This window comes from Triturus cristatus, chromosome 2_1, assembly GCF_964204655.1.
Source record: "Triturus cristatus chromosome 2_1, aTriCri1.1, whole genome shotgun sequence".
Lineage (NCBI taxonomy): Eukaryota > Metazoa > Chordata > Amphibia > Caudata > Salamandridae > Triturus > Triturus cristatus.
The window spans coordinates 1,059,807,748-1,059,951,926 of NC_140581.1; the positions used below are offsets into that span (position 1 = coordinate 1,059,807,748).

Below are 144,179 nucleotides of genomic sequence, written 5' to 3' on the forward strand. Positions count from 1 at the left end.
TGCTGATGTGCAGGAGATGGAAGATGCTCAAGGATGCTCCAAGTAATGTGCAGTCAACGGGGGTGCCTTTGCAGTTACTCCTTGGTCCAAGGGTCAGGTGGGGTGACTTAGGGCTAGGGGTCCCTTGAAGTCCTCTTTCCGATAGCAGAAGGCCAGCTACAGTTGGGCAACCGTTTGCCATCCATAGCAGTCCCAGTGGTATCCTTTGGTGGAGGCTGGTGTCCCTCTTGGGCGACCAATCTGAATTCAGACGACATACCCGGGTCAGGATGATTTGGGTGCAACTTTTGGCCATTAAGGATCTGTCTCTTGGGACGCCCACCAGCAGTCAGTGGTGATTCTCTTTAAGTGGTTACTGCCTTGACAAGTTGAACTACTTCAGCCTTTGATGTCCCTGGTTGCAGGAGGTCAGCCGACTGGCTCTTGGAGTCACTTCTTTGGGCTAGAGAGCAACTTTTCCCTGAGCCAGGTACCACAGGCACAGTCCTCTCTTTACTAGCCCACGGTGCGTCAGGTGCAGTCCAGCAGACGCTGCAGCCTCTCTTTGCCAAGTCTAGGGATCTGTAGGGCAGTCCTTCTTTGGTCCTTTCCCCAGTGCCGATGTGATCCAAGGTTCAGGGTAACACATTTATCCCCAGAAAGTGCCCTGGAGGAATGATGTGGTCACTAACCAATGGGCTACCAGGTCACATCCTTTTTGGTGATGGTGTTCTGGCTATGTATGGTATCTAGCAATGTTTGCCCACTCTCAAGATGTCTGAACCCTTCCTTGGGTGTTAGGAGCTTGGTAGCCAGGTGTAGCTACCTGGGGGCCACATGCCCATGGGAAAACCTGTTTGGGGGCTTATCTCCCCCCTTTCTCCCTTTCACCAGCCCGTCTACCCGAACGAAGGGCAGGTCCTCAGGAGTGTGATCACCCTTTGCCTACCAAAGGCGATTTCTCCTTTGAAGCTAGCCCTTTGGACTAATACAGAGTGGCCTCCTGCGAAGCAGAGGACACATCCCCCTGCAGCAGGCTGCTATTGGTCCTAGGCCTGGGAGTCGGTCACACCAGTCCTCAGGCGGGCAGAAAGCTGACATTGTGGCGAGTGACCATGTGAGGCCACAAGACAAATTGGGCCAGAGTGGCAACTTTGTAACAGTTGCATTTCTTTAAAAGTGACAATAAATTTGATGTGAGCATTAGTTCTGGTTTAATGCCACAATTAATTTGATACCTCACAATACCCTTCTCAGTAGTCCATACAAAAGTTAGCCAGGCTGAGAGGTCAGCTGGTAACTCTGTGTTAGCCAATGGGGCAACGAACTGTTCCACAACAAAACGACAATTTGGAAGTGTTGCTTCTAGGAAATATATATAAAAATACATATCCAACTTAATAATATACAGCTCCCTCCGACTTAATATACAACTCCCTGCCTTAGGGCTCAATAGGCCTTCCTTAGAGGAGACTTACATAAATTGTTAAGGGATGTGGGGGCTTTGCCATTGGTTTGAAGGGAAAAGTCGAACTAGCAGTGATACCATTGCCAATCCAGTCTGCAGTAGTGCGCTAGGAGTCACTTTATACTTTGTCACACACAGGGTGTCACCATTGGTGCTGCAGCCCTGAGCGGGCACTCTGCTTCCCAAACCCTGGTACCACATACCAGGGAACCACAAGAAAAATAGTTTGTCAATTGGGTGCAGCACACTCGACACACCTTACAAGGGGCGAGAACACTGGCACTGAAGCCCGGTCAGCAGGCCTCAGTGAACTCTCAAAGTTGTAAACCAAGAATAATGTGGGGGTGAACATGCAAAAGGAGGTATTTCCTTACAGCTTACAAATATGTGCATGATGAAAAAGTTAATTACCTTCGGTAACGCTTTTTCTGGTGGATACAATATCTGCCAGTGGATTCCTCACCTTGTGAATATCCCCTGCGCCAGCATTCCAAAGAATTTTTTCCCCAACTCTCTATGCCGACGTGGAAATCATAATACCTCGGCTCCGCTCGCGACTCCGTATGACGTCACCGGAGCCATATGAAAGCCACGTCGGCGTGATGACGTCAGTTCCGCCCATTTTTTCCATGCCTCAGAGGCGAACAAGTGGACCGACAACAGATTCAAAGTATACAACATTCGAACAAATATACATAGTACATATACAAAAAGGAAAGCTAAGGAACAAAAGCATTTCCTATAAGTGTACCAGATAAAACAACATGTCAAGCAAGGCATCCTTTAAGGTATACAAAGGTGGACAACAGGGAGGCGGTGGGCCAGTGAGGAATCCACAGACAGATATTGTATCCACCAGAAAAAGCATTACCGAAGGTAAGTAACTTGTTCTTCTGATGGATACATCTGCCATGGATTCCTCACCTTGTGAATAGATTCCCACAGCAGTCCCACTCCCGGAGGAGGGTGTCCACCTTCCTACACCAAAAAGTCCTGCAAGTCAGAGCACGCAAAGTGGCCCTCCCTCCTCAGAGTCTAAGCAATAATGCTTTGCGAAAGTATGGAGGGAGGCCCAAGTCGCGGCTTTACAAATGTCTGCCACAGGAACACCCCTGGCCAAAGCAGAGGTAGAAGATTTAGCTCTAGTTGAATGAGCTCTAATACCCTCAGGAGTAACCTTACCAGCAAGGGCGTAGCAGATCTTGATGGCTAGGATGATCCACCTAGACAGAGTGCGCTTGTGCGCAGCTTTGCCTTTAGATTGTCCAAAATAGCCCACGAAGAGCTGATCATCCAAACGAAAATCCTTCGTTCTGTCCAAATAAAAGCGCTCAGCTCTTTTAGGGTCCAATCGGTGAAGTCTTTCCTCCTCCTTGGAAGGATGAGGAGGTGGATAAAACACAGGGAGAGTAACCGACTGCCCCAGATGAAAGGGAGTAACTACCTTGGGTAGGAAAGCAGCCCTGGTCCTAAGGACAATCGTTTCAGCATGTAAGGATAAAAACAGGGGTTTCGAACTAAGAGCTTGAAGCTCACTTGCCGAGGTTATGGCTACAAGAAAGACCGTTTTAAAGGACAACAGCCTCAAAGGGCAGCTATGAAGGGGTTCAAAAGGGGACCCCATCAAAAAAGTTAAAACAAGATTATGGTCCCACTGTGGCATTACAAAGGGAGTAGGTGGAAACCTGTTAGTAAGACCTTTGATAAATATTAAAACAATAGGAGATTTAAATAACGACGGCTGATCTGGAAGACACAGAAAAGCCGATACGGCTGATAAATAGCCCTTAACCGTGGCCACAGCACAGCCCTGCTGAGCCAAGGAAAGAGCAAACTGAAGCACATTGGAAAGATGGGCCTTTAAAGGGTCAATGGATCTCTCCCCACACCATTTTACAAACTTAGACCACCTGTAGGAGTAAATGGACTTGGTGGAGTGTCGCCTGGCCAATAAAATAACATCCACCACATCAGGCGGGAGACAGAAAGAACTTGGGTTGCCCCGTTCAATCTCCAGGCATGAAGGTACAGGCTCTGGAGGTGGGGGTGAAGAACCTGCCCCTCCGACTGCGAGAGGAGGTCTGCCCTGAGAGGGAGACGGAGCGGAGGGTGCGATGAAAGGTGAAGTAGATCTGTGTACCACACCCTTCTTGGCCAATTCGGGGCGATCAAAATAACTTGGGCCCGGTCTTGGCGAATCTTCCTCAGAACCCGAAGAATCAAGGGTATGGGAGGAAACGCGTAAAGGAGAAGTAAGCTCCAACTCAACTGAAACGCGTCCCCCAACGCCACCTGCATCGGAAACTGGAGACTGCAGAATGACGGGCAATGCGCGTCCTCATGAGTGGCAACAGGTCCACCCGAGGTGTCCCCCACGTCCGAACCCCCTCCGGATTGAGCCTCCACTCGTGGTCAGCGGAGAACTGTCGACTGAGACTGTCCGCACGTACGTTCAACACCCCGGCCAGATGATTCACCATCAAGCAAATCCGATGATCCTGAGCCCAGGACCAGAGCCGCAACGCCTCTCTGCAGAGACGGTACGACCCTACTCCCCCCTGCTTGTTGACTTGTCTGGAGACTGCTATGAAAAAAATGGCTTGCGCCAAAAGTCCATACAGGCTCTAAAATAGCCTCATTAAAGGGCAACAAAGGCTCAACAATGGAAGATGGTGAATGAAGGACTTCAGTTAAAAGGTTTGGCTTGTACTCTGCAGAGGGCAACTGTAAGTCCAACAACTCTGCATCCTTCCTGATGACTAAATGATAAGGAGCCAACTCTTGTGGAGGAGAAGATCTGGCAGAAGAATGCTCCCATTCTGGAGTAGTATCTAGTCCACTTGCATCCTGAATGCCCTCAAATTCATCAGTGGAATCACCAACTTCACCTTCCTCCACTTCTTCCCTACATCGCTCCTCCTCCATAATCCTCTGAGCCTCTCTCCGAGAACAAATCCGAGGGCACGGCATCGGCGGCGCCGTACACGGAGTCGGCGGCACCGGACGAGTAGGCGGCGCCAGACACGGCGCAGATGGAGTTGGCGCCGGTGTCGAGGGAGGCTCTGAAGAAGGCAAACGATCCAGTCGAGGCCGGGAGGATGGATCTTTAGACAGCGCCAGGAACTGCTATGAAGGAGCCATCGGCAAAAAGGGCATAAAAGGTGCCTGAGCATAATGTTGCGGCACGCCCAAACTAAACGCCATTGGACCCAGGAGACCAGAAGGTGCGCCGGATGGGAAGGCAGCTTTTTGGAAAACCCCATACATCGCATTGAGGAAATGCGTCGGATCCGCACCCGGAGTTGGGAAATGCGGGTATGGGTTCGACTCTGAATCTGGTCGAGGAGAAGCTGGAGCCGAAGTATCCTCAACTGGAGCTGCAGGTTCAGCTGGCACTGGAGAAAGATCTTCCACCTGCTCCAGCTCGGCGTCGGAAGCTGGAGACTGCGCCGGAGTCATCCTGGGTGAAGGAGTCTTCTCCGGAGACACACGAGGAGAAGGGGAAGGCAAAGGAGAAATGAATTCCTTACTTCGACGTCGAGGCGACGGCGACCTCGAAGCCTTACTCTTCGACTATCAGCGCCGAGAGCTATGCTTCCTCTTCTTTTTGTGCCTCCTCGACTTCGAAGAGTGCGACGTTGACGACTCCGGCTTAGACTTCCCCTTCTTCCTACCTCTCCATTTTTCGCCTTGGCCATGAAAAGCTTTGCCTCCCTCTCTTTCAGGGCCTTGGGATTAATCTTTCTGCAGCTGGAACAGTCGTCCACATCATGGTCCGATGAAAGGCACCATAAACAATCTTCGTGGGGGTCAGTGATGGACATGTGACCCCCACATTCCCTTCAAGGTTTGAAACGGACTTCCTCGTCGAAGACATGGCAAATCCAGAAACAGTAACCCACTGCAAGACTACAAAGTAGCAGGAGAGTGCTGGAAAACCGTTACGCGTAAACGGCACGGAAAAAAGGGAACTGACGTCATCACGCCGACGTGGCTCTCTTATGGCTCCGGTGACGTCATACGGAGTCGCGAGCGGAGCCGCGGTATTATGACATCCACGTCGGCGTAGAGAGCTGGGGGAAAAATTCCATGGAATGTTGGCGCAGGGGATATTCACCAGGTGAGGAATCCACTGGCAGATGTATCCATCAGAAATTTTACATTTAGATTACCTATAAAAAGTTATTTTTATATTAACAATTAGCTGTTAACGTATATTAATTTAGCACCAATTGCAGTTGGCCTCAGAAACCAACTCCAATTTAATGAAATGTTGTATTCTTGCTTGTGTGCATAATCTTGTTCTAGGCACCAAGAGTTACTGTGATCTTATTAGTCTGAATACTATTGCTAACATTTTATGTGAAGGCCATTTCTTGTGATTTAATGATTTGGAGGCTACCTTTCTCCATCCATGAAAGAAGTCAGAGAAGAAGAATCCCTTTGTTTGATATCTCTGAAGGCCGTGGGACTGGAGATGCTTCTTGCCTTAATCATGTGAAAGAGGCAGACACCGAGCTCACCATGAACATTTAGATTTGATTGGTTCTTACTCTGAGGAAATGTGTGTAATGTATCACTTCGATGTGCATTCATATTTTTAATTGTGTGACTCAGACCTTAGTAAACCTTGGCCCTGTCCACATTCACAGGTGGACATCTCTTTTCCTCTCTCGAGACCCAATGCTCCTTATATTTCTGCTCATACTTACTTTCTAGAGCAAGCACATTTCTCCTTTTGTTGATCAGAAACTTCATTTGGTTCTACCTGCTATGCTTTATTCTCTGACAACTGCTGAATATGAAATCGCCGATTTGCCCACAACCTTAGCTTAGTATTAAGGTGTTTCCTTTAGGGGAAAAGAATACACTAAAATCTGCATGCTCTGTCTTTAATAACTGAACATTGCATTTGCCGTTTGACTTCCCTGTACTATATAATCATCTATGCTGTAACCAGGTGATGATGCATTTATTTTTAAACCACTGATTTGAGTTTGTAACTTTTCAACAAAAAAATTGTAAGCCTTCATGGTTTACAAATGTGCCCTTCTGTGTCTGTACTGTGGGGAAAATATGCTTCACTGTCATTAACATGATGCTGAATGGGTTCTTGAAATGAGGCTTCCAGACATCATCCCAGTCAGTAAGTATTGTGGAGTTCGATTTTTCACCAATTTTGCGTGGTGCAAGCACTATCCTTATCCTGCTATCTAGATGGCTTCAGAGAATGGTTCTCAGACATGTATAAAGGTTATAATTTGGCCAAAATTCTGCCAGAATCTGTCCCAGATCCATCAATAGCCCAAGCTTACTGGGGTCCAATTTTAAGAATTGGTCATGTACAAGCGTTACCACAGCACTTGCAGTGTCGTAGGAGTGGGAGTATAATGGGGTTATTAGTTTGGTGGTGTTGTTGAGCATTGCAATGTTTGTGGATTTTGAAGAGTTAGTGTGTCGTGTGGTGCGGTGTCCATTTTTAATCCAGAAGGGCTCAGTTTTGAGGTGGAAGTTGAGACTTTGCTTTGTGCGTACTGTCTGTGCTTATGAAGAAATGCGCTTGTGGTAAGAGTAATATAAACATAGAGTATACTCATTTGTAATTTGTCTGTTAAGGTTTGTGGTGTTGGATCATAAAGCCCTATCAGCGGCACAAAAGTTAGGGATATGTTAGCTTCTATCGGGAGGCCATAATAATTGAGATTGGTGTTTGGTTAAGCCTGTGCACAGGGGAAAGGACTGCACTAGTGAGTGTGATTTTCCACTAGTCTAGATTTTACTTCATGTTTGGGATGATTTCACTTCATTTATATAATTGCACTAGGAGGTTATATTCTCAGTTTTCCCTAGAGTGATTGTGTGCTTTGAACTGTGAGTGGAACAGACAAGAAATGTCTTTTTGTTGAATAATTGTGCGAGAGCGTCAATGCTGAGTGAGAGCTGCTGCAAGGTGCTGAGAGTTCTATCTTAGGGTGCTGTGCTGGTATTGGTTAGTACTGTTGCGTTTCATTTTGTGAGAACTGCTTGTTATTTTAATAGTGTTTGCTTTGTGCTTTACTGCATTTTGAGAAAAGCTGACATTTTTCAGGAAATTAAGAAATGTTTTTAGTGATGATGTGAGAATACCTGTCCATGAAGGGGAGGAAGTCCCTCCCTAGGGCACACCTGCTCATTATATGACAACCAATGCCAGTTTACTCATGTGTATTTGGATCGAAAAGTGGAATAAGATTACTACAAATGAAGGGTCCTTGCAGTTTCCTCCACATGGTACTTTTAATCTAAGAATAACTGAGAATTTAGGGAGGGTGTTGAATGAGATGAACCCCCTCCCCCAGGCCAGCTAAATATAAATCTTTAAACACATGGAAGCGTGACGCACATGCAAAGGAGAATGAGAAGTATCAGATTAAGGATAAAAAGACAGTTTGTGGTTGGATGGAAGCAAAGTGGGATGCAGAACAGGAAAGGAGGAACCATGTGATTGAGGGAGTCGGGATGTACCCAGTACTACCTAGTGGAATAGTAGGGAGAAATAAAGTACGAGAAGGGGATGGGACTAAAGCGAAACCGGATTTATTTAGCAACATCTTGTAGATGCTTTATTGGCCTTGTTATTTTGTCCAAAATTGGGAACCCAGATTCGAGGAAAAAGAGGGAAAAAACGCTCTGCTTAAAAAAATAATAATAATCTTTGAAAACCCTCACCCACCAGGGTTACCCCTTGATGGCATGCTTCATCATCGGGTCCATCCCGTTCCGCTGCAGAGCGGGCCGTGCTAAGACCTACGGAACTCGCAGGAGCAGTTTATGATGAATATAAAATGATAAAGGAAGTGGTGTTAAAAAAACAGGAGTGGTGGTTCGTTGTGCTGGAGTGCATCTTTAAAAATACTTGGCTAGTAGGCGTATCCTATTTATTCTGACCTCTAGTTGGTATGATTGATCATGGTTCAATATGTGCAATGGAACAGGAGGGACCAGATGATGAAGCATGCCACCAAAGGGTAACCCTGGTGGGTAAAGGTTTTCAAAAGATTTTTTTTTTCCTTTTCTTCAAGCGGAGAGTTATTCCCCGTTTTTTTTTTAACAAAGTTAGGTTCCCATTTTTTTTTTATTTAACAAATTCAGTTTGGAAGACAAACCCAGTCTATCCACTGACTCCCTCCTTGTTTGATATATATCTTTGGCCACCTCCATATAATGTAGGCAAACAAGCTGGAGAAAACCAACCGCCTGTAGGGCTCCCGCCACAAAAAGATATGGGTGCTACAGCACACATTGATCAAAAATTCCTTGATTTGGGGGGGGGGGGGGGGGGAGTACCCAGCTTCCCAGATAGCACCTGTGAAACTTCCAGCTCTGCAGTTACCAAGTCATTCCGGTTCCTGCTCTACAGCTATTGCCACCTATCCCTGTTCCAGACCCCCAGATAGCCTCCCAAAGTACTACCACAGTAGCTGCAATACCTGTCCCATTAGTGGTCACAACTCCATATCTGTACATAGATAGGAAGACCCCCCGAACAGGAGCAGCTCCCGTTGTGAGCGTCCAACTTGTGGAAATTAATAGCCCTGAGTCACAGCCATTGGAAAGTGAAGGCTCTTTAAGAGAATTAGATATGAAGGGATGAAAGTGAAGCTGGAGAAAACCATTAAAGGAGTGATTTTAGTTGGAGTTTATTGATGGGTACAAAGAAGAAGAACTTTTGTTCTTTTCAAAGAACCCGCTAGGCTTGCTTGTGAAACCCACAGAGAACAAGAAGGAATAGCAACAGAATCAGGGATTTACTTTTCTAAAAGCTCTACTTTAAGAAAGAATCTCTGGATGTTCATGACAAAAGATGCGCTTAAGAACATGTGAACTCCGGACCCAAATGACAATTAAGGCACTATGTTAGTAGTATTCAAATGTGGAGCAATACCCAGAAATTCTGAGATAGATGGGCTCAAAAAACAAAGGAAAAGAAAGTTTATGAAAATCTTCCAGAAGGGGATGGTGGCAAAGTGATCTCGAGATTAATGCTCACCCCTGGAGAGGTGTACGAAGGAGCTTATGCGCATGTACCGGAGGATAATAATTCAATAAATGTATATGAGCATAGAAACCTGTATTTAATTTCGCCTATTTCTTTAATAAAATACTCTTAAAAGTCCCAAAGATTTTATTGTAAACGTCTGCAAATATTGAAAAACATTCAAGGAACAAGTAAATGCAGAGACGTGATCAAGATTTTTATTCCTGACTTACGTGTATATATTTTTCTAGAAATAAATTACAAGCAAATTCAGTTACAAAGCAGAGAACCAATGCCACAAAATACCAAGTCTGATGGCAAAACCTACAAGAGTCAAACACTGAATGGGCATATTTATCGTCACACCAGACAAAAATGACTGCATCTGCAACAAACATCCTCCGACGACAGCAGAAGAAAAATATACGTCTTGTTATTCAAGAGCACAACAACTCCACAAACCATACACTGTCAAACATCGAAATGATTCCAAAAGAAGCATTCAGCTTTCATGAGTGTACATTCATTCAGGTATGTGCAATGGGGAAAAGCATTAATTGCAGTATATGATTGCACAGAAAAGGAAAGGCAAGACTTTGGCTGATTATATTCATTCTGACCAGAATCATTTCAATACCCCACCATGAAATGCAGAAAGGACAACATGGCCTTTAATGGTAGCACACAATCCAACCTCCACAAGGTCATTTAAGAAGCATTTTTATAGGTAATTTATTTCTCCAAGCTTTATATTTTTTTCGTTAAGTGCCATTTTTATTAAGGACAGCCGGACTCAGTATTGGTAACAACCAGCCCAAGTCCAACCTGTGAATTTTCCTGTAAAAGCTTCTCTTGGGGTTCTTGGAGCAGGCAGTCACTAATCCCATTGAGTTAACATCATGAATGGATGCTGGTGCTTGACAATCCAGCGTTCGATTTATGTCACTTCTACCACCTGCCTCAGTTGTTCACATAAGGGCCCGAGTTCCTTCTCCAAGCTGACGATTAACCCTGTCCGAATACACAAACAAAACATTGAAACATGAGTCAAGTGAGAAGCACGTAGGATCAGACAAGCTGCAGGTTTACATAGGAGAGAGAACTACTTTGAATACAACAGTGATTGTGTGGATTCTGAAAACATTCTGACTTCCTATATTAAGGCAAAGAGCGGTTACTTCACTTGCCAATACAGGAATCATCTGTGGCCTTTAGGCGGAGCAGAACCTATAGCGAGGATACATGCATGCTTTAAACCAAATATCGAACTAGTTCAGTACCCACACGATGATATACTAGTGTGTAAGTTGAGCTTGTGTGCACTGTGAACCACTGCGCTGTTCTAAAACCTACTGTACGTTCACTTATGGAAACTACTAAGAAGTGCTTGTTGCAAACCTGATCTATTATTAGTCATTTCGGCCTGGCCATTCGCCATGCTAAATGGCAAATACTGGAAATAGAAACATACCATTCATAAATATATTTGCACAATTAAGTTGTACTTAGTGGCACAAAAGAAGTCAACTCTTGGCGAAAATCCTGAGTTACAGAATCATGTTCTGTGGAGATTCAGGCATGCAGATACAACTAGAAAGTAAAACAGAGGAGATAGAAAGTCAAGACAAAATTAGAAAACCAAGGAGTGGATGCAAGTACATCAACTCACCCAGAGGGGGAAATGGCAGGTTGGGGGCGGTAGAGCAATTATTATCCATGAATGGCAAGTGGCGGTGCTCAGGAAATTTGTTAATGAAATTATCCAGTATTGTGTTCCAAACCTCCAATGCCAAGCATTTGAGCGTCTATACTGACATTGTGGGTAAGCAAGCTATTTTAGCTAATTCCCATTTATGTACCTTGTGTTGGATGGCTGAGTGAGCACAGGACTCCACAACGGAAGTGAAGTAGAATCGCCACGGCTCGCTTTCAATTTTTCTTTTACCAGTTCTCGTTTACACTGCAGTTTTTCTAGTGACCACTAGGTGGCATCAAAATGCAGCAAACTGGTGTTTAAAGTGCTTCTGTTTGGATGCAGTGTCGTATTGTAGAAGTATTGAGGGACAAATCTACCACAGTGAAAACAAAAGGCTTTGGCAGGCAGGTCAAACGCAGAAATGGGGGAGGCCAAAAATAAGAGCAAGGCAACTGAGCCTGACTGGAAATATATCAAATCTTGAGCAAGGATTAGCTTGGTGTAGTATTGTATCCAAAGCTCTCTGGGACAGAACACTGGAGCGGTCTGTAGAACGACCACAATAATGAGCCTCCATGAAATTCCGAGGAAATATATCCCTGTAGATGTCTACAAGCGGTATAACATGGTCCACACCACACACCTTCACAAAGCATTACTGTGTAGATGTTCATGTTCCCAACAAGTAAGTGGAAGTTGGGCAAACTGTCCTTACAAACCTTATTCCAAAGATCATAATCATTTGTTTGAAAGCCACCCCTTTAGGGAGAAGGTCACTGTTTTTCAGTCTGTAAAAAACATGTGATTGACATTAGTACATGCTGTAAATAGAAAATGCTACTTACCTGCAACAACAGATTGGCATTGTGTAGTGATTACCTCTAACCTCCCAGGATATGAGATTCCATGGCAGGACACGGAGGCGAGGATTAGGCTTATTCTCTCTTCACTTTATTGTACTTAGTTAACTCCAGAAGCCAATTCTGACTTGAAACATGACAGAATAAAACTCTATCTCCCATGAACATCCGGGAGTGACAACATTACATTCCAGCCAATCAAGGTAAAGTCCGTCCAATAACATCCCGTGGAGACCGTCTACATCCCTCTTTCTTCGCTGCTCCAGCAGCAATCAGATAAGTGCTCGGTGTTTCTCACTTAAATTTCCCTTTAGTTTTATTGTTGTTGAACGTTGTGGGCGTCGCGCAGGGCGATTGTTCTTGGCACTGTGATAATTACTGTAATGACTGGCACCGCGGGAGTCCTGACTCCTACGCGGTTGATTTGAAGGCCTGTGCGCGGTGCGGTCTTCCGACCGGTAGGGGGTCAGCGTGTTTAAGCGAGCAGTGCGTCTCTCTCTCTCCCACGTGGCGGCCGGAACACGTCATCTTTGAAGCTAAGGCAGTGCTCCAGCGGCATTTTAACTCACGGGCGGCTGAGAGAGAGCGGGTGTGCTGAATAATTTGAAGGCGACACACGCGAGGTGTAATTGAATTCTTCTGTTAATTGCACTTGCATGTCTCTCCTTTGTCTAAAATTGAGCCGGTGCCTGAAGGGATTAACACCCTGCGGGGTAAGACAATATTTGCATATTGACAAGGGACACCCCCATGCACTTACCCCACGATAGATTAAGGTGGCAGTCCCTATTTAAGCGCACTACGTGCATTACTTGTCCTAGCTACTATGAACCCCTCAGATTCCAGTGGGAAATTTCCCTCATATTAATATTACCCTCACGGAGTATGAGGAGGTTGGGGATTACACAAAGGAGGAAGAGGTAACTTACCTTCCTATTGACGATCAATTCCGTGAAGTCATGGACGCATCCATCCTACGGGCAGTGACGCAGGTGGTGGCTCCATTGGAGAAGAGACTGGTGGCACTCCAAGCGCAGTATCAGCAACCCCTCAAAGAGAGGGAAGACCATGGGCCCCCGACCTCCTACACCGGCAGTTAACCTACCTTGCGTCACCCCTCAGAGTGTGGAAAAGCGTAAACGCACAGACGGTTTGATTTGGACGCCTTTGTATGCCTTAAAAAGGCTTTTCTAGATGCCCAACCCATTGTAGACATTAAACGAGGCCCTTCAAACACAAGCCCAGCTTCTCCGTCTCAGACGGATTTAGGGGATGGGGATGATTCGCCCAACAACTCTGACGGGGAGGTAGACGGTTCTAGACTGTGGTGCCCGATGCCTAGTTCCCTGGGAGGGTCTGACCTCCCAACAGACACCGATTTATCCACCCATGAGGATTTACTAAATCCTGATGATCTCCTACACCTTAGATCGGCGGAGTGGTGTCCGGCCCCTAAGGTAGCAGCCTACATGGCCAGCCGGCTTCGGAAAACTTTGGATAAGGAGGCGAGAGGCTGCCTTAAGGCAGAATGTCCTCGCCCTGGCCTGGACGGGAAGGTGGCCATGACCCCAGAGATAGATCCCAAAATGGCCACCTTTCTTGCAAAATTTGTACGCGATCCTAAAAAAGGATAAACTCCTGGATATCGTCGGGCCCCTAGCCAAAATAATGGATATGGCAGAGGACGCCAAGGCCTCTGGCTCCCTCATATCCCCCGAGGCTCTTTCCAACTGGGCCCAACAAGCAATAATATTTTTGGGAACACAAATTGCGTGATTTCCACTGAACGATGCAGATCACTCCTTATCAAGATCGACCCCAAATTATCAACACCTTTAATTCCTTAAACAAAGCGCAATCCTCAATTAAGAGAATTTTTACCCCCCGTGTTTTTGCGTCAGCCGGACAAGGTAGGGGGCGCTCGTACGGCCGCCCATTCCAAACAGTCTCCAAATGTGGAGACTCCAGACGCAGCCAATGGCAGGACCCCGGGAAGTTCGGAAACAAAGTTTCCATAAGTCCTATCCCCGTCGTTGTGGCGGCAGAGGAGGCCAGAGAGGCAAGTTCAATAACCCACAACGTGAGAGGTCAAGACTTTACGGGGATTTTAAATCGGGGGGCGGTTGGCCCTTTTTCAATCGAATTGGAGGAATATCTTCTCAGATGCATGGGTGATTCAGACAGTGGGTGGTTTCCACATGGAGTTCTATGGGACACCATACCAACCCCACCCACCTACCCTGTTGATTTTTCCTCCCGAACAGAGAGCGCTGGTGATCCAGGAAGTGAACGACCTTTTACAAAAAGGGGCAATATCTCGTTCAATACTCCATCCACACGGCTTCATCAGCAATATTTTCCTAGTAGAAAAGAGGGACGGCAGCCAAAGAACTGTCATCAATCTCAAGGAGTTCAAGTCCTGGTTACTCTATCGGCATTTCAAAATGGAGGGTATTCACGTCCTGCGGGATTTGCTCCAAATTTCAGATTGGATGGTTTGCCTAGATCTCAAGGATGCCTATTTAGCAGTTCCAATCTTTCCACCACACAGGTGTTTCCACCAATTTTATTGGGAGTCCCAAATGTATGAGTTAATCGCCCTTCCATTCGGTCTCTCCTCAGCTCCCTATTGCTTCACCAAGCTGATGAAACCTGTGGTCGAACACCTTCGAGCCCAGGCGATGACTGTCAGGGCTCCTAGGGGCGCTTGGACAATAGCGGGTACAGTGTTGGGCAGAAGTTATGGGTCAGGAAGAAGAATGCGGGCCAGAGGCAATGGCTGGACCAGGCTGAATCAGAAATGGAACCGAAGAAAGGCCGCCGCTTTCTAATCATCGCAGCGGTCTAGTTTATTTATTCCCCACAGGTGTTCAGAGGCAGCTTGAGGCGCGAGCGCTGGAACCAACGCGCACTTCACTGAGGAAGTTTCAGAGCACGCAGGTTAATTCTTAGGCTCCTCAGATTTAGTCAGAGAGCAACCTCGTCGGGTTTCGCCCGGTTTCTCGTCCGCTACCTCCGTCGGAAGTAGTCAGAAGCAGTCTAAGTTCGCAGCAAGGTTGAGAAGGAGAAGTTTGCTGAGGTAACAGTTTGTGGCGTCTCATCCCAATTTCTCGGCTTCAGCTGGTGAAGGCAACTCGTCGAGGGATTCCTAGCGATACCAGAACCTGAAGGGAGAAAGAAGTCATAAGCTAAGTCACAAAGAAAATAATAGAATTACTCTGAATAAAATGTAAAATAAGATGTTGTATATAGTTAGAGACTAGACAGTACTTACCAGAAAAAACTAGATTAACGGCAATATCCTGCTAAGAAGGAAAAGGTCGTCAAAAAGGAATTCCAGAACAGTTAAGAAAAGTCGTTAGAAAATAGATACGATTAAGAAGAGTCCCTACAGAGATAAGGCATACACACTCAAGTAAGTGAATTAGATTACCTAAAGAGTAAGAGAGTTCAAGGGGTAAATAGGAAATAAATACATTAAGTGATATCTTGTTGACAGGTAAATTCCAGAGGTGCCTTTTCAAGAAAAAGAAAGAACAGAAAGAGAGATAGTAACAAGAATACTAGAAGAGGGGCACAGTGCTTGGAGCTAAGGGTAGGTAAAGAACAAGGGAGCGGAATAGAATATAGAATTTAGCTAAGTGTAAGAGATTATAACTTAATGCTTGGTTTTTAGATTCTCTCAGCTGACACGCAGTCTGCAGATAGAACGAAGAAGTAGACGAAAGAGAGAAGACAAGCTTCAGGACCAGTCTCTTCTTGTTTATTATTTTATCCACTCCCCCTTCCCCCTTGGGGGTAGATTTGTGGGTCTAGAAGTTAAACTGGACCGCAGAAATATCCTTGAAGGGGAGTTGGGAATCAGCGTCTCTGTTCCTGTGCAAGATTACTGAAAGAATACTCTTGAACCCTTGACAATGAGGCTTATTGTCTATCTCGACGACATCCTCCTTATGGATCAATGCCCAATACACCTATCCCAACATTTACAGATGACAATAGACCTACTGGAGACTTTGGGCTTCGTGACAAATGAGAGCAAATCTGCCCTAGTCCCATCCCAGTCAATGGAATTACTAGACTTTGCTGGTAGGCTGAGAGTCGCTTCGGATGCGTTTACCACAAAGAAGTTATCCAAAATTCGTTACGAATTACGCAGGACGATGGCCAAATCCCACGTCTCACTTCGACAGCTAGCAAGGGTGGTGGGACTTCTATCGTCCTTCATCCAAGCGATCTTTACGGGTCCCCTCCACTACAGGACCCGGCAACGCCTAAAAATTGAACATCTTCGGAAGGGTCTATCCTATTCACAAATGGTGCCCCTGCTACCCGAGGCCAAAGAGGAGATGGGTTGGTGGTTAAACCACATGGAAGCCTGGCATGGCAGAGCAATTTGTCTCACTACCCGATCTCATAATTGAGTCGGACGGCATTGGTTCTGGATGGGGCGCACGATGTGGGGAGTTCTCCACAGGCGGAAAATGGTCCTCTGTCGAGCGTTCTTTGCACATCAATTGCTTGGAGTTGATGGGTGGGGGGTCCTTCATGATCAGTTGCTGGACCAAAGAGAAGGTGAAATGTTCTGTCCTCCTGAAGATGGACAACGTGGCAGCGGTCCGCTACGTCAACCATTTGGGAGGAACAAAGTCTCAGACACTGTCGGACCTGGCCCGAACCCTCTGGGAGTATTGCCTGACCAACCAGATATTGTCGGCAGAACATCTCCCAGGGAGCTCCAATCAGGTAGCATATTGGCACTCCTGCCATTGGAGATATATCAGCCTGTAGAAACGGAATCCTCAAATTTTTCTGCAGATTCAAGACAGATGGGGTCCTTTCTCCATGGACCTCTTTGCGTCTAGACTGGACTTCCAACTCACACGCTACTGCAGTTGGAGACCGGATCCACAGGCAACAGCTTTGGATGCCTTCCTATAGGATTGGAGCATGGAACTATCGCATGCCTTTCGCCCCTTCGCTATGATAACCAGGTTGACGGCACAAGTGCGGAGGTGGTGGTGAGAACACCAGTCTGGAGATCACAAGTCTGGTTTCCAGTGATGATGGAACTTTCCTGGCATTTTCCAATCCCTCTACCCCACGTTACAGATCTCCTCCGGGACCCTCAAGACAATCCTCATCCGCTGGTCCTAGCCAGGTCTCTTCGCCTAATGGCCTGGAGGGTTACAGGTGACGTTGGCAAGTCCCAGGCCTTTTGTCAAAAGCTTCCTCAGTACTTGCCAAAGCCTGGGTGGATAATACAAATAGGTGATACAACTCCACTTGTTCGCGGTGGTTATGTTGTTGTAAGCAACACCAAGCTGATCCCTTGGGGGCAGACATTGTTCATGTCGTAAACTTCCTTGCAGATCTGGCTTCCCAAGGCCTACCGAACAATCAATACTTATAGATCAGCCATTTCAGCAGGACATTTGCATGTGGATGGACATCCAGTCGGGGAGCACCCGCTAGTCAGAAAATTGTTGAGAAGAATTAGACTCTCGGTTCCTCCTGAGCCCAAATACATATCCCTTTGGGACGTGAACAAAGTTTTATCCTTGTTTCAATCTTGGCCCCAGAACAAGTATCTGTCCCTGAAACAACTATCAGCTAAATTGGCAATGCTTTTGTGTCTACTATCATGTTGCACAGTTTCGGATGTCCGGGCACTGGATACAACAGGTAGAGTGTTCACCCCGGAAGGGGTTTTATTTCACATTTCACGCAGAACAAAGACTAATTCTAGATCAATTTCTTATCCAACATTAAGAACAAATTCTAAGTTGTGTGGTTTGCGCTATTAAGGCTTATGAACTTATGACTGAGGAACTCCGCCCTCATGGGGAGAAACAATTGCTAATCGCATTAACCAAACCCCACAAAGCGGTTTCATCTCCTACGATTGCCAGATGGGTCAGGTGGATCATGCAAGAAGCAGGGATTGATACATCCCTTTTCGGAGACACTCCGTAAGGGGGGGCCATGACTTCAAAAGCATTCTGTCTTGCCTTGAGAATGTCATTAATGCAGCAGACTGGTCAAATGACTCCACCTTCAAGACCTTTTATTTCAGACCGGTTCCCTCTCTGGCAAGCGTGGGAGTGAATAAGCTTTGAACTAGCCCAATCCTCTCCTCCGGGTCCTGCCATAGAAAGAAAAATTTCCTAGCTAACGTAGCGGAAAGTTTAAATTCTCTTAAGGACACGGAGGCGAGGATTAGCCCACCCTAGGAACTCTTGAGACAAATAATTCACCCATGCCCTCTGATGGGGAAATGGTAATATTATGGTCTTACTACTGAAATGAGAACCTATGTTAATCAATATTGTAATGCTGGAACTAATCTTATTGCACTATGCTGTTAAACCATTTCCAGTACCATGGCAAGTAATGGGTATCCCGGTTACAGGGGGTGATTCCAATAAACAGGAGCAGTGAACATGGCGATTGTCGTATGTCGCAGGAAGAAAGAGGGATGTAGACAGTCTCCACGGGATGATATTGGACAGACAGTACCTTGATTGGCTGGAATGTAATGATGTCACTCCCGAATGTTCATGGGAGATGAAGTTTTTTTCTGTCGTGTTTCAAGTCAAAAATGGCTGCTGGAGTTAACTAAGTACAATAAAGTGAAGAGAGAATAAACCTAATCCTCTCCTCCGTGTCTTTAATAGAATTGAAACTTTCCGTTACATTAGCTAGGAAATCTTTCATTATGTTCAGATGTTTTTACATAATCAATACACACATTAATTTCACTTGCGTGATGCACCAGCACACATAAGCTGAACTGCTTTTCTTATACTTTCATTTATCTTTATTACTCTTTGCAGTGTATAAAGCAATCTAAGGTGGGGTCTTAGTCCTAGTGCATTGTGGGTTTCTTTGCTTTGAAGAAAAACAACTTGCAACATCCACATTCAAAACTAGATGTAAGGAGTATGCAAAGCATGTGATGTACAGTAGTATGTTCTGCAAACCCTACTTTCCTTATATTGCTATATTACTAAAGTGTGCCTTGTAAGCTCACATGGCAGGGCACCAAACATATAAAAATGGAACATGCCTGATATTAGGAAAAAGCATGAACCCTAAAATGTATAGCTGCAAATGGCTGTTTGCCACGGTGTAGGGAAAGCAACATTTTCCAGGGGCATGTCTAGCTTTGAATGCAAACCAGTTCTGTAGCTTTGCTTGGTAAAATTCTAGAATTTTGAAACAAGGGTATTTTCCTCTTGTTGGTAAAAATCAAATTCATTGGTCATTATTTGATGAAGTTAATAGAAAAGCAAATCTGCAAAAATGTATTCTGTACTGCTGAAGAGTAAACTGGTTTGCCCAGCAGCCCTGCTTCGAATATAAAAACACATCCTGGCTGTTAACAGGTTTCCTCCTGGAGGACAATGGCTCGCCTCTGGGAGTAGGAAGGCTGGATTTGTGTTAGCCGTGGCCACGTAGCAGGCATTAGCTATCTTTGAGTAGGAAAGGAGCATCTGAGAACACAAAGGGCAGCTTTCACAGCTCTTCATTTTGAAGCGGAGGCCCCAAATTAGAATCTCAGGTACTTAAACCATTCACTCCTTGAGCCACCCTAGACTTGGTCTGTGCTCCCAGCAGAAGGGAAAACAATTCCAGCATTGGGGTAAGAGAGAGAGGAGCAAACCGTATCCCCATAGAGCAGTAGAGCGAAAAAGGGCCATGGTTCCTTCAGATGGAAGAAAGCTAGGGCCAGTAAAATGAGAAAGTCGTGCTGGAAAAAAAAAAAAAAAAAAAAGAGGATTTTTTTTTAGCGAAAGTTACCAGAACTGGGTGTAGGGAACTGTACAATCATTGTCATTTTATAGGCTTAAGACCTCACCACCACCTCCTCAGAACATTTCTCCTCATAGTAAGAAACATTTAAAGAAAAAGGATATTCTGCCTCAGTGTTAGAAGAAAGTAGACCCACATACTCTTACTGGTACACAGAAACTGGGACTACTCACCTAGGGTCATGAGAGTGGCCTGTTGCTGCTATATGCACACAAAAGGCAGAAGAGCTATGTCCTTTGAAGAAGGACTGGTCTGTAGAAGAAACCACGAGTGATTTCAGTATCTATATATATATTGGGACTCGTGGTTTTGGGAGGAAATGGCGGTGGAGAGCATGTGGTAATAGAAAGGGCAGCTTTATCCACCAGCAGACCACAGGGAAGAGTGAAAGCATTGGAGTGTACTAGCATAGAAGTTTTCCAGCTCTGCCCTGACATCCCAGACTCTGTCTGGCAGAACTTTGCTGCTAACTTTGTTTTCATTTCAAAAGGAAGGAGTAGCCTGATTGTGTTTTTTTTTTATACCTAAAACTTAAAAATACAAAAATTTTATTTGAAAGCTTTTTGTGTCTTAACATATTCACTTTTTTTTCTTTCTAAACGTTTTTGGAAATGTTTGTATTCTTAAATATAGTGCTGCCTGGTACCACTTACACTTAACACCTATTTCTCTGGGGAATGTCCTTCTGGTCGTGTCACAGCTATAAGGGATTAGGCAGAGACACTTAGAACTGTGCTGTGGCCTCACCAGATTGAGTTTACTAAATTATAAGGTGTACACTCCACCAAACTCCAACCAATTTCTGATATTCAGCATGGCAAAGGCAAACTACTTTTTCAAAATGAGTCTGTCATGTTCTCCCTGTCTCTCCCGTGCACAAAGAAAAAAAACTTGTACTAACTACTTTTTCCAGCTATCTCGCATCAGGCAATGTCAAACAAAGGACGCTTTCGTTCTACGAAGTAAAAGTTGCATGAGAGAAAGCAGGCAGCACTATTTGCAGAGGCACCTCTGAGATTCACTTTTACAGCTTCTTGGAGATGGTTAAATGAAAACACCATCTCCTTTTGTACATGAAACAGAGTTCCATTTTTAGACTACTGTTTGCTGAACAAGTAGGTGTGAGGTTATAGCTAAAAAACATTTCTAAGACTCTACAGGGCTGTCAGCCAAACTTGAAATTATCCTCCAGCCAAAAATCCTCACAGTAATATTAAGTGAAAAATTACACATGCATTGAATTCCACCACGTTAGATTTAAAAATTCCCGTTCCCATATTGCATTCAGCGTGCTACATTAGATTAGCAATGTGTGACTAATGTACATGTAATAATGCTCACGTTATACAACCCACTGCGTTATCCCGGTATCATGCAAGCTTTCGTTAGCCAGTGTGACTCCATTTTGTATTTCGTAATCCTTATTAGACTGCCTCTGCTGAGCCCGTGTTAGGCCTTAGAATGCAGGATAGCTTGCCTCAGCAGAATACTGTATTTAATTATATTTCTTCTCTATGTCCAAGGCTGCGACTCAACTTGCTAACAAAGCAATTATTCTGCTTTTGCATTCCATTGTATACATGTAGCGCTGCTCCCACATTGGGAGATGCTGAGACTCGGCACAGTGGCCTTGCGTCGCTGATAGCATGCCCATCTAGCAGGTGTTAGCTCATCTCTCTGTGCCTCCATTGTTCATGCCCGGCTCAGACCGGTACTTTTCCACCAGAGGCGTGGCCAAAGTCTCCTGAAGGGTTTATCTTCTATTAGCGAATGTTGGGGAGTCAGTCCCCTCGACAGCATCTTATGGCGATGGTCTGACTGGGCTCCTTTCCGGAGAAATGCAATAAATACGTAAGTTTCCATTCTCTGTCTTATCAACTCTTCATTTGGGAAGGCATAGCCGGTGGTCATAAGTACCCTAGAGGGCCACCTACTTCACACAGTGATGCTCTCAGTGGAAGCAGTTAAAGTTGCTTTCTCTCAAATTGAAGGGACCATAATTTTGGCCATATACTCCCTTGTAACGTCAATATAAAAAGCAATATAATGGAAAACCCATTTGGAAGTAGATCCTTGCTTACGGTGTACTCCTTAGTCTTTCCTCTAATTAAAAAAGCAACACAAAATTGCATTTCATTTCAAATTTATTTAGTCCTCACGTCCAACTGGACATGGAATGGACGAGGAAAAAAAAAAAAAAAACGTACACATATTGTGCATCAGTCATAAATCACCATCTCATTGATAGTTGAAAACAATACTTTGAGGATTTGGGCAGTAACTGGAAATCTTAACTGACCTTCCTTGTAAAGCACAAAGACAAGAATTAAAATGTTCCAAGGATTAGACTGAAAAATGGAGATCTGTGAATTGGCTCCAACATATTTTTAAATGCATTAAAATCTGTTCAAAAAAAAAAAAGTTTACGTGGAAATCAAAACAAGGTGTAGTTGGTGGTCCTGTATCACTATTCTGTTTTTATTGCATTTTAAAGTGGTTTGCTAAATGGCCACCAGCAAACTTAATTTTCTCCACAACACATCTAGATAGATCACACTGATTGAGGTGCAGGCATCTCCTTATTCCCCAAAGTAGATCTGTGACTAGAAATGGCAATTCCAGGCTTGGCCAGTGGCAATTCCTCTCTTCTGGACCACTCTGTGCATCAGACATATTGATGGGACCCATACAAATGATTGCATAAGTCAGCTTTGGATTAAGAATTGTGACAGCTTTGATGGAGCTTCATTTTGGAGACAACAAAGTTTTGTATGAGCTAGAGATCTAGAAGGGGACACCACCTCATCCTAGAAAGCACTATGCCTCAGTCACTCAAGATGATACTCTGGCATGGTCTTTTAAGAAATACCCTTGGAATTTTGTTTACTGAGTGAATCATTGACAGAGCAACAATGCACACTTCTAAGACGTGATTACCTAAAAAATAAAACTAAAGACTGAGGGCTGCTTGTTGAAGACGTATCCAGGGGTATTGTACCACTAAAGCTCAGTGATATGTACAAACAACTTGGAATCCAACGACATTCATTTATAAAAATCAGGTTCCCACACTAAATACATAGACCTTTGAAACTTGCCTGAGGGACATACACATAGGAGCTCTTCGGGAATTTGGATTTTTATTTTGAAGTACCATCCATAATACACAACACATCAAAATAATGCAAAATTTCTCCCAACCCAGTAGTTGAAATTCAACTTGCACATTATATGGTTAAAACGTTCTGAATTTAGAGAACTTAGAAGGGAATCATTTAATCTGAAGGGAAAACACAATGCCTATAGAACACAATTCCAGAGTGGACTCATGGTGATATCTTTCTTAATTAAATATCTGAGGAAAGAACTTGTTAAGTCACTTGAATATTGTTTTTAGATGCCTTTCCTGGCAGAGATGTTACAAGCTTTTTACCGCAATAAGAAAACACATGCATGCGCTAGTCTTCTAAAAACAAGTGCAAAAGGAAGAATTTTAACCTTGCAAAGACTTCGGTTAAACTGGAAACCTCAAACGTTTCTTCAAGTTTATCTGATTATTAGGTAAAGAGCACATAAACATCTTCTATCTCCAATATATCGTTGCCTAAAGACGTTCTTGTATCTGCCTTTCTTCTGGCTTTTTATCATGATTTTCATTGTCCTTTGAAAGACCTCATAAGGTCAGAACTAGCCTCAACTTTGTGTGTTTTAAAGACTAGGAGTAAGTGGTACAAAAAGCTGTATTATATTCTTCTCCAGACACAGGCCATCTGTTGCATTTGCATGGCCTAAACAACTAACAAATTGAGGAGTATGCTTATCCATTCTTTTAGACTTTTGAATAACAATTGGAAAATATCATTTTAGAACATTAGAGCAGAAACTATTATTATCAGTAATCATCAGCGTGGAACAATATCAACTTAGTGTTAAGAAAAAGTAAGACACAATGAGAGACTTCAATGCCAACTCTCTATGCAGCAGTAATGCTGATCTACAGGCTGAAGTCTTTCAACTGACTAATTTTAACTGATCTGTGGCTATGAAGCAGGACAGGTTCCCCTATGAGGTCTCCAGACCTCCTAGAAAGACTGTGATCCTCAGGGTTGAAAGGTTTCAGCCATTGCTTAAGGTGTTGCAGCCTCAACCTAATTTTGAACATACAGAAGGGAGAATGACTTCAAGGATACCAGCAAGTAGGAAAGATCTTTGGCATCAACCTTTTTATCTGAGGAAATGCATGGTTTGCACTTTCGTGGACAACTTCACTTTCACTGCCAGTCTAAAAGTAAACCTGGAATTCAGGATCGTCAGATTGAAGATCTTACAACTCTTGCAAGATATCAGCTTTAGAAAGTCCTGAAGCAGACCTGCAAATGTATCAATGTATAAAGTTATTTCTGAGAAAGCAGAAAAATATTCCCAACGCAAATCTTCAGCCAAAGGTGGTGGCAGCGCAGGAACGAATGTTCGCAGCTCTACTTCCCGATTCTGTGTTGAACACCCTCATGACATGGTAACCGCCTTCCGCAGCCCAAGGAATAGGGCAGAGGGTGCCACTGGACTCTGGCTAGGTGAACGGGGGCTGAAACATGCCGGGATCTGAGGAGCGATCTAGGGCTCAGGACTCATCTGGGACCACGGAGATACAGGGAATGCAGTAGTAAAAGGCCTGCACAGAGGACAGAGAACTTGCGTATGAAGCAAAGGCAGCTGATGCACTGTGTAGGAACAAACTATGAGGCAGGATTAGATGTAGCCACCACTGGGCCCAGGTGAGGCAAAAGACACCCGGCAAACAGCGGAAGAGAGCTCTTGCTTTGGGATGCCCAAATGTAGCCATGCTGGACACCTGCTGATATGGCAAGGAGCACCCTCATTGAAGCAGTGTAACTGGCAGGGGTTCACACAAGGTCATGCAAGAATGAGAGAATGATTTTCCAGCTTAGGCCACTTCCTGTGTGAGGGCAAATGCGTCAAGCCCAACTCCGGCACCTCGCCCCTGAAACTCCTGTAGTGCGTATAGAGCACCTGTAGATCCCTAAGAGATCAGAAGAGTTTTTGAGCTGAAGAGGCATATTCATAGTAGGAAGAGGAAAGATCTGGTGTATCACCAGAGAGTTGCTGGGGAGCTTGTGACAGTCTATGACAGCCTACTCTAGAAAAATCACCTAGACAGCGAAGAGGGCTTGTCGGAGTCACACTAAATGAGGGCTCCCAAATTTCACATAGTAGTGGGGGTACTATGCTCGATGCAACTGGGAGAACCCGGAGGAGCAGACAGACAGCCATCATACAAGATGAAGACAATTCAGGGGATTGTGAGATTCAAGGTGGGTAGGTGAAGGGAAACACATGCACCAAACAGAAGCCTCATGACCTTATTAAGCCTAAAAATGGGTTCATCAATGTAGTCTTCTGCTCTGGCGCACAGTGTATTGGACCACTGAAAGCCTCAAGTGACTAAATGGCAATAAAGTCATCTAGTTTCCTCTCTAAGGAGAACGTGAAATGTTGTATAGCAGAGCTGAAATCAGACTTTGAATAATCCCCGATAGACAACCTCACAGATTTATGCTTGGACATTGTTAAAGTCAAGGCGGATATGCATGGTTTGAACCCAAGACCTGAGTCAGAAAAAGCCAGGTACAAACCTGTGATGAGACAGATCGGCTCACCACAATGTCCACATGCCAATAAGAGAGTCACAGACCAAGATACCGATGGACAAATGCGAAGACCTGGAAAACAGGTCATGCCATTATATTAATCTCATCTGTAATAAGAAGGAAGAGACCAAGGTAGACAATGTAAGCACTTCTATGATGGAACTCTTCCAGGCCAGCCTGAATGAGACATCTGCTTTGCAGACAAGAAATGCTACCATACAGTGGACATAAAGCTGGCTTCCAACAGTCAGCAATCAAGAGACATGCTGGAAAATGAATCTAGATACCCCTATAAGGAGTAGGACTATGGCATTGGTGTGGTTTCTGAAGATAATTCATTACTTAGTCATTGAGGTCCCTGCCGTACCAGTATTTAGCAGCACCTACCCTTCAACTGAGCACAGAGTACAGGCCAAGGCCAATCATACAGGAGCTTTATAAATGCCAAATCCAATAACAATGGATTATGACAGTTTGCCATTCCGATGGAAAGGAACAGAATCCACAATGACCTCACCAGAAAGCGGAAATGGACTGCTTACCACTGAGGAGGGGGTATAATGCTGGGGACTTGTCAGACCAGACGTCATGTTCCCAGGATCGCCCTGATGTGAGAGACACCAGTCCCACCTGCTGAAGACTCAGAGGACTAAGTCAGGAAAGAGAAAAGACCTACAATTGAATACCCAGCAGAGTGCCTTGAGCTGTATTAGAGGCCAAAACATGAGAGACACAAACCCTCCAATGGGATCCTGTCTGTTGTAGGTACTTACCTGGTATCATATTTAGAAAAGGGCGAGAAAAGTGTGGGGCCACCTGGGGGAGAAATACTAATAAAACAATGCCACAAACAGAGAGACTGGTAGGTGGAGGAGGGAGCACAAGTCTGTTACAAGGCTTCCTACGGTCTTATAACATGTGCTTTTAGGAAACAGTTTTAGTTTATTAACAATTCAGTGACAGTGCCCAGAGCCTTTGCTGTCCAAGGAAGGTCCAAAATAAGCAAGAAGATACTCATTGCCCCAAGGGTATCTGGAGGATTGGCTTGTTTGCACCACTTGAAATATTATCAAGATTCTCATTTAAGCATCATTGTGGAGCAGATTGGCTGTGAAATAGAAAAAGAGGCAGCTCCACATGGAGCAAGCACTAGCGGGGATCCCCATGCAATACACTCTTGTCCACAAAATGTATACCATTCTGAGGTCATCACGACTGCTCTGGAGCTGTAGGATAGTTAGGCACTTGGAGAGGACCTTACCACATCCTGAACCCCATATCCCTTCCATCCACTTTACCCCACACTTCTCTGCAATGGTTGGGGAACCACTTAGGGAGAGAGGGTTATTGCTGCACCTAGAGACGTGGTCGCAAATAGTCATGTTACGACTTTTAACAAGTTCAAAAGGGATTTTAAAGTTACTGTAAATAACAGAATGGATTGTTTATGGCAAGCCCTGGTACTGGAAAAAAGGGAGGTTGCTTTTATGTCACCTGACTGCTTTGGGTAAAGTGAAGAACTATCCGACTCGGCTGAGTGCACTCCAGTTATTGTATTGTCGGGCACAATAGACTGGTTTCAATGTACGACATCTGTGGAATGAGGGAGGTCATGCACCCCAAAACAATTTATGAAGAAGTGACAAGAGGGATTTATTAAAGAGGAGGCACCAGAGATGTAAGGGGGAGTCTCTTAATGTTTATTCTAAAGCCCCACACTTGAGGAGCGGTTTTGATGTTAAGCTAATAGTTGATGTTACTAGGGTGATGTACAAGGGCAGCTCAGATATGGACGTTTCACATAATGAAGGAGTCTAGCCCTTCATGGGAATGGAAAGCTGTTTCTGTAGGTCTCGATACCCTAAAGAAAATTACAAAAAATGTTTAAAATAAAACAAAAAAAAGAATTTGTTGCCACATCGAACTGGCAGGCACAGAGGTCACAGATGTGCGTCAACACCCAACATATTCTACAAAGCTCCCTACGTGAATGTTCACATTTTGTTAATAACCTTTTCAGACACTATTACAGAGCCCAGTAGAAGGTGGAAGGGCAAGCACAGCACGAGATTCATCTTGCAAAACTAAGTTAAATAAAAGCACATTCCTTTTACAAATACTTTGTGTTTGCATGAATAGGGCTGCTATTGATACAACCCATATGAAAATTGCAAGACCACTGGCTATAGATTTAAAGACCTAATAAAAACAGTTTTACCATAATAGTCTAAAGAGAAGACATTGGTAAATTACCATATCTTTGACAGTCCCAAAGCCATGTTCTATGGAATCATGACAGTTGATTCTAAAATTGATGCATAAAGCATCACACAGTAAGGAAGAAGTGAGGGCAGCTTAACAACACTCCGGGGGGGAATAGAGCATAAGCTAGGAATAAATGACAGACTAATCACAATAGCATGTTGAACCACAGCTATGTAATCGACAAAGATACATTTTATAAAAACACACCTGTGTTGGCATTACTGCTTGCGATGAAGCTTACGACCAGGGGCAGCCGATTGAACTGGACCACCTTGGAAAAGAAGGCACAGAAAAGAATATCAACCTCACTTTTCGTCTCATGTGTTTTCATTAAAATTCCTCTGCACTTTAGAAAGTGCACAATTTAAAATGTCACTACAGCTTAAGATACTGTCTTTGAAATAGCACAAGAAAGGGACTAACAGGCAGAGATTGTACGTTTTATTTCCAAGTGGTGGGCTTGTTCCATAATTGCAGACTGCGGACATGCTAAGAAAAGCAAAAACGCATACGATGTTAGGTTTACAAAAGAGTGTGTCTATATATCACTAGGTATATTAGTAGAAAACAAATTATAAATCAAACTACATATCAGTCGAACGATAAAAGTCATCACTGCAAAACGAATCCATGTATATCGAATGGCAGAATCAGTTCAATGTAATACAACAGCCCAATGAAATCATCCCCTATCCTAAGAACATTCTGAGAATCTCTGTAGACTAAGCAGCGTAATGCATACTAGGAAAGGGAAGACTGTGGAATGGAGGGAGGGCTAACGTCGTACTCATGCAGTTAAACTAATACAAATATTACGGATATTGAAAAAGATATGCAAAAGTCTGATTTAAGAGCTCTTAATATTAGAGAGGGTGATTAAGGTATTCAGGGAGACTGGAGTTCTCATCCTATTAATATCCATTTCGTTCCCATCATTTTTTAATGGAATCCTGTCATCTTGTGCTCTGGAAGTGCTGCTAAAATCTGTGGTCTCTGAAAATGAATGAGAAAAATCGAAAAGGGGCTTCTGAATTCACCTTCTTGCCAAAAAAAAGTCTTGACAAGGACGTGGTAGATGGGACAAGGCAAATTTGGCATTTCCAACACAGGTTACTAGTTCTGTTCCTTTTGAATGTTATGACTGAAGTCTGATACCACATTAGAGTAAGTTAATAGCTCATTTCCCCAATGCATGGACGTTATTTTGACATGCTTATGACAGAGCATACATGCTGGTTGATGAAATGTGAAAATGGACAACTGAACTAAATTTGACATGTGGTGTAGAATGTGTAAGAGGTCAAGTGACTGTTCTAATATGTAATTTCACTTGAATAATCTCTTTAGTTGTCCATGTCTCTACCAATGACAAGCTCATCGAGATCCATATAGATATGCAAAACGTTTATGAGCTTTACTTCAATTCAATGCATGCACAGAATCTACAATCAAGGAGAACATTCACGCACTTGCCACAGATATATCTTTACAGTTGAACACTTTTCTATCTGAGAAAGGTACTCGATCCACAAATCTACTCTTTAAGCATCACAGTACTGAAAAACTCTAAACTTACCAAGCCAATTAATCTAATATTATATTTGCCCGTATTAAGTAAATCCTTGAGAAGCCCATACCTATACAAAGGCAAGAGTGCAAATTAAGCCCATCAAAAACGTTCTCTGCTATGAGGTTCAACCCTTCACAATTGAGAGGATTGGTACTCGCAGACATTGAAAAGGACATCCAAACTAAGAATCGCCATTATTCGTAATTCGCCTCAATTAGTCAGCCAACTACAATATGAAACCCCCTAAACCTCATCTAGCGCCTTTGGAAAGGATTAAAAATTCTCTATTGTGAACGAAAGCACACCAGTCAGAATTTGTTAAGCAAGCTCTCGCACTTTGGTGCTTGCATTTGGCATCACATGGAACCTCAGAATCTACATGTGCTCATCGAATCACATCACTACCAGTACTGAATGAATGCAGATGATATAGAATCCATTTCAGAATAGGGGCAGACACAAGGATTAAGAGCAACATCTCTCTCTGCATGGAATACATCCGCCACTGTATAAGGAGAGCAGCCCATGTGAGAATGGATTCAAACCAAAAGGAATGATAACGGAAGTAACAACATCAACACAAATGAAATGCCTGAAGTGGTAATTAGTGTTAGTAATCCATGCAATTACATAAAACATAATTACAGGATTTGTGTACTAATAACAATTGAGTTTTACTACCTTTGACGGGCAGGGCAGCAGTAGGTCACATATCCCCTAGAAAGCCCTATTACAAGTATGGCACCCGCAGCCAGTTCTGGCTTAATAGCTAACATCACTTGGCATGCAGAATTTGGAGGTCACATTTCTAAAGGGTGTAAACAAATCACAGTGCTGCTAGCTACTAAAAGACCTGTACTCTCTGTAAGTGTTAAATGACAAGGGGCAATTTAGGAACACTGCAGTCACCTATGAGGAAAATCTCTGAAAACGAAGCGACTTGGGGCAGGGTATAGCTCTCATGTCAACATTATCTTTCATAGGACGACAGAAATTAAATAGTCACTCACATGCCAGGATCACTTTTGACAGTCCAGTGGGGCTGGATAATGTCAGTCGTGTAACAGAGATGCCCTTGAAAAGCCGGAAGGGATAGTTCAGCCACGTAAGACTAATGAGTGAAATATTAGTAATGGTGAACACACACACACACAAAATGTGTATGGTGAAAGTATACTATGGTGCAAATGGCAAAAAAACAAAGGAATCTCCCCCTCCCGCCCCCCCCCCCAATATTTCAAAGGCCTGGTATGGCAGCCATAAGGGCTGGTAGAGAGGGGTATCGCTAACTTGGGTAAGCGACCGAGGAGAAGGAGAAGGAGGAGCAGGAGTAGTACATGGAGACATAAGATGGAAGTCCGATTGGCATGTTACAGGGGGTAAATATAGCAGAGGTAGAAGGCTTTTGGGTGCCTAACCTAAATGATGTTTGGTCCTCAACTGACTTTGCCAGATCAGGCCTTCTCTCTAATTCCTGCCCTAGTAAGATGTTGCTCCAAACCTTCCCGAGTTTTTGGGGTGCTCCTGAATATATTAGAGTCCAATGTTTTGAAACACTGCTGGGCTTCTAAGCAGGCTAAACACCTGCTGTGCAAAGAATTGATGCTAAGTGGAAAACAATGTTTAAGTGCCAAAGCCATGTTTTATCTTCTGTTGTCCTCCTTCACCTTTTAACTTCATGTATTTAAGCCTAGTGTATGGTGAATGGTTGATGTGGAGCTGGGTCACTTTATTCAGTGCCTGTTAGACCATCCAGCCTTAGGGTGGTGTTTCCCATAAATGTTTTGCCTTACTCCGCGATGTTTTTCTGATCTCGTTTTTGTTGGCCTCAGGACTCTGTGCACTTTAAACAGTGCAAACCAGAGCTAAAGTGTGTGCGCTCACTCATGAAAACATGGTAACATTGGCTTGTCCACAATTGGCATATTTAATTTACTTATAAATCCCTATTAAAGTGATACTACATGTACCCAGGGCCTGTAAATTAAATTCTAATAGGCCTGCAGCATGTGTTATGCTACCCACTTAAGTAGCCTTGCAAACCTGTCTCAGGCCTGCTATTGCAGCCTGTGTGTGCAGTTTTAAAACTACCATATCGACTTGGTAAAATAAACCTTTGCCAGTCCCAAACCTTGCTTTTTAATGCATACAAGTCACTCCTTTAGTATGCCCCCTAACCACCCACAGGGCAGGGTGTAATATATTTAAAAAGTAGGACATGTACTTATACATTTTACATATCCAGATATTGAAAAACTCTGAAATTAAATGTTTTCACTCTTGTAAGGTCTACGTCTCTCATAGGATAACATTGGGGTTACCTTATTACATTTATTTGGAAAACTTCCAAATGGTAACGGATAAACAATTTGTGTTTGGTGCCTTCGGATTTGTAATGAAAAATCCTCTTATGGTAAAGTGAAGGCTCACAAGATGGCTCAATTTTGTCCAAATGTCTATCTGCAGAGTAGCAAAAGTAGTGAAAACCAGATACGGGTACTTTGCAAGGCAGATGTCATATCTGCACTTTTCTCTGCTCATGTCACCAATCTCACTTTTTCCCCTTACGTCAACGCAGCGTATACGGTAAGAACATGGAGCTCTCTTAGCGGAGAAAAATCATCCCTCTTCTCTCTCACACTAGCCACACAACCGGACTGACAAGAACCTTTCCCTGCCATGACTCAACTACTGTAATATCATGCATCCTTGCATCCACAAAAAACTCACTGCCAGGCTAAATAGTTCAGAACGAGGTAACTAGAATGTTAATATACATTTGCAAGCAAACTGCATCATGCAGGTCTCGAAAGCACTCTACTGGCTCCTACTAGATGCCAGGATTAAATATAACACAGATCACTGGACATACAGGTAACCCTTGAAACTGAACTATTCGGACTAGCCTATAACTGAACAACTAAGCAAAGCATTTTGGAAATGCTTTACTGACCTTGTATGATCGGATACCAACCTCTCCTCTTAGTAGCAACATGTTTTCCTCTATTATCAAGCTCAATGAAGTACCCAAAAGGTAACAAAAACTGCTTTAAATATCCCTTAATTAATACATTTTGACAGGCTGTACATGAAAAACTATTGAAGTGTTCCATTAAACTATACTTCTATTTAATTGGAACGGAAAATGCACACTAAATAAAGATAGAGTTATTGTTATTTAGATGATCCCTTACCTGATATGTGTTGTAGTAACAGATTATGCTCTTGTTTTTTGAAAGACCCAGTTTGCTGCCCTGATCTGTTGCTAGAGCAAATGTAGACAAGAAACCAGGCCTCAAGGCATGTTCCGGAGCACTGTCATTGGCCACTGTAAAGATAAATATCATGCAATATACTTTAAGATCTGTGACCAAATACAAATAACAGAAAATAGTTTTCAAGTGAGAGAGAAAATGAATTGCGAAAAGACAATGCACAGACATAGGCAACTTTGTAAAGTCCAGGTACAAGAAACTAGCAAAAGAATAGTTGAAACTTAACAGAAAGGGCAAGACTTCAGAAGAAGCTAGATTTAGAGAAACACCACCTAGAATGGTCACATCATAGCTGGGCCCAGTTCCACCCAGGAATGAGGATTTGCACTACAGCAGGACATAAAGCTTGCCGAATTGCTGGCGTTCATTTAAAAACTGAGCACACTCTGATCCGGATTTCCAAATTGCAACATTAGAGTAAGTTTGCTATTCACAAACTGAGTCTCAGTACTACTTTTCGGTGTTCACAAACTGCACTTTTGTAGAAAATCACACTTTTGTATTAAGTCCCCATCTCCATTATTTTCTAGGAGAGGGAGTTGCAGTACCATTGGTTGGCCAAGTGAAGTGCTAGACTTCCAACAGGTTGTTTTTTTTGTAGTAACTTACACTCTGAGTTTGTGAATACCTAAAAGAAATAAACTTACTCAAAAGTGCAAGTTATCATGGTGAATTAGGCCCACAAGATGGAGGACTGGCTATGGATTAATTAAGGGCTGTCTGCCTAGATCTTCATGTCTGCTTTACTCATCTGTGATTACAAAGTTAACAAAGGTGAAACTGAGGAAACTGAGTTCCTTTCTATGTGGGCATGGGAAATCACATAAGAAGTCATGCAGAGGGGGCAAAGAGCCAACTGTGAAGCAAATTAAGGATGCACCGCTTCCTCCTACTGAATACGTCTGCTAAAGGAGATTTCCAATCAAAGTGGAATGGCGTTCTGATGATGATTGAGGGGGGGATGCAAAAGGGAGAGAGAGCTTTCAAATACCATGGGGGAAAAAAAAAAAAAAACTAAATTGATAACATGGACTAAAGAGTGGCAGTCATCGAGACTAAAATGGAACAAATGTAAACAAAAATGAAGGAAGATTAAAAGAAATGGGCAATATAGAAAATAATTTGACCACTGGAGACACAGTGTGTAGACTTTCAAGGGTGGAACTTATTAAGATGTGCCTGAAGAAGCAAGTGGAGTGCCTTAAGACCGAGGCACTCTGTGTGTGCTGCGAATGGAAAATACATTCTTATTCGCCCAGGTGGAAGCAGATTCAAAGTCAGTAAGTTTGGGGAAGGCAATTAAAGACACTCATGGGGCATAGTTAATTAAGGCATAGCTGCTGCCTGTTGGGCCCTGACAGTCCCTCTGAATGGTTACAGATTGTGCCAAGGGGGCACTTTGCTTCTTTATTTTTTTCACCTGGAGTGTGCAGTTATCCAAATATTACGTTTGTAAATAAGTACATAACATGGATATGATGTTTTCAATGTGTTTCTTGGAATTACACCAATAGAAAGATTTAACCAAAAAGTGACCATGCAACAAAGTTTTAAAGGGAAAAAGGAGATGAAAAAGTCAGAATGTAATCAAAGATGGTTGCCATAACCCCCTTTGCTGAATAGTCCATCAGGAGTCGCCAATAAAAACATTTGAAGAACCCAAATTTAGCAAAACAGTATCAAAGGCCAATGGCTTCAGAAGAACTAGAATGTGGTTCACTCTTTTGCACATTTTTCTTGTTCTGTCTAAAGGCTGAGACCCTAAAGAGCTGAACCCTCTAAACACAGAAGAGGAATTGTGTACTTTAAAGCAATTGTGTACTCTAGGAGAAAATCACTATTGTTTTTAAACTAGCTGATTGCCATGATTTGGAGTAAAACCCATTACAAACCAAATTAGAGATCCCCTGGGGAAAATCACTTGATAGACCAAACAATCACCAAGGGGTTATCGTTGGTTGGTTGTTTGGTCAAATACACAAGTCCCTTGTTATGGTTTGGCTTGACAGTGCATCTGTCGTCAGACAATTACATGAGCATGCCCAGAGAAGGGCTTTGGTTCTGCCCACGTTGGGAGCCAGGAGTACATGTTATGATTGGGCAGAAGTTGTGTGCTTCTGCAAAAAAAGTGCTTGCGCTCCATTCTGCTGTGATTATTTTGATTATTTATCCAGCTACCTGAGCATTTAGGGGCACACACGACATTGGAATGCTAATAAAGTGTTTTAGACAACTAGGGGACAGCAGTCATTAGCCTACCTGGATTTTTAGGTCTGGCTTGACCGTTCAACTGTCACCTGACCTTTAAACCTACACCAATATTATTCTCCAGTTCTTTGTGTCCGCACAAACACATATCTATTCCTCTGCTATTTACTTATAATACTTCACATTACCATGCAACATTCCTCTATAGCCAGTCCTAATGGCATTGTCAATGCTCATTCTTTCCTGGTTCTCTTACCTAATTTCTGTACATATTGCAGTTACAAACTACTCATTGAGTGTTATGTACTTAATTGTGCACATATGAATTGGTTCAAATAGAGGTAAATCTAGTTATCACTCATATACATTCAATGTATGTACCAATAACGTGAATGGAGAAATGACTGAAAAACACACTAAACAAACATGTAAAACAGGCATCATAAAAGGGAAGGCTGGTTACCTTTGCTTTCCAGATCTGCTGTGACTGCTACCAAATGCACTCAATTGCACTCATAGTCTGGCTGCACATCCAGTAGATGCAAAAACACAATGTTTTGTACTGAGACTGGGTGGTGATCTCAGCTTGCATGAACCATGACGCTATCCGTTTGCATACATCATGACAAAAGAAACACATCCACTTCGATGAGAATAGTATTTGGTCTCCAGGCCTCTTTCAAAGACCACGCAGCACAGTTTGAACTTGTAGATTCCATTATCCAACCTCTAGGACGCAAGGACTAATGATGAATATGTTGGGCAACTTGTGGTCTGGATGCTTGACCTGGCTCTGCTGCACCATAATCAGATTGTGTTGTGCCTGAATTTTCCAGTTTGTTTTCAACAAAACAGTCGCCAAACGTCAGGACCTTGTCGGGCTGTCCCATATTAAATATCTTATAATCTTTGAGCACCTACATTTCCTAATCATCTGTAGTTCGAAGGGTTTTTTGGGAAAGGTGTTACAAATAAATGAAAGATACGTAGTCCAGTGATGTAGTTCAGGATCACAGCTTTATTCTTCAGATAGGATCCATATTAAGTTCATGCTAGGCCTTAATCAATGTCCAGCAATACCCCACCAGGAGCAGCCTCCCTGCTGCTCAGCCCTTCCACCAACTGATCCCTTCTCCCCACTCAAACACTCTCAACATTCCGATGACATCACATAGACTGAGCAGCAAAGCAAGGACAGCAACAGAGAGGATGCATCAATCACTTACTAGATCATAACACATCCCCCCCTCATCAAATTTGTCAAAATACAAACATGCAAGATCAATGTACTTACATGCAATAAGACTAATTAAATAAAATGTGCGTTGATAGAGATACACACATACAAAAATCAATGAGCCTCAAGAAAAACACGAAGCTTCAGAACATAACACTGAAAGGGGTGAACTTGCAACCCCTGACAGGCAAATCAGAAAGCTAGAAGATAAGAAATTTCCACACGTGCGCACCTGTGACGCACAGACCAACACCTCACACGAGGTAACCAACCAATTCAAGGGTAAAACCAGACAGGAAAGTCTGAGAAGCCTCAAAATAAGGAGTCTTCTTACATGCGCACCCTTAACACACAGACCAATACCTCACACGAGGTAACCACCAATACAAGGGTTAAACCAGACAGGAAAGTCTGAGAAGCCTCAAAATAAGGAGTCTCCTCACGTGCGCATCCATAACGCACAGACCAAGACCTCACACGAGGTAACCACCAATTCAAGGATAAAACCAGACAGGTAAGTCTGAGAAGCTTCAAAAGAAGAAGTCTTCTTATGTGCGCACCCGTAACGCACAGACCAAGACCTCACAAGAGGTAACCACCAATTCAAGGATAAAACCAGACAGGTAAGTCTGAGAAGCTTCAAAAGAAGAAGTCTTCTTATGTGCGCACCCGTAACGCACAGACCAAGACCTCACACGAGGTAACCACCAATTCAAGGATAAAACCAGACAGGTAAGTCTGAGAAGCTTCGAAAGAAGAAGTCTTCTTATGTGCGCACCCGTAACGCACAGACCAAACACCTCACATGAGGCAAACTTAATAAAAGACGTACACTAACAAGACCAGGGACACTACACTCTCTCTCTCCCTCAATTTATACAGATACAAAACAAGGACACTACACTCTTCCCCCCCCCCTCTCATACTCAAATACAATACGCACGCACAACTGTGAAGTATACACTTGCAGGACTTGGGAGATAACAACACCCCTTCTTCAGCATAAACTGGAGGACTTAGGATACTACCTACGTAATCCCTTTACTGCACACACTTGCAGGTCTTGCGCCTTATACTGCTGATGACATACATATGATAGCATACACTCATCACTTTGAATACTTTTAACACAACATAGTAAAGCTTCATAGGCATGGGACACAATAACAGATGAATAAGTATGGCACTTAGACATTAAATCTAAAACATAGACTTCACATATGAGAAGTTTAACAAAACAGTCAAAATGACCGGTGAGCGACTTCTCACCCGAGGGTCATCATCCAAACAGCTTGAGAATTGTAATTTTTTTCTTGCGCTACCCCGATTGAGTCACAAAATACGTTCCTCTAATGTTGTCGCTAAAGAAGAATGCCAACGCGCTCTCCGGCGCTACCAAGCTCGTGAGTGCAGGCACATGGAACGTGGTTGGCGAAATGAACTATGGAAAACGCAGCCACTCTCAAAATTGACACACCGCGCCGGATGGCTCACAGCCGCAACGTGCTTAAAAGTCCCAGCAAGCATCACAGTGTACGAAAAGGGAGAGTACGTCACAGAGAAAATTCCATGAGTGACGAGAAACATGCATGCGATCCAAACCTTCTCCCAGGTAAGCGCGTGTCTTACTTGTCACAGGCTCATTTTGAAATTCAAAATGAAGGCTTCGGTTGGGCAACGCCGCAGCATCGGGACATAAAGGCAAAGTACAAATCCGTTTCAAATAACATCTGCACGTCAAGTCTCACAGTGTGAACAAAAACAACACTGCAGCAAAATCCAGTCCCAGCACATCTCCCAATGATATCACCACAGTAGATCCAACAGGGAGGGAAGAATCTAGGCACTTCCCTTCACCCAAATCCAATTTATGAATTTCTGCGGGAGGGAGACAAAATTATGTGCACGGCAGACAGACAATGGAAAGCAGCAGTTAAAAGACACCTCCAATTTAGCAGGAGTTGGCACTCCAGCAAAGGCAACACAATGCAGGCCACAGTAGGCCACAGCAGGCCAAAGTTGCGAAAAGCAGGCAGGCAAGCAGGAACTGGCACCTTAGATCACTGGTAAAACGTTCCTAAAATCCAACAGGTAGCAGGAAACAACCCAAATCCAAATGTAGAGTACTCACTAGTACACGCAAATAATGTCCAGGTTATAGATAATGTTCCCTGTCAACATGTTACAGGACAGGAACAGTTCAGCAAAGACAGGCAGGCTTCAAGACAATGAAGGAAAGTCTAAGACAAACTGGCACTTACTGGTTGGGGTGACCGATGAAATGGTCACTGGTGGGGAATTAGGAGTGCCAGGTGTCTGTTCAAATCCACAGGTTGTAGTTTCTTCAGTTTTAAAAGTCCAATCTCCATTAAGGTAGTCGCCAGTGTTACAAATAAATGAACGTTACGTAGTCCAGTGATGTAGTTCAGGATCACAGCTTTATTCTTCAGATAGGATCCATATTAAGTTCATGCTAGGCCTTAATCAATGTCCAGCAATACCCCACCAGGAGCAGCCTCCCTGCTGCTCAGCCCTTCCACCAACTGATCCCTTCTCCCCACACAAACACTCAACATTCCGATGACATCACATAGACTGAGCAGCAAAGCAAGGACAGCAACAGAGAGGATGCATCAATCACTTACTAGATCATAACAAAAGGCTTAAGCAAATTATCTGGATCATTGACCTTTGACCGGAATTGAGGTTACTTGAATGGGTAATCAGGGTAGTTCTTGTTTTCTCTGGTTTCAGATAAGTCTATCAGTGGAAAACCCAATACAATGAAAAAGGTGGGTCAAGCGTATATATTTGATTATGCTACATAAATATAATTTACCTCTCCGTGGAGTCAGTTACATTTTGCTAGTAAACATGCAATTCAATAAATCTGTGTTTTTTACCCAATGCCAAAGGTTACATGAGAGCTGAGACAGAGGTAGCAACTTTGCGCTCTCCATTTTGTACAAGTAAAATATTGTAGCAGTCTTGTTTGGGAAAATCTTCATTGTTTGTTGCATAGGTTTTTTTCTGCCAGGACCACTGTTTTAGGTTTCTCTATGTTGCTATGTAAGGAGCCCTAGTGTGGTTTCCATGGCCCTCCAAAGATTAATTCTCCCCTGTGCAGCAGTCTTCAACCTCAGAGAAGCATACATTGTTAAGGGGGAAACAGGCATAAGGTCTGAGAATGATCTACCAATGAAGAAAGTAATGTATTCTTTGTGTACAACCCCAAAACCTTCACAGTCAACTTCAAATTAGCAATATTTACTCACACATGGTACCCAGTGGAAACAGAATGACATCATGCCCAAGTTCTTCTCAGTTTTCTCACTGAGAATAAGAGGTTTGGTAAATGACAATGGACTTGTGGATTGAGAGATTTGACTGCTCTGCCTGGGGTAGAAATATCTTTCATGGCAGAATTGAACATGGCAACTACAAATATTTAACCTCTGTATGTTTAATAAAGTGGTTATTTCTCATCTATGGAGGGGGGCAATTTTTATGGTTTATGTAACCATGTAAGGCTCATTCTGATGATTGTGGCTCAGGTCATACCATAGTTTCATCTTTAGGCACAGGCAACTCATGTCACGCTGCAACTTCTCTTCTGGCACAGAAGCTTCAGTCCCGCCACGGAGAATCATAGCCCCAAATGTGCTCCAATCCTCTTTGACTGTGCAGCACGGTTCCAGTCAGGAACCACAGCGAAAGAAACTGCTGCCTGTCAAAATAAGGGCACATCGTCTGTGCAGTTTTCCACTTCCGCTAGACCAGGGACATGCTGCTCTTTGCTACTCCTCTACAGTCACTTCTCCTGAAAGGTTGGCAAGCTCCTGCCCTCTGTTAGTAGGCATTGTGGCTTCTAGGTTCTTTAGGACAGGTGAACAGTTCTTTCAGCAAGGGGTAGACTCGGGTGAAGTTCACTCATCTCTGGGAAGTTGGATGTCTGGCAGACATCAGCTCTGGTTGCACAGTACACCTCCAAGTACTCTGCTGAGCACTGCCTTCCTTGGTCATGGATAACTTGGAATTGGAAAAATAAGTGGGTCCCACTTTTATAGAATAACAAAAAAAAGAAGATGTTGATCCAACATCTGCACTTTCAGGACTGGTTTGAGGTGGCTTTCTTTCAAGTTAACTTTGTAGGTTGCTCTACAAATTTAGCATTTGTGTAGAGTGATGGTTTGTACAGCAGGGGTGATCTCGATCCTTTAAAACCCACAAAAGGCACTAACACGTGCAAGGTTTATGTACCTGTTGTCATCAGACAACTGAAGTGTGATCAGGGAAATAAAAGACTAGGCCTCATCTAAGGGGTCTCCTTCAGTTTGCGCAACATCTGCACTCCCACCCTTGACCGCCACCTCAAATCAAATGGCAGTTATTCAGGAAGTCTAATCATTAGGTCCTTGCTCAGCAAACATCCTAATTAATTTCTTCAGGAGCCTTGTCTCTTCTTCCCTTGCTACAGTGTACTCCTCTCGCCAGCTTCAGGAATGGTAGCAGTATACTTTCACTGCATAGAAAAACACTCTTGCCTCAATTGCGTGCCTCAAGTCAGCCTTGGGGCATCCGAAATGGATCCAACAGGCCTCAATTACTCCAGCTCACTTACATATACCATGCATGCATCATAGAGGCCACATAAATGAAATACACAGACTTGAGATGTTAGCACTGGGGTCTAAGTAAGCACATAGAAGAGGAACTTTATATGAGTGGGCTGGTACACCTCCACTCGAGTAACATATAAAAAGATCCGGTCGCAACTATGGTTTCACAAAACATGGTATGCTGCCCCCACCACTCCAAGTGACTACTGTTGGTTCAATGAGGGCATGCTTGTTTCGCCCTTCTAGGTCACAGAACTTTTATAGAAACCTTAGCGCCAAAATCAAAACCAGGATACATTATGCACTCATTCGGGGACTCTAGAAAGGTAACCAGTCTAGACACCATGCAGGGGGTAGTCCTATGCCAACAGGAGGGATGAGCTCGCTCAACACAGGTTTATAAATTTGAGCGCTGGCGTCTAACTTTGCTACATGGATACAAAGACAATGTTTGACGTCATCAGTAATGAGGAAACATACTTTGCTTAATTTCTATCCACTATTTGTCAATACTTGGCTTGAACAGCTGATGAGGGAATCCCATCCCTGAACACACCAAAATTAGCCTTTCCGCCAAAAGTGGACACATTTAAAATTGGGAAAAAGTGCAAGTATACAGAATCAAAACTAAGCTAATATCTACACCACACGGTTACCATAAAAGGAAAGAAAAGAGCTATGTGGAGTACTCTGTATAACAGACAGAAGGGTCATGAATCAAAGGCATATGTGGTTTGATTGCAGCAGTGTAATTTAAAGCTTCTCAGTCACATTTGGTGAATGCCATACTACACATTGGGACAATTTTGCAAAGCCCTTATCTTTAAAACAACCTCAGATTTAATAACTGAAGGAATTTTTAAAAATGCATCATTTTTCATGTGCAGTAGTAAGAAAAGATTCTAGGTTAACGGCGACACACACTATCCCCCTGTAGCAATGTATCCTCAAGCTTTCACCTTAAAATCAAGGCACCAGCAGAAGTGGTGATCATGCTAATGTACACAAAGGAATAGCAACACCAGTAATTGGGGTCTGTTAGTCTTTTCTTTGGGGTGGACTATAAAGATGATGTGATGCCAAGCACTCTGCAAAGTCAAATGCTTCTTTCAAAATTGATACTTCTCACCTTATAGTCTGCTTCTCCCTAACTAAATTATGGTGGGGATTGGTAAATCCTGCCCTGAAAAGTACCACAAGTACAGATGAGACAAGGAACATTTTAGTACCGCTATTTATATGGGAGTGTTTGTCTGCACAGTGGTCAAAACACTGAATGTAAAAGGAAATTATTTTGTTGAGCATTGCACAAAAATAACGAGTCAATAGTTAAGCAACATCTAAAGGTTTTTATGAAAGATACCATAAATCAACAAGGCTAGATTAGATGTTTGTACTAGCTAGCCGGTTTGAGAAGGAAAAACAGCTGGTCTATAAACAGTTTGGATATGAAGGGAGGACTCTGGTAGCTTGGATATTAAAACAGAAGGTGAAAGAGGTGGGGAGTAAAGACTAGGGGTCGTATAACAGAAAGTGCACCAATGCGCAACCGGCATGTGCACCCGCTTTGTGCGCTCCCGGGGGGACTTTGGTATTACAGACGGGGCTGCAGATGCTTGTGCGGACCCTTCTGTAATACAGATAGTGCTGGCACACCTGCAGCACCATCACTATCTTAATAGGGCGTTCCTAGGATTTGCATGGGAGCATGGCCCCTCTTTACCACTCCACCTGCACCGTATTATGGACAAAGGCAAAGAATCTGTCAGAAGGCACACTGAAAGTGTGTTACAAAAAGGTGGCACAATTAGTGCGCCCCCTGAAGCCAGCTCTCTAGAGAGGGAGAGGGGGGTGGGGGGGGAGGGGAGGGAAAGAGGAGGGTGTTGTATGGAACCCCCAGATATCCCCCTACAGGTGTGTGCAGGAACTCACTGCACCTGCTTGCAAAGGGATCTCTAATCCCTCTTTAAAGTGCAGATGGGATGTCTCCTGCACAGTAAAACACGGGGAGGCTTAGAAGTGGCCACTTTGCATTGCACTGAAATGCACTTACCCCAGGGCAGCACAAGTTTGCGGCTGCCCTGGGGGCAGCGCATTCCCTGTAATAGGGCGCACTTTCTTTGTTTGAGCATGGCACACTTATTTAACGGTGCATGGAAGTACAAACAGAAAAAGTGCGCCCTATGTGTAATAGGGCCCTAGAATGGCAGAGATGGTTAAACTGAACTTTATAGCCAGAGTGCAATAAATGTTAAACAAAAAAGCTTTTACATCGCGCAGATATAATCGCTCTAGAAGGCGACTGGAATACCTTTGATGACAGGAACACCATCTCTGTCGGACACAATAACAGCATGGAGACCTTCGACACTGGAAAATAAAGAGCAACATTAGAAGAGGAAATAATGTAGTAATTCCACAAAACTAAATGACTGTACATTTAATGGAGGTTCACATATACATTTGCAGGGAGGAACGTCTTAGTAGAGTCAAATCAAGCATGTGAAAGACTCTCTCTCAGGGTGTCCAGGTGGTGTCCAGAAGGGGTGTGCATGCACCACCATCAAGCGCACATCTTATGGACCCTGTCATTCAAATGGACATGTAATTTTGTACTGAGGGCACCTCCACTTATTTTATATAGCTTTTAGATGATAGGAGGAGTACCAGCACTATTCAGGGGGGGGGGGGGGGGTACTATCTCTGGGAGCATGTTAGGACTTCTCAATATGAAGCAGAAACTCTAGGATTGGACTTCACTCACTTCATGAACTAATTGGACAAGTCAGTCACGTTTTACATTAACAAAATGCAGAGGGGCAAATGTATATCATTCAGACCTTGTCAGTCAATGGAAGTCTGCGTAAACTAAGTTAATAAAAGTGAATGTGTGCTCCGTACCTGCCAACCTGTTCCCCCTTCTGTAAGGCAAATGTCGGAAGTTTAGAAGGCGAGCACATGAAGTCGGCCAAGGCAAATACATTTTAGGAGGGTGGTGCAGGTTTCCAAACATGGTGATCCCAAGAAAGTCTGTGTGTATATGTCCAATATGTAAATGTCCAGTATTTGTAAAGCGCAAACAACTACCCGAGGATGTCAAGGCACTGGGGCCGTCGGGAAGATTAAGCAAGCTATTGCCCAGTCACATGGTGCTGGGCTGATCTGCCGCCGGCACCGGGGATCGAACTGTGAACCCCAGGTTCCGGAGTCAGCCGCCCTGGCTGCTGCGCCCTATATCCAGCATGTTATCGAGTCAATAGGACCACAAATACATTAAAGGACCAGAAGTTGGGAGTAATGGAATCTGCTTCCATTGAAAGCTTGATCTCGTACTTTATAGCACGGCTATCATAATAATAAAATGCTTTATAAAGCAGGCAGTTTTGCGGAAATTGCCTCAAAGAGGTGGTGTAAGCATCAAGTACAAAAAGTTTCATCTCAACGAAGGAAGATATGGGGCAGATGCAAGTGCAAGGGCAGGCGAGTTCCAAATGTATTCTAACTTGGTATGCAAGATGCAAATAAGAACATGCAGCGTCACAAGAGCTCCATAGGAGCCTAAAAGATGATTCGGGGCGTTGTGGGTCTTAGTAGTATACACTTTTAGAGGTTATACCAACAACATTCAAATTGATTTGTTCTTGGATGGGCCAAAGTACGATATGTTACAGGCAGTAAAAACATGTGTCATAGAGGTTATGGACAATTCGCCGTCATGGGATCTTCATTTCAATCATATCTCTGCCACCATGAGGCACCCTGCAGTACTTTGTACAGAGTGAAAGGCTCTCCTTCCACCTCAAACAATTCAAAGCTTAAAAAGGCATTACGCGCATTTGTTAATTTGTAATCTAAATAAAATGTAATTAATCCACAGGAAAATTAAAATCTGGCTTCAATACATTGTATTGTATTTGTATTGTATTAGCATTTATATAGCGCTTATTACCCCCAACGAGGCGTTGAAGCGTTTTTTCGGCAAGCAGCGCGTTACTCCGGAACCCATAAAGGATTAGTGTTGAATTAGTATAGAGAAATATGAAAGTAATTTGAGTGGTGGATAGGTTAGTCAGTTATTCGGATTCAGAAGGATAGAAGAGGGAAAAAGGTTTGCATTTGTATAGCGCTTGTTACCCCTGATGGGGTGTTGAAGCGCTTTTAGCCATTTCAACAGTTCCACTGCTGAAAGAGAAGAAATCTGCAAAAGAAACCGTTCCAGGAGACAGACTCACGCAGACGAAAGATCACTGTTCGCTCACGAATGCAGCAGCACAGAAGTCGATTAAGATCTTTCAACATGTTGTGTCCTTCATCAACGCTCGTCATTCTTGGCTTGATGCGGCCTTCAACTTTGTTTTGGGAGCTTTTACAGACAGATAAGATTTACAATAGCCCAGTTTTCACTCGCTCTTCCTAAGAGCTTGATTTGACAAAATGGATTTAGATGGATCGTGCAAATGGAGTAAAATGTTTAAATAAAGTGGAGCAAACTTGTGGTAAGCATCCTCCTCTAGTCTGAAGGAGCCCAGAAAGGTCGGCACACAGTCCGTGTTCATGGAAACACGAATGCTAGTTTTTCATGATCAATGCTAAATACAAATAGGCTAGAGGCGTTCATTCAGTGGCAGTTCACCGATCGCTGGGCACTTTCCAAATGCTCCTGTTGACGAGTCCCCAATGATATGTGCCCTTTTAGAGCCTATGGGTTTTTAGTAGATTTATGTGAAAATTAAGTTGTAAAATGCAATATTTGACCTTATTTTTTAACAATTTTCATGGGGGAAGGACCCACTCAAAGCCTCCCAGAAACAATTGTGCTTGCTTCGCTTGCTTGCTCGCTTGTTGGAATTACTGGGAGGTACTACGCCCTGGCACTGTCCTGGAGTCTCTTGTGGCCAAATGCAAAGCCATCCTTCACCCCACTTTACAACCACACGGTAGAAGCCGCCAGTGCTACCATTTTGAGATCAACGTAACTGTGCAAATTGTCTTGGGTTTGTAATAATATGCAGACTTTTAATTGGAGAGTTACATTTTGGTGTCTGGAAATAAATCTAAAAAGTCACCATGCTCCTCACTGATACGTCTGTGGATAAATTCAAGAACTGTGCATGAGACTACATTTTTTTTTAGAAGGGTGTTGCCAGCAATGCTATTGTGTGTGTTTCCAGACTACTTTTAATTCTCCAAGTGGACAATTAAAAATCATATTATTGGCACCAAAAGAAAAAAAATAAAGCCAACATTTCTTGTTAATAGGGATGGTTTCGTAACTCGAAAGATAACCTCTCTCCGTAAAAACAGATTTACAACATTCAGATACAGATTTCAGTGTTAATGGATACAATTAAGAACCCCACAATGTAGAACAAGTGTTTCTAATGTGTTGAGAAGCACACCTCATTTTAAACAAGGACTAGGGGAAGACAGGAACAATTTATTTTCCTAACTTTGTGATGAATCAGTGAGGGGCCTTTTTAATTTTTAACCCTTCATGAAAGGAAGAGCACTGTTATTTAACAACAGTTGGCTCACTCTACCCAACACGTTCTGGCACAGTACCCAACCTATAACAAGTTTGTCCAAATACAGCGGAGCTATTATAATCATTTGGCAGGCGACGTCTTCACGTGCACTACTTCGGTAAATGATTCTCACCTTGGTAACTTCTTGTAAAGGAACCGCTTCAAGTCCTGTGACAGAGAGATACAAATTACAAGGCAGAATTCATACCAATTGACAATGTATTACCCTATATTATTAACATTAACCTTATACATTGATCATTATACTTAATTAGGAAGATGCATTTTCACTTCAGGTCTGTGGGCTTCCTGTTTAAAAGAGAAAAACGAAAAGCCAGCCCTCCAAACTTTTTTTCCAACATATATCGATATATAATAATGAGAAATCGTAATTTTTGCATTGTAAAATGTAAGATACACAACTATTCTTCTAATCGTCACTAAGGGTGGGAGTAACTCGTAATTTGCTGTAGCATAATTACATGACATTACAGCAAAAGTGAGCGAGATTATACAAGGAGAGTAAACCAGTATTCAGCACTATTTTCATAGCAGAAAATCGACCCGAGCATGCATCTTGCACAAAGAAAATTACGCTAAATGCAACACAACGCGAACAGCAGAACCCGCATACTCTTGCTAAATTTGTTGTTGCGGTGCTCCTGCAGTCGGATTTGTGTGTCAAATTAATCATAATTACAACATTTTCGGTCATTTCTGATTACTCTGGTGTAGTTAAAAAAAATTCCCACCATTAATCATTACACAAAGGCAGTCGCCACAGTGCATGTATGGTTGTAGACAGCTTTCCACTTAAAAGGAATGTTTTGATTTGCGCAATAAAGTGGGGCCCCTTGGACGGCTCTGCATCAAAATTGGCAATTTTGTAGTTGAGTTAGCCAAGTACCACATACCAATTTTAATACATTTCTGTGGAGGGAAAAACATTCAAACGATAGAAAAAAAACATAAGTAATTTGCCACTTTATCTCCCACAGGAAATGTTGCTTGCACCGACAGATAAAAAACGTTGAACTGATTTATGCCAAACAAGGCATGACAAAACTGGAGGTCGCCATGGTGAACTAGCAATTTCCTTTTATATAATCAGGATTTTGCAGCCACCATTTTAGGTCTTTGAAAAAATAGACTATTTAGTGCAGCAAATTGTGATTTAAGAAAACCGAGAATGTTTACACACTAAAAAATGTGATAAAACAAGAAACAAAGGACATTGCTGCCTATCGAGGGCTGGGCAAAGCCCAGAGGGTAATCCCTGCTGGCCGTGCACAATAGGGGTTGGCACCGGCTTGAGGTGGGAGAAGCATCTAGCTGTAGCCCAGGCCATACCCAACACCTGTTGTGCAGAGCTGAAACTGCACAACGGTCCCTCTCCCAAGTGGATCCCAGCTTGGATGTTGCCCTAGGACCGCAATCCACAAGTAGGGATCGACTCACTAGACATAAAAAGATACTTAGGGCGTGGGTGAGTAGCCCCCCACCCCCCGCCCCCGTCCGCTCCCCAGGCAAGTGAACTCTCACTAAAGAACAGTCTTTCTTCCCCTTGGGGAGTTATACCCAATCACCCCCAGGGGGCTGAAAGTCCACTAGTTAACTTTAAATACAAAAAGGGGTTGGGTTGCACACCCTGGCCTCGAACCACGGTCAAACCCCAAAACCAGCAAATCCGCTTTAAACAACCCCTCAGCCCCTACAGGGATGCAGTTAGTTCACTTGACACCAGGGCGAATAATGGTAGAATAGAAATTTAAAATAAAAAGTAATGGGGAGGGCTACACAGCACGGAGCTGTTCCCCCACCCAATAATGCCTCCAAAGTTATTTCTGCCACCAGAAGGGGTCGCATTGAGATAGTTCACCCTAATCTGCCTCAACTGCTCCTGGGCCTAAAGCAGAGCTTACAAGACCCCAGGGCCAATATCTGTTTAAAATCAAAAAAGCTGTAGTTTTGGCCCATCCAGGCATCAGGCAGTGCCCTCACCCACATTGGGCCTACCAGTCTTTCAGCTGTCCTTCGCGGAATGTTGGGGGGGGGGGGGGGGGTCCCCCAGTCAGAGCTCCGGCATGGGGGTGTAAGGAAGAAAGTCTTCTAGACAGCAGGTAAAATTGGTAAATAAAAAAAAAGAACAGGGGATGGCCCACCAATGCATTAGGTCTATGAAAAGAAGATACGAGGTTGGTGAAGTAGAGCTTCTTTATTCCGGTCCTGACACTCTGATTCCCCGGCAGCAACTGCCATCCCCGACCGCTCCACATTCCCTGCACGGAACCTTCATTCCAGGTTCCGTGCAAAGAACCCGAACGCGGTACGAACGCGGTAAGAACCCCAACACACCCCCCTTCCTTCGCAAAAAAAACACAAACCACTAATTACCTAAAAACAAACACAACCCACATGTAAACACATTAATCACCAAATACAGAAAGTCAAAATCTAACATAATCCTGTAATTTAACAGGAGATGACCTGGTTCTGGCAGGAAGAAACTTAGTACTCAAAGGACCCTGTTGAGGAGCAAGGATGCTCTCCGAAGTGCAACCACCATGCGTATCAGTGCTGGAAGGTAGAATTGTACCCTGAGTATCAACACCAAATTTGGTTCCCACAAACTCCACTTTGGACTTAGGCACCACAGAAACAGCAGACTTATTCCAGACCTTGCCATTTTCCAGAACAACCACATGATCTCTCACCTTACTGACCCTAACAGGAGCAGAAAACCGAGAGAAACCCTTACGAACAAAAACAGGTTTCTTAATCCTTACCCAATCCCCTTCACACACAGAAGACTGCTTAGGACAATCAGAACCATACTTGGCTTGACTGGACTGGCAGCAAAGAACCCGAACGCGGTACGAACGCGGTAAGAACCCCAACAGTCTAGCCACCTCATAATGGACCCAGCAGTTTTCCTGCTCCCTCGGGGCAATTTAAGGGGGATTTATACACAGTGTTTCCAGGGAGACAAAAAGCCCATGATACGCCAGACTCGCTAAAAAAAAATAAAAAAAATAAAAAAAATAAAACAAACACACACACAGCAGATCTGGTGGGTGCCAGCCTGAGCGGACATTAGGCTGTAAACTAAAGCCTTATCAGTGCTTCTGCCCCGCCTAGGTCCTAGAGCATTCCCATGGTAAGTGAGAGAAGTCTGGATACTTTTGGGCATAGCTTAGAAATGTGTGCTGGCAGAGAGGGGAAATCCCAATTTCATTATCTTTTAACTTGCCGTTGTGACTGGATGCACTTTTCAAGGTGTGAGCCAGTAACTAATGAACCCTCCGAACCCTGGAAATGCCTGAAACCTAGAGACCTGGACGAATCCAAGGTGATGTGACTGGCTAATTAAGTGAAACAAGAATAAGGACCGAACTAGGTGTAGACCAAAATTACTTCATATGGTATTGTTCTTCATCCGTTGTTGTCAGGGGTAAAAAGCCCCGCCACAAAAGTGGGGTATCTGTGATATCAGGAAGAGTGTGGGATTGCTGAGTGGTAAAAATTATGAAGATCCTGCAGTTTCCAGAACCATCCCTCACAGAAATGTGAGGAAAATGCTCGATTTTAGACAAATAGAAGTTTGCTGGCCATTCTGGGTAATAAAATAAATGTGAGATCCATGCACGTTACATCACCATGGACTCCCCAGGGTACCCAGTCTTCAGAAATGCCTGGGGTTAGTAAGGAGGATTCCTTCAGTGGAGGCCAGGCATGGGCCCAAATACCACTGCTACTCACAATGGCAAAATGGGTCATTTTTATGGCAAACATTGGATAACAACTTAGCTATTTGGGCCCTTTGCTGTTGTGGGTCCAACCAAATGGGTCCCATTTTTATTATCTGGTGTAGTATGGAAAGAAAGAATAGTATTAAAATTATCAATTGAATTTCTTTCAGTTTATGGCTTCCAAAAGCTAAGTCAGTGTGCAAAGAACACATTTTGCGAAAAGCCCTCCGATTCATACAATAGTATGGGTACATACAAATTCAGAGTTGTACAAATAAACACTATTGCTTAATACAGTATCTTGGACACATTTAAAAATGCATATTTTTTTCCCCACACTCATTCAGTATACTTTACCATGTGAATTCACATACATTGAAAATTTATTATAAGATGCAGCTCAGTTGCTGGCTCTTTTTTTGGAAACCAATAAACACAATACATCCCAGCGACCAGAAGGGTTTAACGGTATATTACTTTTGTGAATAGGCCATCGGGCCAAAGAATTACAGATGCAAACATGGTCACCCCCCCCCCCCCCCCAACCTATTTGCTTTCTTTTTATTTCATTTCAACAATTAGTTTTTGTGGGGAAATAATGAGCGAACTATACAAATGACCCTTTGCTGAATTCTGATTATTCTATAGTTTAAAAAAATGTATAGCTTTCTAGGTTCACCCATGGGTGTAACATCTGTTTCCACTGCAATCTCCAAGTGGGTAGAAACAACAAAAATAGGAAAAATCGATTATCACTTAGAAAAATTAAGAAAATGTGGTTAAAAAAAAGGATTTTTTTAATAACCAAATTCCTGGAAGCTGGGAACATTTTCAACTTAGCACAGCAAACGTTTTTTGGGGAAAAAAAAAAACATACATCCTCTTGCACAGCACTTTTAGCCCATTTAAAAATATATATAGTTTGGCAAGGGGGATCCGCAAAACTAACATGTGGGATAAAAGGACGCAAATTTGGCCTGGATACCTTTTGCGGAGCAAATATTTTGAAACCATGCACCCAAAGTGCCCCAAACTTGAATAAAAAAAAATGCTCAGCACTGGGGTGGGTAAAGCATCATTAGCTTAGGAGTTCAATGAAAAAGGAATCATGACACAATTAACTGTCCCAAATAGGCTGGTACAAGTTGACAGCGTCTCAACCCTCAGGATTTGTCATCATCCGGACAATGGCACACAAGAAAGATGATTGCTGCATATCGGGAACAAAAGAATGAATTAGCCCTAGTAATGAATACATTTAAAACCATTTTGGAATAAAAAAAAATGGGGGGTACGTGTTTGAAGGTAACAGAAGAGATTTCAAGGCAACTGTGGAAGAGGAAAGAAGAGAGAAAAGGTTTGCTTTAGCCACCTCGAATATATTTCAGAAGACAATGCCCTCCTGTAAGGCCAGAGAATTAAGTGGCCAATACCCTCAAGCTTATGTACGTGAGTCGGGACAGAGCAGCTGAGCTCCAGCGGGGAAGGCTCAGGTCCCCCATACTCACTCATTAGTGACAGCGTTGCTACCATTCAGATAACTGGTAGACCAGGCGACAGCTCGCCGGAATGGTGCTCCTGGATTGGACATACACAACTTTACTTCTGTGACACCCGTGAAACAGATGGAGCAGGCAAGAGGTCTCTATTTCTTCATTTCAAGGGGCAGAACTGTATGACCTGTTTGAAAGCCTGTCCAACACGGGAGATGACGCAAACTTTCATACCATGGTGGCAGTTCTGAACTAATACTCTGACCCTCAGCTCAACCCAGACTACAAGTGGTTTAAGCAGCAGCAGGCCCGACAGAGGGAAGAGGAGTCAGTGGACTTATTTTATGCATGACTCCAGAAGCTAGCTAGCACATGCGTAGACATCAACCAGCCCAACGAGGTCAGGGCCCAGCTGATAAAGTGCCACAGGTCAGTTGAACTATAACGGCTCATACTGCACCAGTGGTAATCACCTTGGATGCCATATTGGACTTAGTATTATCACATGAACTGGTGGAAAGCCGGGCCGATGACATGCATGTGGCCCTGGTGAGAGAAGCGGCCCAGATGGGGCAGGACGTGTCCTTGAAATATAAATAAATGAAATACCAGTATTTGTAAAGCGCACAGCTACCTCCGGTGAGGTGTCCCGGCGCTGGGGGCCCTCAGGAAGATTAAGCAAGCTATTGCCAAGAGTCACATGGTGCTGGGCTAATCTGCCGCCGGAGCCAGGGATCAAACAGTCAACCCCGTGGTCCGAAGTCAGGCACCCTGGCAGCTGCGCCACACCTTTTCCACTTAAGATGAAGGAAGTGCAGGTGGATGCCATTCAGAAACTGCCTGCTCGCCCCCGTACCGCCAATGTGCCAAAGCCGCCAGAAAGAAGTTGCAGCGACTGTGGGCTACAACCTTGAACGTCTGCCTGCTCATGGGCGGTCGAGCTACCAATGTGGGCGAATTAACCACTTCGCCAAAGTGCGCCTGAGCGAAGGGCGGGGACCAAGAGCGGGGTACAAAAGCAATGTAGGAGCTGCCCTGAGACAGCTGTCGATCGATGAGGAAGAGACAGAGAGCCCCTCGGCAGGAGACAATCAGAATGCCTACCTTGATGAGAACAACAACGTGTTCACCATTTCCTTTGCAGGCAAAGAGGGCAACTGGAAATGACACCGGCCCCCTTCTAGGTTGCCATAGAGCCGAGAACCTGGGCCTAGTCTCTTAGCAAGGCATATCTACAAATCCTATGCTGCCGCCATCATGCAGGAGTTTCCCCAGCTCTTCGAGGGGCTTGGGCGACTGAAGGGCACCAAGGTGCAGCTGCACACCGATGAAACAGTGATGCCTGTCACCGAAGGGTTCCTTTCCACCTGCGGGCGCTGGTGAAGAAAGGGCTTTGGAACCTGGAGCAACAAGGGGTAATCAAGAAGATCACTGGCCCCACTCCTTGGGTCTCACCTTTAGTGATTGTGCATAAGCCCAGACAACCAAGGGCAATCCAACTACGTGTAGATATGTGGCTCCTAAACCAGGCCATTCAAAGGGAGCCACATATTACCCCCACAATGGATGGGATTGTGGCAGCCCTAAAAGGCTTTTAATGGTTTTGAAACTGGACCTTAATTCTGGCAACCACCAACTGGAATTAGAACCGGCCAGCCAATACATCACAATCTTTTTGACCTACACATGCCTCCGGTGGTACTGTAGACTAAACTATGGAAGATCATCAGCAGAAGATGTTTCAGAACACCATCCGCGAGACCCTTTCTGGCCTAGTGAGTGTATTAAAAATCAGCGATAACATTTTGATCTTCTCAGACACCCTTAAGGAGCACCACGTGCAGCTCATAGCAAAGCTGAAGCTGCTGGCAGACAGTGGGTTGACGCTACTTAGGTAAAAGGGTACGTCCTATGAGAGCTCAATAGAGTTCTTTGGGTATGTGTTCCCAAGAGAAGCATTGCAGGTAAACCCAAAGAAAGTGGAAGGGATAAGGAAAGCGTTGATCCCTCGAAATGTCACTGAGGTGATGAGTTTTCTTGGAATGGCAACATACAGTAGCCAATTCATCCCGAACCCGCCCACCCTGGCTGAGTCGCTGAGAGCCATAATGATGACCGACGATCCACAGGAATGGGACCTGTGCACTAACCTGGTGTTCTGCCAAGTGAAGGAGGCACTGCCGACAGACGCCGACATGGCCAATTTGAACCCCAGGCTCCAGACAGAACTGTTGGTTGATGGGAGTCCTGTAGGGTTAGGGGCGGTCCTTTTGCAGAATAGCCTGAATGGGTCCCCACTTCTTATGGAAGCAGAGTGTGGTCAGACATTGAAACTAGATATACTCAAATTGAGCATGATGCGCTAGCGATCAGATGGGCCTGCCACCATTTTCATCTTTTCCTATTTGAGCAACAATTCAGAGTCATCACGCACCACAAGCCGCTGGTCACCTGTTTGTGGGGACATCTCGACATTCTCCTCCCTGCATCGAACAGTGGGCAGTACAGCCGTAGCCATACTTTTTTCATGTACTGTAACACACCAGAGTGAATAACCCAGCTGACTACGTGTTGCGATATCCACAAGCACAGCACGGCCCTGGTGTAGCTGAGGAAGATGAAGGCACCTGAGGAGTTTGGAGAATGGTGGTGCATGACACGTGTCGCCGGGCCTTGTCGAACAAGGAATCTGCACTGTCCAACACCAGCCTGCCAAGGGCTGAGGAAGAACCTCAGGAAGCAATGGCACAACTTCATGGATGGAGCCAATCATTAGTGTCCACTGAACAAGTGACGATGGGCGAACTCTGGTGGGTCTGAGATGAGCTAAGCACCAACAGAGACTGTTACTTAGGGAAAAGCCAGATCGTAGGCCCAGGTTGTCCATCTGGCTATCAAGGCCACCAGGGCGTGGTGAAGATCAAAGCAAAACCAAGAGACAAAATGTGGTTCCCTGGAATACACACCTTAATGGACAAAAAGGTGAGGGGCTGCAACTCATGCGTAATCACCGGTGAGGAACCACCACCGGTGCCAGTGATCATGGAGGAACTGTGTTCAAAACCATGATCAGAAGAGATCATGGGCTTTGGGAGCTTCCCAAATGGCCGGCTCACAGAAGTAATAGTAGACAGCCACACCAGTGGGTGAACTAGTGCACTCTACAACATTCTCAAAAGTAAAGCTGGTCCTAGAGAAGATGTTCACACTGCTAAGGCTCCCAGAAGTGAAGATGGATAATGGCCCCCGTTCAAGAAGGAATAGTCTAAAGAACACCTACTGTCGCTTAACATCATACACCAGATGGTAACCCCTCCGTGGCTCTAGGGCAATGGGAAGGTGCAGCACTTGATGAGAACGCTGAACAGAGCACTCTGCATACAGGTAGTTCATGGTGAAGATGCTGAGTGTTGCCTCCACAGGTTCCTGAGGGTGTACCAGCAAACTTCACATATCACCACAAACTGTGTGCCTATGGATTTGTGGATTTGAAGACCCCACCAAAGACAGCATACCGGCAGGACCTCACTGGCAACCCACAATGCTGGACAAGACAAAAGAAGGAACACGAACAACAGAGCCAGCCACACCCGGCGAGCAATAGTCCTTGATCTGTCAGTGGGTGACCAGGTCATTATGCGGGATCGTCAACCTGAGATGAAGTTCTGCATTCCCTTTAAGAAGGAGATTTGGAGAGTTGTGGGCATTCAAGGGACTATGGTCACTGTCCAGCAGGGCCACATGACTGCCGTACAAAATGTGTCCTGGTTCAAATGCTTAAAGTCCCTGACTGTAGAACAAGGTGATGACCAGGAAGGACTAGACGAGATACCATCATACAAGACTAGAATACCCAGCCCCCACAGGGAGGGTGCTTGTGAGTGCCCTACTGAGCTGGAAGCCATTCCTAGAGCAGGCAGACCTGCACCTAAAGTGGCTTTACACCAATCAGATGTTCATAAAAGGCCAGCCAATTCATACACCTCACCGGCTCGTAGGTGAGAAGAGGAAAGTCGAAGTCAGAGGTATGGCCTTTGCCTCAATCCAGCACCGAGTCAGAGACTACGAAATTATGTATATGTGCATGGGATAGTCAAGGTTTTGTTTTCAGTCAATAAAAGATGGAAGGGATGTAGAGCGCCATCTGGCCTCTACTGTACATTGTTGCGGTTCTCATCACGAGGGCCAAGTGCGGCCGCAGGGATTAAGTAATGAACTGAGCGGCAGCTCAAGGTCACTCTGTATAACCAGGCAGTACGAGTGTGTGCCCTTATTAGTTCAGGCATTATGCTGATAGTCTACTAACGTGTCCGAATTAGTGAGGACATCAAAAATGCCTGGAGGAAACCGCACCTTTGTAGAGCGGTGGTTCGGCTGTCCTTGCCATTAGACTACATGTCTCAAGATGCCTAGGTGGTAGCCATCTTTGATTCAGATCATAATAAATCACTCCCCTTGGCACGCACTCAGTCCAACAGGGACTACAGCGTGCGCAGAGCTTTCTTCCCTGCTCGGCAATTCGTCAGAGCAGCCTTGGCGACTCTCGGTCAGAATCAGTATTTGCATCCTGGACGTTACAGGGGTAAAAACCATATTAGTTTTTTTCTCATTGAACCCACAGAGGAACGATTCTTAGGAAGTTTCCCTACAGATTCAAACATGTGTCCCTCGCATCCACAAGCTGTGTCTTGGTCTTCAGTACTGGACTAAACTATTTTTTGGAGACTCTTGTATCTTAGTGTTATACTGCTTGAGACTGGTTGAGCTACTCTTAGAGACTTTGAATTGATCTCCCTTAAGGAACAGTAACTCTCAGAAAGACTCAAACCTGAAACTCTTCTCTCGGGTGGTGGGAGAGTTTCAGTTGTGCTAAAAATTGCAAATGTGAACTTGAGATGTAAACAAGTTTGGCATCAACAAGGTTGTTAAGGAGACGAAGGGACTCTTAACATTCAAAAGATGATCATATTGGCTACTGGGGATTTACAAGAAGAACAGAGCAGCTTGCAATCACTCCACCAGTATTGAATGCTGGCTTTTTGTAAGCAAGGTGTCACTGTATATCATAACTGGATGTTATAATCTTGGTTTGCATTATATGCTCTTTAGACAATCACTCACTTCTAGGGTCAACTCCCAACAGTTCAGGTAGCTAGACAAGAATCAGGCAGACCAAAATCAGACAACACCTCCAAGGGTAGATTGCAAGTCAAGGTAGGTCAGGGCACCTGCTCCGTCTGCAATTATGAGAGCTGGGTTTGTTTTCTTGACAACTGTCTCTTCCCTTTGTGTTGCAGACCTCCTTCTCAGCTGTACCCATTCCCTAACCCTGCCCTCACCTGTTAACGCTGGCAGTCTGTTGTTGAAATACACAGCTCTGGTGTGCCTTGAGAGGGGTCTCTGTTGAACATCGAGTCACCCCCAAGAAGGGGGATGCTGCATCGTAGAACTCCAGTCAGAACCACTCAGTTTCAGGGAGATGTGCCCATGGAAACAGAGGAAATGCTGTCACTTACAAGGGCTTAAGTAGGCTGGCCCATTGTCCCATGAAATAGGTAAACATAGCCAGAATCAGAACAGGACAACACAGGACACTATCAGACTATTGTCTGAAAAAGGCTGACCTAAAGTAAAAGATTGTACATTTCTTTTGAGAAACAGCACACACCAACACCTCGCAAAATGGTGCGTTCGCTGACAATGCATTCCGCAATTCAGACATCAATGTTTTTGATGGAAAAGGAATTGTATTCTTGGTTTAGGCATCATTTGTGAAACTATAAAACTCATAGATAAGAAGTTTGCAATAAACCATAGGATTGAACAATAAAAATAACACACGTAACCATATGCGCTTTTACCAGCCAATCCACTACTAAAGATAGAAGCCGAGTTCACTTCCGTGGTCTCATAGATGCATTTTTCATTATGTATGGAATATCACATTTATATGCCACTGTTAGACCTGGTACCATTGGCGTGAGTCTCCCTTTCATTTTTAGGTCTCGCGCCTTGCAGTGCAGTGCAGTGCAGTGCAGTGCAGTGCAGTGCACAGCACTGCTCGCGCAGCGAGAGACCTCTTGTAGTGGGTTTGAAAACGGCCCTAGGAATCACACGCTCGTGCTTTTCCTTTTGTGCCACGCAACTGGCCTTTGCGTGCGTCTTTTTATCCAAGACAACACGCAATTGGCCAAAGGCGGGCACATTCCTCCGCCCATGGCCTATTGGTGTCTGTTACACGCACCGCCGCCATGTGGTTTCAATTATCGTGCTCAATAATTGAAACATGGCAGCGGTGTGGCACGCGCGCAGCACTCGTTACTACTGCAGACACAACGTGCTTTCCTGCATAATTCAGTGTGCGATGGCGCTTTCATTTTCGAAGCAGCCTGTCACTTGTTTTATAGCGGATTAAGTCTCTGGAACAGCAGCTAAAATGAAATGCAGCTCAGTGCCCTGCTTCAGCCACAACATAATAACAGTGGATAAAGAAAAAGATACAGCAGTAATTTTGCTTGAAAGTCATAACATTGTGATGTTACAAATCTGCATTAATGTCAAAAATGACAGTTTTTTCTCACATAATTATCTCAAGCACTGTGATTGTTTCCGGCGCCATGACACACGGCTGGAAGTTCACTAAAGCTCACAGCAACGAGCTGACCTTTCCAGCGCCTGCCACGGGACCAGATATTCCATGCTGCTTGTAATGAGAAAACTCCTACTTTGCCTCTTCAGCTCTGCCACAATATCGTCAAGAGCGCTCCTTAAAATTAGCTGCAGGTTTATTTGCATGGAGTCTGTATGAACGAGGTCGACGGAGCCATGGGTGGATAAATCAGAGTGATGTTCAGCTGTCCACCAATTACTGAATAAAGTATTTTTTCACTAAGTGTCACTTTTGTCCTTTGGCTGCTCGGTGGAATGCCTAAAATAAGAATGCACGCCAAATATACTCATGTGAGGGCTCTTAAGTTTGGGAGCACTCTTTTCTTGAACGGGTTTCTCTTTGTGCAGGCACAACGTGCTTATTTGAATTACCTGCAGACCTCCGCAAAATAGCCCTTTCTGATTAACAAAACGGGTGCACAGTCCATTTTTAAACTTTAATTAAAGGTCGGCGAGAGGGGTTTGCAGCCACCATTGCTCACTGTGCACCAGTGTTGTTCATCTAAAAGGACGCTCCTATGTCATCTTTCGGTAAACTGCTGGAGTTTATTTTACATTCCTCGCAGCATTCGCTGCCATATCTGACCTCCTCCCTCTGCTCTTGACCTCCTCCCTCCGCACTTTGCAAATTGGAGTCAAACGCGTTGATTTTGCTTTCTGCAGCTCGCCAAACTTTTTTTTTTTTTCAAACTTATTTCTTTAATGCACGTTCTTCAAAAACTCACGCTTTTCTTTTTTTCGGTGCAGCTGGTCAGCCACTTTTGGGAGGCAGATATTCTGCGGCCGGCTGGTGTTGCGGGATCAGTTCGCCGGACCTGGTGCATTTGGCGAACGTTGCTGGAAGAGTCATGTGTGCCCCAGCCAACTGTGCCTGCTGCTGGTTGTGCTGCTTAGAGGGCCGGCGCAGTCAGAGGTAAGAGACGCCGTTGGCCCCATACTAAGCAGTTTCAGAGCCCTCAACTCGCCCTGTGAACTCCATAGAAGAAAGTGGGGGAGGTGAAGCACCACCAGAGCTCACCTTCAGCACTGGTAGGCAGGACTTTCTGGGCCGCCCAGAGAGTAGTTAGGGATGCTGGGTGCCATGCTCGCAGTTAGTACAGAAACTGCAGGATTACTCTGTGTTAGCACTCGGAGGGTGTTCCCTTACAGTTTCACTGCATAGTAGAGCTGTGCTATGGAAGCTTGTATTTTTCCCTAGGTTTGTTACTGCCCTTGGATGGTGCGTCCCGGCAGACTTTTGGGTGTGCGTGTTGATTGAAGTAGGCTGTGCAAGCAACATCTGCCATGTTTCATGCTTTAGTTTTGTTTTCGGCAGTGATTTAATAGCTGTTGTGGTCAGAGAGTACCTTCTAGCTGAACTCCTTCTGGGGGAGGGCTGCAACATTTACACAAGTTTGAGCTATTGGCATTGTAAATGACAATGCCTTTTATTTATGTTTTGGTTTTTAAAACATAAATAAAAGGCATTGTAATTTACAATGCCAATAGCTTAAACTTGCGTAAATGCGAGACCTATTGCATTGCAAATGCTGGTTTCTGTTTTTGATATTTTTTGCTGGTTTAGATGCTTTGGGCACTGTGCCACTGATATTCAGTGCCACAGTGCAATTGCTCCCTATGTTAAATTGATGTATTGATTAGTGACTTCATGATTGGGTTATTTGATTTACTTGTCAGACCCTAGTAGAGTGCACCATGTGTGCCCAGGGCTTGTACATCAAATGCTGCTGGTGGCTTGCAGCACTGGCTGTACCACCCACAGAAGCAGCTTGTGAAGTGTGTCTCAGGCCTGCCATTGCAGAGCCTGTGTGCAGTCTGCCATGTCGACTTGGCAAGTGCACCCACTTGTCAGTCCCTAAACCTTACCTTATCTTATCTTCATATCAGGCAACCCTAAGGTAGGTCCAAGGGCAGGGTGCATTGTAAGTATAAGGTAGAACATGCCCTGGTGCATGTGGCATGTCCTAATCGTGAATTACAGCCATTTTCGTTTTTCACTATTGCAAGGCTACCTGTTCCCCATAGGCCAGAATGGGCAGTTTGATTACAACATCCTATAATCCTAACTGACCCAGGGAACATGGTAGAAATTAGAGTTTAGTATGCCTGAACTCAGAATGATAACATACATATTTTAGTGAAGTTGGTTTTAACATTCTTTGTTTAAAAATACCACTTTTTAGAAAGTAGGTATTTTCTTGCCTAACTGTCCAAGCCTGCCTCTGCTAGGTTGTGTATTGTGTGTCTTGTTTTGTGAGTGACAGGGGCTGGGGGATTCCAGGAGACAGGGTGAGTCAGCACAGGGCTGAATAGAAAGATCTGCATGTAGATGGGTGGGAGGAGTTGCACCTGGGACCTGAATAGGGCTGTGCCTTCCCTCCACAATGCTGGCTCCACCTCCTGTGGTGCGTCTGATGTCCCTGGCCTACACTGTGAAAGGAAAGAAGGAAACTTGTCAAAAAAGTTTTCCAAGACTGACCAGAACTGGTTTGGACTAGGCCCAGACCTCTCTGCCTTCAGAGAACAAAGAGAATAGTAGTATAAATATGGGGACCCAGACCCCAAGATTTTAGATCACTTCTGGAACAACAAGACGAACCTCTACCGAGGAGAAGAACCAAAGAAGCTGTAGGAGTTGGACTGCCCCCCTGCCAGTGTGCTGTGTTACTGGGTTGGTCTCCAGTGGTGTCTTCGTTGCCAAGGAGAGGAGAAGGAACTTTTAAACAACTTTCACAATATTACTCCAAGGGCTTGATTTGAGCTTGCCTCCTGACCGAAGTCTCAGGGATACCAGACTTCACGCTTTCGGTTTGCCTGCATCTGGAACTTGCTGTTCTAGTGCTACAGAAGGAATCTGCAACACCGACGCCGGCGAGCGGCGCCGTAATCTGCAACAAAGTCGTGAGCGCTGCTCCGACTTGCAACGTGGACCCGATGCCGGCCGCCGTGCCACATCGATGCCAGCGAACAACATCTTAAGCCTGCCATAGCCGTGAGCGCTGCTCCGACTTGCGACGCCGGCCTGACGCCTGCTGCTGTGCCGCATCGACTCCGAAGCAGACATAATCGCAGAGCCGTTCGTTGACGTGGGTGGTCAAGAATCCATCGACACCGTGACATTGTACGGAACGGTGGTTTCGCCGCCATCGTGACGTCACCTCCTCTCCAGTCAGGAACCGACGCCTCCCCTGCCTGAGCAAGCATCCAGGTACCGACGCATCATCTCCCCCGTAGCAAGAAAACAACGTCTCAACGAGCCAACGACGCCACACCTCCCAGATGCCGTGAGAGGTCTTTGCTTTCCCTTTTCCAAGGTACGGTTCTTTGTGGGTCTGTTTTGACTCTGGGCCCGATGCCGCGCACCTCGCGGTCGACGCCGTACTTTGGGATTTCTTTGAACTCGACATTGTGATAACTCCAGTTGAGCTTATCTGTTGCTAAAGTCTGCTTTTAAGTGAATAAACTATTTTGGAACTATTTCTACCATCTTGAAGAAGTTTTTATTGAGCACAGTATTGTGGATTTTTGTCGTTTATGGTCTTGTCATAAGTCTATATAAAGAATACTTATTTTTACAATACAACCTGTGTGGTGTCCATCTGTAGTGTTGTCACTGTATTGCTGTATGTGTTCACAAATGCTTAACACACTGCCTCTGAGATAAGCCTGTCTGCTCATGCTAAGCTACCAAGGAGGTGAGCAGGGGTTATCCAGTAGTGTAATCCCCTTCCCCTGACTTAGAAGCAAGGGTCCCTACCTCTGCCAACTAGAGACCCCCAGTTCTAACAGCCACGAATGAGGAACTTCAAAAAGCATCAGAATTCCACAGAATGTGGGCCAAAAACTCAGGTAATATAGCCAGTTTTTAGCTTTAAATGCTCCATAAGTAACAACCACCAATCATATATGGAGATAAATCTGTCATATTTAACAGCTTTCTACATGCAATTCCTTTTCTGCAGTATCAAAATTTGAGAAAACAGCACTTTTTTGGGATAAGCTCAATTACAATATGAAGGCTACCAAGGCTGGGATGTTTTTCTATTTTGATGTTGTTTCGGGCAACATAATTAAAGGCTAGCAATCAACTAAATAACAAAGATTAGAAGGTGAAACCGTGGATTAGATCATTATATGCAATTTTAGCAGTGAACCTCAAATCAGAGCATCTGCTTTGCTTTTGTGTAGATTATAGATATTCTTTATTTGCCAAACATGATGCGCAAATCTTTGAAGGAGATCAACTTTTGATCTCTAAATACAAAGAATACGCCAATTGTGATAAGGAAGGACGGCCACGACCCTGGCCTGTTACTATACATTTATCTTTGTTGGGCCATTTCTATTTTTATCAATCGAATACGGAGGATTGTGGGCGGATACTTTATACAAATGGATATCATGGTTCCACATGCACTAGCCTATGGAGTTACAACGAATTTGTTGATTTGATTATACTTTATCGTTTTGCGGAGCCCTGACGAAGTTTCAATGGAACGAAACGCGTTGGCTGTGGTTGAATTTTAAAGATATAAAAAAAAGGAATAAAGGATATTTTTGGATAAATTGGAACCTCGTGTAGACTTTACTCTCTGGTGCACCGTCCTTTCCTTCAAAGATTTGAGTATCTGATCTTCAGTGGAGCGAAGTGCGGCGAGCTCCGGACGTTGGTTGCACAGACTAAGGACTTTTACATTTACTTTGAAATTGAGGTGCTGAACACTGGTCAGCCGAACTGTTTGTTTTTTCTCAACATGAGGCACCAATTCATCCTCAGGATTGCAAATCTCCATGCAACTACCATGGTGATTAGGTATAACTAAACAGATTTTTAGTAAAGAGATCCATTTGCTGAATAAACAGTCATGCAATAACAGAAGCTGTGGTTAGCAAATACTGGGTATAAAATGGCCAATTACTGTAAAATCCTTCACATTTTCCAAAACGTCTTTTACAAAAATTCTCAAAGACATATTTTACAATAACATCGATACTCAATGCAGTATATTATCTTTTGATAAATTACGACCTGCAATAAAAAAAAAAAAGATTTTGTTTTTGTATTAAAGTCCAAAAATTCTGGATTCAAACAATATTAGTTGGAGGAGGTCACTATGGTGCTTTGTTTATTCCCAACTTTCTATAGTGCTGCTGCTATCTGCTAGGTGGGAGTGTGATCTACAAGTAACCAGTGAGATGCAATAAAAGAAGGCATTTCCTGAAACATAGAAAGGACCAAGAAGAAGACATTATGAACAAGAAAAATCACATAGCTTAGGTATAGAAGCAATCAGTTCAGGTAGAGCCAGGACATGGGCACTTTCAGCAGCATCCTGAAGGTGAACATATCCATTTGGGTCTTTGGTGATGGTGAAAGTGAATTCAAGAAATTAAATGCAGCACCAGTGAACGACTACATTGAAGCCAGTGATGTATACAATACAGGTGTTGGCAAAAGGAAATAGTCCTTACTCCAAAGCACCCTCAGCCCTCCAGACAAGCAGGGAGGAAGGGATGCCCAAGTGAAGAACCTTGTGAGTCTGATAATCAATATTGAATTGCACATCAGGCGATTTGGTTAGTAAATGGAGTTCCTTCTGCACTGCTGAAAGTGTTAGAATTTCATCATAAAGGAAATCAGGCGAGCCATAGAAAACCAACTTGGTGCGAAAGAGGAAGGACTGTGGGACCCCAACAACAATTGCATTGCTGTAATCCAAGGACAGATGACTAGCAAGTGAACTTTATTTCTCAACTGGTCAGGAGTTGGAAGTCTGATTTTTCTCACAGTACAAAAGAGGAAGTCTACAGATTGGGTCCACTTGTTGATTTTAGGAGCTAGAGTCGGAGTGTTAGCAACAGTGAAATCAAATGACTTCATAGAAAGAGATATGGTTGGATAGAAGCTGTGAAAAGATAGTTGATTGGCAGGTCCAAGTACAGTTTGTTTTGGTAATGAATGTGCATTATGCCTCTTATGGGTTTACCAAAAGGAAGCTGCTTGACATTCAGAGTTTTCCTTTCTTGAGGCATGACTTTAATGTGAGGATGTAATTCAGGCACAAAGTTTTGTAGTACGGCTGCATGTTGATATTGATCTATGCTTTTGTGCAAGTATTGAACATGCTCATGTTGGATGTCTACAACATGTGGTTACCAATTTGTACCATACTTCTATAGTTGAACTGCTAAGAAGAAAAATAAACTCAGAACTGGCTCACTGAAGCCCTTCACTTTGTCTAGGTCCACATGCACTACTTGACGCAACATAACTAAATACAATTGTGGAATAGTTTAGATATTATTACAAACATTTGGACTGTTTCTGGTCACTCATTTGTTCACTAGCTAAAGAAACAGACAGGGGAAAACAGAATTTTCCCATGGACACACGATGAAGTGGAGGGGGAAAACTGCATCAGTATCCCTATTCTCCTTGTTCCACCAACAGCAACTCAGCCTCAAGACCACACCAGAAAATGGCAGCTGTACAAGCACAATAGAAATAATTTGCAGAGCTGACATGTACAATACAATGTTCAATTATAAGTGTGTCTGTTTAACCAATAAATAGGGCAAGTGGTTTACCGCCAAACGCATAAGCCCTATAAGGGCTTTACAAAGTATGCAAGTGAGTAAGCATGCAAGTATTTTCAAGAACTAAAGCCCCTGCGCACAACAGTGCAACAAAACTTCAGTAGTAATGGACCAATTCACACCTACACGTACTGACCTAAGCAACACGTGCAAGTAAATACCAAGATCAGCAACAGCACAACACACATCTGTTGATTCATGCAGTTTATCCTGGGACAACCGGTGATGTAAAAATGTCAAGGATGCAGTACTCTATAGACAGAGTAGCCCTGTCAGACAAGATCCAAGTCGATATCACATCAAGCTATATATTCATAATGAATGCTAGATTTGGCTGTCCAAGATAAAGGGCCTCATGTAGGAAGCCAAATACCGGTCGGTAACGGCCGAAATTCGGTAAATATCCCGTTACCGACCGGTATTTAGGCATTTGCTATGTAGGGGGCTCATTTCTGGATTCAGTATTTACCGAATCGGAAATTAAGAAATCGGTAAAATACCGATTCGGTAAATACCGAATCCAGAAATGCAATGTAGGGAGCACTCTAAAGAGTGTAAATTAGTATTAAGAATTTGTTATTTACCACCAAATACAGGTTGGTGATAAATAACTAATACCTTGCAAAAAGCAATATTTTGCTGACTTAAGAGTGCCATGTGGCAGACATACATGCCCTTAGGGCATGTATGTGCGCCACATGTGCACACATGCAAGATTCAGGGGTGCAACAGGGTGTCAATGTGACACCCTGCCACCCTTGTATATGCTCCCCCCATTACCGAATCGGTATTTACCGAATTGGTAATGAGGCATACCTTCCCATTGATTCCTATGGGCCTCCAGGCCCATAGGAATCAATGGGAAGGTATGCCTCATTACCGAATCGGTAAATACCGATTAATAATTTCCGAATTTTACCGATTCGGTAAACATTACCAAATCATTACCTACATCACATTTACCGATTCATAAATACCGAATCGGTAAAATTCGGTATTTATGAATCGGTAAATGTGAGGCTACCTACATATGGCCCAAAGTCACATGATAATAAAGAGGTCACATAATAATAAAGAATACAATTTACAAATGATCTGGCACTGAAAAGCATATTGCCAATTGCTAATTTTTAGGTTCTTGATTTCAAAGAAAACATATCTTAGCCAAGTGGCAGTTACAAATGTTAAGGAGTGCACTCCCTCCCAGACGAGAACACACAGCAGATGTCAACAGAATGGCGAGTACTAATAGAGCAGAAGGGATGGATGAGAGACACAAGTGAAAAGCCACAGACAAAACTTTAGACTGGAGCAATGCACATACTGCCTCCCTGAAACCTTCTCAAACCTAAAAGAAAAATGCAGATAATGAAAGGCATCCCATGTCTTCTAAGAAAGTTATGGGAGAAATGTTAAAAAGGCTACCCAATTAAAAGACCAAAGGACAACTGGATTGTAGATGGTTGTTAAGACTCCTCGTTGTTGCACTTGCCCCATCAGTTACCTCCCCTTATACCCTTCTCCCAAAGCCGACAGTGCACACCCACTCACCCACAAAACCTTGCCACCAGAAAAGTGGTGGCATTGGTAGACTGTGGGAGTGGTGAAAATCACATGGAGACTGTAGCCATTGTAGGGGGTGGTGGCAGTCCGCACAGAAAGGGGTTCCAGGAAATACCAAAGCCAGGCAAGAACTTGAAACTGCGAACAAATGAGCCCAGTCTTTTTAGGTAAGGTCACACTGGGGGAGGGGGGTGCTCTCTTTTCCAGGCCCAGCTAGCGCACACAACACCAATTAGCAACCAAGGAATGGCCTATAAAAGGCAACACAGAAGGGCAATGCATCAGCAACACACACTGTATGAGAAAAAAACCTGCTAAAACCTCACTTGTTTGACTAGGCCTGCCTGACTTTCCTACCTTGACTGGTTGTGTGTGTGTGTAGATTTTACATTGACCATGTTCCAGTTCACGCCTTACATTCCTTCCTCCACAAGGATTCTTTCCTTAGTTCCTACTCCTCACTGCTCTGTACCCCTCCCCGGCCCACTCCTATTTGGATTCACTTACTCCTGATCCAATTAAGATACTCTTTAGAGTCCCTCTGACTGACAGCCCTCACTTGTGCATGTGCAGCTACAGATCGCGCTCCAGATGGATTTATCACCATTTCTGTGGCACTATTGCTGGGTATTTATATCATCAGCAGCCGTGCATTCTTTATCAGGTAGTTCGCTTTCAGTGTGGTAGTGGGGGCATGAGGGATGGGTGAATTATTCAAAACATAGCCCCATGTTGTATCATAAGGACATCTTGTGAATTACTGCCTTTGCCTCATATCAGCTCCCTTGATATCAATGCTCTCTGTTGCCTACCCCAGGGGGAGAGCTATTACTGTCCACTATGATACAGTTGTGCACAGAGGGACATTAGGGGAGTAGTGAAGAGCCACTTTGGATCCACTCCTGGGGATGCATCATTCTCCAGCTGCGAGAGCCAGATGACGGGACAGGGAATGATTATAACTAATAAGTGCAAGTCCAGAACAAAGATGATGAAGTTAGGTAGCCGGAGTAGTGTGGCATACACTCAGTGTCAGGATTTCCACTATAGCCTGTAGTCTGTAATTCATCTGTAAGTAGCCTTCCTCCTTGATATCCTAATGGTAGAGTCCACCAATAAAAGGAAGACCTTTACCCTCAGAAGTCGTACATACAACAGAGTCAATAAAAGAACAGCCCAAAATGAAGGCGCTTTTTTCATAGTCAAATTAGGTACTCTATCTGGACCTAGCAATCAGCTAGTCTTAAGCTATACAATTTAAAAGATTTCTTGCAAATTTATTAACGGTAATCCTGCATCACTGGGAGATATAAACCACAGGGAAATGCACTGAAAGCCTCAACATAGACCTTCCACACATGGTCAGGTAATGGCAAATCAGGCTCCTACCAAAAGCAAACTGACTGGGGCAACTAAAGATCAAAAAGATTATTGAAGCACCATTGTAAATAGCTTCCTTCATCCTTAGCCAAGTCTACATTTCATTTGCTTTTTCTAAAGTATTTATGAAAGATAGTTCTACTTTGACAAAGAGACTACGCCATTTAAAATAATGGAATGATAGGGGATTTACATACAGCTCGTTGAATACTACTACACCAACAAAACCAACTTACCTCCTTAGGAGTAACACTACAATCATAAGGAATGAAAACAGAGGAATAAATTATGACCATTGCATCAAGGCACTGCTCCAATTTGCCCAAGCCAACGCTTGGTACATAAGATTTAATGCTACTTTTGGTTTCATCCCCGTATACTATATCGTTTTATTTGACATATTTAGTTTTCCTTTTCCAGATAATTTGTTCAAATTCCCTTCTGGACCCTTGTTGAAATTATACCAAAGAATTAACTGTCACAGGAAGATAATCAGTACCTATGCCTAGGAACAGCTTCAAAAGATTAATAATGATTAAAAAGTTCACTGTTCGGTTCACAGTAATCTATCCAAGAGCAATGTTTGCCTCAAATTTGCAGAGAAAACATCTGGAAATCTACTATTCAAAACATCTCTGGTATAGATGAACAAGTTACTTACCTTCGGTAACGATGTATCTGTAAGAAACGTTAGTTAGATTCCTCACCTTAGAATATCCCCAGGCGTCAGACTGGATCCGGAAGATTTTTCGTCAGCAATACCCCTTGCGCGTCACTAGGCGTCGTCTGCGGCTCCGCGTCAGTCGTCGGCGTCGTGCGCCGGAATGACGTCGGAGTACTTAGACGCCGCCCTCGCGCGCTGACGTCAGTTCTTGTACATAGCTTTCCGCGCCAGGAACGCAGAGCCATGCAAAGACCGACACTGGTGCCAAAAATAAAATCTAGGGGCCTGAAAAGGATAACCTTAACCCTAGATGTCAGTTCGCAGAACGGGGAGGATGGGTGGGTCGGTGAGGAATCTAACTAACTAATGTTTCTTACAGGTACATCGTTACCGAAGGTAAGTAACTTGTTCATCTGAAAGAAACACGTTAGTTAGATTCCTCACCTTAGAATAGATACCCACGCAATACCATCCACGGTGGTGGGTCTGCGAACCAAGATCACACCAGAAAGTCCTGGAGGACAGAACGGCCAAAGAAGCCATCCCTCCGGACTTGGCTGTCAAGGCAATAATGCCTGGCAAACGTGTGTAGCGAAGCCCACGTCGCCGCCTGACAGATGTCCTGCAAAGGGACACCCCGTCCCAAAGCAGTAGTAGCCGCTGTGGCCCGAGTGGAGTGGGCGCGCAGCCCAACAGGAGGGTCCTTTTTTGCCAAGGAGTAACAAATTTTGATGCACAAAACGACCCACCGAGAGATGGTCCGTTTGTGCACAGCTTTCCCCTTCTTAGCACCCACGTATCCAACGAAAAGTTGGTCGTCCACCCGGAACTGCTTTGTGCGGTCCAAATAAAAGGAGAGCGCACATTTTGGGTCCAGACGGTGGAGCCTCTCTTCCTCTTTGGAAGGATGCGGAGGCGGAAAGAAGGTGGGCAAGGTGACAGACTGCCCAAGATGAAATGGAGTCACCACTTTCGGAAGAAATGAGGGACGAGGCCGAAGGACAACCTTGTCCGGATGAACAGAGAGAAAAGGAGGCTTTGAAGATAAAGCCTGGAGCTCACTCACCCGTCTAGCCGAGGTGATGGCTACCAGAAAAGCAGTCTTAAGCGTCAGCAGACGAAGAGGACAATTATGAAGAGGCTCAAAGGGAGCGCACATGAGAAATGTGAGAACAAGATTCAAGTCCCACTGAGGCATTACAAAAGGGACAGGAGGGAACGTGTGAGTAATGCCCTTTAGAAAGCGTGTAACTACAGGGGACTTGAAAAGAGAAGGCTGATCAGGAAGCCGCAAGAAGGCAGAGATGGCAGCAAGATAACCTTTCAGGGTGCCCAGGGCAGAGCCCTGCCGGGCCAAAGAAAGAAGAAAGAGGAGAACCTCAGAAAGAGGGGCGGAAAGGGGATCCACAGCCTTTGCTGTGCACCATGCCACAAATTTGTTCCACCGGCAGGCGTATACCGTCTTTGTGGAGGGACGCCTGGCTGCCAGAATGATATCACAGACTTCAGGAGGCAAGTCAAATGGCATCAACTGTCGCCGCTCAATCTCCACGCATGGAGGTGGAGGCTGGACAGGTTCGGGTGGAGGACCGTCCCCTGCTGCTGCGACAGAAGATCCTCCCGAAGGGGCAGACGTATCGGAGGATCGGTCAACATACTGAGTAGCTCGGGATACCAGTACCTTCGTGCCCAATCCGGAGCCACCAAGATGACTTGGGCCCGGTCGTGCCTGATCTTCTTCAGCACTCTGGGCAGAAGTGGTATAGGCGGAAAGGCGTACAACAGACCGCAACTCCACTCATGACGAAAAGCGTCGCCGAGCGAGTGCCGCCTTGGAAATTCCAACGCGCAGAACTGCTGACATTGCGCGTTCTCTTCGGTGGCGAATAGATCTAACCAAGGCTCTCCCCACTGCTGAAAGAGACCTTGCGCCACTTCGGAGTTCAGACGCCATTCGTGATCCATCATGCACCGGCGGCTGAGTTCGTCTGCTCTGGCGTTCAGAGAGCCCGCCAGATGTTGAACCACTAGGGTGACGCCCTGGTGTTCCAGCCACGTCCAGAGGCGCAGAGCCTCCTGACAAAGGGTCCACGACCCCACCCCGCCCTGTTTGTTGCAATACCACATGGCAGTGGTGTTGTCCGTGAACACCTGCACGACACTTCCCCGGACAGAGGGAAGGAAGGCTTTCAGTGCAAGCCGGATCGCTCTCAACTCCAACAGGTTGATGTGGAGACGAGACTCCGCCGGAGACCAGAGGCCTCTGATCTCCGCCTCTCCCATATGGCCACCCCATCCCAGGAGGGACGCATCCGTCACTACAACATGCTCCGGTTGGGGAAGGGAGAGGCTCCTGCCCATGACCCAATCGCGGTCCGTGAGCCACCACTGCAACTGCCGTGCAGTGCCCTCCAAGATCAAGACATGGTCGGACAGGTTGCCGTGATGCTGGGCCCACTGAAACTTCAGGTCCCACTGCAGAGCCCGCATGCGCCGCCTGGCGTGATGCACTAGAAGGATGCAGGAGGCCATCAGCCCCAGAAGCCGCAACACTAGCCTGACCGAAACCCAGGATAGAGGCCGAAAGATGGGAATCAGGGCCTGAATATCCCGGACCCGCTGTTCCGGTGGATAGACCCGGAACTGCGCCGAATCGAGAACTGCTCCGATGAAGAGGAGCTTCTGAGAGGGACTCAAGTGCGACTTCGGCACGTTGATGGAAAATCCCAGCAAATGCAGGAGATCCGCCGTAGTCTGGAGGTGGGAGACGACTGTCTGGGGCGAGCCCGCCTTCAACAACCAGTCGTCGAGATAGGGGAAGACTGGAACCCCTGATCTGCGCAGATGAGCTGCGACCACCGCCATCACTTTCGTGAACACCCGAGGGGCACTGGTGAGGCCGAAGGGGAGCACGGTAAACTGAAAGTGCTCTTGGCCCACCGTGAACCGCAGGTAACGCCGGTGGGCCGGCAGGACGGGGATGTGGAAATATGCGTCCTGCAAGTCCAACGCTACCATGCAGTCTCCGGGGTCTAGGGCAGCTAGAACCTGAGCCAAAGTTAACATCTTGAACCTTTCCTTCCGGAGGAAGGCATTGACGTTCCGGAGGTCCAAGATAGGGCGTAAGCCCCCTTTGCCCTTCTTGGGAACCAGAAAGTAGTGGGAATAACAACCACGACCTACTTCCGGGCTCGGAACGCGCTCGACGGCCCCCTTGGCCAAGAGGGCCGAAACTTCCTCGTGGAGAAGATTCAAATGATCCCCCGAGATACGGTGGTGCTGCGGTGGCATGGCTGGAGGGGTCGTCTCGAAGGGGAGGGAGTAGCCCCTTCGGACGATTTGCAGCACCCACCTGTCCGATGTGATGGACCGCCAGTGGAGCAGGTGATGGCGAACTCTGCCGCCCACTGGCGTGGAATGGGCCTGAAAGCTCGGACTAGGAAGGCTTTGAGGCGGATGCTGCCGGGGTGGATGTGGGCTGACCTAGTCGTCCTCCAGAACCGCCTCGGCGGAAACCGCGACCGCGTGCAGGTTGGTTCTGCGGCTGGTGGCTAGGCGCACGTGAGGAGGCACCCCTTCCTTGGCCACGAAAGGGGCGAAAGGCGGAAGTTTGCGACCGCGGGGCCGAGAAGCCCAAGGACTTGGCCGTAGCCCGGGAGTCCTTAAAGCGATTCAGCGCACTGTCCGCTTTCTCGCCAAAAAGGCGAGTGCCATCAAAGGGCATGTCCATGAGAGTGCTCTGGACATCGCCCGAAAATGACATGGACCGCAGCCAGGCGTGACGTCTAAGCGCCACTGTGGTCGAAATGGCCCTACCCAGCGAGTCCGTGGTGTCAAGCCCACATCGGATAGCATGTCGCGCTGCATCCCTCCCATCGGCCAGAGCCTGGGTAAGTCGTGTCCGGACCTCCTCCGGACACAGGGGCAGCACGTCCTCCACCGCATCCCACAGAGAGTGGGAATAACGGCCCAAACTAAGGGAGGAGAACAGCTTCTTGCCAAACTGTTCCAGTCTCTTGGAATCCCGGTCCGGCGGGGCGGTCGGGAAAGAGGATTGGGAGGTAGAGGCCTGGATAACCAGGCTCTCAGGGGTAGGGTGTTGGGACAGAAAACTGGGGTCGCCCGGAGCAGGGTGGTGGCGCCTGGCGACGTTCCTGTCCACAGGAGGAACTGTGGAGGGCTTGGACCAGGTGCCCTGCAGAACGTCAATGAGGGCCTCATTGAATTGCAGCAGAGGCTCAGTGGAGCTTGCTGCAGACTGAAGCACCTCAGTAAGGACTTTAGTCCGCACAGCCACAGCAGCTCGAGCCCAAGGGCTGCGGCCGCCTTGCGCAGCACCACTGAGAAAGCAGCGCCCTCCTCCGAAGCCACAGTCGGAGGAGAGACAAATCCAGTGTCTGGAGAGGTATCCAGGCCACTGGCCTCCCCCAGTTCATCTGCCCAGTCCTGTGACAGTTGAGCCTGAACGGCCATAGGATCCTCGGATCCCTCCCAGTTGTCCCCATTATCCGATTCCTGGTATACAGGAGGAAGTAACGGAGCCGGGCGATAGACATAATGTGTCTCTAGCGGCGCCGAACGCGGCGTCCATCGACGCCGGGCCCGGAGTGGGGCTGAACAGGGCTCGACGTCGAGCGGAGTCGACGTCGGCGTCGGGGGTGGTACCGGTGTCGACGCCAGCGGAGGAGGAGTGACGAGGTCGACCGGCATCGGCGGGGACTCGGGAACGGGTCCCTCGGGCGCTTGCGGCGTCGAGGCCGGAGCCGTCAACGGCGCCGGGGCCGGAGCCACCGGCAAGCAAGGCAGCTCAGTCGGGTCCGCGGGGCCCGAAGGCGCGCCAGCGGGCGTCGACGGCGGAGCCAGGTTCCTCATGGCCGAGAGGAAGGCACTGACTTCCGCCGGCGTCGCGTCAGTCTCAGGGACCGGAGGGTATGGGGACGTGCGCGGCGCCTGCGGCTCCGCCGGAGCCGCGGGGGTGGAACCACCCTGACCCTCGGCCGAGTCGCGCGACCGGCGAGGGGAGTCCGAAGAGCGGTGTCGCCTCTTGGACTTCTTGGAATGCTTCGACTTACCCGAAGACTTGGATCCCGACGACCGATGGTGACGTCGGCTGCGGCTCCGCGACCGATCCTTGGACCTCCTCCTGGACCGGGATCGAGAGGCGCGCGCAGCAGAGTGGCGAATCTCGAGAAGCTTACGGGACCGCTCCCGTCTAGCCTTCGAGGTCAGGGCCTTGCAGTCCGAGCACGACTCCGCGTCGTGGTCGAGGCCCAAGCAGTAAAGGCACCGGCGGTGATGGTCCGTAACCGACATCAAGCGGCTACAGTCAGCACAGGCTTTAAAACCAGGCATCCTACCAGCACCGGAGTCGAGACAAGATCAAAAAGGATCAAAAAAGTTTGTCAAAAATTGACTAAAGGGGTAGCTCTCCCGGATCTGCGCTTACTGGCGCGGAAAAAAGAAGAAGAACTGACGTCAGCGCGCGAGGGCGGCGTCTAAGTACTCCGACGACGTCATTCCGGCGCACGACGCCGACGACGGACGCGGAGCCGCAGACGACGCCTAGCGACGCGCAAGGGGTATTGCTGACGAAAAATCTTCCGGATCCAGGCTGACACCTGGGGATATTCTAAGGTGAGGAATCTAACCAACGGGTTTCTTTCAGATGTGTAAAATGCAAAATATAAAACAGAATCAGTGTCTTCAAAGCAGTCTAGAACTCCATATGCTACTTCTAAAGCTACTCCTCAACGACTATCTACTACTTCTCCTCAACTGCTCCCACTTGATAACAATGATCATAAGGAATTTCATGCTGTCAGGATGGTGCGCACAGACGTCCAGGTACATGTGAAGCACAGTGCACCTTGCACTGGTTTCTATGTCACAGACTCATCTCATCACTAGCAACATGCACTGGCAACAGGTGCCATGTTCCGTTTCAGCAGCTGCCCCACATTCACATCAATGGATCAGTTCAGTGAGTATCACAGTGATCTTCTGTGCGAGTGATGCAGCTGACCTGGCATGTTTGTCACTTTCTCTTGGCTTCTTGGTACTATAAGATGTCCTCTAGAAAAGGAACATCATTTGTTGAAGCATAAGGAATACATTTTGTGTACTGGAAAGAGGAACTCTGCATAAAACTAAGCTTGGTGTAGAGACTATTAAAATCTAACTTAGGTGCTGGACAGCTATTCCACTGACCTGGACTGGTAAGAAAGCACAGTAACAATCATTACATTCCTGAGTCTCCTTTATGTCTTGCAGGACAAATCTGCAAACGTCAAAAGCCTGTGTTCACCAAAATACAGTAATCCACAAACTACTCTGGAAAAAGGGACTAGGAGGGTGGTGATTTTCTATACAAAAATCAATTTAGTTTGGGACTCAGACATCAGCAAATGAGTAGCTCTAACGACTCAGAAAACATAATCGCACAATTAGAGAGCAGGCCCAAACAGATGCTGTATAGAAGTAGCACTACTTAAAGGCTACCATAGCAGGCAAAATCAGGGGGTCGATGCAAAGAAAGACATAACGACTCAGGCTGGAAGTAGAGTATGACCTTTGAGACATCACAGTCAGTGTGAACCAGAATACCGGAGGTGATCAAGAGAAAACCATTTGAGTGTTCTGGGAATTTGGACATACATGGTTGTGAAAAAGAGGGGAGTCTCTTTAGCCAAAAGAGAAGTTACACTTCTAAAGCAAGTCGGCAGGATATGTTGAGGTTTTGCTGATAAGACATTCTCTGAATACACTACCACAAAGGGACATCAGACTCCCAAGACTGTCACTATTAGCAAGTCTGAGTTACAATATTATATCTAATATTGGGAAAGTGGTCCCAACATTCTCCTTGGAAATCCTGGATAAAATAAAGATCACATCAGACAATTACATGGGAGAACTGGCACAAAAAAAGGGAGAGAGGCTTAGTCTCTCCCAAAAAAGACAAGGATTCAGATAATTTAAATAACTTCATATGCTATATTACTTCAGAGGAAGGTTTTACATACCAGGGACAATAGTAGATGTGATGCATCTCTAAAGAGGAAATGGACAAATGTTTGAACTTTGAGAAGCCTGTATATAATAAACAAACAATGCATGAACTTTGAGAAGCCTTTATATAAAGGAATAGAGGATCTCTGCAGAAATTATGGAAAGAGTCATTATCTTGACATCTTTTTGAAAAGACCTATAAAAGCAAAAGGAAATGTTCGGTGGCAAGCTACTTGCTTTTCAGGAAACTATAAGAAAGACTTCCTAGGCAGCATCACTACATAGCTTGACCTCATCACACTAAAGGTTTGCAAGCGGTGGAGTCAGTGATCCCGTTTACTTGTATACCCTTAATTGAAATTGAGCGGGCAGCTAGTGTCATGTCTGTGGGAAGTTGGACTGGTATTTGCTGTCCACTAGTTAAAGTGGGCACCTTGTACAAGTCCAAACGACCCTTATGGTGATTAGGTTAAAGATAACCTTTATGAAAGCTGTCCCAGTGGTAGTTATGGAGAGCAGCCTTCAGGCTGTCTTGAAGGAATGTAGAGCAGCTTGTTTTAACAGATCACAATCTCCTGAGTAATCAAATGAAAGGAGAAACACACAAGTGTTATATAAAATATATGCATTTATTACTAAACACTCTACTAATCTCTATACAAGATTAGAGCACAAAGCACACAATACTTAATCAATTGAACAACAGTAAATAGCACAATACACAGCAGGCTCCAAGGGGAGACTGAACCATATACCAAAAAAAAGGTAGCACAACAACTACTTCACTAGGCACAGTGCCTAGAGCACGTAGAATCGCTGGGACCCCAAAGAACCACCCAAAGGAGCGACACAGGAAGCCCACTGAGGACGGGTGCAGTGTGGGAACACAGACGCGAGCTCCGTACAACTCTATGGGAAAGTCACGGTTGGAAAATTACAGTTTAAGGACACTTTGGAGAGGACTTCAAACAAACCCTTTGGAACATAGAAGGTTCTAAGGACAGCACCCTTGTGAGTACCCGTGTTACCTATCCCAGAGGAGCCGGGTGCATAGGGGTCAAGTGGTGTCGGAAACCCTTGTTGTTTTAAACGGCGTGATGCGAAGAAGTACTGCTGCCGGGAAGATGAAGTGTCCGGTGGAATCCAAGCCTGGATCCGAGGTCAGAAGAACCTGAAAGCAAAGGGGACAGAGTCTGGGTCACTTCAGGGTGACCAGGGGCTCAATAGACGAATGCCCACAGATGTCGGGTGCTTCAGGTGTGAAGATAGGATGCTTGACTCTGCAGCCACGGGGACCAGGAGACGTCGACGACAACCAAAGTCCGGAGGTGAGCTGTCCCACGAAGGATGACGAGTGGTCAGTGTCCGGATTGAGCACCAACAAGTCTTGGCAAATGCACCCCACGCGGGCAGAGGAAACAGGTTACGGTGTGGACCAGCAAGGTCCAGGGGACTCTCCAAGCTATGGGGAGTCAGGGCACATCTGGAGCAGCCAGGTAAGCCCAAAGGAAAATCAAAGTGACCCTCGCTAGGTCCCACAGGCCCAACGGACCAGGGATCACAAAGGGACCTCGAGCTGGATCACAAAGGGACCTTGAGCGGAATCACAAAGCACCAGCCCACAGAGCACTCGTGGAGTGGAGGCCGGAGATCTTAAGTGGAAATACTGCTAGGGGTCGAGACTACACGGAGTCCAAAGCACAGCCTCAGGGATTGCCAAAAAGCATATGCTGCTGCAAAAGTACATGGTACACAGGGGTTCGGGTTGCACGGTCCCCACGAGGGATACTGGTCTCAGGATTGCTGAGAGAGCAGATCAACCTCAGACGCTGAGGAACCCACCTCCTGTGTTGCAGAAATCTTCGGAGTCCTCAGGAGTTCGGGAGATGCAAACCGGTCAGATGCGTTTAGGTACCTACTGCTGCAGGGGAGTAAATCCTTTACTCCAAGGGAGATTTTTCTGTAGTCCAGCGAAGTGTAGACCGTCAAAGTACTTGGTTTCTGCTTGCAGAGTTTAGTACAGGTAAAATCCAAATGCCTGTAGTCAGGTTTCCCACTTTATACCCAGGGAAGGGGTTGGACTAACTCTGGGGACCCACCGAGGGGAGGGTCAGGACAGAGGGGTGGATACACCAATGTCCTTTGTCCAGTTTCGTGCCAGAGCAAAAGCAAGTGGCTTCCGCAACCGGTTTGAGCTGGACTATGCATGGGGACACCAAATGTGCCCCCAGTGCAGACTTTCTGGCACTCTAAGAGTGCACGCTCCCAGCCCCAATACACTAAAGCCTGTATGGGAGGTGGTCACACCTCCCTGTGACAGGAAACCTATTGTCAGGCCTTCCTCTGCTCGAGCTTAGCTCAGCAGCAGGAGGGCAGACTCATGTCTGTGGCTGGCATCATCCATATTCTGATGCCCAGGTCGAGAAAGTTGGTACCGGGTGTACCGGTGTTTCACATAAGTCTCTCTAGAAGGGTGGAATCATACCTCTTCCGCCAACCTCCCCCTGCCAGTTACTGGCAGGGTGGTATGATTCCAAGGTGTTCGTCATCAAACACGACATGTTTCTAAGCAGTTGTTTACCACAAGGTTATAATGCACTTAAATATATATGGTTTGCTGCATCACAGACAACCCCGGAAAATAGGTTCCGAAGGCTGCAGAGGGGCTCTGCTCATGCAGGGGTACCCTCTCACATAAAACCCAGCACCCTGCCTTCAAGATTGTTAAGTCCTGCCATGGGGTGACCGATAGGTTTGTGTGTGTAGTGATTTAGAATAGATATAGGGAACCTGTGTCTAAGTAAGGGGTGAATGCACTACCTTACACAGGCTGCAGTAGCAGACCCGTGGTGTCATTTTGAAAGGCCTCTCAGGAGTGGCACAATACATACTTCAGCCCCTGGGAGGCCTCTGGGGTACCTATGCCCTGGGTACATGTGTACCATATACTAGGGAATGATAAGGGTACCTCAGAATCCAATCTGGAGTGTACCTATAGTACATACAATCAATTTAGAGGAGAAAGCAGATAAACTGGAGTCCTGAATAGCAGGTGATACATCAGCAAAACGTGGGGGTAACAATAAGAGGCAGATCCTACTCTCCTACAATGTCAATGGCCGAGTATATTTCCAGATTATATTTTATGTAACTTAAAGGACGTTGAAAACAACCATTTCTCTTTTGCAAGCACCTATTAAACAATCAAATGCATCACTAAAGGGAGGAATCGGAGTTAAACAACATGTAGTGCAGAAAAGTCTCCAGCAGTACTACTGGTGGATTGGGGCAGATTTCCAGCCTTGACTTACAAAGAATCCCAGGAGCATTTAGAAAACATACTAATGCATAAAATGTATGCACCTCAAAATAAAGGAGAGGGGGCTCTCTACGCCAAAGGGAAGGTGAATCAGCTACTATAATCTGTTTGATTAAAAGAAGACTGTCCCCGATATAAGGGTGACCTGCATCTACCACAAACCCGGCCACGTATCGGGGAAAGCAAGTCGTCGGAATTGAAAGCCACGAAAAATACTACCCCGCTATCAAAAGGACGCGAGTGTCGAAACACAGCTTTGATATATAAATGAATTTAGTTTGAGAGAAAAATCTCTTCTGAGTCCAATTGAAACAGACTCTAAAGTGTAACATTAATTTATTAATCTCGAGGGAAGATATAAAACACCATCCGTTTGCAGTCAAATAGAAGGTCGCCCTTATATTGGGGACAGTCTTCTTTTAATCAAACAGATTATAGTAGCTGGTTCACCCTTACTTCACTATACATTGAGAGTACTACTCACTGAAGTGCGATAGCACCGGTGAGACTAAAGCTATTCTTAAGGGGAAAATATCTCTACTTGTCCTGATGAAGGTGGTCCAATTGAGAATATACCACTGAAAAACTGTATAAGAGATAGGGAACCAAGACCCATGCTATCTGCGGTGTACAACGGATCCGAATTAACGTGTATATGACAGAGTTTATTGTCTATGTTTATTCTCCTTTAGGTATAGTGTATTCACTGAGAATTGTGTCATTTGAAGTATGTCTTTTTAAAGTTTAATATTTTTTTGTCATGATATAAATTGCATAATTAGATAGGTTTTTAGGATTAAAAATATATATATATATTTTGTATAATTTGGTTTTATAAGTGCTTTAATACGTTCAGAGTGAATATTGATGTTTATGGGTTGGTTGAGTATTATTGAGGTGTGAATGGTACAAAACTGACTTTGACCAAAGGGAAAACCTTTTTTTTTTCTTTTTATAAAATGTATGCATGCAGAACCTCCAGCAGGTGGAAAATACAATACAAGTTTCGATTCACACACATAACTTTTTGTTTCTCCACAATGGAAGATATTTCCTCTGTGGAGAAACCTCAACCACACACCTCATTGAACACGTGGTTGGTAGCTCCATTTTCACACCCTAGAAAGGCACTTAATCCTGCATTTGAAAAGAACAAATGTACCTCTGTTTGCAATCCTGCCATAGTATACGAACACCCTCAAATGTATAGGTTCGTGAGGGTTTGTCCACCTATGTAATGTGTCTCTTCGAAGGTGTCCCATGTAGAGAGACTCAGAATTTCCGAAAGTAAACATGCAATTGCAGCACTTTCACCATAATAGAAGAATTGCTACAGTAGTAATTGTACATTACGAACATAAAATTAGACTACGTCAATAAAGTGCTTTATGTGCACACCGACATACAACTCAGGCGCGCGCACACACAATCTGAGATTGGGCCCACAAGAGAAGACAGCATGAAACACAAAAATAAAATTAACGTAAAAGAAATACAGTAGAAAGTCAGGCGAGCTTGACAAATATTCATCTGCGCCCGATCACATGGGAAATGTAATATGCTTATATATAAAGATTCGAACAGCATTTTCAAGTTTTTGTTAGAGCAGGTTCCTCGTAGGAATGCATTTTAGATGTTCAGTCCTGGCTAGATCCAACAAGTCAGATAATCATGTCTGGGTGAGGAAGAATGTCCAACTTGAAACAAATGTATCCATGCTTTTGAAATGTCTTTTCAATCTTATTTTGGGAGACTTTAACTGCAGAAGAATCATCGGGATGAAAGACATCCGGTTCATTTGAGGTGAATTCAGACAAAAAACAGAGCTAATAAAAAAGTCCCTGGAGGACTGTGGGGTGAGAACAGAACTGAAAAGATAGTATGGGAGCATCCCTTTAACTTTACATCTCTACAGAGCACCCCTACGTGTTCTGTACTTCATTCAAGCATGCACACGGTGTGAAGTGCTTCAGATTTAAAACAAAGCATGCCCATCGATCTCACATACAGATTGTGATCATATGAGAAAATAGCCGAAGACGAAACTTACCTCTGCCATGTTTCAAAAGCTGTATCGAGAGTTGTTGTCTGGTCTAGGGAAGAAGAAAATATTTTACAGTGAACGTGAAGCAAGACTGACAATAACCGATACATCAAAAGGGTATAACGGAGACAGGGGGTCACTTTTCACTCCTTGCGAACTTGGTCAATAAAACAAAACATGCCTGCCTTTCTTTTTCCACCATCTTAAATGGGACTCTAAAATTGCTTCCATTTACTGGTGTTCAAACAATAAACATATAAATAATCAAACTGCTTGCCTTCAAGACTAACCAGACGTTCTCACCCACCAACACCAAATGGCAAGGCCCTGCTCGCTTTCAACCTCAGCGTTCGAGTCTTGTAGAGTGTTTCAGACTTTCTCATTCCCTTTCAACATGGAATATTTCACAGGTAGTCTAACCAATGCCATTAGAACCCACTACAATGTATACATAATTGAAACCCTTATTTAATAGGTGTAGTACTGTATATCTCTTCTAAAATAAACGTTTCATCTGTAATTAATGGGATCTTTTTAATCTACTATATTTTTAATCTACTGCCAACAGTCATAAACCAACTCAAATAGGTATGTCTGAACTACAAAATAAATGTTCTAAGCCCTAGTCACAGGAAATAAGGCTCTGTTGTCCATATGCATATCGAAGCAGAAAGGTCAGATCCTAAAGTGGATGCACTACAACATCTGTGAATGTCTTTAATTAGCGAAATGCATGGCATCCCTGCCTGCACCCCAACTTTGGTACGTTTAGTAGGTTTCATGGGTCTTCTTTCAGTGGTGTTCCCTCACACTCAGCTCCTAGCATGCTATACCTTTCCATCCCGGAGAAGTCTCCTGGTTTCTATTATCCTCAAGTTGCATCTGTGTAAAAGTCATGAAATAGTCATGTCATGCAACAAGGTCCTTTAGGGGCAAGTGACGCTCTAAAAGAGGCTTTGGAGCTCAACAATAGCCCCCCCCTCAAACCTAGAGTCCACAACTCTGACCACATTTCACATTCATCTACTACTTCTTCACAGAGCACTTCATAAACATTTCCCATCTCTTTACTCCACCACATTAAAAGCAATTGCTCCTGCCGTTCTACTTTCCACTTTACTCCAAACTATGATTGTGTCCCACAGCAAAAGATGCACCTTCTTTTTTACAACTACTTTGAATTAGTTTGTTGTTGCTTTGACGAGTGAAGGGGTGACAGGACCCACTGAACAAGTAAACAACAGATCCTGGCTCTGAATTGTACTTTTTAATGGTTGCAGTTATTGTTCACTCTGTACCAAAGTCAGTGGAAAAGGTGCGAGAGACTCAAGCAGTTGGTTAATTAGAGGCGAAGTAGGTTTTTCTGCAGTATTCTTCTTGATGAATGAGCGACTACAGAGGATAACAAGTCCATTCAGACCGTGATACTCCAATTTCCCACAGTTAGGGAACTCCAAACAAGTGGGTTGTCAAGGTAAGATTCAGGTTCTGACAGCTCTGCACTTCACACATAATCTACAGAGTGCAAGGAGTTGAGATAAGGATCCCCTTTAGCCCTGACGAATACCCCTGATCATAACCAGCATGTATGTGTGTAGAAACATGTTGACTTAGCATGGGTGGGTGGGTCATTGTACCTACTGACCATCACCCCGTTTATTTTTAACTCTACCCAAGGTACCAACAATTAAAAAGGTATGATCCTGGGTTTACCTTAAGGTACTTTTATTTTTTCTGGATCACTTGCAGTCTAGTTTTATTTTATTAAGAATTCCCTCTTAATGAGGTTGAGTCCCACTTGGTAGTATCATCTTACCAGGGTGGGGTGAGGTCGCTGATGAAGCATGCCGTAAATAGTAGATAGGATTCCTCATCCAATTTAATTGGCACTCTTGAATTAAGGCATATCTTTACATGATTTCCAAGTGGGTTAAATTTCAGAATTGATTTAGTAGGGGCACAATCTGGCCTTAAACTGCTTGACATTGCATTCTTCTGTCTTTTCCATGACAGTCTAGTATCTACTTCACTTGAACTGAGCAGCACTGAGAAATACATTTGAGGTGAATCATTTTCAATTATACAATTTTTTATGTATCCAACAAATATCTTTTAATGTTAATACGTGTGGTCAGGCTGTTTGTAAGTGCTCCAGAAAATGGTAGTATGGAGTCAATAGCAGGGAAATAAAATTAGTGATTCATAAACATATGCTCAAATGTACAGATCGGAGACTCCTGTGTATGATTTGCACAGATCTATGCATTTCTGCTGATGCACAAAATCTAAAAAATAAAATTAAAAATTAAAAAAGAAGGAGTATGGTCAGAATCTGTTTGGGGACTAGGAGGCAGACGGGGGCTATCCTGCCTCCTAGCCCCCAAACTTGGCAACCTACAACTCTTTCAGCACTTGACTCAGTGGTAGCAATGGTGAGCAGTCACATTACAATGCACTAGATAACTAATGTTTGGGTGTGAGCGCCATGTGATTCAAGGTAGGACCTCTGCTAGGCGTCGTTTCCCCTCTTCGTCACTTCATATGCTTGGGATTCTGGTGGTGTAGTTTCTAGATCAGGTGCAGTGCTTCATCCCTCTTACCACACAGTCACTTCGAGGGCCTACGCAGTCTGAACAGTCTATCACACATTACTCTTCTGGAAACGTGGAGCAGCAATGGGCCTCCGCAGGCGGGCAGGCAGGCTCACCGGAGACACACAGGACCATGCACATGCTAACTGGCAGTCCCGCTCAGGTAGGGCTGTTGCAGGCCAAAAGTAAAGTATCCATATGGCAGCGACAGAAACAAGAACTTCTGGGGGTGGCCTTCTCCCAGGCTCTGGGGGGTCTTTCGGCAGAGATGGGACTCATGGACTCAGCATATACATGTCCTCCAGTGATGGACCTATCAATCCTGCCAGGGCCTCCCTGGGTGGAGGTAGTTTGGCAGTTTACATCTCCAGGTGCTGGGCTCTGGCCACAGTGTACTTCTAGACACTGTTTAAGGCACGAAGGCAATGGTCTGATTCAAAGCCTCGGTTTCCAGGCATAGTGCCTCGAGGAGATGACCTCATTCATCAGAGCAGCATATTCCTATCTACATTCTTGCTAGTCAGTGATGGGCTAGCCACTCACTGGGGGGCAGGGGGCATGTTAGGGCACCAAAGCTTTGGCATTCTTTACTTTCAGTGAGATTGGAACATGGCGCTGGTAGTGCGGTGGTCAAACCATCTGGGCTCACAGGCACGCAGCAGAGCTCATGGGGGCAAATGTTGATCATGCCAACTGATCTAGCACATTTCCACGAGTTCCATGGCAGCGACGACAGGGGTGACACAGGAGGCCGCACGCGCACTCTTAGAAAGTGCAGTGGTTCCTCTGACTGGAGCTGGCCCGCAAGTTCAATCACACCGGTCATTCAGTGTTTGAGTCTCTGGTGGACGGACCACTGCATCGGAGTCAATTGCTTCTAGCCCCAGCCAACGGTCACCTCCTCCTGCAGGGCTGGCTCTCTCTTTCCAGCTTGCTCAGGTAGGACTCCCTAGATTCCCGGGACAAGTACTAAAGCTCTCTCTGAATCAGATTTGCTGGTGATGTCCCCTCAACTTTGGTTGCGCAGTTGTTCTGTGGAGCCCTCTTTTCTTGGTCAGGGAGTACTTTGAACTGGAACAAGGGCATCAGAAGCTCCCGTTTTTATTATACAGTGCTGGCAGATCGAGGATGTGAATTCTCCATCTTAGCACAACAGGTCTGGATCAGTTCTCTCTTCATGTGTCATTCTCAGGTGGTCTTCAGCCTCAGCCTTTGAGATGAGTGATGCTCTCAGCACGGTCATCTCCAAGTAGGAGCAGTCTCGACAGAGGCAAAAAAGAAGTGAAAAGTCTGCACCCAACTATCAACAGCCACAATTGACAGTTATCAGGAAGACAGGCAAGGGGCTGTTCCTCTTCTAAAGGATGTGAAGGGTCTGCAATCCTACCCCTTATCCCTACCATTCGTCAAATGGTAGACCTGGAAGATTATTCAACAGCTTTATGTATCAGAGAGGACTTAGTCGACTTTTTAAGGGGAAACATCCCTCTTGCCACACATCAGTGCCTGGGTTCCCTTCATACCGCCCAAGGAATGTGAGCAATACACTTGCACTGTCAGAGACAGCAAACTCCTCTGCACACGAACAGGCTGGGGCTTCCAAAATGGACCCACAGACATGTGCCACTCTGGTTCACCCAGAAACTCATACAATCCACACTAAGCTTCACTACCATACATGGATACATCTGGGCTCGCAAGATCTTGGCATCAGAATTAGCAGTTCAATGCTAACAGCTGAACTTTAGGTAAATGGGTCAATAGGTTCCCAGTCACAAGACACAGGTAAAAAGGCCTTGTAATTGTATCATCAAAAAAAAAAATACGTTGCTATCGGCACACTACACACATGAACCTATGACAGGGATGGTAGTCCTCCAGAGGGTCCGTTTGGTGCATTCCTCTTGGTCCAGGACCAGTGATTAAACAAGATTAGGACTGTCATCACACACATGCAAGATCACCACGAGGCTGCAGCCAAAATCTGAAAAGCAGACACCAAATCTGTATATATTATAGGCCCTTCTATGGATTGAGGGCATAAGATGGATAATTCACTGGCAGCCACCTGGGCAAAATGGACAATGACACGTATTTATTGTGTTGTACACAGGGGGGGTCCGATATTTCCCTATGAAAAAACTCTTTCCATTGCCTCACTAAATAGGCACTTGCTCTATTTTTTTACCACTGTTTATTGCATACATGTGCAGAGAAGGAACCAACCCGCTCACTGTTTGGGAATACCCACAATTATTAGGTTGTGCATTTTTTCACATCTTGCATAGCCAACCTTCCTGACAACCCCACTCACAAGCCTACGTTCCTACATAATCTGTTTTTACAAACCTAAAATCAAAATAGGTGTGCCAAAAAAAACGTGAATCTGACTCAAACTGATACATACACCCTAGAGCACAATATAGTCAAATTAGGAAACCGGGATTCAAACATAGATTAAAAAGCAGGTAATTTGTGTCCATTCCACTCGCCTCTTACTCATTGCATTCCCTCATCTTCTTCTTTATTAGTACATTTTAATAATATTAGGGTTAAGTGAAAACCAGCATTAGGAATTATGCTAAATTAGAAACTAAAACCAATGCAAAAGATTTAAACTGACTTTAACTGCATCAGTAAGAAAGAATACTTCACTAACTACCTCGGACTCACCAAATGCACGAGTTTAAGAGCTGGTGGAGCAGAGCACTTCCTCAAAAACTACCCACTGTCACATTAACATAATCCTATGAAACACTGTATCACGTCTCTGCAGTTCAAGTGAGACATTCTCGAACATTACAAAAGGAAACTCTGCAGTAGGCGTATGCTGTGGAATACCAATCTGAAAGGGGAGTTAGCGTGTCGTCATGCAGAATAATAAATCATCCTGGCTGAAAATACAGTGGTGGCTGGTACGGATTGGGGGTGACGGGAGGGGGGGGGGGGCGGGCTTTAAAGGATAAAAACACTTTACTTTAACTCCTCGTCGTCCCTCTGCTCTGGAACAGGAAGCACTGAGGCATCCAGGCTCCCCTAAACCAATCACAACACTGCAATGCAGCGTTGTGATTGATCTGAGCGCCATGGTTCGGTGCTAAGACATGGAACGGGAGCCTGGGCACGTTCTCAATCAAAGCAGCCTGGTTGATGAACATGCAAAGTACGCATGACTGTTTGGCTGGCCAGAGAGGGCAGGCCAATCAGTCATTGCCCACTTACAGAGTGACCACAACTCCTCCTTCCCCCCCCCCCCACTCTGAGAGCAGAACAGCCCCACCAAGACGCCGCAGCAGGAACAAATAAAATGAAAATAACAATGAGTTATTTTATTTTTCCTTTATTTCCACTGCAGAAAGTAGTGGGGCGATGTACCTCCGCTTTAGCAGAGGAGTCGCCACTGTGAAAATACTTGTGTGTCTGGAGAAAAAGGAGGAAATGCAGGCAGTTGTGTTTTTTTTCTGAAAGAGATAGACCTACAGCAGGTAGAAATGGGATAGATTTAAAATCAGCAACACATTAATTCGACCTGGATAGGTGACTGACACTTGGCCAGTCTTACCTGGAATTCACTAGCCTCCTGTCTATTCTCTGGATTTCTATTTGGTCGTTATATTGATTTCCCTTTGGTCTTGCCGATTCTGTATTCTTGAATTTACATTCTGAAAGATACTCTGGTGCTAAACAGTCCAAAGCAATATGGAGTGACTGCAACCAGGGAACCACAGATCGTACTAGGGCAGAGGAAGATTCAAGAGAGGAAGGGAAGACACCAGAAAAGAGGAGGAGCAGAGTGGATAGGAGTGGAAGGGGAGTGGCAGAGTTGGATGGGAGCCAGCAGACTAGAGTAGGGTGAAAGAGCATGGTATGGTAAGTGGTGGTGTTGGATGTGGGTGGGCAACATAAAAGCATTGTGGAGGTAAAAGAGAAAGATCATGGAGATGACAGTACCAGAGGAACGAACCGAATGGAGAATGAGATGGAACATAGAGGGCGAAAGAGTTGAAAGGGGTGGTAACAGTGTGAAATGGGGGTGATAAATTTGAAGAGTGCAACAGATTAGGAAGAGATGTGACAGAGTTACTGTCAGAAAATACCAACAGTTGTAGTCCTAGGAGGTGGAGGACTCATTTGATAAAGAAAATTAAACTGAGGAAGCAAACTGTTAAGTATATGACTGCTATAACATATATAGCGTCCAGACCCTTGCTCTTCCACACGAAGCTAGCCCACGGGTGCTTATTTTGGTAAACGTGCCAGAATTAAGGAAGACCCAATACGAATCCTCAGAGCAACTTATGGGGAAAGCTCAACATTGATTGACAAAAATTGGTAGAATGGGCACATTTATACACATGATTATGGCCAGGAGAATCCCTTGGGTGGGTCCTTCGCGGAAGACTATTCCGGAGGATTGCATTGTGATAAACTTTAATGTACAAGAACTGGTGAGGGACTTGTTGGGATGTTAACCTGTGGCACCCTCAATGAGCACACAAAATATGCCTTACCGTTAGGTTTCTTTTACAAACGACATGAGGTTTGTAAGACTGGGTTTGGCTTAGGAGACAATTTAATACCTGCTCGAAGCAAGATAATACAACAGAGAGACCCCATCGGGATAAGTACCAGCGACAGAATCGCCCCATTAGAAAGCCTGAAAGAGTGTGATTGACTCAAGGAGTTGATCAATGTTAGAGGCAATGGGAGTAAATATAGTAAACATGGGAATAAAATTGAAGGCCCAAAAGAAATCAAGATGGTCTCTTAGAATATAGAAGGCTTCAGCAGAAAGAGGGCGGCTGTAGCAGAGTGGCAAAATGAAATAAATACAATATAGTTTGCCTGCAAAAAACTTGGGAGACAGGAGTAATATCGATGGACGGCTTCAGAATTTTTCAGACCCTAGCAGTTACAGCAACAACAGGAAGGGCAAAGGCGGGGTAGTAATTTTTGTGGTAGTCTTTAGCGATCATCCTTTCTTGGCCTGTAATATGCGGTGGTAGTTCAAGCCCCATACCCAGCTAGACCTAGTACCAAAACAGATTTTGGCAAGAAATAATGGGCACATTCTAAAATGGGAGAAGGTGGAGAGGTACGATTTCCTCCACAACCTGCTTGCTGCTAAGTACTCGGAGCTTATGATCTTCCTTGATATTGAAGCCCCTCCTGACCAGGTTAAATTAGCTTTTGAAAAACTAATGAGAGGGATTCAAAACCAATTAACACGTCACGTTAAGAATAAAGACATGACTCAAGATTTGTGGTTTGATCACAACTGCACGAAAACTGCCTTCAAATTGCATATTGCATTACGAGCAAACCAAGAGATCAGGGCTGTATACAAGCAAGTTATAAAAAAGCAAGAGGGGCTAGATTAAGGGAGCTAAAGCTCAAAGCGTGGGAAGATTTTAGATTGACACTCCATAAAAAAAAAAGACTCCCAGGAATTTTGGAGGATGCTAAACACGCCACTCCTAAAGGACGAGGGGGCTCAAACCTTAGAGACACACACTGAGTAAGAAGGATGGGTATCCCACTTTTAAAACATATTTAAAAATCCCGATGTAAGTATAAATAACTTGAGGTAGAAGAAATTGATCATGCACAGGCTCAGACCAACTTGTCAAAGAACCTGGCCCAGATGGGTTCCCAGCAGACATATTTTTGGAAACTAAAGCGCTATGGGCAACGGCGTTGACTAACTTCTTCAATGTTGCATCTAAGAGACGTCCCCCGAGCTCCTGGAGGCAGTCGGTAATGGTCCCAATCTATAAAAGGGAGATAGGGCAGAACCGAAAAATTATAGACCCGTCTCATTAATTGATAGTACAGCAAAATTAAAGGGGAAGAGTGCTTTTAAAGAGCATAGAGGACTGGACTCAAGAGAAAAGCATTTTAACAGAGGCCCAGTATGGCTTTTGAAAAGGAAAGGGCACAATTGACAAGAGCCTAAACCAGACTATGATTATCCTAAAATATACTCTAGCCAAGGAGGGCTAGCTATATATGGCATTTATGGACTTGACAGCTGCCTTTGATTGCGTATCTCATAGGAAGGTATGGGGAATAATGGAAGAAATTGGAATCCCCCCCTTTAATCATTGCATTTATTAGGCAGCTGTATACAGGAGCAACAACATTAGAGCTATTCCCCTTACCTATACTCCTGTATGCAGATGATGTGGTGCTCCTGGCTAGAACTCCAATGGCGCTGCTGAAACATATACAGGAGTAAAAGATTTATATGGCTAGGTTAGGCTTGCATGTAAATGTTTTGAAATACTTTGTTTTAATTGCAGGGTTATGCTCTAAGAAATCTTTTAATTCCCACATAGAGGAGAGGAAATTAGAAGTGGTTGATTCATTTACCTATTTGGGTATATTTTTTTGACAAAAAGCTTTTTGGGAAAAAGATGGCGTTTAGTAGAAAGGCCATTTTGGAAAATGGGATCAGGGTACTTGCAAATCTTTCCACAAAGTTGGGTTTGAAACCTATACCAGAAATGTTAAATATATACCAAGTAAAACACTGACTAGTGCCACATATGGGGCAGCAATTTGAGGAACAGTAGACCCGGCTCCGTTGCAACGTGTGGTTTTTGTAAGAAATTGCTCTCGCTCCCCTGCTCATGCGCAAATTATCTACCACATTCAGAGCTGGATTTATCATACCTTGAAGACGTAACTAGATTGCCCCTAGTGTTGTTACGGATTTCCATATGGAAAAGACAATGTGTACAACTAAACCAGGCGATATTGAGCGATTACTTAAAACTGGACAATGCCCATAGGATCACCTGGTTAGAACATGCAGAGAACATCTTGTCCAAGACACGACTCCAAGACTTATTTTAGTCGCCATTGCGGTGTGCCTCGATCTCAAATGAAATTTAAAAAAGATTCTCCTAGAAAAAGCGGCAAATGATAGGTGGGAAAGGAATTAAGTAAAAAACTACAATATTTACATACAGTCTCCACCCACCCATATAGGTATATTACATTCATACCTTTCATTTGTACGGAACCTACAGCAAAGGTTATCTTGATTAGATTTAGGCTGAATTATATTCCTGTAATGTTTAGTTTCCTGGCTAACACACACTCTGTGAACGATTTACCATTGTGCCCTTGTAATGGGAGAGCAGCTCAAACAACGTTACACATGCTATTTTTCTGCGCCTTTTATGGACCCTCCAAAGGAAAGCTTTTTTAGTTCTGATTAACGGAAATATAATCTTGTCCAACGTATGCCTGCACTGTACTTCATTCAATAGCTCCCAGACCCCAATGTGTGTTATACTCTCGCCTCTTAGCTACGGGCGGTGGCCGGGTGTAGACTATTTTCTTTACAGATGTTTTAAAGAATTGCAATTATTTGGGAATTAAGAAATTCTTAAGTTATGGAAATTATTGTATATGATGTATGATATTAGATTGTTTATTGGATGTAAGGTTTTAATTTGTAGTTTTTATGCATTGAAATAATACGAAATAAAGTATAAGAATGGAATGGACTGCTATAAATTTGTATGCACCGAGACCGTGCATAAGGAGGGCTGCATAATTTGTAATCAGCAGTTGCACATAATATATCTCTTAATGCAAACAATATAAATCTTAACACAGCTGTTCATGAACCACTGAAGCATTCACAAATCCAAGCGACACTCAATGTGCATTGTTGAAGGCAAACGATCTGGCTTTAATGTACTAACACTTTGAAATAGAATTTGAGCCCGACTAGATTGGTGTGTGTTATCTCCAAGCCACTAGTACATGTAGTTACACATGCAAGCACACACTCCCAGAAACCATCCTAAACATGTACAGACATTTAAAATTGCACATATACAAATACGTACACAAACATATACAAAATTAACAGTCAGCAACTCCCTTGAACTTACACAAGTAGACTATTCAGGACATCAGATAGCGGAGGGATAGAAGAGGGAAAAAGGTTTGCATTGCTATAGCGCTGGTTACCCCTGATGATGTGTTGAAGCGCTTTTTTGGCGAGCAGCACGCAACTCCAGAACCCATAAAGGATTAGTGTTGAATTAGTATAGTGAAATATGCAAGTAATTTGAGTGGTGGATAAGTTAGTCAGTTATTTGGATTCAGAAAGATAGCGGAGAGGTAGAAGTGGGAAAAAGGTTCGCATTTATATAGTGCTTGTTACACCCGATGGGGCGTTGAGGTGCTTTTTTGGCGAGTAGCACGCAACTCCGGAACCCATAAAGGATTAGTGGTGAATTAGTATAGTGAAATATGAAAATAATTTGATCAATCCAAATAACTGACTAACCTATCCACGACTCAAAATACTTTTATTTTTCACTATACTAATTCGACACTATTCCTTTTTGGGTTTCGGAATAGCGTGCTACTCGCCGAAAAAGTGCTTTGATGCCTCGTCTGTGGTTGTAAGCATTATATAAATGCAATTACAGTACAATACAATACATCACAGAAGAACACACTCACATATATTATCCACATAAGAGTTACTATGCTTTTTGGCAGCACTCGAGGAGGTAATGGGACTGTACTCCATGGATAAAATGTCTATAGGAGAAAAACATAAAGAGGTGCATTTCTGCACATAACACTTTCAAGTTGGAGGCTGGCAGTGTATGTCACAAAATAAAATTACCAATACTGGGAGCATAAATTCATGCAACAAGAAAACATGTACTTCACATAAACAAGCTAATTCTTCAATTTAAAAATGGTGTTAAGCCTTCATAATTTGAATCATTAATTATTTATAATGGACTGAAAGCAGACAAAACATTTTTGCACTGATCAAATGAAACCAGAAAGATTAAATATCATAATGACACTTTGAAGTGTGGTCTATTTGGCTGTGCTGTGCGTGCGGTTGCTTTCAAGAATTAGCAAATTTCTGTTAAGTAATTGTTTTGAGAATCTCGTTTCTCCATACCCTGTGAGTAGAACATAGGGAGTCCCAGAGCACAAGCTCTCCTTGTTTTCTGTGACAATTAAATATTCATGTTTTGATAATGTACAGCTTTAGCTAGAAATATGTCTAAATGTGCAATAGACCGAGGGAAACACACATATAAGGAGTACAACGCTGGCAAAAAAAATGTAACCATTAGTTTACATGAATCTTGCCCAGCAGTTTCTGAACAGTCATTTGTGGGACGATGAAATGTGCACACAGACGAGTCGTAGCACAGTCGGGCTTAAACATTAACGCAGGACGCTGCAATGAAAAAGCATGTTTTTTATAAATAAAACACAAGTATGAGATTGAATTAAATATGTGAAAATCGCAAATACGTTTTTAGATGGAAAATCCTTCGTCTATTGCAATAAAACCACCCCTTCGGCGGTAGAACGGTACGCCACAGAGCCAATACTATGTGGTGAAAATACTACTCCTTTGGCGTGGGCCCAAAGCCCACTCTGCATGAGTAAAACAACAGTAAACAGCTATTCCAGCGAGCTGAGCTGCCGGGCCAGACTTGAAAAGAAACAATACCATGATTTTGACAAAGTGGAGAATTGGCGATCAAGCACATTTTTCCTTGTTTATCAGCTCTCTGAAAGGTAGAAGTGTGACATTGGCAGAGGAAACGCGACTTATTTTCTACCGCGGACAAATTAATTCACACGAGCACGCCGCTCTGAAGGAAGGCAAGAAAAAATAACTGCGGAAATTATGAAAGAAGATGCATTTTTTCTTGTCATGTGCCCGTGTAGTCACATGCTCCAGACCAAAAGTATGTTCTGCGGAAGCACACACTGACACTCATCAAATACCCCCCTTCCAAAACATATTTTCAGCTTTTAAGGGCAACTGCTATTTTATGTCTTTGTAAATCAGTTTCTTATACATTTGTTGCAACTTATCGGGTCTTTTCTAATGCCATATAAACCGAAGACAACTAGTGCATGATAACAAAAAATAAATATAATTTAGTTCGGGTCTAATGCCGTCGCATCAAAGCTATAGACAAACAACTGTAGTGTATACAATTTGAAACGAGGCCAAGCAAGAATACAACGGTTTCCAATTACTTTAATTAATCCTTTCCCTTCCCTTAGCATAGAAATTAAGAAATCAGCCCTCCCGAATAAGGTCGGACGTTCCGGAATGTTAGTCTTACCTCGTGGCTCCAGAGAGTCGATCTAATAAAAATAGGGCTGTTTTAAGCTTTCTTAAGTGAAGACAGAGATGCGATAGAATATTACTAAGCTCATGACATTCTAAGGGGCGGTACAAGGAGTACCTTGGCAGCCGTACTTCCTCGCAAAATACAACGACCAGTCAGAATTAAAGGGTCCTTCCTGGAAAAAATGACCCACCTGACCCGGAAGAAACTGCTCCGGAAGCTACGGTTCAACCGTACGAGGGCCGGCATTCCAAGCTGCGCGCAGTAGTCAGCGCCTATTCTGCTGTGGGAAAGTATGAAACAGTGTTTTTTACCGCCCGAAAAGTATAGACTTATTGACTCGTATTTGCTACATAGAAGTGGTGCGCGTGAGTAACCTCAATCCAGGGCACCCTGGAAGTTGTGGTCTCCTTTCCCTGGGCGACCAGAACTACGATCCGAGCTGTCCCAGTGACCCTTAATGCGAATATGTTAATTTCTAAGAGATTACTACAGGACAACAACACTCCACTGGGTCACGCGAGAGCGCTCCAAATAAACACATGTGTTTCTTCGAGTGTAGAGTTGCCTCTGGTCATTTTTTTTATTACTCGCCTGGCCTGTATTTTAAAGTCCATGACAAGAAAAATGTTGGGAAAAGCCTCTAAATCTGGCATTGTTTACTTTCAGAATCATAAACTGATAACAGCGAAAGCATAAAGAAATCTGTTAAAAGTATATAAGAGCTATATACATAGTTTCAGTATTGCAGCAAACAGGGCTAATTGCCTTGTTAGAAAACGATCCTGATAAATGTACACCTGTTCATTTTCTTTTTTTAATTTCAAATCATTTTTACTGAATTTTTAAAAAATACACAAATAAACAATGATAAAAATGATAATGATTAATACAATAGTAAGATGATAAGCAATGGCAAAATACTAGAAAGCATACAGATCATAAGAAATACAAAAAAAAGTAGGAAACAACAAATTACTCAAGTGCCTAACCATGGGAGTCACAGTGAAGCTGAAGTGACATATAAGTGGATAATCAAGCGCAGTTTCACACGAGTAAAAGTGGAGAATACAATCTAGTACAGGGGTATCAAGCAAGTACAGTTTCACAGTAGTAATAGCAGAGAGTACAATACAGTGCAGATGTAACACAGCGGATATGGCGTTTAATAAGTATTACCTTGTAGAGGGTGTGAGTCGTTTTTCACGGAGGGTCGTATGAAAAGGAAAAGGCGTCAAGGGACTTCCAATACTTCCTGCGTGATTTGCGCCAGGGAGAGGCGTGAAGTGCAACGCTGTCAGCTCCTCTAAGGAAGGATAACCATTCTTGCCACATCCTAAAGGAGACTTCATAGGAGTTTTTCCACTTATTCAGTACAATTTTACAGGCTAAAGTAAGCATAAGATCTAATAAGTATCGATCATTTACATCTTTGGGTCTAGGGCACCTAGAAGGATATAGGAAAACTCCCTGGGGGGGGGGGGGGGACAATCTTGAAAGTATTATTTTTACATTCGTAAATCTTATCCCAATATGTTTGTAGGATAGGGCAATGGAAGAGCATGTGGGCAAGGATACCAACATGAGATTTACAATTCCAGCATGTTGGGCTTTCGCTGAGGTTTAGTTTAAAGGTCCTCTCAGGGGTAAAATATGTCCTATTTATTAACATAAGCTTGGTTTGCGATAATATAGGGGAGATTTTATTCGAGAAGGGGGTGATATGTATCCTCTCCCAGTCGAATGGGATGTTACTAGAATTAGGTTCGGATTCCCATTTTACTTCACATTTCCTGCGAGATTTGCAAGGCTTATGGGAAAGGAGTTTGTACATTTTAGAGACGTGTGACCTGACTTTAGTAGCTGAAACAACTTTGAGAAAATTTAAGGATCGGAAGGTTTAATAGAGCGCAACGTGAGACGTGATTTTAGTTTTAGGAATTTATAAAAATCTATCGGGTGTAGCTCGTGTCGAGACTGAAGCACAGAGAAAGGTGGGGGGAGGGTCCCTGTAAAAAGGTCTTTGACTAGATTTATGCAGCTTTTAGAACAATGTTCCCTATGGAGCATCTCTCCATCAACCTTCAAGTTTGCGTTGTGCCAGAGAGAGGCCAGGTTCGATTTGTTAGTGTTTAGTGCGGAGAAGTGTTCCAGGCGTGGTAGGGCTCTTTTGGTGTTAAGCAAAATATATTTTGAATGGGGGATGGAAGATATATCCATAGTGAGGAGAGCAGGCAAAGGCATGTCATTGATGATTGATCTTTCTATGTCCAACCAGACTAGAGTGTAGTCCGCTTGGGGGAGTAGCCAGTTAGATCCCTGTTTACATAAAAACGCAGCTTGATAGTTCCTAAACTTCGGAAAGCCCAGACCACCTTTTTCTTTGGGCAATCAAAGTTTTTTCATGGATATTCTGGGTCTCTTACCTTGCCAAAGGAACGTGTTTAAAAGTTTATAGATCCTATTCAGGAAGTCATTTGAGAGGGTCATTGGTAGCATGCTGGCTAGATAGTTGACAAGAGGAGTAATCATCATTTTGAATGTCTCAGCTCTTCCCCACCAAGATAAAAATTTAGGTGACCAACCATCTGATAATGAAGAGATTTTCTTGAAAAGAGAATATTCATTGGTCTTAAGTGTGGTGATCAAATCTCTCGTGAAGTCTAAGCCAAGGTATTTGAAGCAGTTAGGTTGCCATAAGAGACCCGAGTTGCCAATAATTTCTTTCCCTCCAAGGTTGTTCAGGATTTTTACTTCAGGCTTGTCCTTATTTACTTTATAACCAGGTACTGCAGCAAACTCATCTATCGAGGACATAAGTGCAGGGATAGCAGCTTCCGCGTTCTCGGAAACAACTAACACATCATCAGCATAAGTAGTTATTTTGACAGTAAAGTTGTGGAAACGTATTCCTGTGATCTGTTTATTGTTCCTAAGTTGATAAAGGAAAGGTTCAATTGCAAGGAGGAATAGAGAGGGGGAAAGAGGACAGCCTTGCCTTGTTCCCTGTTCTAATTTAAAGGGAGATGAGAGGCACCCTCGAGCTCTGACCCTGGCCGAGGGGTTAAAGTATAGAGCCATTACCATACGCTTAAAATTCTCACCCAAATTGAATTTATCAAGTGCTGCTTTCAAGTAGTTCCAATCAACTTTGTCGAAAACCTTTTCGGTATCCAAAGTGATAGCAACTGTTGGTGAATCAGTAAGTTTGGCTTTCTCAAGGACATGTGCTAAAATTCAAGTGTTATCGCTAGATAGTCTGTTTTTAAAAAAAACAACTTGTGAAGGGTGGATGGGTTTGGGTAAAAAAAATTGGACGCGCTTAGCAAGGATAATTGCATACATTTTGCAATCAAAATTAATTAAAGATATCGGCCTAAAGTTTTTAGGGAGTGTTGGATCTTTCCCTTCCTTGGGAATTACAGCTATGATAGCTTATGCTGGTGTCCCATTAATCTGGCCAGAGTCACTAAATTTGTTGAACAAATTTAGAAGTGGGAGAATCAGTGCTGAGGAGAAGCACTTGTAAAATTTAGCATTAAACCCATCAGGACCCGGAGCCTTCCCCACCTTAAGGGCCTTTATCGTGTCTTCAATTTCTAGAGTGGAAATTAGACTGTTGATTTCAATTTGTTCTTGTTCTGAGAGGGTCGGCAAAATACATTTATTTAGATAGTCCTGAGTTTTTGTGCTGTCTAGATCATGGTTCTTACTATACAAAGTCCTATAGAAATTCTCAAAAATGTCTGCAATTTTATCAGAAACATAGTGAGCTAAACCTTTTTGGTCTATTAGATTCTTAATCGTTTTCTTCTGCAGCTTGGATTTTAGGTATGATGCTAAGCTCTTCCCTGCCTTGTTGGATTCATAAAGTCTAATGCTTTTTTGTTTGTTTATCCATATTCCTGCTCTGTCGCTTACTTTTTTATTATACACGTATTTCTTTTTCACTATTTCGTTCAAGACTGAGGTTTCCCTGGATATAACATGTTTTCCTTCTAGTATAGCAATCTCTTTTTCTATCTTTTCACGGTTGTTATTGAAATCCCTATTCATGGCAGATCTAATTTTAATGATCTCTCCTCTTATGGTACTTTTTAATCCCTCCCATCTTGTGAGTTCCGAGGTGTCACCCTTCTTATTAGTCATGAGGTAATTCTGTACCGCGCTTTCAATGATTTGTCTATGTGACTCTTTTTCTAAGACTTAATTATTAAGTCTCCAAAGAGGTTGTTTTTTAAAGGGCTTCGGGTCAGTTATAGACAAGCTAATACATGAGTGGTGTGATATCACCCGTGGCTCGATCGAGGTATGTTTAATCCTGGCTATAGTGTTACCTGAAACAAGTAGGTAGTCAATGCGTGAATAGGAGTTATCTGGGATTGAGTAGAAGGTATGCTCCCTCCCAGTGGGATTTTGAAGCCTCCAGCTGTCTATCAAGTTGAAGCGTGTGCAAAGATTTACAAGGGCTTTGTGAGAGTTGTTGGTACGGAAAGGACAGCGTGAATCCCTATCTAAGGCTGGGTCCATAAAGTCACCCGCTAATATATGCATAGCGGTATCTGGGATTGTGTCAATTTGCTTGCTTAGATCTTCCCAGAAGTCTGAGTCATCCCTATTGGGGGCATAAATATTAGTAATGTAAAATTCCGTATTGTCTTTTGCCAGTTTTGTTGTGACCCACCTCCCTTTAGTAACAGATGTGCATGTCACCAAGTCTATGTTTGATTTTTTAGCTACCAAAGTCAGGACACCGTTTTTGTTACCTACTGCATCCGATCCATCAACATCGCTGTAGAACCTATTTCTAAGTGAGTTAAATTGTTTTGAGTCAATCTTCGTCTCCTGTAAGAGGAAAATATCCCCTTTCCGTCTGTTTATGAAGATAATCAAGGATTTTTCTCCTTTTAATGGGGTGGTTTAAGCCTTTAACATTAAATGAGACAATTTTGAGATTGTTATGCGCCATATTGCCTGGGGAAGTTTGCGACATAAACATTGACACTGATAAACATTGACACTGATTCTCTGGCTAAGGATTTGTTTTTGTGCGGTATACACACTGTATGAGGAGGGTTTGTAACTTCATTTTGTACTTGCGATAAAGTTAGTGGGCACAGTTGTGATGATTTGACAAGCAATGTGTACCCATGTATATGAAGCTTACCATTCGTAGAGGAACTACCTGTGTATACAAGGTTAACACTGCAAAACATTTGACATACGAGAAAAATCATGACCCTTAAGAAAAGAAACATGGAACTTGAGTATAGTAACATGGCATTTGAGTAAAGAAACATATCACATATATGGTACTTACCACACATTGAGGTAACACCTGTATATATAAGGTTATTACTGCAACACATTGCGCTTGAGTGAGAAGATATGGCACTTGAGTGAAGAGACATGTCATGTATATAAAGCAGACCATTCAATGAGGTAACCCCTGTATGAACAAGGTTATCACTGCGAAGAACGTCACTCGAGAAAAGAGGCAAGGCACTTGAGTAAAGAAAACAACTATAAATAAATAAAATTGAAAACCAAGGTCCAAAACCCTATCCCTGCCCCCCCCCCATCCCTAACCCTCACACCCAACCCTGAAGGTAGATAACTGGCATGGTGACTAGTTCATTTTCAACTCCGAGCTCTTGGCTGTTCTAGAATAGAAAATTGTAAGCAAATGTCTGGTATTTTTTTCCTAAGAAAGGTGTATAACCTTCCTGAGGGTGTATCTTTCAAAGCATCCAAGTGGCGACATTATAGTTCCATATCCAGAAGAAACAAGGTTGGTAGATTTCAATGTAAATTCAATAGCACCCTTGGATATACCCTCTCAGACATTCAAGGGTCATTCCATGTAAAATATTAATACTTCCAATTCTAATGAGTATGCTCAGGCACCTTAATGTTGTGTGAGCATTTAAGCATGTGCTACACTGCTTCCAGTCCTGACCTTTTCACGTTCAAATGGTTGCTATCACGTGTGTCAGTTTAATTAGTTAAATTTAAAGCAATCCAGAATACAACCCCTAGAATGCAATACGCTGAAACACAAATGCCTAGGAGCTGTCAGTAGTGACATGGGGCGAGGTTGTCTCCTACCATAAAGTAACCCTGTATGGCAACCCTGTGGCACCTTTCGAAACAGTGCTATTTACTGTCGTTCGAAACAGTGTGCATGCTCGTATATTTCTCATATGAATACATTGCTACCTATGCTGTGCATTTCCTGGGATGTCCTAGGGTCCTATATTACAAAAATAATATAAGCACTTCTATTTTTTAATATAGAACTTACTGCAGTTCTACCTTTCTTAAAAGCAGTTATTACTGGTACACAGTTTAATGTTATGGCAGTAAAACCAATGCCTTTTCAAGTATGTCATAATGTCTTCCTCGCAACTTCAGCTGTTCTCCTGGCCTACTGGTAACCCTGTATGGCAACCCTTTGGCACCCTTTCGAAACAGTGCTATTTACTGTTGTTCGAAACAGTGTGCATGCTCGTATATTTCTTATATGAACACATTGCTACCTATGCGGTGCATTTTCTGGGATGTCCTAGGGTCCTATATTACAAAAATAAAATAAGCACTTCTATTTTTTGATATATAGAACTTACTGCAGTTCTACCTTTCTTAAAAGCAGTTATTACTGGTACACAGTTTAATGGTATGTCAGTAAAACCAATGCCTTTTCAAGTATGTCATAATATCTTACTTGCAACTTGAGCTGTTCTCCTGGCCTGAATACAGAAGCAAAACACACAAGATGATGGATGGAATGTTGCACATTGGCAAAACATTCACCCCCAGTCACAGATCTGGGTTTAATCCATTGTTATTTTGCTCACCACGCCACCCCAGTTCAGACATGGCCATATGCAAATCAGTCTTGACCCTGTGCCTCATGGGAATAGTCCAGCCCGAACTGCCAAGCCATGTCTTCCCTGGACTGGAATCAAGCATCCTAGGACCGGTTTCGGGGTTTCACCCCTCTTCAGCCAGGATAGCTTGACTCCAGTGGCGTAGTGAGCACGGGACCCACGTCTGGGCATACCCTTCCCACATAGGGCGAACAGCAAAACACACAAGATGATGGACGGAATGTTGCACATTGGCAAAACATTCACCCCCAGTCACAGATCTGGGATGAATCCATCGTTATTTTGCTCACCACGCCACCCCTTTTCAGACATGGCCATATGCAAATCAGTCTTGACCCTGTGCCTCATGGGAACAGTCCAGCCCGAACTGCCAAGCCATGTCTTCCCTGGACCGGAATCAAGCATCCTAGGACCGATTTCAGGGTTTCACCCAGTGGTCGGAGTGGGAAAAAATAAGTAGGGGAACTGTGGGTGGAACACCAGGAGGCGGGAATAACCAGAGGATTGGGTCAGTGAGCGGAGTCGGAGGTGTGGATAAAAAGAGCAAAACATACCAATTTTCGTATGTTTGGCATTTTACTGACCAGTTACAGCTTATAACGTTATTTAATACAACCAATGGATACACGTTTATTTGAGGTTTAATATATGAGTTAACAACATTAAAATACATTTACAATGTGGGATAAGTTTTCAATCACAGAATGTCCCAAATATGCTTATAAGTGGAACCAGATACCATTTGTTTCCGAGCCATGCAGTTTCTTTCATCAGCACTTCTCCTGCCTTTTTCTAACCATTCCTGAACATAAAATGTGGGTTTAAATTCTATGACGGGAGGCACCACATGTTGGAAACACTGTTGATTACATCATTCTGTGCCCCTCGGGCAATGCAAAATTGTATTCATACTTTTTTTATGTGCTTCACGCAAAATGTCATAAAGCCAGCATTAGATGCCTCCTGGTTTCCTGTTATTGCATCTAGAAATAGCACTCAAAAATGAATATATATACACCTAAAACAACCCAGACCTGTTGGTTTTGCAGATTCTTTAAGCAATATCAGATGAATGAGATATTATTATATTAGTAGTTTGTGTAATTACTAGTCAAGTTAGTTAGCAATGAGAATTGATAATGTATCAATTCTGAAATTATGAGACTCGAACAGTGGTAGAGTCAGAAATAGGTAGTGGTCCTCAGATTATCTAAATCAGTTATTTTCTCCCCTTCAGACTAATGTCCTCTGCAGTCACTATTAGCCAACTTCATCCTTTGTCTCTCTATGAGCACTGTAGGTGTCTAGAAATACCACCCAACAGTGACTGCATAAGGAAGTTCAAACATGAATGACAAAATATCCTAGTTTTCAAATGTTTTCCACATAATTAAAGCTCTGCTATATTTGCCACATAATACTCCATCAGCTGCATAATCTGATGGTTTGAACAAAAAAATTGTTTGTAGCTCACACCGTTCAAAACACGTGACTTGTGTTGCTGTGAAGTAGAATGCCCTTTCCAAAGGTTGACTGGTCTCCATTCTCACTGCTGCACTTGTATGTTTAACTGGTATTAATGAGGCAAAAGCTTTGCAGAGACTGTTGGTATGTGTAAAAAAGTCAAAATAATAAAGTATCAGAAAATGTCCCACACATTACTCTGTGGCCTTTCTTTGCTGCATAATGTAGTCAACACTGCCACATCATTTTGTCCTCCATTGCTGTATAATTGCAGTGGCCCCAAAACAGGCTGCACATGTTAAAAGGACTTGTGCATGAAGCAGAGAGATTGTGAAGTTTGTGAACTTAGAGGTATATATACGGTAATGGTGGCGTAGGGTAGCACAGCAAGTTATTTTGCTATGCTGCCCTGCGTCACAGAGAAAGGGCAGGAATGCACCGTATTTATCCAATACGGTCCATTTCTGTCTTTTCCCCCAGTGGTGGTGCCGTTTTGTCAGCCTAGCGCCAATGCAGGCACCCTGTTGCATGCAGGATTGTTTTTGTGTATGAAGGGGCACCTTCCTGCACAAAAACAATCCTGAGAGGCTTTTTCCTCTTTCTATGTGTGCTGCACATATAGAAAGAGAAAACTACTGGGAGAAATACAGATAATTCTCCTTGTTGTGCCTCCCTTGGGGAGGCGTCCGATTTTGATACATTCCTAGGCTTACAAGTCCTTGTAAATCTAGATATACATCAAAAACCTTGGGAGTTGCATGGGAACACCACCGCAATGTGTCCCTTGTGCAGAGGAAGGCAAAGCGGCGATTTCTGCTGTGTCGCATGACTCCATATTTATGAAACTATTCAAAGCCATGCATAGTGGCTACGAGTGGCTTCATAAATATGACTTAGAGATATGCATCATGCATTTACTGTGTTCCGTGGTGCAAACAGGATGCAAGGTCCTTGTAAATATGCCCCTTAGTTTGGTGTGCATAAAAATCCTGCATTGCCGATCCCTGGTGAGTTTCACTACTACTGCTGGAACAAGGCCAATGGAGGCACCAATGGGTGAGGCAAACTGGCCTAAAGGGTCCTGTGACCTCAGTGACAAACTCTCTGTTTATCTAGGGTGTGCTTCTTCGTAGGCCTGCCCGCAAGACTGGAGGTGAGCTTCAGTATGGATTGTGGTGGACAGGCCTTCAAGTTTAACCCACACTGGCCTCCAGTAGGGTCCACCTGCTGGTGCTAAGAGACTAGGGCTTCTATAGTCTATGGAGACCTTCTAAGGTGTAGTAGGGGAATATGCTCCCACAGAGTGGTAAAAGCGCTATATAAATGCTACAATGTTACGCAATACTCTATCTGCGCATTTTGCAAATTGCACTCCTTGCAAGGTTTATTAGCTTTGATGTATTCCTGGTTCTCAGCTGGGCTGGGGAAGATAACATTGATTTGACCAATAACATTTTATGATGATAAATGATAGTGAATTCCAGTTAAAACGGCATCGGAAATTCCATGGACCATATTTAAGCTTAGACACAGTGCGCCACGGACTTACAAGCAGACCCAATTTGCAGTAGTAATGTTAGCACTACAGATCCCAGAATGCATTTATTGCTTATACTAATGCAGCTGGACTAGTTACCATTATTCCCCGGCGGGCCCACCTTTAAATATATTTGATTACTGGCTATTGCTGGTCTCCCTAAGCAGGTGAGGGTGACTATGAGTGTCGCATACCGTGACCAAGATGCATTAGGAAAGCAGTGCGCGTCCCAGAAGGACAGCAGAATATGTCATTCATTTGACTTATGGTGATACAGCAGCGTAGAAGGGCGAAGGAGTTCCTGGTTATAAAGCATACTTGTCCAAATTAAAATTAGAAATTATGCGGTATAACACAGTGCATCCTGTGGCATTATTAGTTTCCCATGCTGTTATTTTACCACTAATGAATACTGCCAGGGTGTAAATTTCACCTCGTTAGTACCAGTGTAATATAATCCGAATGCTGCAAACAGTAACTAAAGTTGATTGGTTAAGCTTTCCAATATGTCTTAACAATTTGCGACACCACATTGGGCGCTTTCTCTTTCGAATCTCACATCAGCTAGAGCTAGAAAAAAAACAAAATTGTTTTGGTCACAGCTGTATATTATGCCGGAGATGGTCAATTATTATGCAAGTGCAGCATATTCATAATGATGAGGGAAATCTCCACACCAGCACAATCACATACTTCCAGTAGCCAGCAAAAATGAACTGAATTGAGTAGTAATGTAGTTGACTTCGACCCAACATAATCCATAACTTGCAGATTTTATCAAACAAACTTCAACAAGCATTTGCAATGCAATAAGTCTCGCATTCGCGAGATTTTGAGCTATTGGCATTGTAAATGACAATGCCTTTATTTATGTTTAAAGAAATCCTGCAATAATAAAAGGTATTGTTATTTACAATACCAATAGGTCAAAGTTTAGAAAATGCGAAACCTATTGCATTTTAAATGCTTGTTTTGTAAAGCGCCAAGGTTTGGGCATAGACTCCCAGGAATTCTACACTGGAGTGCTCTACCTTTCATTGTGGCGTCGTCAGTCTGTGTGAGCCCGAAAATAAAGGGCAGATGAGGTCAAGTGTGGTGCCTAAAATGCATCCTGATGTGACCATTGTATTGGCAGGGGGCCTCCTCGCTTGGGGCCTCATGTAGGTAGCCCAATACCGGTCGGTAACGGCCGATTTTCGGTAAATATACCGTTACCGACCGGTATTTAGGCTTTTGATATGTAGCGGGATCATTTCTGTATTCGGTAATTTACCGAATCGGTAAGTTTACCGATTCGGTAAATACCGAATACAGAAATGAGATGTAGGGGGAGTGTGTGGTGGGTGTGGGGATTCGTTATTTACCACCAACTGAAAGTTGGTGGTAAATGACGAATGTCTCAGTTAAGGCATTATTTGGCCCTTAGATGTGTGCAATGTGGCAGACACACATGCCCTCAGGGCATGTATGTGTGCCACATGGGCACACATGCAGGAATCAGGGGTGCAACAGGGTGTCAATGTGACACCCTGCCACCCTTGATTGAGCTCCCCCCATTACCGATTCGGTATTTACCGATTCGGTAATGGTAACTGGCTTCCCATTGATTCCTATGGGCCTCCTGGCCCATAGGAATCAATGAGATACAGGTTACCATTACCGAATCGGTAAATACCGATTCTAAAATACCGACACTTACCGAATCGGTATTTTTTTACCTAAATTACATTTACCGATTCATAAATACCGAATGGGTAAAATTCGGTATTTAAGAATCGGTAAATGTAATTTACCTACATAAGGCCCTAAATTAGGTGTAAATCACACTCTAGCAGCAGGGCCACCAAAGGTTGCCGTTTTCGCGTACTGGTCAATTACTGCTACAGTGTTGCTTTGCAGGCCCCTGCCCCCAGATACAGAGGAAAAGAGGGAGGAGGTCGTGGCAACTGCAGATGCCTTCCTTAATGGGCAAAACACAGGGCTGGACGATCTCACAATATTTTTAAATTCGGACCATTCCTGCCGTCCTGGGACGCATTTTTTAAATACAGAAGTAGGGGAACGGACTATGTTAAATTTAAAAAGTAGGGGCACGCCATGCCCTTCCGATCCCGCCCACTTCTACCACTGGTTTCACCCCTCTTCAGCCAGGATAGCTTGACTCCAGTGACGTAGTGAGCACGGGACCCACGTCTGGGCATACCCTTTCCACGTAGGGCGAACAGCAAAACACACAAGATGATGGACGGAATGTTGCACATTGGCAAAACATTCACCCCCAGTCACAGATCTGGGTTTAATCCACCGTTATTTTGCTCACCACACCACCCCAGTTCAGACATGGCCATATGCAACTCAGTCTTGACCCTGTGCCTCATGGGAACAGTCCAGCTCGAACTGCCAAGCCATGTCTTCCCTGGACCGGAATCAAGCATCCTAGGACCGGTTTCGGGTGTCCTGGCTGAAGAGGGGTGAAACCCCGAAACCGGTCTTAGGATGCTTGTTTCCAGTGCAGGGAGGACCTGGCTTGGCATTTCAGGCTGGACTGTTCCCATGAGGCACAGGGTCAAGACTGATTTGCATATGGCTGGGTTCAAACTGGAATGGCATGGTGAGCAAAAAAACGATGGATTTAGGCCCAGATCTCTGTACTATGGGGAATGTATGGCATTGTTCTGCATTCTGTCCATCAACTGTTGTTCTTGAATACAGAATCAACACTAGGGTAAATGTTCAGAGACACGGCGGGGGCATCTCGTGCATCAGTGCTTGCAGAGTGCATGCAGGCTCAGGAGCACGCTTATAAAACCAAATGTATCCGTGTTGCATGCTTAAAGACATTTCTAGTCAATCCTTGTCAATTCATTACTACCTCTGAGATACTCCAGAGGCATCGTTTAGCCTCTTTCAATTAGAGGACATAATTAGATTCATCTGACTAACACTACCACTACTACATCACATCCACAGCATCTCAGAAATAAGCCCATCAAAGGAACTATACAAAATGATTGCTCAGTTCTGAAATCCAGAATGCATTTCTTCCGGCATCAACCGTTCACAAGAATTCTACAAATACTGCCCTTTCAAAGCCAAGAACTTTGAAAATCACCCTAAGCAAACCCTGCAATACACTTGCTAGTTAACTTCTGCCACACTAGATCCTCACTCTGAACCGCAACCTAGGTGTTCTCCTTCAAGCCGTTCACTAAGAGCGATGTCCAAGATCTCATGAAGACCAGTGGCATTGCTGTCCAACAATTCACCCATGTCCCCTTCAAGTATTCAATAATAGCCTCCTCACTGCATCCGTTGTTTTTCCGGCCAGAGCCATCATCTTCTACTCCATGTTGCTCATCAAGCTTCAAAATCTCTTACATCAAGCCCAAATTAACGGAGCTAGAACTTGACCTGGCATACTTTTCTAGCTTCTGGCCAATCTTCAAAGGATCGTTTATGGGCAAACTCTTTGAAAGTGTACCCTTTGCTCAGATCTCTGCCTTTCTCTAAGAAAACAACCATCTCTATGACCGCCAAACATGATTCCAGCAAGGCAGAAGTAAGGACTCCTCTTTCATAGCCATCTGGGTTGAGCTCAAAATCACTGTAGACCCAAACAGAGTTACCGCCCTCCCTTCAATGGACCTCTCCTCTTCCTTTGAAAAGCTACACCAGTCCTTATAATAGCGACTGAGTGGCATCAGAGGTCAAAGTCTGATAAATATTTAAGGCGTAGGTGTTTACAAACTCTTACATCAGATGTTAGATTCAGTTGGTAGGATACAAAGAGCATTATTTTGAGAAGTATTGCGTCATATTTAGTGTATGACGCATCATGTTGCTAGGAATGACAGATGTGAGTAGTACTGACATCTCTGAAGGGTCAAAAGTGGCGCATTGCTGGAGTTTTTGGAAACGTGATGCAACTCCTACGACCCTTTATTGCGGGGTAATGCCCACCCTGCATACATTACACCTGACGCAGGTATAATGTAGCGCAGGGATTTACGAAGTGGAGCATCTGACTTGATGTGTCACTTCGTAAATATGGCGCATTATTTATGCCACCGCTACGTCACGAAAAGTGACACAGGCCTTCATAAATAAGGCCCAAAGTATCTGCAGATGTTGCAGCTTATGCAGATTTAAGACTGAATCGATATCTCACTTAATATGTTTTTGTCTTGCATTGCCTTAGAGCAGTGGTTCTTACTTTTGACTTCTCTGGACCCCCAAATTACTGGAAAACCAGAGACTCCCATTGAATTATTATTGAAATCCAAAGACCCCCACTGAGTCATTACTGGAAGCTGGGGACCCCCACTTGAGCATTTGCAAGGATTTGAGTCGCAAAACAATACACAAAAATGACAGAAATAATCATTCCTCAAACAAATACATACATTATAAAATACTTTATTGAATTCACAAATAAATATTTAAAAAATCAGAATTTTTATGGGAAGGTTGGAGTTTTTCTAAATTCAATTTAAGATGCTCATCATCCATATTATATTCTGTTTGATGCACCAGCTCTTGCTCCCACAAATCAATCTGAGGATGCTAGCTAGCTTCATTTTCAGCCTCTAATTTCAAATTCCTTTACCTTTACAGAACGTTTTAACATTTTCACCTTTACATTTTGCCTAATCATTTATATACACTTTATTAATCTGCTACTATTATTTAATTTTCATAATCACAGCCCCCTGAGTTGGCTTTGCAGAACCAAGGCGTCCCAGAACCACAGGTTTGGAACCACTGCCTTAGAGCATGCTTCTTCAATGAGTAGCTCACGAGCTTCTGGTAGCTCTCCAACTACCTGGAATAGTTCTCCTGTGTAAGGCCCATCCTACTAAACTCAATGTTTTTGCTTGGTTGAAATAATATATGTATACCAACATTGAAAAGTCTGTATTCAAGACAAAAACATCATAAGCAGCTGTTTGAAGAAAAATGGTTGAATTTCCAAAATATGTTTAAAGCTGCTATTCTAGTGATAGATCATGTAGGCGTGTGGAGATTTATCAAAAACATTATAAACTTGGTGCCAGGAATATTGCCTCTATGGCTGTTATCTATTAGCCAAACAGAAGCATTCCACATTAACAAAGCATTTTTATATTGCTGCTTTCATCTGTGTCTGATGCAATGACGTGATGACCGCTGGTAATCTAGCATATGGTGACTATTAATTTAAGATTGATTAATGTGGTCACTATTACATCTCTAATATTAGTTGCTCATGATGATTTTCTCTTAACACAAGTAGCTCTTGCTATAGAAAATGTTGCAAACCCCTGTCTTAGATCATTGAGTTTTGCCAGATCGTGTATTTTGTAGGTCTGTCTTGACAGCGCTGCTGCTTGCAAGTGTATTGTTCTCAATTATTTAAAATATATCGAGACATCTTTTGTTCCGCCAAGAGGCGCACTACTCTCCCCTCATGGTGTTAGCTATTTGGTGTATCATTCCACCTCCAAGGGACGGCGATTATTAGGTGGAATAATTATCGTCTGCTACAAGTTTAACCTTTCATATGGGCACCAAATGCAAATTATGGCGTTTTCTGTATGCCCCTTATTTACTGGCCATTTTCACCTGGTATATATCTCCAGGTTTGGCCTGGGTAAAACAGAGGAGTGCAAACTTAATTTCAACCTGTAATTACCATGAGCTGCGAACTATTTCCAACTCTGAAGTCCTGCCCCTCGAACATAACTTTTCTGAAGAACTCCTAAAGTATTTGTGGGAATAAAAGAGAGCATAGTACTAATTGTGGTTCTTGTTTCTCAGAACTCCATCCAAGGGGCTAGATCACAGCTGCACTATCAGGCTAGGAAAGATTAGAGACAGATGTCTTTTTCAATGTTTCGTGGCTGAACCTTTGCAGCTACGCAGAACCTTTCAAGCACGTACTCCAACTCAGTGACTCTGGTCCTGTGGATCCCCTTCCAGCTTCACATCTTATATAAGTTTTACTTATCATGCTTGAGATCTAGAGCTGTGGACAATAAACCGCCCATTGAAAGCCACCACAACAATCCAATTTATCAATGCCTCCTCAGAAGCAATTTGCTCTGGCTTTTAGCTTATGACATACTTGAGGTTTGTTCCTTCAGGGACCTGCACTCAGCTAGCACATGCACCCCGAAAACACTTTTAAAACTCTTGTTCCATAAGCAGACCTTACCAAAGGGAACCTTTCCAGACAGAGCCTAACATCCTGCCTTTTAATGTTAAATGCATTCTTCCTCATTGTCTGCCCCCTCAATTTGGGACAGTTACATTTTCTGCTGCTTAAATTACACAAAATACCATGTACCCTCATAGACTTCCACATTGCTAGAGATGGTGTGGACCTTCATATTAAATGGCTGCAGTCCATATTTATCACCTGTACTAATTGTTTTCATTGATATCTTTTTAGATGTTTTGATCATAAATTTACATTCTATTGTTAGCATTGTGTGAACAGTAAATGCTTATACTAAGTAGTGGTACTTCTGCTTCCAGCCCCTCCATTGCAGAATACTTCAAGGAGGCCTATGTCTGTAAACCTCTGTGTTTGTGTGCTGGCTAAAAACATGTTACAATTCTAGACCGGTTTCCTCACCGTTTATGCCAGCTGGTTTCTAAAACTGATAGTCATCAGTTAATATATGTGAACACAATTAAATTCTACTTCTGTCTTAAGAGCGAAAGCATAAAGATCAAGTGTGAATAGCTAAACCAAAGTTTTTTCTGTTATAGTTGGATTTAGTGTCCTTTCTAGAGCTAATGCATTCAGCTTAGAAACTAGTGGGAAAGTCCAGACTTTTGCCATAATCTAAAAACTTACTTTTGGAGAGACCACTGAGAGCAGTCATCCATGATTACTAATACAGAGGTAAGCAGAGGAGAAGATACAACCTAGTGGAAGTTCCTCTTCTTGTTCCCTGCCAATCCTCACCCTAGACAAGCAGAGTGGCCTCTTCCAGGAGAGCCTCAGTTAGGAAGAGATATCTGTTATGAAGCTGAAAATGGAACATAGGCAATCAAAGACAACAAAGTGGACCTCCATACCTAAGAAATGGTCGACAAGGAAAAAATGGCAGACGCAGATCACATAGGTAATTAAAAAGTGACCAGTGAGGAGAGAATTCCTTAAGAAAAGATTCAACTCAGAAGACAAGATGGGATCATGGAAAAGTGAAGAAACCTAAGCCGAATGCCTGGAAAATAAAAAATGGCATTTCCCATCAATACAAACAAGAACTGCGGGTTTAAAGTTGAGTTGTGAAGACAGCTTTTATGGCTATCTGCTCTAGATTATTGGTACACATAATTAATCATGTTGAGAAGGAGAACTTGTGTCCAGGCTGGCAACAAGATCAATGGCTTGAACTGTATTTGTGAAAGAGATGATCTTAGGTAAGTTTAATAAGGCACTTCATCGGTACTTGCAGTTTCCTGACCAGCCTAAACAGTCACAACTATTTGTGTTGAAATATGGAGGTGTGGAGGCAGAGTTGGATGAAAGCTTGCTGGCTTACAAGGAGTCAACTCTATTATCCAAAATCATCAATCTATTAAACAAAATATTTGATTTCTTGTAAAATAAATGGTATTTCATATGGTCTCCATACCACATTGTAACTGTTTTTGGTTTATATGACACAGATAAAGAATTTGAGGCTGAACTGCTATAATGTTCAGCTATAGTGTGACTAACTCAAGTGTGGTCATGTCAAACTAGCCATTAACTCATAAAGGCCGAGATTGGAGCAAGCCTTTGAAACTATGCAAAAATGTGTTTTACGTGGGTCTCTGTTCCCCAAAAGATTTGCCAACTTTGCATATACCATTTTGGAGGATATGTGCCGATAATTTACCTTTCCGATGAATAGCTGTGTTGACGAATGGTCAACTAATTGTTTAAAGGCAAAAATTCTAACATGACTAATGGAAACATCTGCACCAGTATCACATCCCATGTATAGTGGTATAAAACAATCATGATAAAGAGAAACCGGTGGACAAAGTGGTTTATGAGACAATAAAGAAGGGTTGCTGTAGTCCTGCGGAGTCCGGACGACAAGATGGATGAAACTGTTGTTTGATGACATGCCTGCTGTACCCAAAGATATGGGCTGGGGGACGTATATGCACCAGTTGAGGAGAGCACCTTATATGGCCCGCAGTGGAAGAGAGGTATGCTTAGTCTGTTGTGGCCTGTCCTTCATAGTTGGATGTGCAAGCGCCAGATTCGCCAGCTATCCAGTCTGTCGTTGCCTCACAGGGGTCATGGAGTACCATTGAGTTGGGTAACAATAAACATCTGTTATTCAGCGTCAAGATACCCTTGGGTGAACGAGCACTTTAAAAATACAGGTTATGTTATATTTTATGTTATATTATGTTTTGGTGGCACTGCTTGTGGAACTGGTCTGGAGGGGTGACTAAATTGGCTCCAGTGGGATCTTGTCCTGGTGGATAGAATCAGCCTGACTCAGACAGCAGCTAGCCTTCCTGGCAATGTGGTAGTGTGGAGGTGCCCCACCCCAAGCTTTGAGCACCTTCACTTGACTCCCAAGATGGTGGCCTGTTCATGAGATCACCCAGCTTGAGTTGCTGTGATGGGGCCTTACTGTTGCAAGTGTGCAGAACCGCCATTTTAAAGTTGGTTTATAGCTGTCCACTTTAATGCAGATGGCCTTGAAGATGGCAGAAGCCAAGGGGGATGGTGACCTGAAACTGAGTGGATGATGGGCTGTCAGGAACACTCACAGATCTGTACTGGCCATAAAGCGCTACCTGGAGGGTCAGCTGGCATAACTGCTGAGTTCTGCAAAGAATGTGAAGACATCCTGGTTTTAAATCTACTGCCCATGTACAAGGAATCAACTGAGAGACGAATGTCACCTCCTTCAACTAGATAGGCAACTATTCAGACTGAAGGCTGGTAATGACGATGAGTAGTACTAAAGTGATAGACCTCTAAGATCCTGCAGTGTGTGATTGCGAATAAGCAAAATCAGTTACTACAAATTCAGGCATGCTTTATACCCTGTCAAGTTGCTGTGCAAAACCTTCTCTTTATTTCTTTTCCATTATCCATATGCACAGGAAGTGACATCACCAGCTTTCTTATCGTTCATTTGCACAGGAAGGGTCATCACTGGTTCCCACAAAAACAGTCTTTAAAAGAAGCAGTCAAGTAAGAGGTCTTCATTTCCTATCATCCATCTGCACAGGGAGTGAAATCCCAGATTTCCCTTCTGCCTAGGAAGTGCTATTATTGGTATCCTGCCAAAACCATCTTTAAAAGCAGAAGCCAAGGAAGAGGACTTAATTGCGTGTCACCCGGCTACACAAGAAGTGACACTATTGCATTTCCCATCATCCATCTGCACAGGAAGTAACATCACTTCCTGTTTTCTCTCTACTTCTGTGAATTCTTCAGCATGTCCCATCACCCAGGCATTCCGACCATAGGCCGACACAGTCAAGGGTATCACCTGTTTGAGCCTATTAAAAACAGGAAGAGCCTTGGGCCAGAACACCTGCTTCACTGAAACTTACAAGAGAAGATATAAACATGTGCATATCTACCGACACATAACGCAAGTGGAGTCAAAGAGCAACCGCAGCCACTGTAAAGAAGTTGAAAACAACAAAAGCATTGCAAAGAAATCTACATATCGGTGACTGAGAACTTTGCTGGTCAGACCATACATAAAGGTACATCGCTGCTACACAATATACAGCCACACATAATCTGGAGCGTTAATACAGAAATACTTGCATAGAGACATTTGATAATTTAATTGATGCACTTGAAAAGACTGATAACAAAAAGATTATCAATTATCTCAAAAAATCTTGCTGATGAAGGTGTAAAAGAAGACAAAGAAAACTATACGAATTGATGAAGTCACATATCGTCTAATTAAAGAAGTGTCGAATTTCAAGTTTAATCCTATGCCAAATGTTCATTATGAACAATACCTCTTCAACCAAGATTGCCAGCAAGTTGGTGAAACCATTAATAAATATGTGGAGAGATTCTACACCCTCATCATACATTGTAAGTTCAATGAATTTATTGAAAAAGACGCTATGCATCTGAAAGTTATTAACGGATGCTTGTCAGATTCATTCAGAAGACGAATGCTGAGAAAAACTCTTAGTCTGGAGCGAGTGTTAATGGCAGCCAGAACTGAAGAGTGGGCTGATCGACAAGCTGCTGACATGGAGGTGCCTAGAATGAATCCATGATGAGTGTGGAAAAGTAAGCCAAAACCAAAGACTGAAGGACACAAAGTGATGTCTACCCCTAAAAAAGTTGTGTTTTAGATGTGGTTTTTAGGTTCAATACGAAGGTAAATATCCTGCTCTTGGACAGATATGTAAAGGCTGTGGGAAGGAGAACTATTTTGTGATGATTTGCAAAGGAAAAAGAAAGTGCGTCACAGCGCGTTCCAGAAGCAACATTCGAAGCACACCCACAAGGCCAAACGGTTAAGACAAATCGACACTGAATGAAGTAAATCGTCATCTAGATCATCGTCAAACAATTCTTCTGTATCAGTATCAAGTGGAAGTGATGAAAACCTCCAGACCTATGAAATGGTCGACAAGGAAAAAATGGCAGATGCAGATCACATAGGTAATTAAAAAGTGACCAGTGAGGAGAGAATTCCTTAAGAAAAGATTCAACTCAGAAGACAAGATGGGATCATGGAAAAGTGAAGAAACCTAAGCCGAATGCCTGGAAAATAAAAAATGGCATTTCCCATCAATACAAACAAGAACTGCGGGTTTAAAGTTGAGTTGTGAAGACAGCTTTTATGGCTATCTGCTCTAGATTATTGGTACACATAATTAATCATGTTGAGAAGGAGAACTTGTGTCCAGGCTGGCAACAAGATCAATGGCTTGAACTGTATTTGTGAAAGAGATGATCTTAGGTAAGTTTAATAAGGCACTTCATCGGTACTTGCAGTTTTCTGACCAGCCTAAACAGTCACAACTATTTGTGTTGAAATATGGAGGTGTGGAGGCAGAGTTGGATGAAAGCTTGCTGGCTTACAAGGAGTCAACTCTATTATCCAAAATCATCAATCTATTAAACAAAATATTTGATTTCTTGTAAAATAAATGGTATTTCATATGGTCTCTATACCACATTGTAACTGTTTTTGGTTTACATGACACAGATAAAGAATTTGAGGCTGAACTGCTATAATGTTCAGCTATAGTGTGACTAACTCAAGTGTGGTCATGTCAAACTAGCCATTAACTCATAAAGGCCGAGATTGGAGCAAGCCTTTGAAACTATGCAAAAATGTGTTTTACGTGGGTCTCTGTTACCCAAAAGATTTGCCAACTTTGCATATACCATTTTGGAGGATATGTGCCGATAATTTACCTTTCCGATGAATAGCTGTGTTGACGAATGGTCAACTAATTGTTTAAAGGCAAAAATTCTAACATGACTAATGGAAACATCTGCACCAGTATCACATCCCATGTATAGTGGTATAAAACAATCATGATAAAGAGAAACCCGTGGACAAAGTGGTTTATGAGACAATAAAGAAGGGTTGCTGTAGTCCTGCGGAGTCCGTACGACAAGATGGATGAAACTGTTGTTTGATGACATGCCTGCTGTACCCAAAGATATGGGCTGGGGGACGTATATGCACCAGTTGAGGAGAGCACCTTATATGGCCCGCAGTGGAAGAGAGGTATGCTTAGTCTGTTGTGGCCTGTCCTTCATAGTTGGATGTGCAAGCGCCAGATTCGCCAGCTATCCAGTCTGTCGTTGCCTCACAGGGGTCATGGAGTACCATTGAGTTGGGTAACAATAAACATCTGTTATTCAGCGTCAAGATACCCTTGGGTGAACGAGCGCTTTAAAAATACAGGTTATGTTATATTTTATGTTATATTATGTTTTGGTGGCACTGCTTGTGGAACTGGTCTGGAGGGGTGACTAAATTGGCTCCAGTGGGATCTTGTCCTGGTGGATAGAATCAGCCTGACTCAGACAGCAGCTAGCCTTCCTGGCAATGTGGTAGTGTGGATGTGCCCCACCCCAAGCTTTGAGCACCTTCACTTGACTCCCAAGATGGTGGCCTGTTCATGAGATCACCCAGCTTGAGTTGCTGTGATGGGGCCTTACTGTTGCAAGTGTGCAGAACCGCCATTTTAAAGTTGGTTTCTAGCTGTCCACTTTAATGCAGATGGCCTTGAAGATGGCAGAAGCCAAGGGGGATGGTGACCTGAAACTGAGTGGATGATGGGCTGTCAGGAACACTCACAGATCTGTACTGGCCATAAAGCGCTACCTGGAGGGTCAGCTGGCATAACTGCTGAGTTCTGCAAAGAATGTGAAGACATCCTGGTTTTAAATCTACTGCCCATGTACAAGGAATCAACTGAGAGACGAATGTCACCTCCTTCAACTAGATAGGCAACTATTGAGACTGAAGGCTGGTAATGACGATGAGCAGTACTAAAGTGATAGACCTCTAAGATCCTGCAGTGTGTGATTGCGAATAAGCAAAATCAGTTACTACAAATTCAGGCATGCTTTATACCCTATCAAGTTGCTGTGCAAAACCTTCTCTTTATTTCTTTTCCATTATCCATATGCACAGGAAGTGACATCACCAGCTTTCTTATCGTTCATTTGCACAGGAAGGGTCATCACTGGTTCCCACAAACACAGTCTTTAAAAGAAGCAGTCAAGTAAGAGGTCTTCATTTCCTATCATCCATCTGCACAGGGAGTGAAATCCCAGATTTCCCTTCTGCCTAGGAAGTGCTATTATTGGTATCCTGCCAAAACCATCTTTAAAAGCAGAAGCCAAGGAAGAGGACTTAATTGCGTGTCACCCGGCTACACAAGAAGTGACACTATTGCATTTCCCATCATCCATCTGCACAGGAAGTAACATCACTTCCTGTTTTCTCTCTACTTCTGTGAATTCTTCAGCATGTCCCATCACCCAGGCATTCCGACCATAGGCCGACACAGTCAAGGGTATCACCTGTTTGAGCCTATTAAAAACAGGAAGAGCCTTGGGCCAGAACACCTGCTTCACTGAAACTTACAAGAAAAGATATAAACATGTGCATATCTACCGACACATAACACAAGTGGAGTCAAAGAGCAACCGCAGCCACTGTAAAGAAGTTGAAAACAACAAAAGCATTGCAAAGAAATCTACATATCGGTGACTGAGAACTTTGCTGGTCAGACCATACATAAAGGTACAGCACTGCTACACAATATACAGCCACACATAATCTGGAGCGTTAATACAGAAATACTTGCATAGAGACATTTGATAATTTCATTGATGCACTTGAAAAGACTGATAGCAAAAAGATTATCAAGTATCTCAAAAAATCTTGCTGGTGATGGTGTAAAAGAAGACAAAGAAAATTATGCGAATTGATGAAGTCACATATCGTCTAATTAAAGAAGTGTCGAATTTCAAGTTTAATCCTATGCCAAATGTTCATTATGAACAATACCTCTTCAACCAAGATTGCCAGAAAGTTGGTGAAACCATTAATGAATATGTGGAGAGATTCTACACCCTCATCATACATTGTAAGTTCAATTAATTTAATGAAAAAGACGCTATGCATCTGAAAGTTATTAACGGATGCTTGTCAGATTCATTCAGAAGACGAATGCTGAGAAAAACTCTTAGTCTGGAGCGAGTGTTAATGGCAGCCAGAACTGAAGAGTGGGCTGATAGACAAGCTGCTGACATGGAGGTGCCTAGAATGAATCCATGATGAGTGTGGAAAAGTAAGCCAAAACCAAAGACTGAAGGACACAAAGTGATGTCTACCCCTAAAAAAGTTGTGTTTTAGATGTGGTTTTTAGGTTCAATACGAAGGTAAATATCCTGCTCTTGGACAGATATGTAAAGGCTGTGGGTAGGAGAACTATTTTGTGATGATTTGCAAAGGAAAAAGAAAGTGCGTCACAGCGTGTTCCAGAAGCAACATTCGACGCACACCCACAAGGCCAAACGGTTAAGACAAATCGACACTGAATGAAGTAAATCGTCATCTAGATCATCGTCAAACAATTCTTCTGTATCAGTATCAAGTGGAAGTGATGAAAATGATTGTACCATGTTGGTGTTTACTTCAGAAAAGCATGTGCATGTTGGTTTGGCCACTTGTGAAGAAAAATGTCAGTCAAAGAAAGATCGACATGCCGAAGCACGAAAGTCATTCAAACTTTGTCTGAAGATTACACTGAAATTAAATACTTTTCATTAACAACACTGGTGCATCAATAAACAATATGCCTGAGAAGAAATACAATGAATTATCTCCATTGTTGCAACTTACGCAATCGAAAACCAAACTGTATTAATGGGCTGCATCGACTCCCCTAAAAAAAGTCAAGGTGCATTTGTAGCGACAATGAAACACAAGAAAACGAAGGTACAAGCACCGATCCATATACTTCAAGGCACAGCGTCCAGTGTCCATCTTCTCAGTTTTAGCAAAGCTGCTTAAATGAGACTGATTTCTGTGAATTACAACATGAATGCTCACCACTAAATGTAAGTCAGTTCCCTTAGCTCTTTCACGGTTTGGGAAAGCTTAATACTCTGAAAGTAAAGTTGTATGTATATACGTGCGTATATGTGTATATATATATATATATATATATATATACATATATATATATCAAGTTTCACATTTGCCCAAAGCATAAAGTGCACTCCCATCAGGAAAATAACTTGCAGCAAACTAGATTCAGCGTGTTCCATGCTTTAATAAGTAGCCCAACGCGTTTCAGATATTGTGTATCCTTGATCACGGGCAAGCGGCACTGAAAGAAATACAAGCGTGACTTAGGGGCTATCCATAAATACCCACAAAATAATTCGGTGGTCCGAAGCTGAGGCGGAAGTGAGTTCCAGATTCTCACCGCGTTGCCTGAAAAGGATTGGGCCATCGATCTTTCCTTCTTGAAAGTGGGAGGTTCAAGTAATACATTTTCTGCATTACGTGATGGTCTGGAGCCTCCAGAGAGTTTCAGTTTATTCACCAGGTAGCGAGGGAAGCCAACGGAGGGTGGATAAAATGGGTGTGATGTGGTCGCTTCTTTTGGCCCCATTTATGAAACGAGCTGCTGAATGGAGAACAGACTTCAGGGGGGAAAGGTGGAATTTAGGGAGGCCAGTAAGAAGAGAATTGCAGTAGTCCAATCTGGAGAGAACCAGCGATTGGACCAGGGTTTTAAGGTCGTGCTCCGGGAAGAAGCGACGAATCCCCCAAAGAAGGCGCAGTTGGTATCGAGCAGACTTTGCAATGGAATCGATGTGGGAGAGTAGATTGAGTTTTTTGTCGAGTATGACACCAAGGGATTTTGTGCTCTCGACAATGATGGGTTTATTGTTCAGTAGATTGATCTGATCCAACCATGATTGCACTGGGGGAGGAGAAAGTGAGGAGGAGAGGAGGAGGAATTCTGTTTTGGAGCGATTCAGGAGCAGTTGATGAGTTAACATCCAGTTTTGAATGGAGTCGAGAGTAGAGCTAAGGAAGGAGAGATCGTGAGTGGAGGCCACCTTAAGGTAGATTTGAGTGTCGTCCGCATATAGATGATAGTGGATCCCGGATTTACTCAGGAGATTTCCCAACTGTTCAAAATAGAGATTGAACAGTGTGGGTGCAAGTATAGAGCCTTGAGGAACACCTTGACTGACCGCTAAAGGAGATGAAAGACTGTTCGCTATTTTGATCATTTGGGATCTATCAGAGAGGAAGGAGGCAAACCATTTGAGCACAGTGCTCTCCATGAAGCTGGCACGGTTGTGTGATGGTTCCTACAGGATTTGTATTTTAAACTGGACTTGGTAGCTCATGGGAAGTGTACATTCTTTCTGAACCACAGAAAGTCAGCTGTCTCCCCAGCACAGGATAGGTTGAACAGTGCTTCAAGTCTTGCATTCAAGTTTGTCCACAGATGGAAAGGAAGTTAGTCACCAGGAGACTGGTATCTCTGGAACACAGTTTTCTCAGCTAAACCTATGAAGAGCTTCACCTTGGAAGTTGAGAAAATCTTTTACAACATTAATGGCTAGTATGTATGAGCAGAGCAAACCTATCTGCTCTTGCAAATCACAGGGGCTTAGACACTGCATGATCAGGATATGCAGGGGTCCTAGGCAACAAGAGCCTCTCCTGACTACATCTTTACTAAACAATAGGCCACATTTCGTAGAGCTGTGTACTGAGGTAGGAAGAGGAAAGGATTGAGAAGATTTATGGAAGAAGCATAGCAGCTGCTACAAGGGGCCAGTGGTTAGGCAGCGTCAGGAATAATTGTATTAGGGGTTGGGAGGAAAAGTATGTAAATATACCGGATGCCAGACAGCAGGTATCTGGAAGCTAGACACCAATTTGGGTTGCCAGACACATGGAGTCAAATGGCCTCTACTACACGCAGGCCTCTCGCTTAATAACCAGCATACAGAATTGTGTACCTTAATCTTTCCTGCTGTATTGAGGTAAAGGATCCCTGGTAAGGAACACTGGGTGGACATTTTACATGAGAAAGGCTAGTTGGCAACTACCCCCTTGGGAAACAGGTTAAAGAGTCTGTCCCTTCACTATTAATTATGCTTCCACCAGGGCTGAACGGTCTTTTTCCTGGAGGGGTGGGCCCCGGTTTTGTGTCCTGTGGGGGCCGGTCGAGCAGCAATCTGCCACGGGTGGTTGCTGTTCCCAGTCCGGCCGTGCTTCCACCACAGTCTCATAAAGCCCTGGTAGGGAGGGCAGTAGCCACTCTTAATAAGAGAGGGCACGTTGGGTACCCCCTCGAAATCAAAGCACAGCTCTGGAGTCTCAAATAATTAAAAACAGAGCACTCTCAGTGAGCATGCATGATTTTTAGACTCGCTGGGGGAGAACATACGTGCTTCATTGGTATCTGGAGCAAATCATCATTTAGATCTTAAACTGATAATCGGATAGTTTTTGAACATAGACAGATGGATTCCAGTTCTACTGGCAATGGCAGGGAGGAGTGGGTTAATTATGATGCAATGTCTTCTTTATGCTTAGCAAGACCGTTTCCTTGAAATCTACAAAACGACTTTCACCTTAAAACTTACGAAATAATAAATGTGATGTTTATGGCAACCCAGAGTTCAATGCATGATGTTGCCATCTCCTTATGAGAACATGGGGTGTGGTGGTTCTGAATTCAGATCTCTTACTAATCAGCACAGACACATTGGGGCTTATTTACAACCCTCCTGCACCGCCGGTGCATCACTTTTAACATGGCAAAAGTGACACAGCAGAGGCGCAAGGGCTTGTAAATGAGCCCCATTATTTCTAGTTTCAGGTACAATGCCCATTTGTATGTTATTATCTGGTCATTGAAAGAGCTCTGTAATAGAGCAGGCAATGCAAACATTGCTGAAGAGCCTATATAGGCACAGACTCATAAAAATGGTGTATGCACTAATATGGCATGGCACTCTGTCAGAACTTTATTGTGTTATGTCTATTATATGAGAGGGAGGTGTGTGGTAACGGGCTCATGTGCTATGTGACCATGAGCCCACATGGTCACATTCCACCTGAGCCCAAGTTACCACACACCTCCCTCTCATATAATAAACATAACACAATAATAAGAATTAACTAGACATTATGCAAATACAAAAACATAGCCAAATATAACCCCACATATATACACTATAAACAATATGCTCTTGAAATCAAACAGCACACATGTAAATTCTATGCCCTCTGTCAACATAATCATTCAAGTATGCAGGACGTCTCACATCTCTGCTAGACGTCTTAGAAGGAGTGATTTTATTTTTAGTCACATCACATTTACCTTTGTTGACAGTTACATCACGTTCACCTTTGCCTTGCTTCTCACCCTGAGAAGAACTCTCATTACACTCAAATTCTTCCTTTTATAAACCACAACTCTGTTAAGGTTCCAACTCTATGATCCTCAGTCTTGATAGCACTGGTGAAATTGATGATCCTCAGTATTGATAGCACTGGTAAAAACTTTTATACCTTTCAAAGGTTTTGACAATTTTTCCCTCAACATCATTCCATCCTAGTTTTCTGGTTGTGATCCAATAACCTACAACAACTGCTGTCTGTTTGACTGAATTTCTCTTATCAAAACATGTTTTACTGTTGCTTATCTTCTTGTCCTCCTTCAAGCTCCACTCATCAGAACCAGAACTCCTCCTTCCATCACTCAGAAGCGTGTTCACCCACGATGGTTCTAACACAGTATCAGGGCACCTCCCGCAAAATAAAACAAATGGCGATTCACCTGTGATGGTCTGAGGAGTGAATCTGTACACTCCAACCCTCTTTGACACTTTTTTAAATGTAGCCGATTGCTTTTAGCCAAAGAAATGTTTTCTTTTAACACCTGAATAAACCTCTCTACCATCCCATTAGATTCGGGATGATAGAGGGCACACTTCTTGTATCTGATTAAACACCATGAAGAATACTTGCCATCTTTTTAGACACCAGCTTCACCCCATTGCCTGTCATAAAAATTTCAGGAAGACCCTCTCTCGGTATTAGATCCATCCAATCTCACCTCGTTTTGCCATCTTTCCTTAGAAATTATCTTACGATCAACCTCACAGACAAATTCAGTTTGATCACCAGTACCAATTCCACCTTCCCGGCCAATGCTCATTTAAGGTACCTACCTGGACAAAGTATCCGCTATCTTTTTCTGCCCCATGGATATAGTTCACATCAAAATCATATTCTTGCAAGCAAACTCACCACCCACTTTGTGATTCTAGCAGATACAGAGTAAATTCCTTTTGACTTAAAGACTTCGTATAAGAGCTTGTGATCAATATTTGTATCGCCCAGTGCATAGCAAGAGCTTTTCTCTATTACAGAGTATCTAGTCTCTGCCCCCTTTAGACTCCTTGATATAAACATAATGGTATTTTCTGCTCCAAACCCACCCTGTGGAGGTACCACATCCAGTCCTTTAATACTATCCTTGTGGTAATTATAGAGCCTTTTTTGGATCAAGTTTTTTGTTTCGGGGCCTGAACTGTTTTTCTTTTGAGTTCAACAAATTACTATTCTTGTACTGGACTCCGCACAAACTCAGCACCCTTCCTCAACAAGTTCCTCATGTTTGAGCTAACTTCTGCAAAATTTTAAACAAACTTATTGTAATACTCTGCCACTCCTAGGAATCACATTTGTTCTTCCTTAGTAGCAGGATAAACCGTGTCCTGAATGGTGTTAACCTTCTCTGCTTTTGGAACAACCCCATCTTCCGTTTGGTGTGACCCAGGTAATCAGTGGTCTTTGTGCCAAACTTACATTTTCTAAATTAATAGTAAGATTATGATGACATAACGTACTCAGGACTTGTCTTTTCCTTTTTTTTTTTTTAAATATTTTTATTGTTCATCATCAGAAAAATAAAGTATAAACAATTAATTGCTTTGACATATATATCTAATACAACAGAAATCCTTCAATTGCAGCTTAATCACTTAAATTTAACAACATGATGCAATACATAATTTAATTATAATTACTTGAAAGAAGAAGCATGTACTTATCACCCTTTAGATTAACCATCTAGTTTAAGTTTCCATTTTTCAACTGGGGCCCATACCCGTTTCCCAAGCTGTCTTGCATTCGCTCCTTTTTTTCATATAAAGATTTCTCTAAGGTGTAAATAGCTAATAATTTTGAGAGCCATTGTTGAAACGAAGGGGGATTAGAGTCTTTCCATACCGTTGCGATACAAAGCCGGCTCAGCGTCATAGCAATAAACAAAAATTCTTGATGGGGTATCTCCTGTCCCTCCTTTGCCACTCCAAGAACCATAATCTCATTAGTTAATTTAATTGAAATCTCCAATTCATCTTTAAAGAAGTTTTCTATAGCTAGTTTAAAGGGATCTAAGTTAGGGCATGCTGCAAACATATGGATCGTGTCTGCCTCCAAACTCTGACATCTTGGGCAGAAGATCCCAATAGTACCACCCCAATGAGCTATTTTATGTGGTGTATAATATAGTTCATGTAAAGTCTTAAAGTATTGTGCTTGCAGGTTTGCAACCTTCAGGATAGAATTTCCAAACCGAAGTGATTTTTCGCCCTCATTCCCGGCTAAATCTAGTTTAGTTCTCCATTTATCAAATACCTTTCCTCTATCATCCTCATTATACTCGCACAATGCACCATAGAGTTGAGAGATTGAACATCCCTCATCATCTTGAACAATTTCCATCAGATCTACCCTAGCATACTTACAGTTACCTGCCTGTTTCCTCTGCAAAACTGATCTTATCTGTAAGTATTTAAAAAAATCTCTCCGATCCAAGTTATATAGCTGTTGTGCCCTCTCAAATGAAATTAACCCTGACTGATCCGTGATATCGCCGATTGTATTAACCCCAAGATTATCCCAGCGCCTCATCACTTGATCATGGAATACTTCTGGGAGGAGTTCATTCATATATAAAGGGGTATAGAAGTTCATTCTCCCTAATTTAATTTTCTTCCGGATCATTGACCAAACCGATATGACTGCCCCCAACAGCTTAAATTTTGTTCTTTTATAGTAGTTTAGTTCCTTGAATGTGAGAAGTCCCTTATTAGAGTCCCAAATCAAGAGATCATATATATCCGGAATGCCAACCCTACCCCTCCAGATGTCTTTCGTATTCCCGCCGAGAAGTCCTTTACAATACTGAAGGACTGACGCAAAATAATATGCCTTAAAGTCAGGTACTGCAAGGCCCCCCCGGTCTTTAGAGAGTGCCAACCTCTTTATGGATCTACGAGTTCTGCCCTTAGCCCATATAAAGCGATTACAAATCCCCTCTATTTCCTTAAACCAATTGTTAGAAAATGATAAAGGAATTGTACGGAACAAATATAGAATTTTAGGCAAAAACACCATCTTTATAACATTGCAGCGACCGATGATTGTTAAACGTAAATTGTCCATCCTATCTAAGTCTAATTTTGCCTTTTTGATTACTGGGGTCAGATTTTCCTCCACAACCTGAGATAGGTCAGATGTAATAGTAACTCCCAAATAAACCGCGGACTCTACAACTCTCTCATCGTTAATCGGAGCAAATTGATTTACCACTATTTGTGTTTTTCCTTGATTTAATTTATACCCTGATAGAGGGCCATATTTTTTTGCCTCATTCTCGATTTCCCCTATCGCTATTATTGGTATTGATGATGTAATTGCTAAATCATCTGCGTAGCTCAATATTTTAGTCTCATATCCATTCAGCACTATTGGACAAATGTTTTAATTTTTTTCTATGTGTCTAATAAATGAGTCTATATAACAGGCGAATAGTAGAGGGGAACAGGGGCATCCTTGCCTAGTTCCACGCTCGATTTTTATTGCCTCGCTCAGCTCCCCTCCCACTCTCAGACTGATGCTCGGACTTCTATAAAGGGCTTTTAATGCTCCTACACATAATTTCCCAAAATTGTATTTATACATTGTTGCCCAAAGAAAGTCCCACGAGACCCTATCGAAAGCTTTTTCAGCGTCCAGCAATATTAAGGACATAGGGTCTCGTGAGACATTAGTACCATCCAGCAGCGCGAAGACCCTTCTGATGTGATCGGCAGTGCCCCTCCCTGGTATAAACCCGTGCTGCCAGGGTGAGACTATCTTACCAATTACCAAGCTCAGCCTGTTTGCCAGGATTTTAGAATAGACCTTAGTGTCACTATTCATTAAGCTAATTGGTCTATATGACCCAGGATCCGTAGGGCATTTATTCTTTTTTAGAAACACTACCATTAAAGCTTCTCCCCAAGACTCCGGAGGTGCAGCACCATTCTGTATTAGAACCATGAGTCGATTAATGTCTGCTTCTAAGATTAAATAGAACTTTTTATAGACTTCTAACGGTATAAAATCGGGTCCCACTGCTTTTCCTGATGGGAGATCCTTAAAAGCTCTTTGTACTTCTTCTGGGGTAAAGTTGATCTCGAGGGAGTTATTATCCTCCTCTGTAAGCTTATCTAGGGAGGCAGAGTTTAAATATTCGTCAATTTTCGCTAGATCTGGATCCCCATTATTCTGACTGTATAATTTCTTATAAAAATTCTGAAATACAGCACAGATTTCCTTTGGTGTTTTTACTATTGTCCCTGCCTCCGTAGTCATTTCTGTTATCTGCCCCTGAGTGGCAGCCTGCCGGGTTCTAATCGCTAGGATTCGTCCTACCTGTTCGCTATATTCATGCTGCTCTTCCCTCCTGGCCAAATATTTACCAGCTGCCTTTTCAGCATATACTTCACCCACTGCTGCTTTAGCCAAGGCTAGTTTTTGCATTACTTTTGTCACATCCTCTTTCTCTCTTATACTTCTTACCAGTTCTTCCTCTAGCTTTGCTACTAGATTTATCTTTTTCTCTAAGGTTTCTTTTTCCCGCTTACTCCGTCTAAGAGAGTAACTTAAGGTTTCCCCCCTAATACCTGCCTTCATAGTATCCCATACTATTTGCGGTGATGCTGTGCCCCTATTGTTTTCCAGAAATTCTTTTAGCCAAATTTCCATGTAAGTAACATAATTTACATCCAGTAGCAAAGCTCTTTCAAAGGTCCAGCTATTTATTCTGTTCTGTGAGTATGGTATAGAGATCTCCATGGAGAGCGGGTTGTGATCTGACATCAATCTAGGCATTTTTTTAATTTTCACCATCGGTATCATCGAGGGGGAAATCAAAAAATAATCTAGCCGGGCTAGAGTTTTATGGGGGGCAGAATGGTATGTGCAGCCTCCCCCTCCGTTTATATGTTCCCAAATATCGATCAGCCCATTGTCCTGCATGAGCTGTATTAGCGCTCTGTGGGTTTTCTTCTTTTTACCAATAAATCTTGCAGGATTTTCTTTCCACAACCCATTGAGGCCATTTATATTTAAATCGCCACATAGTATTATGGGGAGAGGCCAATTGGGCAATTGAGAATTTATATGAATGAAAGTTTCAGGGTCATCAACTATTGGTGCATAGATAGAGCATAGAGTAAAATTAAAATTTTGAATTTGGCAATCCGCTAAAACCCAGCGACCATGTCTATCTGCCTGTTGTTTTTTTAATGTAATTTTTTTTCCACGTGCTAATATTGCAACCCCGCGTGTTCTAGTGCCCTGAGTCATACAAGTCAGTACTTTATACCCCAGTTGTTCCAATAAATATTTTTGCGAGATCTCTATGTGCGTCTCCTGAACACAGATTAAATCAGCTTGCAGTGTTCTGAAATATTCTTTCAATTCTCTTCTTTTTCTTGCATCATTTAAACCACATACATTAATTGTGACTATGTGCATCATTTTTCTTTTTTTCCCTCCATTTCTGTTCCCTTTCTTTCTCTGATGATGATTTTACCCCCCCTTTTCTCCCCCGGAGACCCACCCACCCCTCCCCCTCCCTTACCACCCCTTGAAGCATCCCCCCTTGAGGCATCCTTGATCCAGTCGGATCCAGGTGTGGGCGTCGATTGATCACGGCGCCACAGTGCAACTGCCCCTCCAGCCCTGCGTGTATTTTTTTTTTTCTTTTTTCCCTCTTGATCATTTACCGGCATTCTTCTTTACAGTCTCTGAGATTTCTTTAAGATATTGTTCGGCCTGTATTTCGCTCGTAAAGCTGCGGGTTGAGCCCCTAAAAATTATCTTCAATCTGGCAGGGTTCTGTAGGAAAACCTTTGCGCCAGTTTGCTCAAAAGGGGAAAAAAGCTGCCTCAGCCTCCACCTCCTTTCAACAGTCGCATGAGCAAAATCTGGTCGAACAAAAAAGACAGTGCCATTGTATTCTCTCTTGCTTGTAGGGCGGGCTAAGTCGTAGATAGATTCTCGGAGTAAAAAATTTCCAAAGAACACCAGCATTGCCCTTGGAAATTTAGATTGATTCAGTGTTTTCCTGGATTGAGTAAGGGGGAACCGATGGGCTCGTTGGACTTCTCTCTCTAGTTCCCAGTTTTTTAATTCAGGGAGGGCTGATTTAAGAAGTCTAATTACATACCCCCTTGGGTCATTGTCTTCAACGCCCTCAGGAAGCCCTAAAAATCGCAAGTTATTTCGTCTTGATCTGTTCTCCTGATCCTCAACCTTTGTCAGTAAGTCCTGTATAATGCCTTCTTGCTTCTTTTCTTGCCTTTGTAGATAAACAACATCATTCTCTAGGTGGTCAATTCGTGTTTCAACTTTCAGAAATCTCTAAACATGTGCTGCCCACCTTGTTTACAGCACCTTGTAACTTTTGGATAGCTAAATGATTTCTTTGAGTATCCGTTTTAACATCTTTATGAAGTTTCCTAATTGAGCTTAATATATCTCTCAGAGACGGCTCGTCTGTTTCTGCTGCTACATCATAATCAGTGATGACCCCAGTTGAGTCTACACCGTTTTCTTGGGCCGCTATTTTTCCCTTTGATTTTTGGGGTTTTGCGGTTTTCCGAGGATTACTAGGTTCAGGATCGCTTCCTTGATCGATCGTTTCTTCGTAAGTAGATTTATTTAGTCTTTTATTCCTTATTTTTCTTGTTTCAAGTTTTCTCCTTGGCGTACTTCCTTGCCCAGGATCGCTCGATTTCCTTATACCCGAACAGCTGGATATATCTTGAGTTGAGACAGCTTGATCTTGGTCTTGGCCTTTGTTAACTTCGCTTGTGTCACTGGAAGTCGAAATACCCGTTTCATAAATATCTGCGTCAGATTCTTCTGAATGTGATGGTAAGTATAAAGCTGTTTCCGGCGAAGGCCCTATATCTGAGGGGGAATTCAGAATTCCATGAGTGTTCATCCCCAGAGTATGTTTTTGATTTCCTCCATTCTGTATCGTTGATTCTTGGACTGTTAGTACACTGCTTGACCCTTTGGGTAGTGGGCTGAAGATATTCCGTATGCTTGGCTGCAAAGTTGTTTGCTTCCCTGTCGAAGTCGCTTTTGCATTTGCTTTCAGATCTTTAATGGCTTGTAACCGTTTTGCTTTTTTCATCAATAGTTCCATCTCTTCTGTATCTTCAATATCCTTCTCCTTTTCCTTGTATCGCTCCTTGATTTTTCCTTTCTTTTTCTCTAATTCTACAGTATTGGCTGCGTATTTATAGCCTTTAGGTTTTTCATAGTCCCCCTGTTGCTCTCTGCAGCTCATCATTAATAATTTATCCTTATCTATCTCTTTCTCTTTATTCTTCTCTTTCTCTGGGCCTCTCTTGTTGCCTTTCTCATTCTTCTCCTTCTCCTTCTCCTTCTCCTTCTCCTTCTCCTTCTCCTTCTCCTTCTCCTTTGCCTTGTCCTTTTCTCTATCTTTCCCTTTGTCTTTATCCCTGTCTTGTACTTGGTCTTTGTTTTTGACTTCTTTGGCTTTAGTTCCTCTAGTCTCTCGTCGTTGCTGCATTGGCTGCGTCAGCTTAGATATGTGAACATTCATATTCATATTAGCATCATCATTAGCATCATCCATATTATCTGCCTCTAATGCATCTTGAATTTTACCATTAGGCTCAGCTTCAACTTCAGCTTCAAGTTCCTCTGCCCCTTGGGCGCTCATGCCCCCCGGGGTGTTCAATCGCACCATAGATAGGGCATGCACCACATTTTGGTCCCGTAACTCCCTTAGTTCGTTCCCCACTTTCTCTGCGGCGGTCTCATTCATTTTCCCTACCTCAGTCCCTATCTCTTCTCGCCTTGTAGCGTGCCCGGTCTTCTTGGACTTCTCGCTCTCCTCACTTGCAATATTCTGAGCTGATTGCAGAGTGGTTGATACCTGCCCTGGATATGTCAGGTTAAATACGGCTGGCTCACTCCGGATGCACAGTGTAATATGCCGCTCCTGTATTTTGTCGTTACCATTACACATAGGCATAGGCATAGGCATAGGCTTGATTCTGCTTGTAGTGCCCTCGAGATTTTGATTAGTCTGTTTTGTCCATTTCGTTTGTGCCCACCACCTAATGCCTTGTACACACTTAATAGTCGCCTTAATCCCGACTGCGGGCCTCGTAGCACATAACACGGCAATTTTGGTGTCCCTCCCCACCGTCCGCTTCTGTCCGGACACCCTTAGGCACCTAATGCTCTGCACCTGGATTTTCCACTGAGGTTCCCCTAGCATTGTAGGTTATATCTCTTTAAAAGTAGTGGCCGTTTTTTTTTTAGCATCCCACCACTTAAAACCTCCGTGGAAATCTCTAGACAGGTGATTGACCATGGAGACGAGGCTGAAAGCAGAGCCTCCCTTTCCGAGCAGACTCTGAACCACTTGAGCCAAGCAGCGAGGTCAAACGGGGGTGAGCAGAGAGCTTGGCTTTTTAACTTCAGCGTCTGTGTTTAATTGTGAGTTACGAGCTGTAACAAATTGTTTATGACACATTTAAGTATTGTTCAAGCTCTCTGTGTCAGGCTGTGAATTTTAAAGAATTAATAGTCTTTTCTTTATCGTCTTTTACTGCACGTTGCACAATACCCTCAAAACGGAGTAAGAAGCAACCTCTCTCCTCGTTTCTCATTTGTTGTCATTTTGCATAGTAACAGAGCAAGGAGCATTATTCCCCGAGCATCGCCGTAAAAAAAAAAAAGCCTGCCACCAAACGTCAGCAAACACCGACGAACGCTGCACTGTGCCCCCCGCTCCTCACCAGTTAATCCATATCCAATTTCATGCCTGAATCCGAGTCCGAGTCTGAACTGTCCATCGGGTAGCGGGCGGGCGGGTGGGTGGGCGGCTAACAGGTGATCAGAGAATCGGATATGCTTCCGTCCGTAGAGCACCAAGGAAGATGTCCATCTCAGAGAAAAAAAAAGTTTAGGATGGATTTAAGCTTCAGGACTTGTCTTTTCCATAGCATTATGTTCAATCGCATCCTTTCCGTACACAAGTATATCATCCTGATATATGCATACTCCTTCCACCCCAAGTTAAATTCTTTCCATTGCTCGTTGAAAGACTGAAGTGGCGAGACTACACCAAAAGGCAGACTGGCCTCCCTGAAAGTCCGAAAGGGTATTACAAAAGCTGTGAGATTCTTAGACAATCCCTCTAATTGGATCTGATGATAGGCCGAGGTGAGGTCTATAGTGCTTCACACCTTAGCACCTCCTAGCATCATCAACAATTCAGAAATGTTGGGAAGGGGGATACCTATCATCCAACACACACTTGTTTAACTGCCTAAGATCTACACATAATCTCAGACATCCATTGGGTTTTATAGCTACAACCACTGTTGCCAGTCATGCAGTTCTTTCCACTCCTTCAATTATTGCTTGAATTTTTAGTTTCTCCAACTCAGTACGCATCTCTTCCTTTATGGTAATACGAACACCATGAACTTAACTGCAACAAGGCTGTGACCCAGGAAACAGTCACATTTTGTGATAGTAACCTTTCAAACAACCTAACCCATCTCTGAATACCTGGGGACATTCTTTTTCTAATACACTTTGAAGAGTTGCGTCAATGGGCTTCTGATCACCAACCTCATTCACAATATGATTTTTCTTCAGAAAAACAGGAGGAATGAATGCTATTAGGATCCAGCATTACATTCAACTCACTTTGATGTATCAACTTATTATGCTATCTCCTTTTTTTGAAACATACACTTTGCACAAAGTATAGCATTGTTCATATTCCATTAAATCTTCAAAATATCCATGTAACTCAATAGACTCTCCACCATAAGCACAAGGTCTAATATCCGGCTTCAGCAACGTCATTTTTCCCTTAAATTTGTCCTCATAGAATCCGCAACAATTGTAATTTTTGCTCCATGGTAAAAAAAACTCTGGTTCTCTTTCCCTCGACCTCAATATATTTAGGCGGACCAGTATCACTTTTGCCTCCAACTTGCAAAAGTATCTGTCCACAGTCAAAGTCAGTATTCTCTCTGGTGCATCCACTTCATTTACCTTTTGCTTAAACCTTATCATCTTATACACTTGCAATACAAACAGACTTCCTTGAGGGCAGGAAATGCCTTGTCATTAGCGAAGTGACGTGCTCTATCACACACTCCCCATGTAATTTTAGATTCTTTTTTTTTCTTTCTTCCTTAACAGCATACACATCCTTGGGGAGTTTCTCTTCATTTGTTCTACACACTTTATGGAGAGCTCAACTTTCTTGGCTATCAGTAACCTCTCATCAGGAGTGGGATCATCCCTTAGCCAAAGTTCATCACACACTTTCTCAATGTTGTATCTCAACATGAATTGATCTCTGATTCTTTCATCCAACAAGGAACCAAACTTACATGAGAATGCTAAGCACCTAAGTTCTGTTATGTAATCTGCGATTGATTCCCCTTCAAATTTCCACCCTTTTTTCAAAATAATAGCGTTCCAGAATAGTACTTACTTTTGGTAGCTAATTTTAGTCTAGCTTTCGTGTGCATGTCTCATACTCATTATAACACCACTGTCTAGCACATCTGGAAGGTTCTTAAAGACCTCTTGTCCTTCAGAAGCAAGACAGTGAAGCAGAAGTACTTTTCTCCTCTCTGCACTCAGAGAAGTGCCACAAACCCTAGCATAACGTTCAACATTTTTTTTCCACCTAATCCATTTGATGGGTGGATTTCCAGGACTTGACAAAAAAAAATGAAGGTGAAGTGATGTTCTGCATTGTAACTAGTGAAATAAATGAACAGGGATATACTCTCAAATCTACCCCCTGCTTTATGCTAGTATAACAGAAATACTACTCACTACAATAAACTATAATACTTATCATATAGTAACTGGACTGCGTAATGTTCAAAACCTGCAAAAAAGGTTCACATGACCAGGAAATTAGGATGTGTTAAATTTACGACGTGTGCACATCACAGAAGGTTTATTAATCTGCAATTTGTTTCCAAATTATGTGCATATCACAGTAGCATAATGAGCTGTCAATACAGTGAAAGCGTGCCAGTCTCCGGAAGTTCAGTAGTATAGGCAAACAGGAAAAGACTTGTATCAGTATCACCTATCAAAGCGGTACAGGCAAACATTCAAATGTTTATTAACCTGCTATAAGCTTGGAAACAGTGTGCGTATCACGTATCAGTATTTGCTGACAAAGAGGTACAGGCTTACCTGTCAAGGGGAGGTCAGCAATACAGGCATAATGATAAAGGTGTGCCTGTCACGGATCCATAACAATGTAGGCTATCTCAAATTTTTCGAAATGGCCGTCTCCCCATCACAAGCATGACAATACGTGGGCTGCCAAGGAACAATAAAGCTCCAGTCGAAGTGAGTTTGTGTAATCTAGCAACGCGCAATCGGACAGCTGTACGGGCACTCCTCCCAGTGAATGATTCCCCCTGAGGAGCGTCACTCCAGGGTATCTTAGCAATACGTATTCTAGCAACTCCAATCACGTGGCCTGGAGATTGCGTATGCTCGAGCTCTCAACACGCAGCTTGTGTGTGCTAAACAACTTCCGTCTAATGGCATAACAGAATGCGCATATTCAAGCTCTCAGCGCGCAGCATGCATCTTTGCCAATTTCTCAATCTGTTCTTGTGCAGCTCGACACCAGCTGCATGCGCCACACCCTTAACTGCCAGCCGCAACCTCAAAACAGTTTGCAGGGCCTATCAAGTAAGCATACAGGCCTTATAGGTATCTGTTTATGAATGTGAAATTTAATGACTGTCTGGAGACAAAGTCCTATTCATGTCAATCTTCCAGAATTCATACATTTTGAAAGATGTTGAGATTTCTCCTCCTTTTCCCCCCTTCCATTTATCCCGTCGCCAGAATTTAAAAGAGCTCTCTATCTTGTAAACAAGTTAGCGGAAGCTGATGTGGGATGTAGATGGTTTATTAGGATATGTAGTACAGGCGAGACATCCCAGCCATCCACATAACTCAGGCCACTGGTTCTTCTGTTCAAAATACAACATTTCCAAGAACTTTCCATGTGAGAATTCTAGAGGAATAGGACATGGTCACATGAGTCTGAGTTACCACACACACCTTGGAAAAAAAGGTAGTACACAGCTGTTTTAACTCACTAGCTTTGCCTTTGCTGCTTAATCTAGTCATCCCATTGATGCTATAGCAAAAAGCTAATGTCTTATTATCAAGACTGGGCTTTATGCCTTGAACCACTTTGTGGACGATACATTTTTTGGTCAATATAAAGACATGCAGGAAACTCTCCATTGAATATACTTTTGTACTTCAGACTACGATATTCCCTACTTTTGAGGTCTGAACCTTATGCGTCAATGATGCAAATCATACATTTGCCTGACCTACGTCACTTGATTGCACTCAGTTATGGCATAGCTCTGGAGGACAGTGAAAGATGTAAAACGATGGGGTTTACGAAGTAGACAAATGCAGATCTGAGTCTTAAGCTAACTGTAGAAGAAGAGACATTTTGTTGCTCTCAGACTGCAAGTCTATATGAGCAACAGGTGTAAGGTTCTACATTATACAATTGTACATAAGGTTTATAACACACCTGAGAAGGCCAACAAGACATATCCCTTTGTATCCTCAAAATAACTTAGATGCAGACACCCTATGGCTGATACCATTTACCTACCGGGATGTGCCCAGAGGTTTCCACATTTTTTACAAGGATTTCATTACAATGTCTTGTGTATTGCAGTTGGATTAGTAGTAACCCTTCTGTTAGCTCTAAAAGAATGCGTGAGGGACAACCCAAAGCCAGACTAGAGGTTGGCCTCCCTAGCCTTAGTGTTGGTGAAATGTAGGTTGGATGTATTAACCATCGAGCTAATAATGGATCCAGGATAAGGCAGTCTGCTAGGATACAGCAAAGTGTTCACTTTCCTTATTCCATCTACTTCACGCCCAAAAGTCATCAGACTCACTTCTTTTTGTTTTGCGTAATGAGACACCGGCCATTTGAGGTCAGATGTCTATAAGCTTTGTGAGTTAAAGTCTGTTATTATGAGAACGCTCTACCCCTGCAATGATCTATTTCAGGTTCTTTCATGTGCTCTGTTGGTGTTTGTATCCATACCTTTAATAAAGTCCGTGTATTGGAGGGTGGGGGTTCAATATTAGATGCTCACTGCAGGCAAGTGAGCACATCTGTTGCTTTGTATCGTGATATCACAATTTCTATGCTTAAACATGCACAGACTTCAAGTAAGCATGTGAGAAGTGGGGGAAGAGCTGAAACGGGCTTCACATGACAACCCTAGGCAACAAAGTAAGGGAGAAACTTCTCTAGGGGAAATGGGGTGGAGGCCAGCTCAGAGAACAATCCACCAATCAGATCAAACAGTGTTAGTATAGTGGTTAAAACTATGAAATATGAAGTCTGATCAGGTTTATTCTCTTTTTGCAATTTTGAAGAAACTCAAGGGAGTCGCCTGAGTAGGGCAAACCAGTTAAGTAGGTAGGTACAGGAAGAACCCCAAGAGTTTAAGAGTGTGCATGGTATAGAGCAAGTGGGTCCTAGAAGTAGTGTGAAAAGGGGATGGTAGACAGGAGAGCCAGAACCCAAGCACAGACTCTGTAAAGAGGAAAGTGTGCAGAAGAGGCTCACTGATCTAGCCACCCGAGGATCACCACTAGCTTTTTTTGTAAACAAACTTTATTGGGCATTTATAATACATGTGCCAGTACAACACAGACATTTGCATAAGTATATGAGCAATCAGAAATACACTTACACTATTTATGAATCACGTCATTATTACGCTGCTATCCATAATCTTTTAGTGTTTACTCACAAGAGGATCACCACAAGCTTCACGGCTGAGACCAGAGAATTCTGAATGCAAACGGTCAAGTGTGCCTGACCGAAAGATGCTTTCCTACCTCCCTCCATGAAAGCAGTTGGAGAAATAATAAGGTCACTCCATACACTGTTATCCTTCTACTTTATCTATGTCCATGGGATGAGCTGCAGCACAAGGCTGGTAGACAACTCAGTGTTTTCTGAAGAGTGAATGAGAAATAGAAGTCAAGGAAGGGGTCGAAAAAGTCTAAACAGGAGGAATCCCTGAGAAAGGGACTCCCACCGATGTGATCCACTACCTGGAAAGAGCACTTGGAAGTATATGAAACAGTGGGTGGGACTTACTAATGTGGATAGGGAAAAGTCCTTTCTAGACTAAAGCACCTTTGATCTACAGCGCTTGAACAATCTGGGACTAAAAGGTTCCAAGATTAAAATCTATGTAGAGCAGGGATATGTCTTCCTAAACTGGCATGAGGAAGCAAACAAACAAAAACAAGAGTTACTGGTGGGAGGGATGCAATATGCTACAAAACACTAGCAAGACACTCATGTAACAGGTCAGTCACTTGAGAAACTATGGGCCATATGTATCAATGTTAGGTTTTGCGATTCTCAAATAGCTAATTTCTGGGAATTTCTATTTGAGAATCGCAAAACGCTATGTATGTAGGATTTGCAATACATTTTGCGAATCCTACATAATCCTTAATTGCGAATTGCAAATTGCAATTCTCAATTAAGGAATACCTCCCCATTCATTCCTATGGTCCTAGAGGCCCATAGGAATGAATGGGAAGACATTCTCAATTTGCGATTCTCAATTAGAGAATCGCAAATTGAGAATGCAATTTCAAGTGTGCCAGGGTGTCAAAATGACACCCTGTTGCACCCCTGAAATGAGCATGGGTGCACATGTGGCGAACATACATGCTCTAAGGGCATGTGTGTGCGCCACATGCCACTTTGAAAAATGCAAAAATTTGCATTTTTGAAAGAAATCGTAAATTACCACCAACCTGTAGTTGGTGGTAATTTGTGATTCCTTAAGGCCAAATTGCACTTTTTTGGTGCTTCTTACATTGCATTTAAGGCATAGCAAAATTTGCGATTCCTTAAATGCAATTGCAAAATAAGGAATCGCAAATTTTGCGATTCCTTATTTTGCACGCAGATTTGCCTTCATACATACCACTTAGCAAAATTGCGATCGCAAACGGTGTTGCAATCGCAATTTTGCTTGATACATATGGCCCAAAGTTCGGACATGAACCCCTGGAGCTCCACCTGCTCCTTACCAATTTCCCTAAATTACTTCAGAGAAATTAGAACCAGAAGAGAAAAAGGGGGAGGATGTCCTGGATGATTTAAGTTTTCACAGCCCGGTAGGGAATGCCAGTGTGCACTAGAGGAATCACCAAGAAATGGGGCAGGACTGGCTGATCAGTCAAATATAGGAGACAGGCAAACAATGCACAAGCGAACATAGTGAGATACATAACTAGCAGCACATCAGTCAAGCATCAGTGAATGGTATGCAGCACGCACGGTGAGAAGCAGTCTCCAAGGCATTGCAAACTCTCCCCAAACTTCTTTCAGCATCCTTCCAAACCAACTAGACACTGGCATGTCAGGCATCATAGTCTATTACATGGGATAGTTGGATACACTCTGTGGGCCAACAAGCAAGGAGAATGGACATGCATACCTTTTGTAGTGACAGATAGCGACAATTCCCATGACAGCCTAATTCCTTTGACTTTTGTGACACAGGGTGGGGGGTGGGGGGGGATAACCTTTTATGGTCCATGATGCCCGGCTGATCTAGTCAACATTAAGAAGAAATTCGCTAACATTCATGAGAACCTTCTTGAGATTCTGCAAATACATTTAGACTATTTGAATGTTGCAAACCTAACTGGGCTGATGTGTCTCAACTATTGCAGCGATTAGTGCAAAGTGAGGGTAGAGACCAATTGATGGAAAAGGGTTATTGGATGTGCCAGGTTCCTCTGGAGAAGAATGTTTTGCTTACAGCAAAGGATGGGACGTTTTCATGGAAGTATGCACACTCAAGACTGACTGACCAAAATTACAAACTGTAAGCAAAACAAAGGAGAATCTTCTGCAGAGTATTGAGATCGATTGAAGGATGTGTTCTTCAAGGTATTTTGTTATCAGCCAGCCTAAGAAGCAATCTGAGGAGGCAGTGAGTGCTGCTTATATTCAGGAACTGGTACCAAAGTTTCAGGAATGAGAGTGGCGTCAGGATTGGTCGCAGGGGAGACTGGTAGCCTGTGCTACAGTGAGGAGCAGAAGATCGGCGATGTAGCGGGCAACAGAGCAGGTAAGTTTTGTTTTTGTATTGTCATTGTCTGTCTCCCTCCCCACCCCTGCCCGGCCAGCCACTATGCCCTAATACCGGCCTATTCTGTCAAAGACCTATCTATTCATCACTTAACTATGCCATCCTTTCATCTTTCCATCCACAAATCCATTCACTCATCCATCCATCCCTTTATTCAACCACCCATCCTTTTACTTTGCCATCATTTCACCTGTCCATCCATCTTTCATTAACTTATTCTTTCACCCACTCATTATCCACATGCTCATTCATCCACCCAGTCATTCATCCATACTTCCTTCTTTTCACCCTTCCTTCCAATATCCCTTCTTTCTTTCCATGTTCTACTTATTCAGCTGTCGTTTTTCCTTGCTACTGCTTGCTCTTCTGTTAACTACGAGCTTTTGTCAGCCGAGTTGAAGACAAACAGGCCCATAAAGAACTCCACCCCGTTGTAGCTGCTAAAGCAGGGTGTTCACAACGCCTCTGAACAGAAATGTGCTTTACCAGTGATGGTGCCTACCTGAATGTGCCGAGGGCAAATGAGATCGAAGTATTGGGAATTGTCAGTGAATTTGAAGAGTCTGCTGAGAAAAATACCTTCCAATGAAACAGAATCTGTTATTGAAATACTTACGCGTGTTCCCTCTTCACTGTGGTCTAAACATGTGAATGATGTTGTGTTCACTCAGTGGAGCCAGTCGAAATCAGAATGAACCCCATGAAGAAACCACCATCTATCCCACAGTACTCTCCATGCCAGGAAGCTGAAGCAGGGATTAGGTCAGTCAGTGCTGCCCTAATATAGCAGGGGCCTTAGTGTCCACTTTGAGCGTGTGCAATACACTAATTTTGCCAGTAAAGAAACAGCCTACAACCTGGCCTCCCTTCTGTTCACAGCAAGAGATGGCAATCCGCATGGCTTTTTGATCATAAGTGTCAATCTGACCAAATCCCGACCTTTCCATTCTGATAAATCAATACCCAACAGCTTTTACCTCTAAAACTGTGAGATATCTGGTGGCCAGTTACACTGTCTGCACATTGTATGCAGGTGTTTCCCAGGTTCAGCTCTGCCAAGTATCACGCATCACGCAGGAGACGAACGCATTTCAGTGTGGTGGACCACATCACCGCACTGAAATGCATTGTCACACATCATTGGCATTTGCGTCTGCCCCGTAGTGTCAAGCCAGAGTGTTGCTAATTCCAATGCTAGTCTGAAATGTAAAGCGGGAGAGTGGCAGCGTGCTGCTCAGGCATGCTGGGGCTGGCTGTCTGAGCAGTGATTGTGCTACAATTAATAATTTGCGCCCTGCGTCAAAAGCTGACTTTCGATAACGTGAGAAGTCATGTCCTGCTGGCGCCTGTGGCGCAGCAGGGGTCAGGCAGCAAAGTTTCTGAGGTTGTGGAGCTCGTCGTTCTCAGTAGAGCCTGCATCATCTCCACACAACAGATTGTCACTATGTTCAGTGATTCTAAATATGGAGAGCTTGCTAGAAGCTCTCATAATATCATATAGGGTAGATATTGTTATATGTGCAGCTTACCAAGATTTGGAGTCTAGGGTTAATGCATCTGCTTACCAGATCGCTATGAAAGCTGCCCTGTCACCAAACCCTGAAATAACGATAAATACTATACATTGAACAAACAAAGTAATTTTCTGGACCACCACTCAAAGGTTTGCCTGTCGTTCAGACAAGAGTACATGAGGATGAGAAACAAGCGTGAATCAAACACAACTATAAAAGGGACTCCATACAGCGCAGGTAGTGTGGTGGTTCCAAAAATTCAGCTCCCCAATCTCACCAGGTTGTACCATAGTCATGTCCAAGTTAGAAGGGATGGTCTGATGTTGCAGCTATCCACTGGTTTGCACCCTTCTTTCCCTTGATCACCAGTATTGCCATTCCTATGCCAACTTCCAAGCCCAAAATATTTGGGTTAGGGATTAAGTTTGCCCCTGCTGCCCATCAATATCCAGTTGCCCTAAGTCCACCTACGGATGGACTTTAATCAGCGATGCCCAGGTGCTGCTCTTATGTGTAAGTTTTTGTAATCGTGCATGTTTTCTGGCTGGATTGAGACGTAGCCCTGTGCATGTGCTGATGCTATCATGGTACATTAAAAAAGCTTGGAAATTTCATACCTAGGTTTGAGGTTTCACTCAGATTGTCTAGTGTTGGACCTGGCCCTCTCTGCAGGGTCACCTCCAAACATTTTGCCTTTTACCCTCCACTTTTTGCTGAATTTCTTTTTGTTGGCCTTACGACGCTGCACTTTACCACAGCTAACCAGTGCTAAAGTGCTTGTGCTCACTCCCCTAAACATGGTTTAGTTGGCATATACCTAGTTGGCACACTTGATTTACTTTTAAGTCCCGTAGAGTGATGTACCATATACCCAAGGCCTGTAAATAAAAAATGCAACCAGTGGGCTTGCAGCACTTATTGTGCCACCCACCTAAGTAGGACTCCAAAACTTGTCCCAGGCCTGCCATTGCAGCCTGAATGCAGTGTCACACTGCCATGTGGACTTGGCATTTTAAACCCCTTGATAAACTCTCCTTTTATTACATATATGTCATCCCTATGGTAGGCCCTAGGTAAACCATAGGGCAGGGCACTATGAAATTAAACGGCTAAATATATACTATTAAGCTTGACATGTTCTGGTAGTGAAAAACTCTCACATTTATTTTTCACTATGAGGCCTAGCCCTCCCATAGGATAACATTAGTGAATCCTTATTTCCTTTAATAAACTGTAATTCCTAATTGAGAGGAGATAGATATACCATATTTGGTACCCATGGAATTAGAATGATAAACCCTCTTTATTGATAAAGTCTGATTTTTCATTACAAGGCATTTTCCTTCCCTTATCCCTTTGTGCCTGCAGCCTGTCTTGGGTCACACCACTCGGTGCAGCTGACAGTTAGGCTTTGTGAATTCCTCCCAGACAGTCACACAATAAAAGAATTAGGTGTGCCTCAATGGGTCAACAGCTGGCAGGAATGGGGACGGAGCTGAGCACAGCCCAACATAAACGTGAATAGGCTATGCCCTGTCTCCACACATAAGGTTTAACAACCCTATATTATCACTGGAGCCAGCTTAGAGCCAGGGCAGGGGAATCACTTCAAATAACCTTTCCAGAAGTTTCTCTTACCTTCCAGAAGAAGGGCACCAGGATATTAAAAATAGGACCTTGGGACCCACTCCTCAGTTCACTACTGGACCTGCGGAATGACTCTGAGGACTGCCTGCTGCTGTGACCTGCTGTGCACTCTACCAGACTGCTACTGTACCTGGAACAACTGCTTTTCCAGAAGGAGCCTGCTTTAAATCCTCAGAAGCTAGCCTTGTGATTGAGCCCTGCATCTTCACCTGCACCCAGGACCACTAGAAGTGATTTGAATTGCTAGTGTGCTGGCCTCCTGTTCAGAGCCACAGGTACGTAACAGGCTCCCACCATCTTGAACCCGCACTGGGAGACAGTGTGAGAGAGTCCTGAACCTCCAAGAGGTCACCATCTACTCCTGGACCCTTGGCTGTGGTGTTAAAGGTACCCAGATTGCCAGTTTCCAAAACGGAGGACTTGTACAAAATTAGGCCCAAAAGTGCTCTGAGAACCAGGACAAGACCAGGACCAACCAGCTCACCCATCCACCTGAGTTGCATCGCTGGTCAGATTGACTTTGCGGCTTCTCCCACTAAGTTCTTCTCCAAAGCAGCAAATCCGTTTCAGCAGTCCATCGCCACAGGGGAACTGTCTTGAGCTATAGCATTCTGCCTCATCCTGTTGGAGATTTTCGACTTCCAATTTGGTGACTAAGTCCAAAAGTAAAACTCTTCAACACAGCTTCGCTCTACGGCCATCCAATGACAACTCTTCTTCCCTTGATACTCCTGCAGCCTTGCCCCGCTGAACTTCTCCCTTCTCAGATATTTTTCTTTCAAAATGTTTCCAAGTCCTAAGGTAAGCATTTACCAGGTCCAATTGGATTCTTGTATCCGAACTAAGTTCCATCACAGTCGGCTCGAACTTTCAACTTTGACCTGGTCTAGCGTGGCCAGTTGTCCGCGGTTAGCGCTTTGATCTTTTAGGCACTATTTTGAACCTTAAAATTTAGAAAATCGTAACTACTGTTCTATGGATTTTTGTTGTTTTGGTGTTAAATAATTCATAAAAAATGATTATTTCTCTAAAGTGGGTTGGGATTTTTCTTGTGTTGTATTTTCACTCTACTGCTGTTTGTGTGCTGCATAAAAACTTTACACGTAGCCTCCAAGTTAAGTCCGACTGCTTTTTGTGCCAAGCTACCCAGGGTTAAGCACAGGCTAATTTAGTGACTTTTTTGGGTTCACCATGCTAGGGATTGTGGCTATTGTTTGACCAGGGCTCACACCCAAGTAAATCAACAACCCATTTTCTCATATCTAGGGACAAGGTATCTCACTTTGCCTCTTTACTAGTACAGGAACATTGCAACGTTTAAGGGATCAAGCAACACTTCCAGTGCACTGATCATTCACAGTCATCAGGCAAAGTGGAAAGGTATAATGGCACTGTGCAGAACAAGATTACTAAGAGTTGTGCTGAAATCCACCTTAAGTGGCTGGGTACACTACCATCAATCGAAGCCATTCTGTCCCAGAAAACTAAACTGGATCCATATGAAATAGTAATGGGCCAACCCATGTTGATTCCATGCAACACTCCACACTGTGTCCAGCTTCTCTTGCCTTTGAAAGATGTGGTTCTGCAATATTGCAGGCAGTCGGTTAAAAGTTTCTGGCTTTTGCATTCCCAGGTTCTTGCCGCCCTGTGTGCTTGCCACACACTGGAGAGTGGGACTACGTGCATGTTCACCAATGAAACTCTGCATTGCAACCTCGGGTCCTGCTCACAACGAGCAAAGCTACGAAGTGATGTACGATTCCCAGCTTGGATACACTCCAGTCATTACAAGCAGCCTACAGAAACTTTGGTGTCTCTGCAATGTGTACCCTCTGCTAACAGCCCAACTCATTGCCCTGCACGCATCAAAGTTACAGGAGGAAGACTCAGCTCCTGTGCCTCTGCAACCTCATCCACTCCAACACACAGCCCCTCCTCACCAATACCAGCTCCGGCCGCAGAGTTTGGCGCACCTCCTGCTACTGAATTCTGTGGTGGGTCTGGATAGTTCTGTTGACAGCAAGTCTTGTTGTTTTGAGCTCTTTTGTGGTACTACATCAAAGGAAGGAATGGTGGGTGCCTCGAAGGGAAGCACACCCTGCTCACTGCCCATCCATTGAATCAATGTTCTTAGATTCACAAGACCACCTATGTGCACTTGGTGAAAGGATATTAATCAAAGCTTAAGCCTTCTTGCTGGATTTGCCCTCATCTTTCTAACGAGGCACAATCAGATGGGCCAATGGTTTCTAGGACAATACCTTGGTCTGTACGGACACTTTTAAGGTGAATATGGGGATGTCTCTGTTCACATTCCAATATGCACTGAAGTTGTCCATTACCTAATCACAGTATTCTGCCGGCTGTTTATTCAGCCTACATTGCACTAGGATTATTCTGCTAACATCGTAAAGGCAGCATGCATGTGGCTAGAGAAAGTGGCAGGCACTACAAGACTTTGAAGCTTGTTTCTTCTATTTCAGACTGCTGTCAGGAATTCTATATTCTCTAAGCAAAATGCAGGCACAAACTCGAATGTATGTTATATGTGGTAACAATGCCTATGCTTGGTAACCACCAGATTGGTCTGGATCATGTGACCCAGAATATCTAGTTACAGCGATTTGTCATACACCCTCTAAATCCCTGTACAGATATTGTCAAGAACTAGATCAGAGACTAAGATTGTTTGCTGTCCTAATGTAGGGATAGGGCTAACCGTACCTGAACTTCATGCCCTCCCCAAGACCTAGAGGAAGTTGCTAAAGTGACCACCCTAGTTTTAGAATAGATCTCAGACCTGCTAAAAGCACAGAGAACTGTAATTACGGTTTCCAGATCTCAATTAAAACTGACTGTAACTGAGAACACACTGCTGAGAGTTATAATCTGCTTTACAGTTTAAACTGGAAAGCAAAGCATTTTACTGAACTTATACTGCTTTGGCACCCTCTGGTACAGCTCCAACTGTAGTCTTGGGATGAACAGAGATGAAAAGAAGGCACTGAGCAGACAAATACACAGCAGCAGAAAGCAGTGTGTTGCTGAACAGAGTGTGGTGCTCACCCACTGTAGCAATAGTTATAAAGCTGCGCTAAAGACATCAAGGCAGTTCAACAAAAGAATCAATTGAAGGCTGGGGGACCTCTTTAACTCACAGGTTTGCAACAGTCTATATTTGCACACAAGTTACAAGTAAACCTAGGATATGCAATTAAAGCACTTCTTTGCACCACATAGAGCCCAGAGTTCTCGCAAGGGGAAAGAGTATGGGATGGGGGAGTAACTTAATATTGTAGTATACTCACTGAACTTTTCTCTGGGACAATGCATGGCACAGTGGTAGCTCTCCTTAGGCAGAATGCCTAAACAACTTGACATACAGTCTCTGTTCTGCATGTGGAGAGGCATTGTTGTAAATAACATTTATACCTTGTTTATGAATAGTTTTGGACACCGTGAGGTGCCATATTATGATACCAATGAGTAGAATGGTAGGACTATGATGTAATGCAATGAGATGAGGAAAAGAGGAAGTTGAAAAAAAGAGCGTCC

General features: G+C 43.6%; 1 protein-coding gene across 7 annotated transcripts; it reads right to left on the reverse strand.

Annotated features, from left to right (window-relative positions):
- Window positions 1-9,660: 9,660 nt before the first annotated feature.
- Window positions 9,661-93,628, reverse strand: LAMTOR3 (late endosomal/lysosomal adaptor, MAPK and MTOR activator 3). 7 transcript variants are annotated; one of them, XM_085635808.1, is made up of 9 exons: window positions 93,423-93,596; window positions 91,771-91,882; window positions 89,442-89,497; window positions 80,696-80,738; window positions 46,337-46,371; window positions 42,990-43,048; window positions 32,534-32,667; window positions 27,977-28,040; window positions 9,661-10,475 (listed from the first exon to the last, which is right to left on the reverse strand). In XM_085635808.1, exons 4-9 carry the CDS (start codon window positions 80,702-80,704, stop codon window positions 10,402-10,404), a joined length of 375 nt encoding a protein of 124 aa, XP_085491934.1. In that variant the 5' UTR covers window positions 80,705-80,738; window positions 89,442-89,497; window positions 91,771-91,882; window positions 93,423-93,596; the 3' UTR covers window positions 9,661-10,401. The 7 variants fall into 7 exon arrangements, with proteins under 7 accessions (XP_085491934.1, XP_085491927.1, XP_085491954.1 ...); XM_085635801.1 differs by having other exon boundaries at window positions 91,771-91,851; window positions 93,423-93,574; XM_085635828.1 differs by having other exon boundaries at window positions 89,442-89,494; window positions 91,771-91,851; window positions 93,423-93,560.
- Window positions 93,629-144,179: the final 50,551 nt, after the last annotated feature.

What these genes read in the sequence shown, in the direction of transcription:
- LAMTOR3 (XM_085635791.1), bottom strand. An exon ending in CTTTACAAGAAGTTACCAAG is followed by an intron (nt 43,049 to 46,336) that starts GTGAGAATCATT and finishes TTTATTTTCCAG; the next exon opens with TGTCGAAGGTCTCCATGCTG. An exon ending in AAGCAGTAATGCCAACACAG is followed by an intron (nt 10,476 to 27,976) that starts GTGTGTTTTTAT and finishes GTATTCGGACAG; the next exon opens with GGTTAATCGTCAGCTTGGAG.